Genomic DNA, 123,573 nt, shown 5'->3' on the forward strand with positions numbered 1-123,573 from the left:
TGTAGAGTATTCGTTTGTCTTCACACTTGGTGTCCGTGCTGATCCCCACACTCCATTCAGCATCTCCCTGGCCCCTCAAATCTCTTCTATTTCCAAGCTTACTACCCATGGAGCAACTGTGAATAATGTGCTCTCAGCCCAAATGCTTGCCAATTCCTTACCTCTCCTGATGAACAATTACCTACCCTTCCTCTCACAGCTCCATAATTCATATTTAGGAGAAGCATTGTCCATCTGCCTCCCTGTACCGAAGTGATCCTCAATGATATTTATTCTATAATTACTTGCATTCTTTATACATTAATAATGCTGACCATTTTCTATCATGGAACTTATAAACATTTCTTTTCATCTCAAATTTACCATTGATTTCTAAAGAATAGTTGATTTGTAGAGAGTTTGAATGATTTTAATTGTCGATCAACCACTTACATGCACTTAGCTATGTTGTGTTTCTTTTCTTCAAAATACAAAGTTTATTCTTAATTTTGGTGGTGGTAGGTGTTCATAAGAGTGAGATTGCCACCGAACAGCTGTTTTCCCATTTAAAGACATGTAAAATACATTCATGTGTCTATACGGCAGATGTGTATAAGGCCACCACTGTTTCTTTCTTAGCTAAACTCATGGTAGATTATTTCAGAGCATATTTTAGTTGCACGCTCTGAAGTGGCAGCTTGCTTCTGCTTTCTCTGTGGTTCCCCTCTGAAGGTCAGCTGATACATTTTAGCTAGAGTTTTTAAAAATTAATGTATCATTGATATACAGTCTTATGAAGGTTTCCCATGAGCAACATTGTGGTTTCAACATTCACCCATATCACCAAGTCTACCCGCCCCCCACCACACTGCAGTCACTGTCCATCAGCATAGTAAGATGCTGTAGAGTCCTTACTTGTCTCCATGCTGTACTGCCTTCCCCGTGACCGACCTATATTGTGTCTGCACATTATAATGTCCCTTAATCATCTTCTCCCTCCCTCCCCATCCACTCTTCCCAACCGTTTCCTTTGGTAACCACTAGTCCCTTCCTGGAGTCTGTGCATCTGCTGCTGTTTTGTTTTGTTGTTATACTCCACAAATGAGCAAAATCATTTGGTTATAGCCTTCCTCCACCTGGCTTATTTTACTGAGCATGATACCCTCGAGCTCCATCCATGTCACTGCAAATGGTAGGATTTGTTTCCTTTTCGTGGCTGAATAATATTCCATTGTGTATATGTACCACCTCTTCTTTATCCATTCATCTACTGGTGGACACTTAGGTTGCTTCCTTATATTGGCTATTGTAAATAGTGCTGTGATAAACATAGGGGTGGATATGTCTTTTTGAATCAGGAATCTCATTTTCTTTGGATAAATTCCTCGGAGTAGAATTACAGGTCAAAAGGTATTTTTATTTTTAGTTTTTTGAGAAGCCTCCATATTGGTTTCCACAATGGTTGAACTAATTTACATTCCCACCAATTGTGTAGGAGGGTTCCCCTTTCTCTGCATCCTCTCCAGCATTTATTGTTTCTTGTCTTCTGTATGTTGGCCATCCTAACTGGTGTGGGATGATACCTCACTGTGGTTTTAATTTTCATTTTCCTGATAAGTAGTGATGTGTAGCATGTTTTCATGTGCCTATTGACCATCTGCATTTCTTCTTTGGAAAAGTGTCTCTTCAGATCCTCTGCCCACTTTTTAATCATGTTATTTGTTTTTGGGTGTTGAGGCATGTGAGCTCTTTTATATTTTGGCTGTTAACCCCCAATAACATAAGTCATTTATGAATATATTCTCCCATACTGTAGGATTCCTTTTTGTTCTGCTGATAGTGTCCTTTGCTGTACAGAAGCTTTTTAGCTTGAAGTGGTCCCATTTGTTCATTTTTACTTTTGTTTCTCTTGCCTGAGGAGATGCATTCAGGAAAAAAGTTACCCATGTTTATATTCAGGAGATTTTTGCCTATGTTGTCATTTAAGAGTTTTATGGTTTCATGACTTACATTCAGGACTTTGATCCATTTTGAGTTTACTTTTGTGTATGGGGTTAGAAAATTATCCAGTTTCATTGTCTTGCATTTAGCTGTCCAGTTTTCCAACACCAGTTGTTGAAGAGGCTGTCATTTCCCTATTGTTATACTCATGGCTCCTTTATTGTATATTAACTGGCCATATATGTGTGAGTTTATACCTGGACCCTCTATTCTGTTCCATTGATCTATAGTTCTGTTCTTGTGCCAGTACCAAATTGTCTTGATTACTGTGGCTTTGTAGTAGAGATTAAAGTCAGGGTGTGTAATCCCCCCAGCTGTATTCTTCCTTCTCAGGATTGCTTTTGGGTATTCGGGGTCTTTTGTGGTTCCATGTGAATTTTAGAACTATTTGTTCTAGTTCGTTGAAGAATGCTGTTGTTATTTTGATAGGGATTGCATTGAATTTGTAGATTGCTTTAGGCAGGTTGACCACTTTGACAATATGAATTCTTCCTACCTATGAGCATGGGGTGTATTTCCATATATTGGTGGCTTCTTTACTTTCTCTCATGAGTGTCTTGTAGTTTTCAGAGTAGAGGTCTTTCAACTCCTTGGTTCGGTTTATTCTTAGGTATTTTATTCTTTTTGATGCAATTGTAAGTGGAGGTTTTCTTCCTTATTACTCTTTCTGCTAGTTGATCATTAGTATATAGGAATAAAACAGATTTCTGTGCAGTAATTTTGTATAGTGCAACTTTGCTGAATTCAGTTATTAGTTCTAGTAGTTTTGGAGTGGATTCTTTAGGGTTTCTTATGTACAGTATCATGTCATCTGCAAAGAGCAAAAGGTCAACTTCTTCCTTACCAATCTGGATGCATTTTTTTTCTTTCTGTTGTCTGAATGCTGGGGCCAGGACCTGCAGAACTATGTTGAATAAAAGTGGTCAGAGTGGGTATCCTTGTCTTGTTCCCAATCTTTGAGGTAAGCTTTCAGCTTTTTGCTCTTAAGTATGATGTTGGCTGTGGTTTGTCATATATGGCCCTTATTATGTTGAGGTACTTGCTCTCTATACCCATTTTGTTGAGAGTTTTTATAATGAGTGTATGCGTAATTTTGTCAAATGCTTTTTCAGCATCTATGGAGATGATCATGTGGTTTTTGGCCTTTTTTTTTCTGTGGTGTATGATGTTGATGGGTTTTCAAAAATTGTATCATCCTTGCATCGCTGGAATAAATGCCACTTGACCATGGTGGACAATCTTTTTGATGTGTTTTTCAATTTGGTTAGCTAATATTTCGTTGAGTATTTTTGCATCTATGTTCATCAGGGATAGTGGTCTGTAATTTTTTTGTGTTGTCTTTGCCTGTTTTTGGTATTAGAGTGATGCTGGCCTGATGGAATGAGTTTGGAAGTATTGCCCCTTTTCTACTTTTTGGAAAACTTTAAGGAGGATGGGTATAATATCTTCTCTATATGTCTGATAAAATTCAGTGGTAAATCCATCTGGCCCGGGGGTTTTATTCTTGGGTAGTTTTTTGATTACCGTTTCAATTTCGTTCCTGGTAATTTGTCTGTTTAGATTTTCTGTTTCTTCCTTGGTCAGTCTTGGAAGGTTGTATTTTTCTAGGAAGTTGGCCATTTCTTCTAAGTTTTCCAGTTTGTTAGCATAAATATTCTCATAGTATTCTCTAATAATTCTTTTTATTTCTGTGGGGTCCGTCATGATTTTTCCTTTCTCATTTCTGATTCTGTTGATGTGTGTAGATTCTCTTTTTCTTTAATACGTCTGGCTAGGGGTTTATCCATTTTGTTTGTTTTCTTGAAGAACTAGCTCCTGGTTTTATTGATTCTTTCTATTGCTTTGTTCTCAATTTTATTTATGTCTGCTCTGCTCTTTATTATGTCCCTCTTTCAACTGACTTTGGGTCTCATTTATTCTTCTTTTTCTAGTTTCTTTAATTGTGATTTAGACTGTTTATATGGTATTATTGTTCTTTCCTGAGATAGGCCTGTATTGGTATATACTTTCCTTGTAGAACTGTCTTTGCTGTGTCCCACAGGTCTTGGAGTGCTGAGTTTTTTTCATTTCTCTCCATATAATGCTGGATCTCTGTTTTTATTTGGTCATTGATCCATTGGCTATTTAGCAGCATGTTGTTAAGCCTCCAACTTTATCCTTTTGTATGAGGTCCTCTCTTTTCCCCACGTGTAGGCAGTCTGTTCTGCAGTCCTCAGGCCCTCTTTCAGGATTAGTTGTATTTGAGGTATTTTAGTGTTATATGTGTTTCTGGTAGGAGGTTTCTGCCTCACTTCTCATGCCACCATCTTTTCCTCCCCACAGCTGTGCTAGTTGTTAATACAACACATCTCCACCGAGGAGCATGTACACATGAGCACACACATCATTTATTATATATTAATGGTTGTGTGCCTTTGTTTATTGATCTTATCTGTGTAGTACATATGCTTTTCCCTCTTGGAAGAATCCACCTGGCAGGTGGTACAGAAGTAGGGAGCTGTAGGGACCTTCATTGACTAGGACTGCTGCGTGGTGTTCAGAAGGGTAGTGGACTTGTGTGCGTAACGGTCAGAATTCCATGTTTGATGGCTGCTCTAGTTTAAGGGGAATATCAATGAATAACAGGTATGCAAGACTGACTGATTGTGACTTTAATAACAGAAGCTCATATTTATGAAGTATGCACTGAATGTCACAGGAACAACACTGGAACAATGACATATGTCATCTCATGCAATTCACTCATTAGTCTTAGAATGTAGGGAATATTTTGTCTTCCCTCTGTAGAGGGGAGGTTTCTGAAGCTAAGACAGATGAAATAAGTTGGTCAAGGTCTCATGGAGAGTGACTTAGTGGAACAAAATTCTCTCCTGGATGTCTGACTCGAGATCCCATTTTGTAAATGACAGCTTGGTGCTGTATTTGGGGAGGGCCTTCTATAAAAAATAATTGTCATAACATGAATGCCTTAAAATCAATAATGGCTATCCTTTATTGAGTTAGTACTGTACAGAAAGGTATTTGAATCCTCACAGAAAGGTAAACTAGTAATCACACTTTTAAAGAGAAAAAAACTGAGGCTCTTGAGAGTTATTTGTCACACCGATAGGAAGCATCAGGTCTTAGAATCAAGATGGTTTGAGAATCCACATACACTAATTCATAGAGAACAACCTGAATGAAGTTAGGAGTATATAAAAGAAAGGATGTTAGGCATCTTAATGATTTTGGAAAGGTCATATCATAGAAGAAGTTTATTTATGTCCACAGATTCAAAGAGAATTAGGACCACTAAGTTCTAGATAAGAGACTTCTGCTAAATTATAAGTAAGCTAAGCATTTACTTATAAAATGAACCTACCATTTGCCTGAGTGAATCACTGGCACTTGGACCAATAGAGGGTGGAGGATGTCCATGTGCAGGTGGTGTCCGAGGCTGATGGCTGCCGAGGTGCCCACGGGCTGTTCACCGAATGTTGTCTTTGCCTCCTTTTCCAGCCGGCACCCCACCTCCATGGAAGCAGGAAACAGCACAGAAGTACCCCAGTTCCTCCTCATGAGGCCTCTCAGAGGATCTGGAACAGCAGCCTGTCCTCTTTGGCCTCTTCCTGTCCATATACCTGGTCACCGTCCTGGGGAACCTGCTCATCATCCTGGCCATCGGCTCCGACCCCCACCTTCACACCCCCATGTACTTCTTCCTGTCCCACCTGTCCTGTGTGGACATCTGCTTTACCTCCACCACCGTCCCCAAGACGCTGGTGAACATCCAGACACAGAGAAAAGACATCTCCTACGTAGGCTGCCTCACGCAGGTGTATTTCTTTGTGGTTTTTGCGGGGCTAGACGACTTCCTCCTGACCGTGATGGCCTATGACCGGTACGTGGCCGTGTGCCGCCCCCTGCACTACACGGCCGTCATGAACCCCCGGCTCTGTGGGCTCCTGGTTCTTGCGTGTTGGTTCACCGTTTCCTGGGTCTCCCTGCTTCATACTCTACTGATGGTGCGGCTGACCTTCTGTGTAGGCACTGAGATCCCGCACTTCTTCTGTGAGCTGGGGCAGGTTCTCAAGGCGGCCTGCTCTGACGCCCTCATCAATGACATCGTCTTGTATGTGGCCACGGCTCTGCTGGGTGTGTTTCCTCTCACCGGAGTCCTGTTCTCTTACTCTCAGATCATCTTCTCCATAGCGAGGATGGCCTCCACTGAGGGCAGGTGTAAAGCATTTTCCACCTGTGGGTCTCACCTGTCTGTGGTCTCCTTGTTCTATGGGACAGACCTGGGGGTGTACCTCAGCGTTGCTGTGACCCATTATCCCCAGTGGAGCTCGACTGCCTCAGTTATGTACACAGTGGTCACTCCCATGCTGAACCCCTTCTTCTACACCCTGCAGAACAGGGACGTGAAGGGGGCCCTGTGAAGGCTTCTCAACGGAGCAGCCTCTTGTCTGTAGTGGGTCATTGGCTTCAAAAGTGGACATTTTGAGCCCAAACACGAATGTCACAAATTTCAGTATCCTGGTTGTTTTCCTCTCCTGACAGACGTGCTCCATTTCTTCCATTCCCACTTCCCCTATGGCTTTGCCTTTATTTGTTTTTATATTAGTTATCCTCAGTCACTCCCTCTCGGATTGTTTCCTGTTCTTCCATGTTTGTTTACCGTTAACCTCTCTCCTTGGTCAGCTTACAGCCATTCGTCAGACTCCCCGCATTAGATGGGAAGCACTTCTATCAAGTGGTGACATGGTTTCCCCAAAAATTATCCCCCAAATATTCATGTTAGTTCCCTTAATTTGGTTGTGTATTTCCCTGGATGAAATGGAATGAAAAATAGTCATAACCAAAGAATTTATGGTATTGAGATGTTTCTTTTTGCCCAAATGTATAATTTTATGTCATCCTTACAACACTGTTTTCAGATATTCTTTGCTATTAGCCCCATTTTTCAGAGAAGAGATTGAGACTGGAATGGATTCTAATCTGGGAACCTGACACAATCCTTACTTTGCTGTCTACTATTCATAAAACTGTGATGTGGTTTTCAATTTCAAGTGTAGGAATATAGATTTGGAAGCCAGTTTGTTCAGGTGTATGTAAGTAACATATTGCATAGGATTACACATTTCCTCTGCTTTGCTTTCTCTTCTCTCTCTTCCCTCCAGTTTTCCTTCCTTCCTTTCCTCTCTATTGTTTTACTAGACTTCTTTTTCCCATTGTTGCAATTTGAATATGTGCTCCAAGATCCTAAAACATTTAATAATTAATATGATAAAATAAGATTTATTCTCTCTGTGTTTTATTTTGGGGGAAGGGTACTCTCAGGAGTTGTCGTCAGTACTGGCAGTTACACACTTGTGGAGTGTATTCAGAAGTTAGCTCACTTTTGGGGAAATTTATTGATAGTCCATAATGACAGATAGAGTATTTGAAGCTCAGCATTTCTGCCACATTCCATGGGGTCCTTTTTCTGTCTCCGTTACATACCAGCCTACCAATGGTCAGCACCAGCTGTCACTTACTTTTTCCAGTGCATGATTAGCAGGGATTTGGAAGGAGGAGAAATGGGGAATGAGTGTTTAGTGGGTAGAGTTTCAAAATGAGAAAATGAAACAGTTCTGGAGGTGGATGGTGGTGAAGTTTGGGCAACAATGTGAATGTGCTTAATGCTACATAAGTAGACCTGTTCACTTGAACATGGTTAAAATGGTAAATGTAGCATTATGTATACTTAGCAACAACAAAATGTGGCAGTAGCACTAAATAATGGAGAAAGATTGTGGGATTCCCTTCAGACAGTGTTTTCTATATCTTTATAAGATATTATACAACAATGATTTTTTTAGATAAAACCTTTATTCCTAGGCTGTCCTTACCAGGCTTTGTAAACTACGACAATATTGACATTCTGTCTATGTAATTCTATTTCATGAGGGACAGTCTTGTATAAATATATTTTGAATATAATGAATTTTGGGATATCTTTTAAACCTAGCTTGAAACTTAGAGCTTCAAATTTTCCACAAGTACCCATTCCCACGTATATAAACCGACATTGAGTTTTTGAACTAACTCCATGAAACTGCAGAAATGTTTTTTTTTGAGAGGGCATCTTTCATATTTATTGATCAAATGGTTGTTAACAACAATAAAATTCTGTATAGGGGACTCAATGCACAGTCATTAATCAACCCCAAGCCTAATTCTCAATAGTCTCCAATCTTCTGAAGCATAATGAACAAATTCTTACATGGTGAACAAGTTCTTACATAGTCAATAAGTTCTTACATGGTGAACAGTGCAAGGGCAGTCATATCACAGAAACTTTTGGTTTTGATCACGCATCATGAACTATAAACAATCAAGTCAGATATGATTATTCATTTGATTTTTATAGTTGATTTATATGTGAATCCCACATTTCTCCCTTATTATTATTATTATTTTAAATAAAATGCTGAAGTGGTAGGTAGATGCCAGATAAAGGTAGAAAACATAATTTAGTGCTGTAAGGGGGCAAATGTAAATGATCAAGTCTGTGCCTATAGACTAAGTATTAATCCAAGCTAGGCAAGGGCAACAAAATATCCACAGATACAGAGGATTTCTCTCAAAACGGGTGTGTGAGGTTCTAAGCCTCACCTCTGTTGATCCCCAATTTCTCACCTGATGGCCCCACTGCAACTGTGCCTGTCTTAGGTTGTTCCTCCCTTGAGGAATCTTCCCCTCTATGGCTAACCAGTCATCCTCTGGGGCCACACAGGGAAATGTAAAGTTGGTAAGTGAGAGAGAAGCAATTTTCTTTGAAAGGTTAGCTTTTTACTTCTTTGCAGATTTATGCCCTGTGGCTTCTATACCCAGCATTTGTCTTGAGGTATCTTTACCACTTGGAAGAATTATGATACTTGGTAATATTCAATATGAGGCACAAATTCTACTAAAGGGTTGCAATTAGGAAGGAAGAAGAAAAGCTATAGAAGTAGCAGACGGAAGAAAACATGAGAAGATTATTTCTTAGACATATCTTCTTGTAGAGTAACATAAGCATGTGTAGTTTTTAAACTACTAATTAAATTGTGTACACACATTAACATAATAGGAATACAGCTACATAACAAAAGCAGACCCAGAATTACCAGCCATATCCAGTGAAACCAAGAAAACCAGTTAGGTACCCTAGGCATTTGTGAAAACTTACTAATAATATGGTGGATATTGTCTAACTGAATTTGAATAGTTTGAGAAAAATTAGACAAATTAAAACAACACATTCCTGGGAACTGTTCACATCCAGTATGTTTTTTTTTAGCAGTTGATAGTCCATAGTTGCATGATTTTGGAGCACTGCAACTTGCACTTCTCCTAATTCTTGGTTGACTTCCGACAGTATAGATTCAGTCAAATTTGTTGTTTTACTGTATGCACAGGTCAGCTTAGATATCTCCTTCTTCATTCCAATGGCAAGTCCAGGAACCGGTGGGATGAATGCAGCTACAACTGCAACAGCGCCAGGATCTTTGTTGAAGATATTTGATGATCATCTTCTGGAATGACTCTTCCAGAGGATGTTGATGTTGGAAGTTCTTCCTCATATCATATCTTAATTTGCTTTCTGGGTAGCCAAATTAGGTTTTGATCCTCTGTATAAAGATAAACAAACCCTTTGCCCACACTTTGATATGACCTTTATACCATTGTGAAGAACCTATTGGAGATCACCACACAGGAACTGCTTTTTGTTTAAGAGAAAGGAATATCATCAGAAAAATTTACTTCCATAGCTTATCATCTGACACCCTTTAAAAGATCAAAATTAAGGATATGTAAAGCATGCATTAATCGTTGATTTGCAGTTGGTTTTTTCCCATCAGGGAGTAATCCCCTTGTCTTTCTCTTTTTTTTGTTATCATTAATCTACAATTACATGAAGAATACCATGTTTACTAGGCTCTCCCCTATACCAGGTCCCCCCCACAAACCCCTTTACAGTCACTGTCCATCAGCATAGCAAAATGTTGTAGAATCACTACTTGTCTTCTGTGTTGCACAGCCTTCCCCTTTCTCCCACCCCCACATTATGCATGCTAATTATAATACCCCCTTTTTTCTCCCCCCCTTATCCCTCCATACCCAACCATCCTCCCCAGGCCCTTTCTCTTTTGTACCTGTTAGTCTATACTTGGGTTCTGTGATTCTGGTGCTGTTTTGTTCCTTCAGTTTCTCCTTTGTTCTTATACTCCACAGATGAGTGAAATCATTTGGTATTTCTCTTTCTCCACTTGGCTTATTTCACTGAGCATAATACCCTGTAGCTCCATCCTTGTTGTTGCAAATGGTAGGATTTGTTTTCTTCTTATGGCTGAATAACATTAATTGTGTATATGTACCACATCTTCTTTATCCATTCATCTACTGATGAATACTTAGGTTGCTTCCAATTCTTGGCTATTGTAAATAGTGCCACGATAAACATATGGGTGCAGTCTTTTTCAAACTGGAGTGCTGCATTCTTAGGGTAAATTCCAAGGAGTGTAATTCCTGGGTCAAATGGTATGTCCATTTTGAGAATTTTGAGGAACCTCCATACTGTTTTCCACAATGGTTGAACTAATTTACAATCCCACCAGCAGTGTAGGAGGGTTCCCCTTTCTCCACAACCTCGCCAATATTTGTTGTTGTTTGTCTTTTGGATGGTAGCCATCCTTACTGGTGTGAGGTGATATCTCATTGTGGTTTTAATTTGCATTTCTCTGATAATTAGCAATGTGGAGCATCTTTTCATGTGTCTGTTGGCTATCTGAATTTCTTTTTAGGAGAACTGTCTGTTCAGTTCCTCTGCCCATTTTTTAATTGGATTATTTGTTTTTTGTTTTTTGAGGTGGGTGTGCTCTTTATATATTTTGGATGTCAAGCCTTTATCGGATCTGTCATTTACAAATATATTCTCCCATACTATAGGATGCCCTTTTGTTCTACTGATGGTGTCCTTTGCTGTAGAGAAGCTTTTCAGCTTAATACAGTCAAACTTGTTCATTTTGGTTTTGTTTTCCTTGCCCGGGGAGATATGTTCAAGAAGAGGTCACTCATGTTTATGTCTAAGAGATTTTTGCCTATGTTTTTTTCTAAGAGTTTTATGGTTTCATGACTTACATTCAGGACTTTGATCCATTTCGAATTTACTTCTGTGTATGGGGTTAGACAGTGATCCAGTTTCATTCTCTTACATGTAGCTGTCCAGTTTTGCCAGCACCGTCTGTTGAAGAGACTGTCATTTCCCCACTGTATGTCCATGACTCCTTTATCTAATATGAATTGACCATATATGTTTGGGTTAATGTCTGGAGTCTCTAATCTGTTTCACTGGTCTGTGGCTCTGTTCTTGTGCCAGTACCAAATTCTCTTGATTATTATGGCTTTGTAGTAGAGCTTGAAGTTGGGGAGTAGATCCCCCCCACTTTATTCTTCTTACTCAGGATTGCTTTGGCTATTCGGGGTCTTTGGTGTTTCCATATGAATTTTTGAACTTTTTGTTCCAGTTCATTGAAGAATGTTGCTGGTAATTTGATAGGGATTGCATCAAATCTGTATATTGCTTTGGGCAGGATGGCCATTTTGACGATATTAATTCTTCCTAGCCAAGAGCATGGTATTAGTTTTCATTTGTTAGTGTCCCCTTTAATTTCATTTAAGAGTGTCTTGTAGTTTTCAGGGTATAGGTCTTTCACTTCTTTGGTTAGGTTTATTCCTAGGTATTTTATTGTTTTTGATGCAATTGTGAATGGAGTTGTTTTCCTGATTTCTCTTTCTATTGGTTCATTGTTAGTGTACAGGAAAGCCACAGATTTCTGTGTATTAATTTTGTATCCTGTAACTTTGCTGTATTCCGATATCAGTTCTAGTAGTTTTGGAGTGGAGTCTTAAGGGTTTTTTAATGTACAATATCATGTCATCTGCAAATAGTGACAGTTTAACTTCTTCTTTACCAATCTGGATTCCTTGTATTTCTTTGTTTTGTCTGATTGCCGTGGCTAGGACCTCCAGTACTACGTTGAATAACAGTGGGGAGAGTGGGCATCCCTGTCTTGTTCCCGATCTCAGAGGAAAAGCTTTCAGCTTCTCGCTGTTAAGTATGATGTTGGCTGTGGGCTTGTCATATATGGCCTTTATTATGTTGAGGTACTTGCCCTCTATACCCATTTTGCTGAGAGTTTTTATCATGAATGGATGTTGAACTTTGTCAAATGCTTTTTCAGCATCTGTGGACGTGATCATGTGGTTTTTGTCCTCCTTTTTGTTCATGTGCTGGATGATGTTGATGGATTTTCAAATGTTGTACCATCCTTGCATCCCTGGGATGAATCCCACTTGGTCATGGTGTATGATCCTTTTGATATACTGTTGAAGTCGGTTTGCTAATATTTTGTTGTATATTTTTGCTTCTTCATTCATCAGGGATATTGGTCTGTAATTTTCATTTTTGGTGGGGTCTTTGCCTGGTTTTGGTATTAGGGTGATGTTGGCTTCATAGAATGAGTTTGGGAGTATTCCCTCCTCTTCTATTTTTTGGAAAACTTTAAGGAGAATGAGTATTATGTCTTCCCTGTACGTCTGATAAAATTCTGAGGTAAATCCATCTGGCCCGTGGTTTTTGTTCTTGGGTAGTTTTTTGATTACTGCTTCAATTTCTTTACTCGTAATTGGTTTGTTTAAGTTTTGTGTTTCTTCCTTGGTCAGTCTTGGAAGGTTGTATTTTTCTAGGAAGTTGTCCATTTCTTCTAGGTTTTCCAGCTTGTTGGTATATAGGTTTTCATAGTAGTCTTTAATAATTATTTGTATTTCTGTGGAGTCTGTCGTGATTTTTGCATTCTCATTTCTCTTTCTGTTGATGTGTGTTGATTCTCTTTTTCTCTTAATAAGTTTGTCTAGAGGCTTATATATTTTATTTACTCAAAGAACCAGCTCTTGGTTTCATTGATTTTTGCTATCGTTTTATTCTTCTCAATTTTTTAAATTTCTTCTCTGATCTTTATTATGTCCCTTCTTCTGCTGACCTTAGGCCTCATTTGTTCTTCTTTTTCCAGTTTCAATAATTGTGATCTTAGACTATTCATTTAGGGTTGTTCTTCCTTCTTGAAGTGTGCCTGGATCACTATGTACTTTCCTCTTAAGACTGCTTTTGCTGCATCCCACAGAAGTTGGGGCTTTGTGTTGTTGTTGTAATTTGTTTCCAGGTTTTCCTTGATCTCTATTTTGTTTTGTTCGTTGATCTTTTGATTATTTAGGAGTATGTTGTTAAGCCTCCATGTGTTTGTGAGCCTTTTTGTTTTCTTTGTAGAATTTATTTCTAGTTTTATACCTTTGTGGTCTGAAAAGTTGGTTGGTAGAATTTCATTCTTTTGGAATTTACTTAGGCTCTTTTTGTGACCTAGTATGCGGTCTATTCTGGAGAATGTTCCATGTGCACTTTGAGAAAAATGTATATCCTGTTGTTTTTGGATGTAGAGTTCTATAGATGTCTATTAGGTCCATCTTTTCTAGTGTGTTGTTCAGTGCCTCCGTGTCCTTATTTTCTGCCCAGTGGATTTATCGTTTGGGTTGAGTGGCGTGTTGAAGTCTCCTAAAATGAATGCATTGCATTCTATTTCCCCCTTTAGTTCTGGTAGTATTTGGTTCACATATGCTGGTGCTCCCGTGTTGGGTGCATATATATTTAGAATGGTTATATCCTCTTGTTGGACTGAGCCCTTTATCATTATGTAATGTCCTTCTTTATCGCTTGTTACTTTCTTTGTTTTGAAGTCTATTTTGTCTGATACGAGTACTGCAAACCCTGCTTTCTTCTCGCTGTTGTTTGCCTGAAATATGTTTTTCCATCCCTTCACTTGTAGTCTGTGCATGTCTTTGAGTTTGAGGTGAGTTTCTGGTAAGGAGCATATAGATGGGTCTTTCTTTTTTATCCATTCTATTACTCTGTGCCTTTTGATTGGTGCATTCAGTCCATTTACATTTAGGGCGACTATTGAAAGATATATACTTATTGCCATTGCAGGCTTTAGATTCGTGGTTACCAAAGGTTCAAGGTTAGCTTCTTTAGTATCTTACTGCCTAACTTAGCTCGCTTATTGAGCTGTTATATACACTGTCTGGAGATTCTTTTCTTCTCTCCCTTCTTATTCCTCCTCCTTCATTCTTTATATTTTGGTTGTTTTATTCTGTGCTCTTTCGTGTTTCCTTTAACTGCTTTTAGTGGGTAGTTGATTTTATTTTTTACCTTTAGTTAACATTTGTTTGGTTTGCTTTCTTTGCTGTGATTTTATTTTCTCTGGTGACATGTGTTTAGTATTAGGAGTTCTCCCTTCTGGAACAGTCCCTCTAAAATACCCTATAGAGGTGGTTTGTCGGAGGCAAATTCCCTCAACTTTTGCTATCTGGGAATTGTTAATCCATCCTTCATATTTAAATGATAATAGTGCTGGATACAGTATCCTGGGTTGAAGGCCCTTCTGTTTCAGTGCATTAAATATATCCTGCCATTCTCTTCTGGCCTGTAAGGTTTCTGTCGAGAAGTCTGATGATGGCCTGATGGTTTTTCCTTTATAGGTGACCTTTTTCTCTCTAGCTGCCTTTAAAACTCTTTCCTTGCCCTTGATCTTTGCCATCTTAATTATTATGTGTCTTGATGTTGTCCTCCTTGGGTCCTTTCTGTTGGGAGTTCTGTGTATTTCCCTAGTCTGTTCGATTATTTCCTCCCCCAGTTTCTGGAAGTTTTCAGCAATTATTTCTTCAAAGACACTTTGTATTCCTTTTTCTCTCTCTTCTTCTCCTGGTACCCCTATAATACAGATATTGTTCCTTGTTGATTGGTCACACAGTTCTCTTAATATTGTTTCATTCCTGGAGATCCTTTTATCTCTCTCTGCGTCAGCTTCTATGCATTCCTGTTCTCTGGTTTCTATTCCATCAATGGCCTCTTGCATCTTATCCATTCTGCTTATAAATCCTTCCAGAGTTTGTTTCACTTCTGTAATCTCCCTCCAGACGTCTGTAATCTCTCTCTGGAATTCATCCCATAGCTCTTGTATATTTCTCTGCATCTCCGTCAGCATGTTTATGATTTTTATTTTGAATTCTTTTTCAGGAAGACTGGTTAGGTCTGTCTCCTTCTCAGCTGTTGTCTCTGTTATCTTGGTCTCCCTGAAATTTTGCCTTTTCATGGTGATAGAGGTAGTTTGCAGAGCTTGCACGAGTGACGGCTGGAAGAACTTTCCTTCTTGTTGGTTTGTGGCCCTCCGCTCCTGGGAGAACAGTGACCTCTAGTGGCTTGTGCTGGGCAGCTGCACGCAGACGGGGCTTCTGATTCTTGCACAGCCGCTATGGAGTTTATCTTCGCTGTTGCTGTGGGCGTAGCCTGCCTTGGGCTGCTGCTCCGATATGGTGGAGCCGCTTTGGAGGGGGAATGGCTGGGAGGCTATTTATCTCCGTGAGTGGCCTCTGTGCTCCCTGCTGCCCATGGGGTTAGTGCCCAGAGTTCCCAGATTCCCTACTGCTGGCCTGAGTGACCCAGGACGCTTCTGTCCATCTGTGGGGGCCCTGTCCCTTTAAGACTTCCAAAAAGCACTTGGTTGTCTTTGTCCCCAGGGTGCTGGCTGTGGGGACCTGCTCACAGGTCTTACTGTCCTGTTTCTCTAGTATCCAGGACCGCACACATGCACTGTGTCCGTGCTCTGGTGCAGATGGCTGGGGCTGGCTATTTAGCAGTCCTGGGCTCACTCTCCCTCCCTGCTCCAGTTCCTGTCCTCCCACCTGGAGCTGGGGTGTGGGGTGCTTTGGTCCCACAGGGCTGGGGCTTGTACCTTACCCCCTTCACAAGGTGCTGGGTTCTTGCAGGTGTGGATGTGGTATGGTTGTTGTCCTGTGTCTTCTGGTCTCTCTTTTAGGAAGAGTTGTCTTTGTTGTATTTTCAAAAATATATGTGGTTTTGGGAGGAGATTTCCGCTGCTCTACTCACTCCACCATCTTCGCTCCCTGCAGAAATGTTTTTAAGATCACAGTACATAGCTTATCATTCTGGCCAAAGGATTCCATCGCTTAGCTTGAAAGAAAGCAACAGGGCAGGAAATGTATGAATGTAACAGAAATGGTAAAAATTATAATTATCATAATGATGTTTTTATTTTACAATGGGTCGGATCAATTCATGAGTTTGAGAAATTTGAATCATTCATCCATTCATCAACAGGCAAGAAGCCACAATGGATGGGAACTGTATGGCTATGAGCAATGCAATAAGGACTTCAGTGAACAGTCATGCCTTAATTCACCGAGGAGCACTCAAAATGGTGAGAACACTTATAAGAATAAGTGTGGAGAAAACTCCCTTTCTCTGAAGAAGAAAACCTCTATTGGAAAAAACCTTTCTGCTTTAAATCAGTAGGGAAAATTTATCAGCCTGACTCCAAATATTGTATGCTGGGAAACTAGCACTCAAGTGAAACACTTTGAAAGTACTGGTGGTAGGAATGCCTTTGATAATGAGTTTTAGTGTCAGAAGCAAATGAGAACTCACCCTGGAGAAGAACTCTGTGAACAAGAGGAATGTGGGAGAGCTTCTGTCCACTCCGCAAGTCTTGCTTTGCACGGACAAACTCACACTGCTAAGAAATGTAACAAATGTAAGTAATGCGGAAATATTTTATGATATTCTTCATACCTGAATGTTCACATGTGAATCCATACTGGAGAGAAACCCTATAAATGTAAGGAATGTGGAGAAACCTTCACTGTTTCCTCAAGCCTAATTAAACATGTAAGAATTCATATTGGAGAGAAACTGTCCTGAACTTCCTGAGGTACAATGTGTCTTTTCCCAGATAGCCAGGCCAGAGCAGTCTAGTGGCTACACTTTGCAGGTTACTACCTGGCCAAAAGTGGATCAACAGGACTCACACTTAATCCTCCTCTAACCGCCTGTGTTCTCTTGTTGGATTGATGTGGGCATACATTTTGAAGACATTGACCACTTCACTGTGTACAGCACTCACTGAGTGCGAAAAAGCCTTCAGTTTTTCTTCTCATCTTAGTACTCACATTATAAATCACACTGGAGAGAGGCCCTTTGGATGTAAGGAATTCGGAAAACCTTTAGATGTAAGAAGTGTGGAAAACGCTTTATGTATTCCTTCCCCCTTAACATTCACATGCAAAAGCACACTGAAGGAAAACCCTATAAATGCAATGAATGTGAGAAAGCCTTCAACTGGCCCTCAAACTTTACTAAACATAAACAATTTCACAGTGGAGAGAAACCGTATGAATGTACAGTATGTGAAAAATCTTTTACTGTTTCCTCAAGCATAACACAATATACAAGAATTCACACTGGAGAGAAGCCCTATAAATGTAAGCACTGTGGGAAAGCCTTCACTTTTCCTCAATACTAAGTAAGCATGTAGGAATTCATACTGGAGAGAAACCATATAAATGTGAGGAATGTGGGAAAGCCTTCACTCAGGGCTCAGACCTTTCAAGACATGTAAGAACTCACAGAGAGTAATCCAGATTATACACAGTGTGTGAAAGCCTTCAGTTATACCAATTCATTTTAGATACATGAAAATATGACCCCATAGGGAAAGTCTGTAAATGTTAAGAGTGTGGCAAAGCCTTCAATTCTCCAAGCTTCTTTCACAGTGATGAAAAAACACCCTGGAGAGAAGCCTTGGCAATGTAAGGAATGTGGCAAAAACCTAAGTAATACCTATTCACTTTGAAACCTGCAAGGGCTGCACTGGATAGATGGTCTATAAATGTAGGAAATGTGGGAAAACCATCAGTGTCACAGCCCAGAGTGTTAGGTCACAGGGAAGCCATAGTAGTCAGAAATATGGGAAGCCCTTTACTATTTCATTAGTGAAATAAATTCCATGAATGTGGAGATCTATAGTACAGAACTCCATTGATGTAATATGTGGCAAAACATTACTTGTAGTTACCTTTACTGTTTGCTTGTCATCTCACTGTGAAAGAAAACTTTATGAATATAAGAAGTTTGGCAGAGCCATCTTTATTTTCTATTTGATTGTTCTTCATCCTCAAACATGGGGTGATTCTTTGTTAAGAGAAACCGAATTTAGGATATATGGGCAATGATACCAAGTATAAATCCCAGGATTTTCTGAGACAGGCATAGCATTCTGGGTGGCCCTGTAGATACATTTTGAATATTTGTCATTCTGTCCTGAACTTCCTGAGGTATAATGTGTCTTTTCCCAGATAGCCAGGCCAGACCAGTCTAGTGGCTACACTTTGCAGGTTACTACCTGGCCAAAAGTGGATCAACAGGATTCACACTTAATCCTCCTCTAGCCACCTGTGTTCTCTTGTTGGATTGATGTGGGCATACATTTTGAAGACATTGACCACTTCACTGTGTACAGCAGTCACTGAATTCATTTACAGTGAGGTGTACCAAAATTTGGGATATACATCTCTACATTTTGTAAAATTACCTTGTACTTTTAACCACAAGGCATGCATGATGAGGGAGAGAATAATATGAATGTTTATTTCACCCATCTGCCCAACATCACAGCCTGGCAAAACAATTATATTTGTCTGGGTCAAGCAACATGTGTTGCTGGTTATATATGACTTGCTTCTCTATTTATCATTCCATCCATTGCTGTTAAAACAGACTTGTGTGAATACAGCTTTTCCTGATAATCTACTAGGCTTGATAATCTACTGGCAATTCCTGAGTGTGAACTCTAGATGCAGACACATCAGCACAACTTCATTTCATCTCCAGTCGTGCAAGTTCACAAAGTTCTGATGCTCAGGAAGCCTTGGATTATGTCAGGTATGGCCATCAGTCCTGAAGTTGCTTGATGATACTTTCTTGAGGCTTAATCAAACTAATGATAATCCAAATCAAATTCACAATAAATTGTATTCAGGAATTATCTGTGCACCTTTGTGTTACAGACTTGTATGTGTGGAGTATGTCATGTGGCTACCTTTGGGTATGTATATTTTAGCCCATTGGTTACCCTCTAATTATTGGCAATGATGCCAGGGATCAGATCAGTCTCAACTTTTGGTGTGTGTTGGGGGGGTCATAGATTGGCCTTAGGTGAGATCATAATTGTCTGAAATAAGACCTATGGTTCCTACCAGAATTAGTCCCCAGATGCCTGAGTCTGAGATGTGGTAGCATTTCAGGTCACTACTGTGGGATGGCCCCATTGTGCAGCTTGGATTCCTAGTGATATTGTCATCAATAAGTGCCGCACAAGATAAATTAACTTTTTTTGATCCCAGCTTTTGTTGTTCAGTGGCTGAAAAAGTGGTATGTTTATGTGAAAATTCTCCAAAGGACAAGATGATATGTGACATTCAACACAGAAATTGAGAACTTCTAAGTGGAAAGAATCCATTGATAAAAGAGTGTTGGATTTTGCTTATATGAAATGCCTAGAAAATGCAAATGTATAGAGACAGTAGATTTGTAGTTGCCTGGATATAAAAAGGAAATGGGTTTGAAAGCCACAGGCTGCATTTGAGGTAATGAACAGGTTATAAAATTGTGATGATTTATACAAGTCTATGAATATACTAATCCACATTGAATCGTATAGATTTAAATGGGCAAAGTTTATGGTATGCAGATTGAATGCAATAAAGCTGTTCCAAGAAACAGAGAAACTACTGATAGTGCTTACGTCAATTATGAGCATTAAGAATTTAATGTGTAGCATAAGTCTAGCATATTAAGATCCACAAAGATTAGCTATATTTTTACCACTAAATATTAAAAGAACATAAAAATAATCAAAGGGTGTGATGTGGGCATAAGCAAATATATTACCAGACAGAACTGATATTGAGAGAGGTTTGTGTAGGAATTTACTGTTTAATAAAGGTGGAATTTCAAATGAATAGACCAAGGACATTTATCAGTAGTACAAATGTTTGCCTTTTTTTGGAAGATAAAATATTGTATCCACTGTTCCACACCACATGCCATAATACATTCAGTGAAGCTTAAAGATTTAAGTGTCTTTAGAAGTGTTAAATTTAAGAATAGTATAATGAAATCTGTATGTAATCTAAGTTTCTAAGATTCCTTTTCAGGCAAAGCTAGAAACCCAGAGATGTTTTTAAAAAAACATTGTTTTGACTACATAAGAATCCAGTATTTTGTACAGCAATGTATGAAATATTGACATATCAAAAGTTATTTGAATAGATGCATAAAATACACTTGAAAATGCACAGGAATAATTTTTGATAAAAGTTGTAAGTAAGTGAGGATTGTAAAAGATCTTTATTGACTCCACTACAGCCACTCACTGAAATCCACAGTAAACAAGATAAACTGAGAAACTTTAAAACCATTCCTGAGTAAGTGAGCAATGCGTGCTATCAGTACTATTCCACAACAGTGTTGGAAGACCTGGACTGTATGGTGCTATCATAAAAATTAGAGCAAGTTCTGACTTGAAGAAGAAAAAATATATGCAGAAAATTTCATTACATTAAAAATGCAAGTCAGTAGAGTTTAGCAAGGTGTCCAATTTAAGTAAGGGAAGATAAAAGAGCTAAAGATGGGTTTGACTGAATGGAGGAAATAGCCTATTTTATGAATATGAGGTCTTATCAATATGGGATAATCACTGTAAAGTTTCTAGGAGAAGGAAGCAAGTAGAAAAGCTTTTGATGAGCATCCCACCTCCAACCTTGCCCCCTGAGCTGTGTTTATACCTCCTTTCTCCCCGTAGTCCTGCCCAAAGGACAAAGTTCTGAAGGAAATAACTCAATTTTATTGCATCATTTTCTGCTACTTCATCATTTTATTGTACTTATATATGCATAGTAAAATCTATGATGTTAAACACGTTTAGGTGTACAGTTCTATTCACTTGGCATTAAGTATATTCACATTATTGTGGAGCCATCACCACCACCATTTCTAAAACATTTCATTTTTCTCAATTGAAACTGAACCCTTTTAAACAGTCACTCACCATTCATCCCTTCTTCCTGCCCCTGCCAATCATGCATTTAGAAATGTAGGTCCCACATAAAAGAACACATTTCTGAAGTGTTGTGAGGAGGTGAAAAGGAAAATGCAACTTATCACAGAATTTATCAGATCAGGTAAGTGGAATGTTATATCACCAAATGTATATGAGGGAAGTAAAATAATTACCTAAAGCTTCCAGTTTGGGAAACTAGAAACTAGAAAAGAAGAGTGATATAAACTCAAATCAAGCAGAAGAAAAAACAGAAATAAAAATTAGAGCAGAAATCAATTAAATGAAAACAGAACAGAGAAAACCAACAAAACCAAAAACTGGTTCTTTGTAAAAATCAATAAAATGGATAAAACTCTAGCCAGCTCACCCAAGAAGAAATGAGGGAAGACACAGACCCTTAATATCTCTAATGAAATGGCGGCCATTGCTTCTGAGTCCCGACATTAAAAGGATAATAAGGGAATATTATAAGTAACACACTATGATACAAATTTCACAATTTAGATGAAATGGACAATTCTCTAAAATATCCGATCTGCCAAAACTCACACAAGAACAGACAGATAATCTGAGTAAGTCATTATTATTAAAGAAATTGAGTCGATGACATTACAAAAAGAAAGCACCAGGGCAGGACAGTTCCACTGGGAAATTCTACCAAACATGTAAGGATGAACCACCAATTCTCTGCAATCCGTGCCTGAGAACAGAAGCAGATCAAATGCTGCCTCACTCACATTATGACGCCAGCATTGCCCTAGTATCAAAACCAGACAAAAAGACAAAAACTACAGACCGATATCTCTCATGAAAGTAGATGTAAAAATCCTCAAGAAAAAGATTCACAAATCAAATCTATGTATAAAAAGAACCATATACCAGTGAAAATGGTGCACTCACTGTGTCACTGTGTGCCCTGCCCAGTCCAGCTCCTGACTGGACCAGTGAGACCAGAGGTGTCAGCACAGAATAAATAAGCTTAGCTGAAAAATAAGTATTTGTTTAATTTATTCACTCCAGACATGCAAGGCTGGTTCAACATTCAAAAATTAATTGACATAATCCATCAGACCAATAGGCTAAAGAAGAAAAATCTTATGATCATATCAACAGATGCAGAAAAAGAAAAAAATGTGTTGACAAAATCTTACATCCAAGGGTTACTAATAACTCAGAAAACGAACAATCCAATTTAAAAATGGGATAAATATGGATAGACACCCCACCAAAGATGATAGTCAGATGGTAAATAAGCATATGAAAACATGCTCACCGTTTCCATCCGGGAGATACAGATTAAAAAAAACAGAGAGATGTACTTCTATTAGAATGGCTAAAATGTAAAAATCTGACTATCAAATGCTGGTAAGGATGTGGAGCAACAGGAATCTCATTGCTGCTGGGAATGCAAAACGGCACAGACACTTCTATAAGGCTTTGGCATCTCACTATAAGGCCCAACATCGCCATACCATCTGGTCGTGCAGCAGTGATCCAAATGACTCAAAAACTATGTCCACAGAAAAACCTATACAGAAATATTTGTAGTAGATTTCTTTAAAGCTCTCAAAAACTAGAAGCAATCCAAATGTCCTTCAAAGTTGAACTGGCAAACAAACTGCTATGTCTGCAAACTGGTATATTATTCAGTAGTGAAAAGAAATCAAGCCACCAAATATATTGGGGGGAAAAAAAGTAGGTCCCATCTGGTGCTGACCACTGTCAATCAGGCTGGTATGCAGACAGAAAAAGGATCCCGTGGAATGTGGCAGAAATGCTGACATCTCCTTCTCCACCCTTCACTGCAGACTCAATCCTACCAAAAATCTTTTAAAAAATGAGCTAGATTCTGAATACATTCCATTAGTGTGTACCTACCATTCCTGGTGGCATCTCCAGAGAGCACCCTCCTCCAAACACAAACCGTGTGAGAGAACAAGTCTCACTCTATTGTGTTCATATATACATTTATAGGACTTAGGGGAACATGGTAAATCTTCAATGATGTGAAATAAATGTCCAAAAACCAGGAAAGGAGAGAGGGAAGGAAGGAAGGAGGACAGAAAGAAGGCAAAGAGGGAAGTGGTATCTTAGCATTATCCTCTGCAATATGTTCCTCTGACTCACCTGAACAAATGCTTTCAAATCTAGATCCGACCCTTCAAGTTGAAAATCAAATCACTGTTTTCATGAAAACTAGGACACCAAAGTTATGAGGATATCAGGTTTCAGGGTTAAAGTCCATCCCAATTCAATCTCTTTCTCTGAAAAATGAGGTAAATGAGAGAAAGCATCGCAAAAAATATGGTCAGGAATACATGAACTTAAACATTGTAAACATGAGCATCCTTGATATGCACCTTAGTTATGCTGATTGTGTGATTTTCATTCAATTTCTTCCAGGAAAAAAACCAACACACAACCAAACTAAGGTGAAGAATATGAACATGTGAGGATAACTTATGGGGAAACCGTGTCAGCACTTGAGAGAAGTGCTTCACCCCTAACGCTGGAAGTCTCAGGAATGGCTGTCAGAAAGCTGACCGGGGCTAGAGCTTTAGGGGCTGTAAGGAGGGTGAAGAGTAAACAATTATGGAGTTGTTAAGAAGAAGGTAATATAAGAAATGGAAGTAGTGAGGAGCATCATTTAGGAAGGTAAAGATTCAGGATATTGAAATTTGTGGTTGTGCCTCTGGGGCCCAAAGTGTCTGCTCAGTTCTGAGGCCAATGACCCATCTTGACAAGAGGCTGTTTAGCTGAGGAGCCTTCCCAGGGCCCCCTTCACGTCCCTGTTCCGCAGGCTGTAGATGAAGGGGTTCAGCATGGGGGTGACCACCGTGTACATCACTGAGGCAATCGAGCTACTCTGGGAAGAATGGGTCACAGCAGCGCTGAGGGAGACCCCCATGCCTGTCCCATAGAACAAGGAGACCACAGACAGGTGAGACCCACAGCTGGAAAATGCTTTATACCTGCCCTCAGTGGAGGCCATCCTCACTATGGTGGAGACGATCTGAGAGTAAGAGAACAGGACTCCGGTGAGAGGAAACACACCCAGCAGAGCCGTGGCCACATACAAGGCGATGTCATTGATGAGGGCGTCAGAGCAGGCCGCCGTGAGAACCTGCCCCAGCTCACAGAAGAAGTGCGGGATCTCAGTGCCTGCACAGAAGGTCAGCCGCAGCATCAGTAGAGTATGAAGCAGGGAGACCCAGGAAATGGTGAACCAACACGCAAGGACCAGGAGCCCACAGAGCCGGGGGTTCATGACGGCCGTGTAGTGCAGGGGGTGGCAGACGGCCACGTACCGGTCATAGGCCATCACGGTCAGGAGGAAGTTGTCCAGCCCGGCAAAAACCATAAAGAAATACACCTGCGTGAGGCAGCCTATGTAGGAGATGTCTTTGCTCTGTGTCTGGATGTTCACCAGCGTCTTGGGGACGGTGGTGGAGGTGAAGCAGATGTCCACACAGGACAGGTGGGACAGGAAGAAGTACATGGGGGTGTGAAGGTGGGGGTCGGAGCTGATGGCCAGGATGATGAGCAGGTTCCCCAGGATGGTGACCAGGTATATAGACAGGAAGAGGCCAAAGAGGACAGGCTGCAGTGCCGGATCCTCTGAGAGGCCCAGGAGGAGGAATTGGGGTACTTCTGTGCTGTTTCTGCTTCCATGCGGGTGGGGTGCCAGCTGGGAAAGGAGGGAAAGACAACGTGCGGTGAACAGCCCGTGGGCACCTCGGGAGCCTTCAGCCTAGGACACCACCTGCACATGGACATCCTCCACCCTCTATTGGTCCAAGTGCCAGTGATTCACTCAGTCAAATTGTAGCCTGGTTTCATTTTTAAGGTAATTATTTATATATATTTATCCTTTTCAAAACATAGCAAAGATTGCATTTTATCTCAGTGGTTGTAATTGTATTTGAAGGTATCGATGAAGCCAATTTTGTCTATGGCATTTCCATTCCAAAATAACTGGAGACATTTAATGTCTGTCCTTTGATAATCTCCATACTTCCTTCATTTAAACAGCTCTATTATGCTTCCTAAAAAGTGGATTCCCAAACAACCTTTATCCATGACTGGATGCTTCCTGCAGATGTGACATGACAGCTAGCTCTCAAGTGCCTTAATTTTTTATTCATAAACAGTGTCTGTTATCACCTACTTTGTGAGGACTCAAAAATAATAACAAATAACTATAGTTATGTTATTGTTACTTTATTCCATTTATGAAAATTGTTATTGATATACAGCTCTTCCAAAGTACAGTTCAGAGCTGTCATTTTCAAAATGGCATCTTGAGTCAGACTTCTTGGATAGAATTTTCAACCAGCAATGTACCTTCTGTGTGACATCGACCAAGTTATTTATTCCCACTTAGGTGAAGAAACGTCACCTCTACCACGGGAGGGGTAAGTATTCCCTACATTGTAAGACTGAATTGAATGAGGTGATGCATGAAATTTCTCTAGTGTGGTTCCTGTGACATTTAGTGTATATTTCATAAGTGTGAGCTATGTCACAATAAACCTGAATTACATGGCTACTATTTATCAATATTTCCTTGAAGCTGGGACAGCCATCAAAGGGGAGATTCTGATCATTACAAACACAGCAGGTGTGTTACCTCTTTTGACTACCATGCAGCACGATGAGTCAGTGAAGGTCCCTATAGCTCCCTGCCAGTACCACCTGCCAGGTGGGTTCTTCCAAGAAGATGGAAAGCGTATGGACTATGTAGATAAGAAGAGGAAATAAAAGCACACAACCATTAAAGTAAAATACAAAGCATGTGTGGGAGTGTGTTTATGCGTACCTAGTCTCATGTGGGGATGTTAGTATTACAATTCAGGGGAGTTAATTATTTTTAAAAATGACTGATCAATTTGATTAAAATATTCAAAGCTTCTGCTGAATCAAACCGTCCTTAAAAAATTAAAAGGCAAGTTTAAGAAGAAAACATCTACACTGTCCATTATGGGAAAAGGCCAGTGTTAACTAATGTCCACAGAATGCAATGAATTAAAGAGGACAATATCACTGAGGACTAATTCAGTCTGAAGAGGTGGGTAGAAAAGAAGTATTTAGACTTCTTCAGTAAAAGAGGAATACCTGTGCTGTGAGGGGCAGGATAGGAAATTGTTCGTCAGGGGAAATAAAGGGCAAGCATTCGTGGCCCAGAACTTGCAGCTGCCCTGTGGGTCGGTGAGCTCGGTGACGGAAGGGACCCGAGGGGCTGGCGCGATGTGAGCAGAGTGTGGGGCCGGCAGGGACCCTGCGTGAGCCTCCCTGCTTGTGCCTCCCGGGCTGTCCCTTGATGTGCGTCTCCTGTGGGCGATTCAGTTCTTACTTGTGGGTCAGAGGTTGAGTCTGTTTTTGCTCACCATTCTTTTTCCAGGGACTTATGCGCTGCCTGGCATGTAGTGTGTGTTCAGAACGTGCACATTAGATGTACAATAAAGACTGACACCAAAAGCGTCAATGAACTTTAACACAGAAAAGCAATCTTCAAGCTCATCATCTGTCTCAATGTAGACACAAAGTAGAATATTCAAGTTAAATAAGATGCATCTATATCTATTTTAAAAGAATCATAATGAACAAAATGACCAGTATTATAGGCATGGGCAGCATGTTCACTTATCGAACGTTGGCTGACTTAATTCATTACAAAACAAGTCACTGAAAGAAATCATAACCTTAATTAAAATAGAAAATGCTTCTGAGAAAATGTAACATCTGTTACTTGCTTAGTGGCTAGGTCAGAGCCTCTCATTGAATGAGGAAATAAGGACAATCTCCAAACCTAGCAAAGAATGGTTGTCTTAAAACAGTAGACAACAGGATATTCTACGTTAACCCACTAAATATTTGTGTCAAGCTCATGAACAGCCCAAGGCTGTCCACCCAACTTTAATCCTGCCATATGCCCTTGAGTATTTAAAGACATTGGTAAAATGAGGAAAGAAAATTAGCTTGAGTAGCAAAAGTCAGACATACAGTATTTGTAGATAATATTGTGGACATTAATGTGAAACAGCAACTGTACAGAAGTATTAGGTGTCAATCAGTAATTCGAATCTGCAGCAAGAACAGCAAAAACAAAATAATTTAGTAGAAAAATCAAATCGCATTTGGAATAAAAGAGACAATACCTGGTGCATCGTAGATCTCCAGTGAGTAGTCAGTGAGTAAAATATTGGCCACAGGAAATCTAAGACCAGCCTAAAAATGTGGGAAAGAGTGGGAAGAGGTGGAGAGTCTCCAGAAAAATCGCTGTTGTAAAAGAGGATCTGGATTCCATAGGAGAAAGAAGGAAAAGAACAAGGGCTGGAGAAGAATTTTCTTTTAACAAAAGTACCTTCAGAGAAGAGGGACTTCACCTTTGTGGACTAAATGAACATGCGGCTGTCTCAGTGGCATTTTTCCAGAACGAAAGCCCCGAACCCACGTTCTCTCCCCTCTTCCTTCTCACTCCACCAGCCCTCACGGGGGCCCCCGCTGAAGGTCAGCCCCGGAGCTCTCTGCGCCTGCAGGCTGTCCTGGGGAAGCCCTTGTGCCTTGGCACCTCGGTTGGCATCAGAGAATTATATGTCAGGGACAGCGGGGACAAGTCATTAGGATCCCCGCGGTTGAATTCTCAGAGCCCCTCATTAAACAAATTGTCGCACTGCCTTTGCGCTCTGCAGACAATTCAGCTCCACTGAGGTTCAAGCTTGTTTGAATGGGGAAGTTTCAGCCAATGTAGTGTCTGTGTAGGCACACACACACACACACACACACACACACACACACACACACACACACACACAGTAAGGTGTTTTCCCTACTTTTCACAGTTTAGGGAGGGTTTCTCAGGAATGACTGGACGGGACTGGTAGTACAACCTCCTGGGGCCGGGGTGCCCCAGGTCTCACCTGCCTTTCATATTTTCCTCTCCCATTTCTCCCCATCTGCCATCCCTCGAATAATGACGTCAGGCATAGGAAGCGGGAGCGCCTTTTCACGGTCGCGGAATCTGGCCCGGAGGCCAGCGTGGGCTCCTCCTCTGCGGGAACAGACCCCGGGGGTTGCGTCCACAGCGCCCCCACCCGCGAGCTCAGGCTGGCTGGGGAACTCCTCCCTGCAGGCCTGCAGGCGCCCTCCTGCCTTGTGGGTCTGAGGCTCTGGCCTGGAGTTGGGGAGTGAAAGTAATTATCACCCCTGAATTTTAATACAAACATCCCGACATGAGAGTACCTACACAGAAGCACATTCCCACACATACTTTGTATTTTACTTAAATGGTTGTGTCTTTTTCCTTCCTATTGTCTATGTAGTCCCCCTGCTCTGCCCTCTTCTTAGAAGAATCCACCTGGCAAGTGGACCTGGGAGGAAGCTGTAGAAACCTTCACTGGCCAGGAATGCTGCATGGCAGCCAAAAGAGGTAACAGACTGCTGTGTTTATAATGATCAGAATCCCCCCATTGATGGCTGCCGAGCTTCAAGGAAATATTTATAAACAATAGCCATATAATTTAGGTTTATTGTGATGTTAAGAACCAAAGCTCATGTTTACCAGGTGTCCACTGTATGTCACAGGAGCTACACTAGAAAAATTACATGCGTCACCTCACTCAATGTAGTCTTCCAATGTGGGGAATATTTACTTTTCCCATTGTAGATGTGATGTTTCTGCAGCTAAGAGGGATTCAATAACTTGGTCAAGGTCACACAGAGAGTCAGTTGGCAGAACAGAATTCTACCCAGGAAGTTTGACTCAAGGTCCCATTTTCTAATTTCGGGACCTGTATATCAGGAACAGTCTTCACAAATGGAATAAATTAGCTATATTAAGCATAATAATAGCTATCATCTAGTGATATCCTAATGCCTACAAAGGCATTTGAATACTGATAACATAGTAGGTGAGAGCAGTCAACAGCTGTTCAGAAAAGAAAAGGGCATGTGACAGAAAGCTGTCATGTCACAACAGCGGCAAACATCAGGATTCAAGGTTGAGAATCCACTTCTTAATCACTATCATAGAGCTGTATAAATGAAGGAACCATGGAGATTATCAAAGAACAGACATTGGATGCCTTCAATTATTTTAGAAGCATCGTATCATAGAAGTCAAGTTATGTCCATAGCTTCAAACACAATTACAACCAGTGTGTAGAAGATAAAAATTTCTGCTAAATTTTGAAAAGGATAAATGCCTTTAAAGTGAAAACAGACTCCCTTTTGACTGAGTGACTGGCATTTGAAGGACAGAGGGTGAAGGATGTCCATGTACATACAGGTGGTATCCAGGTGCTGACTAGCTGAGGTGGGCTGTTCACTGAGGTCACTCCAGTGCTTAACCCCTTCATCTACAGTCTGAGTTACAAGGACGAGAAGGGGGCCCCGGGAGGGCTCCTCGGCCAGGCAGCCTCTTGTCAGTGCTGGGTCACTGGCCTCAGAACTCAGCAGACCCTTTGGGCCCCAAAGGCAAATGTACAGCTGTAGATATCCGGGTTCTTCTCCTCCCTAAGGGACATGTTACCTCTTCCTTTTCCAGGGAATCTATGCTTGCTTTCATGTGTTTTTGTATTATCGTCAGCAGCTCCCTCTGTGAATGGTCCTGTTCTTCCCTGTTTGTCACCTGTGAAGTTCTATCCATGCTCAGCTTTTTACAGACATTTTGGAGACCCGAACATAAAACGTGAGGCACCTGCTTCAAGTGTTGACATGGTTTTCCCCCAAATTACCCTCTCCAATGTTTATATTAGACACCTTAATTTCGTTGTTTTTCTATCGGAAAAAAATGATATAAAAATTACGCAATAGTCATCACCAAAGAGTTTGTCCTATCAAGGTGTTTCTTGTCCTGTATGTGCAATTTTATGTAATTTTGAAAACATGTCTGAGATACTTTGTTATTAACTCCATTCGTGAAAGCGATTGAGGCTGGAGAGGAGAAACGGGCCTCGCCCACGGGGTCTTCCCCCTCGCAAGCTGAGGCCCCACGGCTGTTCGGTGGCTCCGGTCCTGGAAGCACCCCCCACGGCTGGGAACGTCCGCGCATTCGCCCCCCCCCGCCCCTCCCGCCCCGCTCGGCGCTGGGTCCGCCGACCGGGGGCATCGCACGGCAGCGTCCGGCGTTCCTAAGGGGCCCCCAGTGGCCCCGGCCTACTCCGCTGTCCGCCGCCCTCCCTGCGGCCCAGGCCCTCCCCCCACGGATGTAAGACGCTTTCGCGGGCGCCGAGCCAGAGGAGGAAAAGACCGGCGCGCGCTACATACGCCACTTCCGCTTTTCGCAACGACCGCGAGGAGCGGGGCCGAGGCTTGGGGCGGGGCCATAGCCGGGCGCGTTAGGGGGCAGTAGCCGTTGCCTTCCGCGGATGCTTAGGGACCCCGGGGGCGCTCAGCGCGGGGGCCTGGGGAGATGGTCGGGCCTGGCGACTAGCCTGTGGCCAGCACCGGGCTCGAAGACGGGGCCTACAGCCGGGAACGTGGCTGCGGGTGGGACGGGCCACGCGCTGAGTGCAGCTGTCGGAAGGGCGGGTCTGGGGGCGGGGCCTCGCCTTGAGCACTCCTCACTTCTCCCCGCCCCGTACGTGCTTCTCCCCTCTTGGTAAATTTGCCAGTCCGGTCGCAGGTTTATCTCCTGCCTTCAGTCAATTCCGTAGTACCCTTTTTTTACTTTTTCTTTATGTTGGGCACCATGGTAAACTCAGTTAACCTTAAAACTTAGGTTACTTTACCAGCAAAAATGGGTTCATTGCAAGTAGTGTAGAATTAACAGTGAAGACGTGCAAGTTCTGGCAAAATACAGACTAAGTCCAAGGACAAAGAGGATCACTCTCTTATAAAGGAAAGGGGCACGTGGGAAGGGTTGTTATAAACAGTCCATTGGAGGAAACGGAGTTGTTACATTTATCTGATATTACCTACTTTAAAATTTTGACATTCCCTGCAGTCTTGTTGAATTTACTTAGCTGTGGTAGGTTGTTTTTGTTTGTGTGTGTGTGTGTGGATTAACCAGGCATCTTGGTTTTTACTGCTGCACAGCATTACATTGTACGAGTGTACCCCCATTTATGTAGATGACTGACAGGTATGTTGTTCCCTCTTTTCATTTTATATAACAAATAATGCCACAATGAATAACTTTGTACATAGAACTTTTAGCTTGAATATGTGTATGTACCTGACTGCTAAATCCTATCACTGGAATTAGTGAGTGAACACTACAAACAGAAATAGCCTATAGAAGGATATGAGGTATAAAACAACAAGGCATAGTAATATAACTGCAAGTAGTTTAGTATTATTTTATTAACATTAAAATTTTGATTATTATCTCATAAACCAAAGCATTATTTTACTGCTCTTCTTCCATCTTATGTATGTCCTTAAAAACAGGCCCTTATTGAGTAGAGGGTATTATGCTCAGTGAAATAAACCACGTGGAGAAAGACAAGTACCAAATGATTTCACTCATTTGTGCAGTATAATAACAAAGCAAAACTGAAGGAACAGAATAGCAGCGGTCTCACAAACTCCAAGAAGGGGCTGGCGGTTACCAAAGGGAAAGGGGTTTGGAGGATGAATGGGGAGGGAGGGAGAAGGGGATTAATGGGCATTGCGATGAGCACACAGTATGTAGGGGGCGCCACGGGGAAGGCAGCATAGCACAGAGAAGACAAGTAGTGACTCTATAGCATCTTACTACTCTGATGGACAGTGACTGCAGTGGGGGGTGTGGGGGATTCGATAATATGGGTGACTGTAGTAACCACAGTGTTGCTCATGTGAAACCTTCATAAGATTGTATGTCAATGATACCTTAATAAAAAAAAAACAGGACTTCATCACAAAGGCTTGTGTAGAGCAAACGGTTTTCTGGGGAGAATTTGACCCCCAGGAACAAGAGTAAAGAGCAATGGGAGTGAAACAGGGAAGGAAGGAAAGACAATGAAAGGGATCATTGTCACTTTGATCCCCCAATGGATGCCTGGTGCTCAGTTCCACCAAACCCTTCTGAGGGGCGTTATGATGTGTGCCCCAGAACTTTGCACTCGGTGGGTGCAGGACATCAACTTATGTCTTCCATTGCACACGGTGGTCCTCGAGGGGTTAACATCCACATGTTTATCAGTACAGAACAGATTCTCTCAGGCAGCCCTTGTGGTATGATTAGGGAAGCTTAAGAGTGGGAAACAGCAGGTATACGGCTTGGGCCTGTGGCAAGTGGCTGTCCAGCTGCAGCTGTGCAAAGCTGGTCACAGCTTCCACTGAAATAATTACAGCAGACATGGCTGGAGCATAAGATGGGCAAGAGGATTTTGGAAAGTAGGAAGGAAAGTAGAGAAGCAAGGGGAAAACACGGAGTTTGTTCTTGGAACGGTTCAGTGTGATGTACCTGTGAAATATTCCACTAATGATTTCAACTAGATAATGGCTTACGTTGCTCTGACATTCAGTCCTACTGGCAGGAGTGGGAGAGAGAATTGGGTTTACACAGAAGGAGGTCAGAAGGACAGACGGAGCCTGGCTGAGGCTTACTCTTAATCCTTGAGTAGTGGGTCTGGCACTCACTTCTCAAGAAAAGTCCATCCCACCTCCTTAAGCTCACGCATCATGGATGAACGATCATGGGACACTGCATGTGCTGTTACAGGTCCTGATCCAAATGGCTGCTGGGGTGGACTGTGGTGAGTCCCTTGAGGGGTTGTCCACTTCTCCCACCAGAATTAAGTGATTATTCTTCCAGGTGCAGGGAGTGCCACCAGGTGACAGCCCTCAGCCTTCATCCTCATAGAGAACTGCTCTCTGCTAAAGAAGCTGCCCCACCCAAGGACACACCAATCAGACTTCATGCTGTGGGAGCCTGAGTGACAGCACCCTGTATCCACCAGGGCACGGCCACTGCACGGTCACATGCTGACCATGGCCAATTACCCTGCCAGGCGGTGACTCCTCTTGTTGGGAGGAAGGACATGAGGTGGCAGGCAGCAGCATAGCCTGAAGGTCAGTGGGACTTTTTCCGTGTCTCTGGACATGTTAGCCTTTAACATCCAGGCTTCTAAATATGCAGAGGCTGGAATGCTGGACCCTGAAGCACAAACTTCCCAGTGGCTCACCGGGAGTGACATTAGAGGGCCACCTCTGTTTCCAACCCTGGATCTCAGGACCCATGGGCTCTATAAACGAGATACAACACCTTGTGATGGTCACTGATTTACAGCGTATACTGCATCCTGTGAATTATGTGGCTGGAATGAACTGTGGATTCAATGCCTACAGAAAATATGATCATCCTCTTTGGAATTAAACATGTTCCATATTTTCTATTAAAAGCATTTTTTAAAGTAACGATATACCACACTCCCTTTAGACTGTGTCTTATCTCTGCCCTCCCCTTCCATGACAAATTTCATTTGTTATTTATATTTGTCACTGACGCTTCCTCAACACTGTTCTGCTTACTCTCCCTGGCTTGTCCCGCCCCTGCCTGTCCATTTAGAGGTGATGCACGGAACCCTCCCCAACACAAACAATGCCTCCGTGTCACCAGCAGACGTGAAGGGCTATTTTTCAGTCTCATTTGATTAGTTATTTCAACAGAAGCAAGACGATTCACCACTTGAGAAAAGGATCCATGACACTGTGGACACCGACTGATCACTGAAATTCCCAAGAGATCCTTCAAGGGAAGAATATCACAGAAAGTTGTTCCCAGGTTTTGGTTCTTGCAGAAAGTAAAAAATCCTTAGGAGATGCCTTGTCATCTTAATTCAAACCACAGAAAGAACTTCTCCTTGGAGAAAACACCTTTTTCTCCATGTATGATTACTGATGCAGGCACAATATTGGCTGAAACTTTTCCATTATACATGTTGTACCCAAAGAAGCTGAATTTTTTGGAGAGAAAAGGCAATACAATTTATTTAATGAGGAGATCTGAGAATTCAACCCTTGCGACGATAACATGTCCCAGGTGCCTCTGTCCTATAATTCCCTGGTCCCAGCCAATGTGACACCCAAACGGTTCCCGTGGGACAGAGAGCAGAAAGCTGCAGTGATAACCTTTGGTGAGGGTCACTGTGTCCCAGTGAGCGCTGGTGGAGGAAGAAGGAAATGAGGAGAGAACGTGATTACTGGGCTTTGCCTCTAGAAGAAATGACACTGGGATCGTCCCATGTTCATTAGTCTGCAAAGGTGCAGTCCCTGTATTTGCAGATGCTTTGGTTTGTGTGTAAAGCTGTCGTCTCCAGCTCCTGCTCTGAATCCTACTCTGTCCTCTTGGAACCTTGTTCCGCTCTCCACTAAGACTTATTTTCCAAAGTGTCTCCACCCCTTCTCAACTGTTTTCCATGAATTATAGGTTTTTGTTTGATTTCCTGGGTCCAGTTGTTCATTCACTGACTACTCACTGGAGATTTATTATGCACGGGGTATTATCTATTTTATCTTTTATGTGATTGGATTTTCTTGCTATATCCATCGCTGTTTTTTGCATATTTGATTTACTGATAGCACTTAATAGTTCTGTGTTGATTGTTGTTTCATTTAGGCATCCACAATATCACCTACAAATAATATAATCATTTCTGATGCACAGTAATTGGGCTAATTTCCTTTTCTCATCTTCAGAATCTCTTTAAACTTCAAGAGAATATCAAATGATTGAAATTGATGTAGATGGCCTTGGCCTGTTCATGAATTTGATGTGAACATTTTAATGGTTAAATGTAGATTATTCTTTTGTCTTCACACATGGTGTCCGTGCTGATACCCACACTCCAACATCTCCCTGGCCCCTCAAATCCCTTCTATTTCCAAGCTTACTATACATGGAGCAACTGTGAATTCTGTGCTCTCAGCCCAAATGCTTGCCAATTCCTTACCTCTCCTGATGAACAATTACCTACCCTTCCTCTCACAGCTCCATAATTCATGTTTAGGAGAAGCATTTTCCATCTGCCTCCCTGTTCCGAAGTGATCCTCAATGATATTTATTCTATAATTACTTGCATTCTTTATACATTAATAATGCTGACCATATTCTATCATGGAACTTATAAACATTTCTTTTCATCTCAAATTTGCCATTGATTTCTAAAGAATATTTGATTTGTAGAGGCTTTGAATATTTTTAATTGTGGATCAATCACTTACATGCACTTAGCTATGCTGTGTTTCTTTTCTTCAAAATACTAAGTTTATTCTTAATTTTGGTGGTGGTAGGTGTTCATAAGAGTGAGACTGCAACCCAACAGCTGTTTTCCCTTTTAAAGACATGTAAAATATATTCATGTGTCTATACGGTAGATGTGTATAAGGCCTCCACTGTTTCTTTCTTAGAAATACTCACGGTAGAGTATTTTCAGGAGCAGATTTTAATTGCAGGCTCTGAAGTGGCAGCTTGCTTCTGCTTTCTCTGTGGTTCCCCTCTGAAGGTCAGCTGATACATTTTACCTTGAGTCTTAAAAAATTGATGTATCATTGATATACAAGCTTATGAAGGTTTCCCATGAGCAACATTGTGGTTTCAACATTCACCCATATCACCAAGTCTCCCCGCCCCCCACCACACTGCAGTCACTGTCCATCAGTGTAGGAAGATGCTGTAGAGTCCTTACTTGTCTTCATGCTGTACTGCCTTCCCGTGACCGACCTATATTGTGTCTGCACATTATAATGTCCTTAATCCTCTACTCCCTCCCTCCCCATCCACTCTTCCCAACCCTTTCCTTTGGTAACCACTAGTCCTTTCTTGTAGTCTGTGCATCTGCTGATGTTTTGTTTTGTTGTTATACTCCACAAATGAGCAAAATCATTTGGTAAAGCCTTCCTCCACCTGGCTTATTTCACTGAGCATGATACCCTCGAGCTCCATCTATGTCACTGCAAATGGTAGGATTTGTTTCCTTTTCATGGCTGAATAATATTCCATTGTGTATATGTACCACCTCTTCTTTATCCATTCATCTACTGGTGGACACTTAGGTTGCTTCCTTATTTTGGGTATTGTAAATAGTGCTGTGATAAACATAGGGGTGGATATGTCTTTTTTGAATCAGGAATCTCATTTTCTTTGGATAAATTCCTCGGAGTACAATTATAGGTTGAAAGGTATTTTTATTTTTAGTGTTTTGAGGAGCCTCCATATTGCTTTCCACAATGGTTGAACTAATTTACATTCTTACCAATTGTGTAAGATGGTTCCCCTTTTTCTGCATCCTCTCCAGCATTTATTGTTTCTTGTCTTCTGGATGTTGGCCATCCTAACTAGTGTGGGAGGATACCTCATTGTGGTTTTAATTTTCATTTTCCTGATAAGTAGTGATGTGGAGCATGTTTTCATGTGCCTGTTGACCATCTGCATTTCTTCTTTGCAAAAATATTTGTTCAGATCCTCTGCCCACTTTGTAATCGTGTTATTTGTTTTTTGGGTGTTAAGGCATGTGAGCTCTTTGTATTTTGGCTGTTAACCCCCAATAACATAAGTCATTTATGAATATATTCTCCCATACTGTAGGATTCCTTTTTGTTCTGCTGATAGTGTCCTTTGCTGTACAGAAGCTTTTTAGCTTGATGTGGTCCCATTTGTTCATTTTCACTTTTGTTTCTCTTGCCTAAGGAGATGCATTTAGGAAAAACTTACCCATGTTTATATTCAGGAGATTTTTGCCTATGTTGTCTTCTAAGTGTTCTATGGTTTTATGACTTACATTCAGGATTTTGATCCATTTTGAGTTTAGTTTTGTGTATGGGGTTAGAAAATAATCCAGTTTCATTGTCTTGCATTTAGCTGTCCAGTTTTCCAACACCAGTTGTTGAAGAGGCTGTCATTTCCCTATTGTTATACTCATGGCTCCTTTATTGTATATTAACTGGCCATATATGTGTGAGTTTATACCTGGACCCTCTATTCTGTTCCATTGATCTATAGTTCTGTTCTTGTGCCAGTACCAAATTGTCTTGATTACTGTGGCTTTGTAGTAGAGATTGAAGTTGGGGTGTGTAATTCCCCCAGCTTTATTCTTCCTTCTCAGGATTGCTTTTGGCTATTTGGGGTTCTTTTGTGGTTCCATGTGAATTTTAGAAGTATTTGCTCTAGTTCGTTGAAGAATGCTGTTGGTATTTTGATAGGGATTGCATTGAATTTGTAGATTGCTTTAGGCAGGTTGACCACTTTGACAATATGAGTTCTTCCTACCTATGAGCACGGGGTGTATATCCATATATTGGTGGCTTCTTTACTTTCTCTCATGAGTGTCTTGTAGTTTTCAGAGTAGAGGTCTTTCAACTCCTTGGTTCGGTTTATTCCTAGGTATTTTATTCTTTTTGATGCAATTGTAAGTGGAGGTTTTCTTCCTTATTACTATTTCTGCTAGTTGATCATTAGTGTATAGGAATGAAACAGATTTCTGTGCATTAATTTTGTATAGTGCAACTTTGCTGAATTCAGTTATTAGTTCTAGTAGTTTTGGAGTGGATTCTTTAGGGTTTCTTATGTACAGTATTATGTCATATGCAAAGAGCGACAGTTCCACTTCTTCCTTACCAATCTGGATGCATTTTATTTCTTTGTGTTGTCTGAATGCTGGGGCCAGGACCTCCAGAACTATGTTGAATAAAAGTGGTGAGAGTGGGCATCCTTGTCTTGTTCCCAATCTTAGAGGAAAAGCTTTCAGTGCTTAGAATGGGCATAAAAGTGGTGAGAGTGGGCATCCCTGTCTTGTTCCCAATTGTGGAGGAAAAGCGTTCAGCTTTTTGCTCCTAAATGTGATGTTGGCTGTGTTTTGTCATATATGTCCTTTATTATGTTGAGGTACTTGCTCTCTGTATCCAATTTGTTGAGAGATTTTATCATGAGCGAATGCGTAATTTTGTCAAATTCTTTTCTATCATCTGTGGAGATGATCACGTGGTTTTTGCCCTTTTTTTTTTTCTGTGGTCTATGATGTTGATGGGTTTTCAAAAATTGTACCATCCTTACATACCTGGAATAAGTTTCACTTGATCATGATGGACGATCTTTTTGATGTGTATTTGAATTTGGTTTGCTAATATTTTGTTGAGTATTTTTGCATCTATGTTCATCAGGGATATTGGTCTATAATTTTTTTGTGTGGTGTCTTTGCCTGTTTTTGGTATTAGAGTGATGCTGGCCTGATGGAATGAGTTTTGAAGTATTGCCCCCTTTTCTACTTTTTGGAAAACTTTAAGGAGGATGGGTTTAACGTCTTCTCTATATGTCTGATAAAATTCAATGGTAAATCCATCTTTCCTGGGGGTTCTGTTCTTGGGTAGTTTTTTTTATTTCTGTTTCAATTTCATTGCTGGTAATTGGTCTGTTTAGATTTTTCTGTTTCTTCCTTGGTCAGTCTTGGAAGGTTGTATTTTTCTAGGAAGTTGGCCATTTCTTCTAAGTTTTCCAGTTTGTTAGCATGTAGATTCTCAGAGTATTCTCTAATAATTCTTTTTATTTCTGTGGCATCCGTCGTGATTTTTCCTTTCTCATTTCTGATTCTGTTGACGTGTGTAGATTCTCCTTTTCTCTTAATATGTCTGGCTAGGGGTTTATCTATTTTGTTTATCTTGAAGAACTAGCTCCTGGTTTTATTGATTATTTCTGTTGCTTTGTTCTCAATTTTGTTTTTTCTGCTCTGATCTTTATTATGTCCCTCCTTCAACTGACTTTGGGCCTTATTTATTCTTCTTTTTCTAGTTTCATTAATTGTGATTTAGACAGTTTATATGGGATTGTTCTTCTTTCCTGAACTAGGCCTGTATTGCTATATACTCTCCTTGTAGAACTGCCTTTGCTCCATCCCACAGGTCTTGGGGTGCTGAGTTGTTTTCATTTCTCTCCATATAATGCTTGATCTCTGTTTTTATTTGGTCATTGTTCCATTGGCTATTTAGCAGCATGTTGTTAAGCCTCCTACTTTACCCTTTTGTATGAGGTCTTCTCTTTTCCCCAGATGTAGGCAGTCTGTTCTGCAGTCCTCAGGCCCTCTTTCAGGATTAGTTGTATTTTATTTATTTTCATGTTATATGTGTTTTTGGGAGGAGGTTTCTGCTTCACTTCTCAAGCCACCATCTTTTCCCCCCTACAGCTGTGCTGGTTTTTAATACAACATATCTCCACCAAAGAGCATGTACACATGAGCACATACACCTTTTATTATATTTTAATGGTTGTGTGCCTTTGTTTATTGCTCTTATCTGTGTAGTACACATGCTTTTCCCTCTTGGAAGAATCCACCTGGCAGGTCGTAGTGCAGTAGGGGGCTGTAGGGACCTTCACTGCCTAGGACTGCTGCGTGGTGTTCAGAAGGGGTAGTGGACTTGTGTGCATAATGGTCAGAATTCCATGTTTGATGGCTGCCCTAGTATATCAATGAATAACAGGTATGCAAGACTGACTATTCATGACTTTAATAACAGAGGCTCACATTTATGAAGTATGCACTGAACGTCACAGGAACAACACTAGAACAATGACATACGTCATCTCATTCAATTCACTCATCAGTCTTATTTTGTCCTCCCTCTGTAGAGGGGAGGTTTCTGCAGCTAAGAGAGATGAAATAACTTGGTCAAGTGACTTGGTGGAACAAAATTGTCCCCAGGATGTCTGACTCTATATCCCATTTTCTAAATGACAGCTCTGTACTGTATTTTGGGAGGGCCTTCTGTCAAAAATAATTGTCATAAATGAATGCCTTTAAATCAATAATGGCTGTCTTTTATTGTGATAGTACTGTACAGAAAGGTATTTGAGTCCACACAAAAAAGTAAAGTAGTAATCACAGTTTTAAGAGAAAAAAACCTAGGCTCTTGAGAGTTATTTGTCACATCAATAGGAAGCATTAGGTCATAGAATCAAGATGGCTTGTGAATCCACATGTACTAATGCTTAGAGAACAGCCTGAATGAAGTTAGGAGTATATAAAAGAAAGGATGTTAGGCATCTTAATTATTTTGGAATGGTCATATCATAGAAGTTTATTTATGTCCATAGCTTCAAAGAGAATTAGGACCACTGAGTTCTAGATAAGAGACTTTTGCTAAATTTTAAGTAAGCAAAGTATTTACCTTTAAAATAGAAATGACCTACCATTTGACTGAGTGAATCAGTGGCTCTTGGACCTATAGGGGGTGGAGGATGTCCATGTGCAGGGGGTGTCCTAGGCTGATGGCTGCCGAGGTGCCCACGGGCTGTTCACGGAACGTTGTCTTTGCCTCCTTTCCCAGCCAACACCCCACCTCATGGAAGCAGGAAACAGCACAGAAGTACCCCAGTTCCTCCTCCTGGGCCTCTCAGAGGATCCGGAACTGCAGCCTGTCCTCTTTGGCCTCTTCCTGTCTATGTACCTTGTCACCGTCCTGGGGAACCTGCTCATCATCCTGGCCGTCGGCTCCGACCCCCACCTACACTCCCCCATGTACTTCTTCCTGTCCCACCTGTCCTTTGTGGACATCTGCTTCACCTCCACTACTGTCCCCAAGACGCTGGTGAACATCCAGACACAGAGCAAAGACATCTCCTACGTAGGCTGCCTCACTCAGGTGTATTTCTTTGTGGTTTTTGCCGGGCTGGACAACTTCCTCCTGACCGTGATGGCCTATGACCGGTACATGGCCGTGTGCCAACCCCTGCACTACTCGGCCATCATGAACCCCCGGCTCTGTAGGCTCCTGGTCCTTGCGTGTTGGTTCACCGTTTCCTGGGTCTCCCTGCTTCATATTCTACTGATGGTGCGGCTGACCTTCTGTGCAGGCACTGAGATCCCGCACTTCTTCTGTGAGCTGGGGCAGGTTCTCACGGCGGCCTGCTCTGACGCCCTCATCAATGACATCGTCTTGTATGTGGCCACGGCTCTGCTGGGTGTGTTTCCTCTCACCGGAGTCCTGTTCTCTTACTATCAGATCGTCTCCTCCATAGCGAGGATGGCCTCCACTGAGGGCAGGTGTAAAGCATTTTCCACCTGTGGGTCTCACCTGTCTGTGGTCTCCTTGTTCTATGGCACAAGCCTGGGGGTCTACCTCAGCGCTGCTGTGACACATTCTCCTCAGAGGAGCTCGACTGCCTCAGTGATGTACACCGTGGTCACCCCCATGCTGAACCCCTTCATCTACAGCCTGCGGAACAGGGACGTGAAAGGGGCCCTGGGAAGGCTTCTCAGCTGAACAGCCTCTTGTCTGTAGTGGGTCATTGGCTTCAAAAGTGGACATTTTTGGCTGAAAGGCAAATGTCATGAACTTCAGTATCCTGGTTATTTTCCTCTCCTGACAGACGTGCTCCATTTCTTCCATTACCACTGCACCTATGGCTTTGCCTTTATTGTTTTTATATTAGTTATCCTCAGTCACTCCCTCTGGGATATTTCTCTGTTCTTCCATGTTTGTTTACCATAAACCTCTCTCCTTGGTCAGCTTACACGCATTCCTCAGACTCCCTGCATTAGATGGGAAGCCCTTCTGTGAAGTGCTGACATGGTTTCCCCCAAAATTATTCCCCAAATATTCATGTTAGTTCCCTTAATTTGGTTGTGTATTTCCCTGGAAGAAATGGAATGAAAAATAGTCATAACAAAAGAATTTGTAGTATTAAGATATTTCTTGTTGCCCTAACGTATAATGTTATATCATCCTGACAAAATTGCTTTGAGATAGTTTTTGTTATTAGCCCCATTTTTCAGACAAGAGATTGTGATTGGAATTGATTCTTACCTGCGAACCTGACACAATCCTTACTTTGCTATGTACTATTCATAAAAACTGTGATGTGGTTTTCAAGTGTAGGAATATAGATTTGGAAGCCAGTTTGTTCAGGTGTGTGTAAGTAACATATTGCATAGGATTACACATTTCCTCTGTTTTGCTTTCTGTTCGCCGTCTTACCTCCAGTTTTCCTTCCTTACTTTCCTCTCTATTGTTTTATTAGACTTCTTTTCCCATCATTGCAATTTTAGTATGTGCTCCAAGATCCTAAAACATTTAATAATGAATACAATAAAATAAGGTTTATTCTCTCTGTGGTTTATTTTGGGAGAAGGGTACTCTCAGGAGGTGCCACCATGAATGGTAGTTACACACTTGTGGAGTGTATTCAGAAGTTAGCTCGCTTTTGGGGAAATATATTGGTAGTCCATAATGACAGATAGAGTATTAGAAGCTCAACATTCTGCCACATTCCATGGGGTCCTTTCGCTGTCTCCATTACATACCAGCCTACCAATTGTCAGCATCAGCTGTCACTTACTTTTTCCAGTGCATGATTGGCAGGGATTTGGAAGGAGAAGAAATGGGGAGTGAGTATTTAATGGGTAGAGTTTCAAAATGAGAAAATGAAACAGTGCTACAGGTGGATGGTGGGGAAGTTTGGGCCACAATGTGAATGTGCTTAATGCTACATAAGTAGACCTGTTCACCTGAACATGGTTAAAATGTTAAATGTATACTTAGCCACAACAAAAGTGTAGAAGAGAGGGGCAGAAGATGGCGGCGTGAGTAGAGCAGCGGAAATCTCCACCCAAAACAACATATATCTATGAAAATATAACAAAGACAACCCTTCCCAGAATAAAGACCAGAGGACACAGGACAATATCCAGACCACATCCGCACCTGAGAGAACCCAGCGCCTCGCGAAGGGGGTAAGATACAAGCCCTGGCCCCGCGGGAGCCGAGCGCCCCTCCCCCCAGCTCCCGGCGGGAGAAGAGCAGGCAGAGCGGGAGGGAGACGGAGCACAGGGCTGCCGAGCACCCAGCCCAGCCATCCAGGCCAGAGTACACGGCGCTCGATACTAGGAAAACAGGGCAGCAAGAACAGTGAGCAGGCACTGGAGGCTGGGCGACAGAGGGCATAAGAAAAGCACGCGACCATTTTTTTTTTTTTGCTTTTTTTCTGTTTTGTTCTGGCGAGCGCTTTTTGGGAGTTTTAAAGGGATAGGGACCCCAATACTAGGGAAACAGGGCAGAAAGACCGGTGAGCAGAGGCCTGAGGCTGGCACCGGAGAATAAAGAAAAACGAACGACAACCTTTTTTTTTTTTAATTAAAAACTTTTTTTTTTTTTTAATTAAAAAAATTTTTTTTTCTTTTTTTTTGATGGGCGTTGTTTTGTTTTGGCGGGTGCTTTTTGGAAGTCTTAAAGGGGCAGGGCGGGTCACTTAATCCAGAGGTAGGGAATCCGGGATCTCTGGGCACCCTAACCCCTGGGCTGCAGGGAGCAGGGAGGCCCCTTACGGAGATAAATAGACTCCCAGCAGCTCCTGCTCCAACGCGACTCCACCATTTTGGAGTAGCTGCCCGAGCCAGGCCACGCCCACAGCAACAGCGGAGATTAACTCCATAGCAGCCGGGCAGGAAGCAGGAACCCTGTCTGCGTGCAGCTGCGCAGCACAAGCCACTAGAGGCCGCTGTTCTCCCAGGAGAGGAGGGCCACAAACCAACAAGAAAGGAAGTCCTTCCAGCCGTCACTCGTCACAGTTCTGCAGACTATTCCTATCACCATGAAAAGGCAAACCTACAGGCTGACAAAGATCACAGAGACAACACCAGAGAAGGACACAGACCTAACCAGTCTCCCTGAAAAAGAATTCAAAATAAGAATCATAAACATGCTGACAGAGATGCAGAGAAATACGCAAGAGAAATGGGATGAAGTCCGGAAGGAGATCACAGATGCCAGAAAGGAGATTGCAGAAATGAAACAAACTCTGGAAGGGTTTATAAGCAGAATGGATAGAATGCAAGAGGCCATTGATGGAATTGAAATCAGAGAACAGGAACGCATAGAAGCTGACAGAGAGAGAGACAAAAGGATCTCCAGGAATGAAACAATATTAAGAGAACTGTGTGACCAATCCAAAAGGAACAATATCCGTATTATAGGGGTGCCAGAAGAAGAAGAGAGAGGAAAAGAGATGGAAAGTATCTTAGAAGAAATAATTGCTGAAAACTTCCCCACACTGGGGGAGGAAGTAATCGAACAGACCACGGAAATACATAGAACCCCCAACAGAAAGGATCCAAGAAGGGCAACACCAAGACACATAATAATTAAAATGGCAAAGATCAAGGACAAGGAAAGAGTGTTAAAGGCAGCTAGAGAGAAAAAGGTCACCTATAAAGGGAAACCCATCAGGCTAACGTCAGATTTCTCAACAGAAACCCTACAGGCCAGAAGAGAATGGCATGATATATTTAATACAATGAACCAGAAGGGCCTTGAACCAAGGATACTGTATCCAGCACGACTATCATTCAAATATGACGGTGGGATTAAACAATTCCCACACAAACAAAAGCTGAGGGAATTTGCTTTCCACAAACCACCTCTACAGTACATCTTACAGGGACTGCTCTAGATGGGAGCACTCCTAGAAAGAGCACAGCACAAAACACCCAACATATGAAGAATCGAGGAGGAGGAACAAGAAGGGAGAGAAGAAAAGAATCTCCAGATAGTGTATATAACAGCTCAATAAGCGAGCTAAGTTAGGCAGTAAGATACTAAAGAGGGTAACCTTGAACCTTTGGTAACCACGAATTTAAAGCCTGCAATGGCAATAAGTACATATCTTTCAATAGTCACCCTAAATGTTAATGGGTTGAATGCACCAATCAAAAGACACAGAGTAACAGAATGGATAAAAAAGCAAGACCCATCTATATGCTGCTTACAAGAAACTCACCTCAAACCCAAAGACATGTACAGACTAAAACTCAAGGGATGGAAAAACATATTTCAAGCAAACAACAGTGAGAAGAAAGCAGGGGTTGCAGTACTAATATCAGACAAAATAGACTTCAAAACAAAGAAAGTAACAAGAGATAAAGAAGGACACTACATAATGATAAAGGGCTCAGTCAAACAAGAGGATATAACCATTCTAAATATATATGCACCCAACACAGGAGCACCAGCATATGTGAAACAAATACTAACAGAACTAAAGGGGGATATAGACTGCAATGCATTCATTCTAGGAGACTTCAACACACCACTCACCCCAAAGGATAGATCCACTGGGCAGAAAATAAGTAAGGACACGGAAGCACTGAACAACACAGTAGAGCAGATGGACCTAATAGACACTTATAGAACGCTACATCCAAAAGCAGCGGGATATACATTCTTCTCAAGTGCACATGGAACATTCTCCAGAATAGACCACATACTAGGCCACAAAAAGAGCCTCAGAAAATCCCAAAAGATTGAAATCCTACCAACCAACTTTTCAGACCACAAAGGCATAAAACTAGAAATAAACTGTACAAAGAAAGCAAAGAGGCTCACAAACACATGGAGGCTTAACAACACGCTCCTAAATAATCAATGGATCAATGACCAAATCAAAATGGAGATCCAGCAATATATGGAAACAAATGACAACAACAACACTAAGCCCCAACTTCTGTGGGACACAGCAAAAGCAGTCTTAAGAGGAAAGTATATAGCAATCCAAGCATATTTAAAAAAGGAAGAGCAATCCCAAATGAATGGTCTAATGTCACAATTATCGAAATTGGAAAAAGAAGAACAGATGAGGCCTAAGGTCAGCAGAAGGAGGGACATAATAAAGATCAGAGAAGAAATAAATATAATTGAGAAGAATAAAACAATAGCAAAAATCAATGAAACCAAGAGCTGGTTCTTCGAGAAAATAAACAAAATAGATAAGCCTCTAGCCAGACTTATTAAGAAGAAAAGAGAGTCAACACAAATCAACAGTATCAGAAACGAGAAAGGACAAATCACGACGGACCCCACGGAAATGCAAAGAATTATTGGAGAATACTATGAAAACCTATATGCTAACAAGCTGGGAAACCTAGGAGAAATGGACAACTTCCTAGAAAAATACAACCTTCCAAGATTGACCCAGAAAGAAACAGAAAATCTAAACACACCAATTACCAGCAACGAAATTGAAGCGGTAATCAAAAAACTACCAAAGAACAAAACCCCCGGGCCAGATGGATTTACCTCGGAATTTTATCAGACATACAGGGAAGACATAATATCCATTCTCCTTAAAGTTTTCCAAAAAATAGAGGAGGAGGGGATTCTCCCAAACTCATTCTATGAACCTAACATCACCCTAACACCAAAACCAGGCAAAGACCCCACCAAAAAAGAAAACTACAGACCAATAGCCCTGATGAACGTAGATGCAAAAATACTCAACAAAATATTAGCAAACCGAATTCAAAAATACATCAAAAGGATCGTACACCATGACCAAGTGGGATTCATCCCAGGGATGCAAGGATGGTACAACATTCGAAAGTCCATCAACATCATCCCCACATCAACAAAAAGAAAGACAAAAACCACATGATCATCTCCATAGATGCTGAAAAAGCATTTGACAAAGTTCAACATCCATTCATGTTAAAAACTCTCAGCAAAATGGGAATAGAGGGCAAGTACCTAAACAGAATAAAGGCCATCTATGATAAACCCACAGCCAACATTATATTGAACAGTGAGAAGCTGAAAGCATTTCCTCTGAGATCGGGAACTAGACAGGGATGCCCACTCTCTCCACTGTTATTTAACATAGTACTGGAGGTCCTAGCCACGGCAATCAGACAAAATAAAGAAATACAAGGAATCCAGATTGGCAAAGAAGAAGTTAAACGTCACTATTTGCAGATGACATGATACTGTACATAAAAAACCCTAAAGACTCCACCCCAAAACTACTAGAACTGATATCGGAATACAGCAAAGTTGCAGGAAAGAAAATCAACACACAGAAATCTGTGGCTTTCCTATATACTAACAACGAACCAACAGAAAGAGAAATCAGGAAAACAACTCCATTCACAATTGCATCAAAAAAAATAAAATACCTAGGAATAACCCTAACCAAAGAAGTGAAAGACTTATACTCTGAAAACTACAAGTCACTCTTAAGAGAAATTAAAGGGGACACTAACAGATGGAAACTCATCCCATGCTCGTGGCTAGGAAGAATTAATATCGTTAAAATGGCCATCCTGCCCAAAGCAATATACAGATTTGATGCAATCCCTATGAAACTACCAGCAACATTCTTCAATGAACTGGAACAAATAATTCAAAAATTCATATGGAAACACCAAAGACCCCGAATAGCCAAAGCAATCCTGAGAAAGAAGAATAAAGTAGGGGGGATCTCACTCCCCAACTTCAAGCTCTACTATAAAGTCATAGAAATCAAGACAATTTGGTACTGGCACAAGAGCAGAGCCACAGACCAATGGAACAGACTAGAGAATCCAGACATTAACCCAGACATATATGGTCAATTAATATTTGATAAAGGAGCCATGGACATACAATGGCGAAATGACAGTCTCTTCAACAGATGGTGCTGGCAAAACTGGACAGCTACATGTAGGAGAATGAAACTGGACCATTGTCTAACCCCATATACAAAAGTAAACTCAAAATGGATCAAAGACCTGAATGTAAGCCATGAAACCATTAAACTCTTGGAAGAAAACATAGGCGAAAACCTCTTAGACATAAACATGAGTGACCTCTTCTTGAACATATCTCCCCGGGCAAGGAAAACAACAGCAAAAATGAGTAAGTGGGACTATATTAAGCTGAAAAGCTTCTGTACAGCAAAAGACACCATCAATAGAACAAGAAGGATCCCTACAGTATGGGAGAATATATTTGAAAATGACACATCCGATAAAGGCTTGACGTCCAGAATATATAAGGAGCTCACATGCCTCAACAAACAAAAAACAAATAACCCAATTAAAAAATGGGCAGAGGAACTGAACAGACAGTTCTCCAAAAAAGAAATACAGATGGCCAACAGACACATGAAAAGATGCTCCACATCGCTAATTATCAGAGAGATGCAAATTAAAACTACAATGAGGTATCACCTCACACCAGTAAGGATGGCTGCCATCCAAAAGACAAACAACAACAAATGTTGGCGAGGCTGTGGAGTAAGGGGAACCCTCCTACACTGCTGGTGGGAATGTAAGTTAGTTCAACCATTGTGGAAAGCAGTATGGAGGTATATCAAAATGCTCAAAAAGACTTACCATTTGACCCAGGAATTGCACTCCTAGGAATTTACCCTAAGAACGCAGCAATCAAGTTTGAGAAAGACAGATGCACCCCTATGTTTATTGCAGCACTATTTACAATAGCCAAGAATTGGAAGCAACCTATATGTCCATTAGACAGATGAATGGATAAAGAAGATGTGGTACATATACACAATGGAATACTACTCAGCCATAAGAAAAGGGCAAATCCAATCATTTGCAGCAACATGGATGGAGCTGGAGGGTATTATGCTCAGTGAAACAAGCCAAGCGGAGGAAGAGAAATACCAAATGATTTCACTTATCTGTGGAATATAAGAACAAAGGAAAAACTGAAGGAACAAAACAGCAGCAGAATCACAGAACTCAAGAATGGACTAACAGGTACCAAAGGGAAAGGGACTGGGGAGGATGGGTGGGTAGGGAGGGATAAGGGGGGGAGAAGTAGGGGGGTATTAAGATTAACATGCATGGGGGGGTAGGAGAAAAGGGAGGGCTGTACAACACAGAGAAGGCAAGTAGTGATTCTACAACATTTTGCTATGCTGATGGACAGTGACTGTAAAGGGGTTTATAGGTGAGACCTGGTATAGGGGAGAGCCTAGTAAACATAATATTCGTCATGTAAGTGTAGATTAGTGATACCAAAAACAAAGCAAAAAAAAAAAAAGGCAGTTTCTGTGTGGTAACCTCCAACGAGTTCTACACAAGGGTATAAAGGGCATATAAAAGTGTAGGCAAAGGGTCTGTTTGTGTTTATACAGAGGATCAAAGCCTAATTGGGCTACCCCGAAAATGAACTAAGATACGATATGAAAAAGAACTTCCAACATCTGCACTCTCTGGAAGACTCATGCCAGAAGATGATCATCAAAAAACCCCAACAAAGATCCACGCACTGCTACAGCAGTAGATGCACTCATCCCACCAGTTCCTGGACTTGCCATGGGAATGAGGAAGGAGATATCTAAGCTGGCCTGTGCATACAGTAAAACAACAAATTTTACTGAATCTATACTGTTGGAACTCAACCAAGAATTTGGAGAAGTGCAAATTGTAGCGCTCCAAACTCTTACAACTACAGACTATTTACTGTTAAAAGAACATATGGCATGTGAACAGTCCCCAGGAATGGGTTGTTTTAATTTGTTTGATTTCTCTCAGGCTGTTCAAGTTCAGTTGGACAATATCCACCATATCAGAGATAAGTTTTCACAAATGCCTAAGGTGCCTTAATGGTTTTCTTGGTTTCACTGGAGATGGCTGGTAATTACAGATATGCTTTGGTTATGTAACTATACTCCTATTATGTTAATTTGTGTGCGCAATTTAAGTAGTAGCTTAAAACCTATATATGCTGAAGTTACTCTACAAGAAGATATGTCAAAGAAATAATCAATCTTCCCATGTTTTCTTCCGCCTGCTACTTCTATAGCTTTTCTTCTTCCTTCCTAATTACAACCCTTAAATAGAATTCGTGCCTCATATCAAATTTACCGAGTATCATAACTCCTCCAGGTGGTAAAGATACCTCAAGACAAATGCTGGGCATAGAAGCCACAGGGCATAAATATGCAAAGAAGTAAAAAGCTAACCTTTTCAAACAATAAGGCTTCTCTCTCACTTACCAACTCTACATTTCCCTGTATGGCCCCGGAAGATGACTGGTTAGCCAGAGACGGGTAAGATTCCTCAAGGGAGGAACAACCTAAGACAGGCACAGTCGCAGGGGGGCCATCAGGTGAGAAATTGGGGATCAACAGAGGTGAGGCTTAGAAACTCACCCCCCCTGTTCTGAGAGAAATCTTCTGCATACGTGGATGTTTTATTGCCCTGGTCTAGCTTGGATTAACACATAGTCTACAGGCACACACCTGATCATCTACATTTGCTCTCTTACAACACTAAACTATGTTTTCTACCTTTATCTTGTATCTACCTCCCACTTCAGCATTTTATTAAAAATAATAATAATAAAGTTAGAAATGTGGTATCCACATATAAATCAAGTATAAAAACCAAATGAGTATTCATATTTGAACTGACTGTTTAGAGTTCATAATGCATGAGCAAAACCAAAAGTTTCTTTGATGACTGCCCTTGTACTGTTCACCATGTAAGTTATTCACTATGTAAGAATTTGTTCTCCATGTAAGAACTTGTTTATTATGCCTCAGAAGATTGGAGACTGACGAAAATTAGGCTTGGGGTGGATTAATGATTGTACATTGAGCATTGACTCCCCTATACAGAATTTTATTGTCGTTAACAACCATTTGATCAATAAATATGAGAGATGCCCTCACAAAAAAAAAAAGTGTAGAAGAAGCACTAAATAATGGAGAAAGATAGAGATTTACTTCAGACAGTTTTTTCTGTATCTTTTTTTTTGACAGATAATTATTTTTTATTGAAGGGTAGTTGACACACAGTATTACATTACATTAGTTTCAGGTGTACAACATAGTGATTAAACACTTATATACATGATAATTATAGGTTCCAGCTATCACCATACCAAGTTGTTACAATATTTTGACTATATTCATTATGCTATACATTACATCCCAGTTACTTATTTATTTTACAATTGGAAGTGTGTACCTTTTTTTGTTTGTATGTTTGTGAGGGCATCTCTCATATTTATTGATCAAATGGTTGTTAACGACAATAAAATTCTGTATAGGGGAGTCAATGCTCAATGTACAATCATTAATCCACCCCAAGCCTAATTTTCGTCAGTCTCCAATCTTCTGAGGCATAACAAACAAGTTCTTACACGGAGAACAAATTCTTACATAGTGAATAAGTTACATGGTGAACAGAACAAGGGCAGTCATCACAGAAACTTTCGGTTTTGCTCATGCATTATGAACTATAAACAGTTCAAATATGAATACTCATTTGATTTTTATACTTGATTTATATGTGAATACCACATTTCTCTCTTTATTATTATTATTTTTAATAAAACGCTGAAGTGGTAGGTAGATACAAGATAAAGGTAGAAAACATACTTTAGTGTTGTAAGAGCAAATGGAGATGATCAGGTGTGTGCCTGTAGACTATGTGTTAATCCAAGCTAGACTACCGCGTTCGCCCCTTGTGGCGGTGACGACAGCGATACGTACACAGACCTGGTTCACTTCAGTTCTTTATTGTCGCTCGGAAGGCCGGGAGAAGGTGAGTGAGAAGAAGCAACAGCCGGGGGGAGCGAATGAGAAGAAGAATGAGGGGAGAGAGGGAGACAGAGATTGAGAGAGTGGGAGAGTGAGTGAGTGCTTCTCTTTCCTGCTTATGCCTTATATAAAGGAAGCTGGCCTATGGTGATCAAGATCATGCAAGCCTATAGGAGCAAGTTCCTTATGCTAATGCCACCAAACTAGGCAGGGTGGCGCCCAGGAAGCGTGCGCCATCTTAGGGCATTGGTCAACTAGAGTGGAAGGGCGGTGTTCAGCCATAGTGGGACTCAGCCTTGGCCGTAGGCCGGCCCCTACACTAGACAAGGGCAATAAAACATCCACGTATGGAGAAGATATCTCTCAGAACGGGGGGTGAGGTTTTAAGACTCACCTCTGTTGATCCCCAATTTCTCACCTGATGACCCCCCTGCGACTGTGCCTGTCTTAGGTTGTTCCTCCCTTGAGGAATCTTACCCGTCTCTGGCTAACCAGTCATCTTCCAGGGCCATACAGGGAAATGTAAAGTTGGTAAGTGAGAGAGAAGCCTTATTGTTTGAAATGGTTAGCTTTTTATTTCTTTGCATATTTCTGCCCTGTAGCTTCTATGCCCAGCATTTGTCTTGAGGTATCTTTACCACTTGTAAGAATTATGACACTCGGTAAATTTGATATGAGGCACGAATTCTATTTAAGGGTTGTAATTAGGAAGGAAGAAGAAAAGCTATGGAAGTCGCAGGCGGAAGAAAACATGGGAAGATTGGTTATTTCTTTGACATATCTTCTTGTAGAGTAACTTCAGCATATATAGGTTTTAAGCTACTACTTAAATTGCGCACACACATTAACATAATAGGAGTATAGTTACATAACCAAAGCATATCTGTAATTACCAGCCAACTCCAGCGAAACCAAGAAAACCAGTTAGGCACCTTCGGCACTTGTGAAAACTTATCTATGATATGGTGGATATTGTCCAACTGAACTTGAACAGTCTGAGAGAAATCAGACAAATTAAAACAACCCATTCCTGGGGAATGTTCACATCCCTTATGTTCTATTAACAGTAAATAGTCTGTAGTTGTAAGATTTTGGAGTGCTACAATGTGCACTTCTCCTAATTATTGATTGAGTTCCAACAGTATAGATCCAGTCAAATTTGTTGTTTTACTGTATGCACAGGCCAGCTTAGATATCTCCTTCCTCATTCCCATGGCAAGCCCAGGAGCTGGTGGGATGAGTGCATCTACAGCTGTAGCAGTGCGTGGATCTTTGTTGGGGTTTTTTGATGATCATCTTCTGGCATGAGTCTTCCAGAGAGTGCTGATGTTGGAAGTTCTCTTTCATATCGTATCTTAGTTCATTTTCGGGGTAGCCCAATTAGGCTTTGATCCTCTGTATAAACACAAACAGACCCTTTGCCTACACTTTTATATGACCTTTATACCCTTGTGTAGAACTCATTGGAGGTTACCACACAGGAACTGCCCTTTTTTTTTTGGTATAACTAATCTACACTTACATGATGAATATTATGTTTACTAGGCTCTCCTCCATTCAAGGTCCCCCTTATAAACCCCTTTACATTCACTGTCCATCAGCACAGCAAAATGTTGTAGAATCGTTACTTGCCTTCTCTGTGTTGTACAGCCCTCCCTTTTCTCCTACCCCCCCATGCATGCTAATCTTAATACCCCCCTACTTCTCATCCGCCCTTATCCCTCCCTACCCACCCATCCTCCCCAGTCCCTTTCCCTTTGGTACCTGTTAGTCCATTCTTGAGTTCTGTGATTCTGCTGCTGTTTTGTTCCTTCAGTTTTTCCTTTGTTCTTATATTCCACAGATAAGTGAAAACATTTGGTATTTCTCTTCCTCCGCTTGGCTTGTTTCACTGAGCATAATACCCTCCAGCTCCATCCATGTTGCTGCAAATGGTTGGATTTGCCCTTTTCTTATGGCTGAGTAGTATTCCATTGTGTATATGTACCACATCTTCTTTATCCATTCATCTGTCTAATGGACATATAGGTTGCTTCCAATTCTTGGCTATTGTAAATAGTGCTGCGATAAACATAGGGGTGCACTGATCTTTCTCATACTTGATTGCTGCATTCTTAGGGTAAATTCCTAGGAGTGCAATTCTTGGGTCAAATGGTAGGTCTGTTTTGAGCATTTTGATGTACCTCCATACTGCTTTCCACAATGGTTGAACTAACTTACATTCCCACCAGCAGTGTAGGAGGGTTCCCCTTACTCCACAGCCTCGCCAACATTTGTTGTTGTTTGTCTTTTGGATGGCAGCCATCCTTACTGGTGTGAGGTGATACCTCATTGTAGTTTTAATTTGCATTTCTCTGATAATTAGTGATGTGGAGCATCTTTTTATGTGTCTGTTGGCCATCTGTATTTCTTTTTTGGAGAACTGTTCAGTCCCTCTGCCCATTTTTTAATTGGGTTATTTGTTTTTTGTTTGTTGAGGCATGTGAGCTCTTTATATATTCTGGACGTCAAGCCTTTATCAGATGTGTCATTTTCAAATATATTCTCCCATACTGTAGGGATCCTTTTTGTTCTATTGATGGTGTCTTTTGCTATACAGAAGCTTTTCAGCTTAATATAGTCCCACTTACTCATTTTTGCTGTTCTTTTCCTTGCCCGGGGAGATATGTTGAAGAAGAGGTCACTCATGTTTATGTCTAAGACCTTTTTGCATATGTTTTCTTCCAAGAGTTTAATGGTTTCATGACTTACATTCAGGTCTTTGATCCATTTTGAGTTTACTTTTGTATATGGGGTTAGACAATGGTCCAGTTTCATTCTCCTACATGTAGCTGTCCAGTTTTGCCAGCATCATCTGTTGAAGAGACTGTCATTTCCCCATTGTATGTCCATGGTTCCTTTATCAAATATTAATTGACCATATATGTCTGGGTTAATGTCTGGATTCTCTAGTCTGTTCCATCGGTCTGTGGCTCTGCTCTTGTGGTAGTACCAAATTGTCTTGATTACTATGGCTTTATAGTAGAGCTTGAAGTTGGGGAGTGAGATCCCCCCTACTTTATTCTTCTTTCTCAGGATTGCTTTGGGTATTCGGGGTCTTTGGTGTTTCCATATGAATTTTTGAATTATTTGTTCCAGTTCATTGAAGAATGTTGCTGGTAGTTTCATAGGGATTGCATCAAATCTGTATATTGCTTTGGGCAGGATGGCCATTTTGACGATATTAATTCTTCCTAGCCACGAGCATGGGATGAGTTTCCATCTGTTAGTGTCCCCTTTAATTTCTCTTAAGAGTGACTTGTAGTTTTCAGAGTATAAGTCTTTCACTTCTTTGGTTAGGTTTATTCCTAGGTATTTTATTTTTTTTTGATGCAATTGTGAATGGAGTTGTTTTCCTGATTTCTCTTTCTGTTGGTTCATTGTTAGTGTATAGGAAAGCCACAGACTTCTGTGTGTTGATTTTGTATCCTGCAACTTTGCTGTATTCCGATATCAGTTCTAGTAGTTTTGGGGTATAGTCTTTAGGGTTTTTTATGTACAGTATCATGTCATCTGCAAATAGTGACAGTTTAACTTCTTCTTTACCTATCTGGATTCCTTGTATTTCTTTGTTTTGTCTGATTGCCATGGGTAGGACCTCCAGTACTATGTTAAGTAATAGTGGAGAGCGTTGGCATCCCTATCTATTTCCAGATCTCAGAGGAAATGCTTTCAGCTTCTCGCTGTTCAGTATGATGTTGGCTGTGGGTTTATTATAGATGGCCTTTATTATGTTGAGGTACTTGCCCTCTATTCCCATTTTGCTGAGAGTTTTTATCATGAATGGATGTTGAACTTTGTCAAATGCTTTTTCAGCATCTATGGAGATGATCATGTGGTTTTTGTCTTTCTTTTTGTTGATGTGGTGGATGAATTTGATGTACTTTCGAATGTTGTACCATCCTTGCATCCCTGGGATGAATCCCACTTGGTCATGGTGTATGATCCTTTTGATGTATTTTTGAATTTGGTTTGCTAATATTTTGTTGAGTATTTTTGCATCTTCGTTCATGAGGGATATTGGGCTGTAGTTTTCTTTTTTGGTGGGATCTTCGCCTGGTTTTGGTATTAGGGTGATGTTAGCTTCATAGAATGTGTTTGGGAGTAGCCCCTCCTCCTCTATTTTCTGGAAAACTTTAAGGAGAATGGGTATTATGTCTTCCCTGTATGTCTGATAAAATTCCAAGGTAAATCCATCTGGCCCGGGGGTTTTGTTCTTTGGTAGTTTTTTGATTACCGCTTCAATTTCGTTGCTGGTAATTGGTGTGTTTAGATTTTCTGTTTCTTTCTGGGCCAATCTTGGAAGGTTGTATTTTTCTAGGAAGTTGTCCATTTCTCCTAGGTTTCCCGGCTTGTTATCATATAGGTTTTCATAGTATTCTCTAATAATTCTTTGTATTTCTGTGGGGTCCGTCGTGATTTTTCCTTTCTCGTTTCTGATACTGTTGATTTGTGTTGACTCTCTTTTCTTCTTAATAAGTCTGGCTAGAGGCTTATCTATTTTGTTTATTTTCTCGAAGAACCAGCTCTTGGTTTCATTGATTTTTGCTATTGTTTTATTCTTCTCAATTTTATTTATTTCTTCTCTGATCTTTATTATGTCCCTCCTTCTGCTGACCTTAGGCCTCATCTGTTCTTCTTTTTCCAATTTCGATAATTGTGACATTAGACCATTCATTTGGGATTGCTCTTCCTTTTTTAAATATGCTTGGATTGCTATATACCTTCCTCTTAAGACTGCTTTTGCTGTGTCCCACAGAATTTGGGGCTTAGTGTTGTTGTTGTCATTTGTTTCCATATATTGCTGGATCTCCATTTTGATTTGGTCATTGATCCATTGATTATTTAGGAGCGTGTTGTTAAGCCTCCATGTGTTTGTGAGCCTCTTTGCTTTCTTTGTACAGTTTATTTCTAGTTTTATGCCTTTGTGGTCTGAAAAGTTGGTTGGTAGGATTTCAATCTTTTGGAATTTTCTGAGGCTCTTTTTGTGGCCTAGTATGTGGTCTATTCTGGAGAATGTTCCATGTGCAGTTGAGAAGAATGTATATCCTGTTGCTTTTGGATGTAGAGTTCTATAGATGTCTATTAGGTCCATCTGCTCTACTGTGTTGTTCAGTGCTTCCGTGTCCTTACTTATTTTCTGCCCGGTGGATCTATCCTTTGGGGTGAGTGGTGTGTTGAAGTCTCCTAGAATGAATGCATTGCAGTCTATTTCCCTCTTTAGTTCTGTTAGTATTTGTTTCACATATGCTGGTGCTCCTTTGTTGGGTGCATATATATTTAGAATGGTTATATCCTCTTTTTGGACTGAGCCCTTTATCATTATGTAGTGTCCTTCTCTATCTCTTGTTACTTTATTTGTTTTTGAAGTCTATTTTGTCTGATATTAGTACTGCAACCCCTGCTTTCTTCTCACTGTTGTTTGCTTGAAATATGTTTTTCCATCCCTTGAGTTTTAGTCTGTACATGTCTTTGGGTTTGAGGTGAGTTTCTTGTAAGCAGCATATAGATGGGTCTTGCTTTTTTATCCATTCTGTTACTCTGTGTCTTTTGATTGGTGCATTCAACCCATTAACATTTAGGGTGACTATTGAAAGATATGTACTTATTGCCATTGCAGGCTTTAAATTCGTGGTTACCAAAGGTTCAAGGTTAGCCTCTTTAGTATCTTACTGCCTAACTTAGCTCGCTTATTGAGCTGTTATATACACTGTCTGGAGATTCTTTTCTTCTCTCCCTTCTTGTTCCTCCTCCTCGATTCTTCATATGTTGGGTGTTCTGTGCTGTGCTCTTTCTAGGAGTGCTCCCATCTAGAGCAGTCCCCGTAAGATGTTCTGTAGAGGTGGTTTGTGGAAAGCAAATTCCCTCAGCTTTTGTTTGTGTGGGAATTGTTTAATCCCACCGTCATATTTGAATGATAGTCGTGCTGGATACAGTATCCTTGGTTCAAGGCCCTTCTGGTTCATTGTATTAAATATATCATGCCATTCTCTTCTGGCCTGTAGGGTTTCTGTTGAGAAATCTGATGTTAGCCTGATGGGTTTCCCTTTATAGGTGACCTTTTTCTCTCTAGCTGTCTTTAACACTCTTTCCTTGTCCTTGATCTTTGCCATTTTAATTATTATGTGTCTTGGTGTTGTCCTTCTTGGATCCTTTCTGTTGGGGGTTCTGTGTATTTCCGTGGTCTGTTCGATTATTTCCTCCCCCAGTTTGGGGAAGTTTTCAGCAATTATTTCTTCTAAGATACTTTCCATCTCTTTTCCTCTCTCTTCTTCTTCTGGCACCCCTATAATACGGATATTGTTCCTTTTGGATTGGTCACACAGTTCTCTTAATATTGTTTCATTCCTGGAGATCCTTTTGTCTCTCTCTATGTCAGATTCTATGCATTCCTGTTCTCTGGTTTCAATTCCATCAATGGCCTCTTGCATTCTATCCATTCTGCTTATGAACCCTTGCAGAGTTTGTTTCATTTCTGTGATCTCCTTTGTGGCATCTGTCATCTCTCTCCGGAATTCATCCCGTTTCTCTTGCGTATTTCTCTGCATCTCTGTCAGCATGTTTGTGATTCTTATTTTGAATTCTTTGTCAGGAAGACTGGTTAGGTCTGTCTGTTTCTCTGGTGTTGTCTCTGTGATCTTTGTCTGCCTGTAGCTTTGCCTTTTCATGGTGATAGGAATAGTTTGCAGAGCTGGGATGAATGACGGCTGGAAGAACTTCCCTTCTTGTTGGTTTGTGGCCCTCCTCTCCTGGGAGAACAGCGACCTCTAGTGGCTTGTGCTGGGCAGCTGTGCGCAGACAGGGTTTCTGCTTCCTGCCCGGCTGCTATGGAGTTTATCTCCGCTGTTGCTGTGGGTGTGGCCTGGTTCGGGCCTCTGCTCCAAAGTGGTGGAGTCGCGTTGGAGGGGGAGTGGCCTGGAGGCTATTTATCTCCGTAAGGGGGGCCTCCCTGCTCCCTGCAGCCCATGGGTTAGGGTGCCCAGAGATCCCCGGATTCCCTACCTCTGGATTAAGTGTCCCACCCTGCCCCTTTAGGACTTCCAAAAAGCACCTGCCAAAACAAAACAACCATACAAACAAAAAAAATTTAAATTAAAAAAAAAAAAGAGTGTCCACTCGTTTTTCTTTATTCTCCGGCGTCAGCCTCAGGCATCTGCTCACCGGTCTTGCTGCCCTGTTTCCCTAGTATTGGGGGCCCTATCCCTTTAAGACTTCCAAAAAGTGCTCGCCAGAACAAAACTGCAAAAAAAAAAAAAAAAATGGTCTCGCGTTTTTCTGGTTTCCTCCGGTGCCAGCCCTCAGGTTCCCGGTCACTGTTCTTGCTGCCCTGTTTCCCTAGTATTGGGGGCCCTATCCCTTTAAGACTTCCAAAAAGCGCTCGCCAAAAGAAAACAGCAAAAAAAAAAAAAATTGTCGCGCGCTTTTCTTATGTCCTCCGGCACCCGGCCTCCGGTGCCCGCTCACTATTCTTGCTGCCCTGTTTCCCTAGCATCCAGGGCCCCCTGGGCACGCACTGTGTCTGCACTCTGGCCCGGATCGGTGGGGCTGGGTGTTCGGCAGCCCTGTGCTCCGTCTCCCTCCCGCTCTGCCTATTCTTCTCCCACCGGGAGCTGGGGGGATGGGCGCTCGGCTCCCACCGGGCCGGGGCTTGTATCTTACCCCCTTCGCGAGGCGCTGGGTTCTCTCAGGTGCGGATGTGGTCTGGATATTTTCCTGTGTCCTCTGGTCTTTATTCTAGGAAGGGTTGTCTTTGTTATATTTTCATAGATATATGTGGTTTTGGGAGGAGATTTCCGCTGCTCTACTCACGCCGCCATCTTCCGCCCCTCCCGAATTTGTTTTAATACAGCTGGAATGACCACTTGGTGGCAATTGATCTCCTCATGCTTGAGGATTATTATAATTTTTGTTACCTGTATTATAGTTTCTGTTTTTATCTTCTGTTGCTGTTGTGGAATCTGGTTACAGTGCTCCAACTTTCTTACACAGGGACCATTGCAGAAGATTGACGACATGTAGATTGTGAAGTGGGAATCCTGGAGGGTTGGAGTGTGGGGAAACCAAAGTTCCTATGGCCGGGATCCTCACCTGACCCTAAACTACTTGATGATGCAATTGGCCTGCTGCTAATTGGCTAATGCTTCCACACCTGTTATCAATGAGCATTTACTGAGTTACTATATAAAGAGCTCCACCCAGTGATCTGTGTAAAGGCAGGGGCAGAGGTGAATTATGCTTCTATAGACTTCTGGATGCAGATGTGATTCTAGTGCTCAATCTACCTCCATGAGAATAAAGCCAGGTATAAACCCTATGACCCCAAGAGTGTTCCATTGTCATTTCTCCATCTCACTGAATCCACAGCAAACTTTAGGCAAGTTGTGGATTCTGGATAATGGAAGAAAAGGTGTTTCCTTGAATTACCTCCTGCACACACTGTGGATGCAACTTCAGTTTTGTCTGTTGCTGCCCCTCACACATTATCACTTCCATTCTCCTATCCTAAAGTCCACTAATTCTTTCTTCTGCCTGTTCAAATCTGCCTTTGAATCCCTGTATTGCATTGTTCATTTCAGTTCTTGTGCTTTTCAGCTCCAAAATTTCTTCTTGGTTTCTTTTAGGTTTTATATGTCTTTATTGATATTTACATTCTGTTCATATATTGTTTTCTTGACTTTTTCTCTACATCTTCCTGTAGGTTTTGGAGCATCTTTAAGACAGTTGTTTTAACGTATTTTTCTAGTTGATCTTCCATGAAGTCTTTTTCAGGGACAGTTTCTGTGATTTTTCTCTGTCCTTTTGATTGGGCCATACTTTTCTACCCAGAATGGCCTGGGATTTCTTTTGTTGGACATCATTTAACATAATACTGTGGAAAGCGGATTCTCTCCCTTCCCCAGTTTTGGTGGGTTTTTGTTCTTGTTAAAGTATGTAATTTTGGTTGTTGTAGACTACCTCTGTGCCAAGAATCAGCCTGAGGGGTAAATTTAAGTCCTTCCCAGCTCCTTATGCTCACACATCATGGATGAGTGCTCATGGGACACTGCACGTGCTGTTACAGGTCCTGATCCAAATGGCTGGTGGGGTGGACTGTGGTGAGTCCCTTGAAGGGTTGCCCACTTCTCCCACCAGAATTAAGGGATTATTTCTCCTGGTGCAGGGAGTGCCCCAGGTGACAGCCCTCAACCTTCATCCTCCTAGAGAACTGCTCTCTGCTAAAGGAAGCTGCCCCACCCAAGGACACACCACTCAGATTTCATGCTGTGGGAACCTAACTGAGTGACAGACCCCTGTATCCACCAGGGTGTTGTCCCTGAGGTCCCTCCCCGGCTGCTCCCAGCCACAGGCTGGGCACAGCACGATACCAGGGCACGGCTACTGCATGGTCACACAATGACACTGATGGCCGGGGCCAATTACCCTACCAGGATGGTGACTCCTCTTCTTGGCAGGAGGGACCTGAAGTGGCAGGCAGCAGCATAGCCTGAAGGTCAATGGTACTTTTGCCGTGTCTCTGGACGTGTTACCCTTTAAAATCCAGACCTCTAAACATGCAGAGGCTGGAATGGTGGATCCTGAGGCACAAACTCCCCAGTGGCTCACTGGGGGTGACATTAGAGGGCCACTTCTGCTTCCAACACTGGTTTTCAGGACCCATGGGCTCTATACACTGGAGATAGAACACATTATGACTCATTTATTTAGAGTGAATACCGTATTGCATGAATTATGTGGCCAGAATGTACTGTGTACTCAAATGCCTACACTAAATATGATCATTCTCTTTGAAGTTAAATCTGTTCCCATATTTTCCATAAAAAATTTTAAACTGACCATATAATATACCCCCTTTACACTGTTTGGCGTCTGTCTTCCCCTTCCTCAATAAACTTTATAGTGGACTTGTATTTGCCATTGATTTTCTTCAATACTCCTCAACCTACTGTGCCTGGGTCAGCTTGCCCCTGACTCTTCATTTACATGCAATACAAGGAACCCTCCATGGTGACAAAATCTCCATGCCACCAGATGATGTCATGGGATATTTTTTTAAGTCTAATTTGGTTAGTCTTTCAACACAAGCAAAACTACTAACCACCCTTCTTTTCTTAAGAAAGGACATCTTTGTTTCCATGTTACTGTGGACACCAAATGATCCCTGAATCTCCAAAAATTCTTCAAGGGAAGAGCTTCACTTGAATGTAGGTCCCTGAGTTTGGGTCTTGTAAAAAGCAAACAATACTTAGGAGATATCTTGTCATTTTAATTCAAACCAAAGAATTTCTCCTTGGAGAAAATGATTGTTCTTTCCATATGGCCATTGACCATAAACACAGCCTGCACAGACAGAACACTGGCTAAAAGCTTTCCATTTTTTATCCTTTTATTCCAAGGGAGTTGAACTGTTTGGAGAGAGGAAAGTCAATGCAGCAATTTATTTAATGAGGAGCTCTGAGAATTCAACCGTGTGATGATAATAACATGTCCTGGTTGTCTCTGTCCTGTAATTCTCTGGTCCCAGCCGATGTGAAACCCAGGAGGGATCCACTGGGACAGAGAGCAGAAAGCTGCAGTGATGACCTTCAGCAAGAGTCACTAGGTCCTGGTGAGCGCTGGTGGAGTAAGAAGGAAAAGAGGAGAGAATGTGAGTACTGGGCTTTGCCTCTAGAAAAATGAGACTGGGACCATTCCACATTCATTTAATCTACGGAGGTGAAGTCCCTGGGGTTTGCAGGTGCTTACTTGCTGTTTAAACCAGTCTTTTCCAGCTCTTGCTGTTTCCTTTCCTGTCTTTTTGGAATCGGTGCCTCTCTCCGTTAAGGCTTATTTTCCATAGAGTTCTCCACCTCTTCACTCGTTCTCATGAACTGTAGGTTCTTGTTTGATTTCCTGGGTCCAGTCATTACTCACTGGTGATATTATGCACAAGGTATTATCTATTCTATTCTTCATGTGATTGGACTTTTTCATTATATTCCCCTTTTTGCTGATTTGACTTACTGATAGCACTTAATAGTTCTCTATTGATTGTTGTTTCATTTACGTGCCCACAGTAACACCTACAAATAGTATAGTTACTTCTGACACTTGGCAATCAGGCTAATTTCCTTTTCTCTTCTTCAGAATCCCTTTAAGGTTCAGGAGAATATCAAGTGATTGAACTTGGAGTAGACCACCTATCCCTGTTCATGAATTTGACATGAACATTTTAGTGTTTTAGTGTAGAATATTCTGTTGTCTTGTTTTAAAACCACTCTTTGTTGTGTTAAGAAATTGTTCTTAGTTTCTTCACATCTTAGAACGAGTGAGTAGGAGATAAAAAGAGATTTCTATCAGTATTTAAAATGGCTAAATAATTACTTTTATAACAAAAATGAACTACCATTTGACTGAGTGAACCACTGGCACTTGGACGAATAGAGGGTGAAGGACGTCCATGTGCAGGTGGTGTCTGAAGTTGATGACTAGCCGAGGTGCCCACGGGCTGTTTGCTGAATGTTGTTTTTCCCTCCTTTCCCAGCAGACACACCACCTGCATATGGAAGCAGGAAACAGCACAGACGTATCACAATTTCTCCTCTCGGGCCTCTCAGAGGATCCAGAACTGCAGCCCCTCCTCTTTGGATTGCTACTGCCCATGTACCTGGTCACCGTCCTGGGGAACCTGCTCATCATCCTGGCCGTTGGCTCCGACCCCCACCTCCACACCCCCATGTACTTCTTCCTGTCCCACCTGTCCTGTGTGGACATCTGCTTCACCTCCACCACCGTCCCCAAGATGCTGGTGAACATCCAGACACAGAGCAAAGACATCTCCTACGTAGGCTGCCTCACGCAGGTGTATTTCTTTACGGTTTTTGCCGGGCTGGACAACTTCCTCCTGACCGTGATGGCCTATGACCGGTAGGTAGCCGTGTGCCGCCCCCTGCACTACACGGCTGTTATGAACCCCCGGCTCCGTGGGCTCCTGGTCCTTGCGTGTTGGTTCACCGTTTCCTGGGTCTCCCTGCTTCATATTCTACTGATGGTGCGGCTGGCCTTCTGTGCAGGCACTGAGATCCCGCACTTCTTCTGTGAGCTGGGGCAGGTTCTCAAGGCGGCCTGCTCTGACGCCCTCATCAATGACATCGCCTTGTATGTGGCCACGGCTCTGCTGGGTGTGTTTCCTCTCACCGGAGTCCTGTTCTCTTACTCTCAGATCGTCTCCTCCATAGCGAGGATGGCCTCCACTGAGGGCAGGTGTAAAGCATTTTCCACCTGTGGGTCTCAACTGTCTGTGGTCTCCTTGTTCTACGGGACAGGCCTGGGCATCTACCTCAGTGCTGCTGTGACCCATTCTCCCCAGAGGAGCTTGATTGCCTCGGTGATGTACACGGTGGTCACCACCATGCTGAACCCCTTCATCTACAGTCTGCGGAACAAGGATGTGAAGGGGGCCCTGGGAAGGCTCCTCAGGAACCCCTTGTCTGTGATGGGCCACTGGCCTCAGAATTAAATTGACATTGTGGGCACCAAAGGCAAATGTGAATTTAAGTCTCCTGGTCTTTTCTCCCTTAAAAGACATGCTTCACTACTTCCATTCCCCAAATACCTAGAATTTGATTTTATTTGTTTTTGTATTAATTTCCCCTCAGAAACCTCCTCAGCTATCTTCCTTATTTATAATGCATAAAGCTCAATCCCTGGTCAGCTTCCTTACAGCTCTTTCTGGGTCTTCCAATGTTAGATGTGAAGCGTTTACGTCAAGTGCTGTCTTGGTTCCCCCTTGACACTCTTCCTTGTAATCTGGTTGTGTTTGTTTTTCCCTGAAAGAAATGGAATGAAATAGCTATAACCAAAATGCTTGCCACATCAGGACTAATCTTGTTGCTTTATATGTGTACCTTTACATAGACCTGACATTTCTTTAATACATTTTCTCTCCTTTTTCAAAGGGATTGAGATTGGGATGGATTCTAAACCTGGAAACCTAACACTAAGCCCACCCTCCTGACTTTGCTCACGCCTTTCTCCTGACAGCAGTGATGTGATTTCCAACTTCAAGAATAGGAATCTAGATTTGAAGGCTAGTTTTGATTCACAGTAATATATTGAATAGCATAGAACTCTGGGACATCGCTCCTTTTTCTGCTTGCTTGCTTTCCTTCCTTCCTTTACTTTTTGTTAGACTGTTGTTTCCCAGCATTCTAGTTTTAAGATACCAGGATCCTAAAACAATGTAATAATAAGCATGATAGAATAAGACTTGTTCTCTCACATGGTTTATGTTTGTGTTTTCTGGGGGTACCATCCGGAATGGTAGTTACACACTTGTGAAATGTACTCAGGACTTAGTTCACTTTCTGAGAAGAACACCGACAGCGCTGAGTGTGCAGTGAGGGGCAGAGAAGCCGAAGCTGTCTTCTGTCTCCTTCCCACGGATCCTATCACTGTCTCCACTGCATGCCAGCCTGCCTGCCAATGGTCAGCAGCAGAGGGGATGTGCTTTTCCCAGAGTGTGGTGACAGAAGTGATGGGGAATCATGTCCCACCAGGGACAGCCCTTGATGGAGACGTGTAGGGTGTACCTTCTTCTTCATCCCTTCACTGGGATAATTCTGATGTTTGGGTTTTGTGCCATTTTCCAGAATTTCCCTACAGGATGAAACTGCTCACTCACTGTGGGAGCTGAATTAAGTTAAGGTTTATTGGGTGTGTTTTTATGTTCCTCTCTAACCCATGTTCCGCGTTCCTTATTCCTTCCAATAAGTGTTCCTTGCACATGAATCCTTGGCTTAGCATGTGCTTCTGGGAAACAAATGTAAGATAGGTGATAAAGACTGTGAAGGGTGTCCAAACAATATCATCAATGGAACTGCGGACATTGGGAGCAAAACCAAAAACAAACAAAAAAGACAAATATTAGGTATAGAGTAAGATGTTTAGGTGGATGCAAAGTCACAGGTTTTTACTGAGGATAAATGTATTTGGCGTGTCTCCAATTCACTTCGATTTCATTAAGTTTAAACCAATATGTATTTATTATTTGCTGTATACAAATTGTAGAGGAGACCAAAGAGATGGACATGATCACAATAGAGTGGGGGGTATAATAATATTGGTATGTAACAGAGCCTATGGAAAACAAAAGGTGAATGTTTTCAAGTCAGTTTGAGTAAATCCAGAGAAAACTAAAAAAAATATTTAACAGATTTTTGAGGTATACTTTAACATACCATGAAATTCACCCAGTGAAAGCATAAATTCCATAATTTTAGTAAATTTATAGAGCTATGCAACCACCATCGCGATCCAGTTTCAGAACATTTCTATCACCCCGAAAGGTTTCTTTGGGCCCATTTGCAGTTAATACCCACGTCTACCTCAGTCCTAGGCAACAACTTATCTGCTTTCTGGCTCTATGAACTGGCCTTTTCTAGATTTTTATATAAATGGAATCATACAGTATATATCTTTTGTATCTGGCTTTCTCTTAGCATGATTTCTGAGGGTTATTCATGTGGATGACGTGTATCAGCCTCTTGTTCCTTATAATTGCAGAATAGTATTCAAATGTTTGGATATGCCATGTTCTGTTGATCCATTTACCAGTAGGTAGATATTTGGATATTTCCAGTTTGGCGTTATCATGAATAGTGCTATTACAATCATTTGCATATATGTCTCTGTGTTTTAATTTCTTTTGTATAGATAACCCAGAGGACAATTACTGGGTTATATGGTAAATTTTATGTTTAACTCTTAAGAAGCTGCCAAACTCTTTGTCAATGTGGCTGCACCGTTTTTACATTTCCACCAGCAATGAATGATGGTTCCAGTTTTTCCACATCTTTGCCAACCCTGGAGGTTCAGGACAGACTTCTAATGGGAGAATTTCCTTGAGCACAGAGGAACAAATAACCAGTAGAAACTTAACTGGAGAATATGGGTTTGGGAAGGATGCAGAGAGGACCGGTGAGTGGGCACAAGAGGGAGAAGGAAGGAAGCCCAGGCACACAAGCATGGAGAGATTCCAGAGCGAGGCATTTCAGGAGGATGCATGCAAGTGAGGACTGAGTTACAGATACACAGATGGAGGATATCTGATACACAATTGAGTGTCTAATTTGATGTACTAAGGATTTTAAAAGCAATGGAGCATCAGGGCCAGGCTGCACTCATAGGCATAATATGAAGCATTTAGGCTTCTTAGGAGTAGGAGAAACTGGAGGCAGAGGCAACAGGTAGGGAACTGTGGAAGCAGCCCCGGGGAGCGACGCTGGAGACCTGACATGGCCAGGGGTGACCAGACAGGAAGAGTTTGGAAGAGAGGTCTATTTGTTTCTTATCGCTGCTCTAACAAATGGCCGTGAGTCTAGTGGCTTAACATGACACCAAGAAGTCAAAAACTCTAGAGAGCATGAAATCTCTGAAATTAATTGAGCCTTTACCGATGTAGCCAGAATAAGGACTGAGTCCTGTGACAGCAAGTTTCTCCTTCACCAGCAGCAAGGCCAGTTAACAACTTGTCCACCAGACTCAAGAAACAGGGCACATTTATGACGGGGTCTCAAGGAAAGAAAGTCCATTAAATTCACCTTGGCTGCAGGGAAGGAAGTTGGGCTACGGTGAAGTGGGGGAAGTCCTGGGATCCATGGTCACCCCATGGAAAAAGCTTATAGATTGGTTGTTGATGATGGTCAGACACTGGTCACATGTAAGGGGGATGTGGTGGTCCTGGAGACCTTCTAGATTCTTGTTAAAACGATTTCATCCAGGAGTGTGAAGTTTCTGGTCAGCCAAGGCCTGTGTCTATTGACTGAGTACGTTCTCTTGTCTCTATCATTCTCCTGTCCTTATGTCACTTAATGTAGGACATATCAGAATTTTTTCACTTGTCGACACAAATTTATGATCTTATAGTTCTGGGGTCCAAAGTCTAAAATGTGTCAGGGGGACTGCTTTCCTTCTGGAGGCTGTGCAGGAGAATGGGTTTCCCTGCCATTCCCACATTCCAGAGGCCACCCACATCCTTGGCTCATGATCCCTTCCTACATCTTCAAAGTCAGCAGTACAGCATCTTCAAATCTCTCTCTAGCTCTCTTGCCTTCCTCTTGTAAGGAGCCTTGTGGTTAATGATTTCCCTCATTTGTGGATTATAATGATGAAGCAAAACGGAAGGAACAGAACAGCAGCAGACTCACAGCCCCCAAGAAGGGACTAGCGGTTACCAAAGGGGAGGGGTGGGAGAGGGTGGGTGGGGAGGGAAGGAGAAGGGGATTGTGGGGTATCATGATTGGTGCACATAGTGTGCGTGGGGTCATGGGGAAGACAGTGTAGCACAGAGAACACAAGTCATGACTCTGTGGCATCTTACTACACTGATGGGCAGTGACTTCAGTGGGGTAGCGGGGGGACTTGATAGTATGGGTGAATGTAGTAACCACATTGTTTTTCATGTGAAACCTTCATAAGAGTGTATCTCAATGATACCTTAATAAAAAAAAGAAATAATGGTCAAAGACCTCTCGAACCATTCATTTTATACTAAAAATATTTATTGAGAACCTACAATGTCTTAGGTGCCAGGAATGAGATTGTGAAGTAGTCTATGTCATTGTATAGCTTACATTACAGTGGGGTAGAAAGAAAACAAAGAGGTAAATGAATAAAAACAGTTCAATTGTGGAAGGTGCTATGAAAAAAAATGAAGTCTTATAAAGCAGGGACTCAAATAGATATTTCTGTGAACACCCATGTTCACAGCAACAATATTCACAACAAATAAAAGGTGGAAGCAACCCAAGTGTCCATCAGTGGATAAATGACTAAACAAAATGTGGTCTATCCCTACAATAGAATATTACTTAGTATTAAAAAGGAAGGAAATTTTGACTCATGATACATGGATGAAACTTGAAGATATCATGCTAAGTGAAATAGGACAGTCCCTAAAGGACAAATGTTGTAAAATTTTACTCATATGAGGCACCAACTATGAATAGTCAAATCACAGAGATGGGGAAAAAGAATGGTGAATGGCAGGGGCTGGAAGAAGGGAGGAATGGTGTGTGAATGTTTAATGGCCACAGTTTCAATTTGGAAAGATAAAACCGTTTCAGAGATAGTGGTGGTGATGGTTGCACAACAATGCAAATGTGCTTCACGTCAAATGAGTACACTTAACCTGGGTTAAAATGGTAAATTTTATGTTATGTATACTTGGCCAAACTAAGAAAGAGGAAGTAGCACAAAATAATGGAGAAAGATTGTATGATTTCTTTCAGATAATATTTTCAATATCATTATAAAATAATACACAATGGCTGGGATTTTTTAGGTACAATTTTTAACATTAGTCCTCAACACTTTAGACAAAGATTTCTAAACCATGACAGTACTGACATTTTGGTCTATGTAACTGCTTGTAAGGAGCAGTCCTGTCTGTGAAGACCTTTAACAGATGCCTGCCATCTACCCACTAGAGGCCAACACTGAGTTGTGACAACCAGAAATGTCTTCAGACACTGTCACTTGTCCTGTAGGGGGCAAGATCAGCCTGACTGAGAATCACTGGAGTTGAACAACTCCATAGGTGCCAGAGTTGGTGGTGTTAACTTTCAATGGGATGGAAATAACAGCAAGAGCATTATTTAGGGGAATCAAACATCAGTTTAATTTTGGAAAGGTTGAGTTGAGGGATCTACAGAACCTCACTGGTGATATGCTCTCAGTGGTTAGATAGGCTGGAGTTCATTGGTCTGCGCTGGTGGCAATGTAAATCGAGAACTGTACAAAATGAGGAAGCAGTTCCTTTTCAGAGAGTGGGGAGTTAGGCTAGATGATGCTGGGCTGAATCCCACCCATGATCCTTCACTTCTGTGATGGGGCCTGCACTGGACACTCTACCATCCATCACAACATTAGCTACCGTTGTAATTCAATGATTACCTGTGTAATTATTTTATTAATAACTGCCTCTTAAAAACCTCCACCTGAATTCTGAATCCCATCTCTTTTGAACTCTTTAGGGGATTTACACTATCACTTGCCCCTCCCTTATCCTATATCTTCCGATGTCTGCAGGGCATGTATCATTTCCAGTGTCAGGTTTGTTTGACATTCCCATATCATTCAATGGAAGTGAAACTCATTTATAGACCTGAACTCTCTGAGTCTTTGCTCCTAATTTTTGGATATTTGGTTTGTACTTGCCACTTCCATTCCCACACTGCTCACTCTCTCTTCAACCAACTCAACTGGAATCTTTCTACCTCCATCACAATTACTTTCCTTGAGGTCTACAGGGGCTTCAGGTACCCAATTAATTCTAAGGAATATTTCCATTTTTCAAAATCCTTGATTTGAGAGGAGCCGTGTCACTAATTACATTGTCACCTAAATGTCAGGGGCTTTTTTAACATTAACACGTTCCTCAAGAGAAACTCCTTGCTTTGAAATTAAACGCTGTGAAGAGGAGGCAAGAATTTGAGTAGTAATCTTAATAAGCCCCAAGAGACTTTGAAGGAGCTTAAAACAACTTTTCATCTCCAGGAGAATGATCTGAACTGTAAATGATGAAACATACCATTTAAAGAAGGAATAATTGGAGGAAAAATTAGTCTCTCTCCACACCTCCCTTCAGGGAGACTGAAGTACCAGGAAGTTTCATTTGTATTATTTTCTTTCTACCACAAGAGAGCTTAATTGCTTAAAGAACAGAATAATAATGGGATGACAGACTTAATGAGATGCTCTGAGAATTCAGCCCCCAAGGTTCTGGAAACTTTAAATTGCCCGTGTCCCCAGGGCAAGCCCTCTTGGGCTGTGAATTACCTGCCTGGAGCATCTCCCTGTACTTTCTGGGGAAAAAAAGTCACTCTAGGAGAAAGAGTCAGGGAAACCAGGGGCTTAAACACAGACTTTTTTGGTTGCATGAAAATTAAATGTACAGTAAAAGATGAAACATTAACATAACAAAAGATATCGATTCAATAGGTGCATAAGCACTTTTGATGATACACACGAATATGAAGTGTGAAAATGAGTAAAGGAAACCTTATTTAAAGGAGTCAGAAAGCCTCAAAGGGGCAGTTGTCCCCCACCATGAACTATTCATTGCAGCTGTTGAGAACCAGCAGGAAGAAGGAAGATACTCCTTATCTTAACAAAGAATGACACTTGTTACACAGGAATTTTATTTTTGCTTTTAAAAAGGAAGATCTCTCCCTGCCCCAGCAACAATGCACTAAACCGCTCTCCACAACCCCAAGCCCTTCCTCTTTTCCAGTGAACTTTTATTCAAAACAACCCTCTTCAATTTCCTCCTAAAGCCTAATAAACGAAGCTGACCTTCCCTTTGTCTCTTTGGATCTGCCTATGATTTGCCATAGTTTACTTATCCTGAATGGAAATTCCTCTGCTATTTCCAAGTAAAGTCATTTTGTTACTAAAATAACTGGTTCTTTTATTTTGAAAGCCGACAAAGTCTTCATTTTCCCCCTTTGCTGTTGAAGAATAATTGACATAAAATATTGCATTAGTTTCAAGTGTACAACACAGGGGTTTGGTATTGATATAATCTACGAAATGGTCACCACAACATATTAGTTACCGTCTGCCACCAAAGTTATCAGAATATTTTTTACTATATTCTCTATCCTGTATACTACATCCCCCTGTCTTATTTTATAACTGGAAGATTGTACCTGTTAATCCTCTTCATTTATCTCATCCATCCCCCATCCCCCCTCCCCTAAGTCTTGATAAACTGTTTTACCCAGTGTTTAAAAAGACCTTCATTAACTCCAAAGGCCATCCACTGAAACCACAGCAACCATGATTATTACCAGAGTAACTTTAGAATCACTATGATCAGTGAAGGGGGTCAGTGCTATTTCGCAAAAACAAAAACAGAAACACATATTCGAAATAGAAAAAAGTAAAATACGTACAGAAAAATGTCATTACATTGAAAACAAAGCAATCAGTGATTAGTATTTTGCATCGTGTCCAACCGAAATAAAGAGATAAAAGGAAATAAACGCCTAAAGACGGGGTTGGTTGAATGAAGAATACTGTTGCACGGGTTTGACCGTTTACCAACACGCCCCCACCAGGTAAGGGCCCTAGGCCCGTGGAGCTGGGGGTCGGAAACCTCAGAGACAAGCAGTCGGGGGACTTCGCTCCTCGCCTCCGCACACCCTCCCCACTCCCCACAGCAGCGCCCTTCCGCCGCCCCAACGGGAGCTGGGCCTCGCCCCACCCGCGGCCCCGCCCTCGTGCCAGCCCCGCCCCACCCGCGGCCCCGCCCACCCGCCTCCGGCCGCGCTCCTGCAGCCTGCGCCCCAGGCGGCCCCCGTCCCTTCCCGGCCCGGGCCGTTCCGCACCCACCCGAGTGGTCAGACGCGGGGAACCGCTCGCGCGCCAGAGCGCCCCGACTCCCGGCGGCACCGCGCGCGTGCGGGGCTCATCGCGGCCGCTGGCCCCGCGCAGCTCCGAGCGCGCCAGGTGGGTCGCGGTCCCGGGGAGGACGTCCCTGGTGAGGCTGGAGGGAAGGGAGGCAACGGGGGCCTGTCTTAGTCCCCGACGCCGACGGGCCTGCTTGGGACGGCCGGGCCCGCGCGGTTGGCCTTCGCCTACCCCGCCGGGCAGGCCGCCGCTCGTGCCGTGGGTTCCCTTGAGGAGCCGGCTCAGAAAATGCTGTATCAGGGCGCATGCACGGGGGCTTTTCATCCACCGTGCGCCCTGGTTCGGAATCCTCCACAACACCCTTGTAACTTTGTTTCCTTAAGAAGGAGAAGAATTTCTGCTGTTGGAGTGGCCTTGTCTGGGTGCCCCACGGTGTCCCCAGGGATCTGATAGTTCCGGCTTATTCTGGTGAGTACTGGGGGAAAAAGATGGGGCAAACGGGCCTGTTTCTTTTCGTATGCAAAAGAACCCTTCTACTGAGAATTTGGGTTTGTCTTTGCGCCAGTCTGTATTTTTGACACATTACAATCGAGTAGAAAGAGAATGTACTTTCTTAGATGTCTGTGCTGTGCATATTTCGGTATCTGATTATATAAACATGTAGACTAAAATCTATTAAAGAGAAACAAGAATACTTCTCTCTAGGAGAAGTTCAGATGGAGCCTGTGCATTCCCCAGAGCTTCAAACAAGGGGGAAAAAAATGGAGGTTTTATGACACTACTGCTAGAGTAACTGAATTTCACATTAACGAGATGTTTGTATTTTTTGTGACCTTTTTCTTTGGCAATATCTTAAACCTAAAGGAAATATAAACAACTAGTGAAATGAATGTGCATGGAAGTAGATTAACCAGTTATAGCATTTTGCGTGTTTTCCCTCTAGATAAGGAAATACGTTTTTCTGGTGAGCTGTTTGAGAGTACGTTAGAAAATAAATTACAGACATACTTAACGCTTACTTATTAATGCATCTCCTTAAGTAAGGGCGTGGTGCTACTAAAACCATAATAGTGTTATTTCACCAAGAAAATTTAAAGTAATGTCATCTAATATTTACTCCCATCTAAAAATAACTTTCTCCACATTGTTCCAAAATATATTTTCAGTTTTTTGATCTAGGACTCAATCAGGGTTTATCTGTGGCAATTGTTTATGTCTTTTAGTCTTTTTAAACCTTTTAAAATCAGTCACTATTGTTATATTGACTTAAAAGAGTCATAGGCCTTCTCTCTAAAAGAAAGCTAACATTAAAAAAAATTATTGTTGATATAGAAACTTATGAAGGTTTCACACGAGCAACATTGTGGTTACTAGATTCTCCCCCCATTATCAAGTCCCCACCACATACCCCATTACAGTCACAGTCCATCAGCATAGTAAGATGCTGTAGAGTCACTACTTCTCTTCTCTGTGCTATATACTTCCTTCCCCGTGCACCCCATATATTATGTGTGCAAATCATAATACCCCTTAATCCCCTTCACCCTCCCCAACCCCTTTCCCTTTGCTGTTAGTCCATTCTTCTGTTCTGTGACTGTTGCTGTTCTGTTCCTTCAGTTTTTGCTTTGTTGTTATACTGCACAAATAAGTGAAATCATTTGGTACTTGTCTTTCTCCACCTGGCTTATTGTACTGAGCATAAAACCCTCTAGCTCCATCCATGTTGTTGCAAATGGTAGGGTTTGTTTTCTTCTTATGGCTGAATAATATTCCATCGTGTATATGTACCACGTCTTCTTTCTCCATTCATCTACTGTTGGACATTTAGGTTGCTTCCATGTCTTGGCTATTGTAAACAGTGCTGCGATAAACATAGGGGTGCATCTGTCTTCTTGAATCTGAGAAATTATATTCTTTGGGTAAATTCCTAGGAGTGGAATTCCTGGGTCAAATGGTATTTCTATTTTTAGTTTTTTGAGGAACCTCCATATTGCTTTCCACAATGGTTGAATTAGCTTACATTCCCACCAGCAGTGTAGGAGGGTTCCCCTTTCTCCGCATCCTCACCAGAATTTACTGTTCTTAGTCTTTTTGATGCTGGCCATCCTAACTGGTGTGAGCTGATATCTCATTGTGGTTTTTATTTGCATTTCCCTAATAATTAGTGATGTGGAGCATGTTTTCCTGTGCCCGTTGACTATCTGCATTTCTTCTTTGGAGAATTGTCTGTTCATATCCCTCACCCATTTTTTAATTGGGTTATTTGCTTTTTGGATGTTGAGGAGTGAGTTCTTTATATATTTTGGATGTTATACCCTTGTTGGATATGTTTACAAATGTATTCTCCCATACTGTAGGATGCCTTTTTGTTCTGCTGATGGTGTCCTTTGCTGCACAGAAGCTTTTAAGTTTAATGTAGTCCCATGTGTTCATTTTTGCTTTTGTTTCCCTTGCTCAAGGAGATGCATTCAGAAAAAAGTTGCTCATGTTGTATTCAGGAGATTTTTGCCTATGCTATCTTCTAAGAGTTTTATGGTTTCATGACTTACATTCAGGACTTTGATCCATTTTGAGTTTTACTTTTGTGTATGGGGGTAGACGATAATCCAGTTTCATTCTCTTACATGTAGCTGTCCAGTTTTGCCAACACCAGCTGTCATTTCCCCATTGTATGTCCATGGCTCCTTTATTGTATATTAATTGACCATATATGCTTGGGTTTATATCAGGGCTCTCTAGTCTGTTCCATTGGACTATGGGTCTGTTCTTGTGCCAGTACTAAATTGTCTTGATTACTGTGGCTTTGCAGTAGAGCTTGAAGTTGGGGAGCATAATTCCCCCTGCTTTATTCTTCCTTCTAAGGATTGTTTGGCTATTTGGGGTCTTTTGTGGTTCCATGTGAATTTTAGAATTGCTCTAGTTCGTTGAAGAATGTTGTTGGTATTTTGATAGGGATTGCATTGAATCTGTAGATTGCTTTATCCAGGATGGCCATTTTGACAATATTAATTCTTCCTACCAATGAGCAAGGGATGTATTTCCATTTATTGGTGTCTTCTTTAATTTCTCTCATGAGTGTCCTGTAGTTTCCAGGATATAGATGTTTCACTTACTTGATTAGGTTTATTCCTAGATATTTTATTCTTTTTGATGCAGTTGTGAGTGGAATTGTTTTCCTGATTTCTCTTTCTACTAGTTCATTGTTAGTATATAGGAATAAAACATTTCTTTGTATTAATTTTGTACTGCAACTTTGCTGAATTCAGATACTAGTTCTAGTAGTTTTGGAGTGGATTCCTTAGGGTTTTTTATGTACAATATCATGTCATCTGCAAACAGGCAGTTTGACTTTTTTCTTGCTGATCTGGATGCCTTTTATTTCTTTGTGTTGCCTGATTGCTGTGGCTAGGACCTCCTGTACCATGTTGCATAAAAGTGGGGAGAGTGAGCATCTCTGTCTTGTTCCCAATCTTAGAGGAAAAGCTTTCAGCTTTTCAGTGTTAAGTATGATGTTGGCTGTGGGTTTGTCAATATGGCCTTTATTATGTTGAGGTACTTGGCCTCTATACCCATTTTGTTGAGAGTATTTATCATGAATGGATGTTGAATTTTATCGAGTGCTTTTTGGTATCTATGCAGATGATCGTGTGGTTTTTGTCCTTTTTGTTGGTGTAGTGGGTGATGTTGATGAATTTTTGAATATTGTACCATTCGTGCATCCCTGGAATAACTCCCACTTGATCATGATGATCTTCTTGATGTATTTTTGAATTTGGTTTGCTAATATTTTGTTGAGTATTTTTGCATCTGGGGTCATCACGCATATTGGTCTGTAATTTTCTTTTTTTGTGGTGTCTTTGCCTGGTTTTGATATAAAGGTGATGCTGGCTTCATAGAATGAGGTTGGAAGTATTCCCTCTTCTACTTGTTGGAAACTTTGAGGAGGATGGGTATTAGGTCTTCTCTAAATGTTGATAAAATTCAGTGGTGAAGCCATCTGGTCCAAATAAGGCTTTGGGCCTTATTTGTTCTTTTTTCCAGTTTCATTAATTGTGAATTTAGACTGTTGATTTGGGATTGTTCTTCCTTCTTTAGATAGGCCTGAATCACTATATACTCTCCTATTATAACTGCCTTTACTGTGTCCCACAGAAGTTGGGGTGTTGAGCTGTTGTTTTCATTTGTCTCCATATATTGCTTGATCTCTGTTTTAATTCAGTCATTGATCCATTGATTATTTAGGAGCATGTTGTTCAGCCTCCATGTGTTTGTGAGCCTTTTTGTTTTCTTTGCACAATTCATTCCTACTTTCATACCTTTGTGATCTGAGAAGTTGCTTGGTACAATTTCAATTTTTTGAATTTACTGAGGCTCTTTTTGTTTCCTAGTATGTGATCTATTCTGGAAAATGTTCCATGTGCATTTGAGAAGAATGTGTATCCTGTTGCTTTTGGATGGAGTGTTCTGTAATGTCTGTTAAGTCCATCTGTTCTGATGTGTTGTTCAGTGCCTCTGTCTCCTTACTTACTTTCTGTCTGGTTGATCTGTCCTTTGCAGTGAGTGGTGTGTTGAAGTCTCCTAGAATGACTGCATTGCATTCTATTTCCCCCTTTAATTCTGTTAGTATTTGTTGCACATACTTGGGTGCTCCTATGTTGGATGCAGAGATATTTATAATGGTTATATTCTCTTGTTGGAATGACTGCTTTATCATTATATAATGTTCTTCTTTGTCTCTTGTTACTTTTGTTTTGAAGTCTATTTTGTCTTATACAAGTATTGCAACTCCTGCTTTTTACTCCATATAGTTTGCATGAAATGTATTTTGCATCCCTTCATTTTTAGTCTTGTGTATGTCTGGGTATGAAGTGAGTCTCTTGTAGGCAGCATATAGATGGGTCTTGTTTTTTATCCATTCTGTAACTCTGTCTTTTAATTGGTGTATTCAGTTCATTTACATTTAGGGTGATTATTGATAGATGTGTACTTATTGTCATTGCACGCTTTGGATTCGTAGTTACCAAAGGGCAGGTTTTTACTATCTAACAGTCTAACTTAACTCGCTTATTCCGCTATTATAAACACAATCTGAAGATTCTTTTTTTCTTCTCCTTTTTCTTCCTCCTCCGTTCTTTATATGTTAGGTGTCATATTCTGTACTCTTTGTGTATCCCTTGACTGACTTTATGGGTAGCTGATTTAATTTTGCATTTGGTTAGTAATTAATTGGCCTTCTTTTATTGTGGTTTTATTTTCTCTGATGACAGCTATTTAGCCTTAGGAGCACTTCCATCTAGAGCAGTCCCTTTAAAATACACCGTACAGATGGTTTGTCAGAGGTAAATTCCCTCAACTTTTATCTGGAAATTGTTTAATACCTCCAAATTTAAATGATAATCTTGCTGGATAGAGTATTGGTTCGAGGCCCTTCTGTTTCATTGCATTGAATATATCATGCCACTCCTTTCTGGCTTGTAAGCTTTCTGTTGGGAAGTCTGATGATAGCCTGATGGGTTTTCCTTTGTAGGTGATCTTTTTCCTCTCTCTGGCTGCTTTTAATATTCTGTCATTGTCCTTGGTATTTGCCATTTTTAAAAAATTTGATATTATTAATCTACAATTATATGAGGAACATTATGTTTACTTGACTCCCATCACCAAGTCCCCCCCACAAACCCCATTACAGTCACTGTCCATCAGCGTAGTAAGATGATACAGAATCACTACATGTCTTCTCTGTGTTGTGCAGCCCTCCCTATGCACCCCCCACATTATACATGCTAATTGTAAGGCCCCCTTTCTTTTTTCCTGCCCTTATCCCTCCCTTTCCACCCCCCAACCCCCAATCCCTGCCCCAGGCCCTTTCCCTTTGGCAACTGTTAGTCCATTCTTGGGTTCTGTGATTCTGCTGCCGTTTTGTTCCTTCAGTTTTTCTTTATTCTTATACTCCACATATGAGTGAAATCATTTGGTACTTGTCTTTGTCCGCCTGGCTTATTTCACTGAGCATAATACCCTCTAGCTCCATCCATGTAGTTGGAAATGGTAGGATTTGTTTTCCTATGGCTGAATAATAATCCATTGTGTATATATTACCACTTCTTTATCCATTCATCTACTGATGGACACTTAGGTTGCCTCCATTTCTTGGCTATTGTAAATAGTGCTGCGATAAACATATGGGTGCATATGTGTTTTTCAAACGGGGCTGCTGCATTCTTAGGGTAAATTCCTAGAAGTGGAATTCCTGGGTCAAATGGTATTTCTATTTTGAGCTTTCAGAGGAATCTCCATACTGCTTTCAAGAATGGTTGAACTAATTTACATTCCCACCAGCAGTGTAGGATGGTTCTCCTTTCTCCACAACCTCGCCAACAATTGTTTTTGTTTGTCTTTTGGATGGTGGTGATCCTTACTGGTATGAGGTGATATCTCATTGTGGTTTTTTTTTCTTTTTTTGAGAGGGCATCTCTCATATTTATTGATCAAATGGTTGTTAACAACAATAAAATTCTGTATAGGGGACTCAATGCACAATCATTAATCAACCCCAAGCCTAATTCTCAACAGTCTCCAATCTTCTGAAGCATAACGAACAAGTGCTTACATGGTGAACATGTTCTTACATAGTGAATAAGTTCTTACATGGTGAACAGTGCAAGGGCAGTCATATAACAGAAAATTTTGGTTTTGATCACGCATCATGAACTATAAACAATCAAGTCAGATATGATTATCCCTTTGATTTTTATACTTGATTTATATGTGAATCCCACATTTCTCCCTTATTATTATTATTATTATTATTATTTTAAATAAAATGCTGAAGTGGTAGGTAGATGCAAGATAAAGGTAGAAAACACAATTTAGTGCTGTAAGAGGGCAAATGTAGATGATCAGGTGTGTGCCTATAGACTAAGTATTAATCCAAGCTAGACAAGGGCAACAAAACATCCACGGATGCAGAAGATGTCTCTCAAAACAGGGGGAGTGAGGTTCTAAGCCTCACCTCTGTTGATCCCCAATTTCTCACCTGATGGCCCCCCTGCGACTGTGCCTGTCTTAGGTTGTTCCTCCCTTGAGGAATCTTACCCGTCTCTGGCTAATCAGCCATCTTCTGGGGCCATACAGGGAAATGTAAAGTTGGTAAGTGAGAGAGAAGCAATACTCTTTGAAAAGGTTAGCTTTTTACTTCTTTGCAGATTTATGCCCTGTGGGTTCTATGCCCAGCATTTGTCTTGAGGTATCTTTACCACTTGGAAGAATTATGATACTCAGTAATTTTTGATATGAGGCATGAATTCTACTAAAGGGTTGTGATTAGGAAGGAAGAAGAAAAGCTACAGAAGTAGCAGACGGAAGAAAACATGGGAAGATTGATTATTTCTTTGACAGAACTTCTTGTAGAGTAACATAAGCATGTATAGGTTTTAACAAACTACTGATTAAATTGCGTACACACATTAACAGAATAGGAATACAGATACATAACAAAAGCAGACCTATAATTACTAGCCATATCCAGTGAAACCAAGAAAACCAGTTAGGCATTTGTGAAACCCTAGGCATTTGTGAAAACTTATCAATAATATGATGGATATTGTATAACTGAATTTGAGTAGTTTGAGAAAAATCAGACAAATTAAAAAAACCCATTCCTGGGAACTGTTCACATCCCATATGTTCTTTTAACAGTAGATAGTCTGTAGTTGCACGATTTTGGAGCACTGCAACTTGCACTTCTCCTAATTCTTGGTTGAGTTCTGAAAATATAGATCCAGGCAAATTTGTTGTTTAACTGTATGCACAGGCCAGCTTAGATATCTCCTTCATTCCAATGGCAAGTCCAGGAACTGGTGGGATGAATGCAGCTACAATTGCAACAGCGCCAGGATCTTTGTTGAAGTTTTTCGATGATCATCTTCTGGAATGACTCTTCCAGGGGATGTTGATGTTGGAAGTTCTTCTTCATATCGTATCTTAATTCATTTTCTGGGTAGCCAAATTAGGCTTTGATCCTCTGTATAAAGGGAAACAAACCCTTTGCCCACACTTTGATATGCCCTTTATACCACTGTGAAGAACCTATTGGAGACCACCACACAAGAACTGCTTTTTTTTTTGAGAAAGGAATATTTTCAGAAAAAGGTACTTCCATAGCTGATCATCCGATACCCTTTCAAAGTTCAAAATTAAGGATATGTAAAGCATGCATTAATCGTTGATTTGCAGTTAATTTTATCCTATCAGGGAGTAATCCCCCCTTTTTTTTGTTATCATTAATCTACAATTACATGAAGAATATTATATTTACTAGGCTCTCCCCTGCACCAAGTCCCCCCCACAAACCCCATTACAGTCACTGTCCCTCAGCATAACAAAATGTTGTAGAATCACTACTTGTCTTCTCTGTGTTGCACAGCCCTCCCCTTTCCCCCATCCCCCACATTATACATGCTAATCATAATACCCCCTTTCTTCTTCCCTGCCCTTATCCCTCCCTACCTTCCCATTCTCCCCAGTCTCTTTCCCTTGTAACTGTTAGTCCCTTGGGTTCTGTGATTCTGCTGCTGTTCTTTTCCTTCAGTTTTTCCTTTGTTCTTATACTCCACAGATGAGTGAAATCATTTGGTATTTGTCTTCTCTGCTTGGCTTATTTCACTGAGCATAATACCCTCTAGCTCCATCCATGTTGTTGCAAATGGTAGGATTTGTTTTCTTCTTATGGCTTAATAATATTCCATTGTGTATATGTACCACATCTTTATCCATTCATCTACTGATGGATACTTAGATTGCTTCCATATCTTGGCTATTGTAAATAGTGCAGCGATAAACATAGGGGTGCATCTGTCTTTTTCAAACTGGAGTGCTGCATTCTTGGGTTAATTCCTAGAAGTGGAATTCCTGGGTCAAATGGTATTTCTATTTTGAGCATTTTGAGGAACCTCCATACTGCTTTCCACAATGGTTGAACTAATTTACATTCCCACCAGCAGTGTAGGAGGGTTCCCCTTTCTCCACAACCTCGCCAACATTTGTTGTTGTTTGTCTTTTGGATGGTAGTATTCCTTACTGGTGTGAGGTGATATCTCATTGTGGTTTTAATTTGCATTTCTCTGATAACTAGCGATGTGGAGCATCTTTTCATGTGTCTGTTGGCCATCTGAATTTCTTTGTTGGAGAACTGTCCGTTAGTTCCTTTGCCCATATTTTAATTGGATTGTTTGCTTTTTGTTTGTTGAGGTGCGTGAGCTCTTTATGTATTTTGGATGTGAAGCCTTTATCGGATCTGTCATTTACAAATATATTCTCCTATACCATATGGTACCTTTTTGTTCTATTGATGGTGTGTCTTTTGCCGTAGAGAAGCTTTTCAGCTTGATATAGTCCCACTTGTTCATTTTTGCTTTTGTTTCCCTTGCCCGGGTAGATATGTTCATGAAGAAGTCACTCATGTTTATGTCCAAGAGTTTTTTGCCAACGTTTTTTTCTAAGCGTTTTATGGTTTCATGACTAACATTCAGGTCTTTGATCCATTTCAAATTTACTTTTTTGTATGGGGTTAGACAGTAATTCAGTTTCATTCTCTTACATTTAGCTGTCCAGTTTTGCCAGCACCATCTGTTGAAGAGACTGTCATTTCCCCATTGTATGTCCATGGCTCCTTTATCGAATATTAATTGACTATATGATTGGGTTAATGTCTGGAGTCTCTAATCTGTTCCACTGGTCTGTGGCTCTGTTCTTGTGCCAGTACCAAATCGTCTTGATTATTATGGCTTTGTAGTAGAGCCTGAAGTTGGGGAGTGAGAACCCCCCCGCTTTATTCTTCCTTCTCAGGATTGCTTTGGCTATTCGGGGTCTTTGGTGTTTCCATATGAATTTTTGAATTATTTGTTCCAGTTTGTTGAAGAATGTTGCTGGTAATTTGATAGGGATTGCATCAAATCTGTATATTGCTTTGGGCAGGATGGCCTTTTTGACTATATTAATTTTTACTATCCAAGAGCATGGGATGAGTTTCCATTTGTTAGTGTACTCTTTAATTTCTCTTAAAGAGTTTCTTGTAGTTTTCAGGGTAAAGGTCTTTCACTTCTTTGATTAGGTTTATTCCTAGGCATTTTATTCTTTTTGATGCAATTGTGAATGGAATTGTTTTCCTGATTTCTCTTTTTATTGGTTCATTGTTATTGTATAGGAAAGCCGCAGATTTCTGTGTGTTAATTTTGTATCCTGCAACTTTGCTGTATGCCGATATCATTTCTAGTAGTTTTGGAGTGGAGTCTTTAGGGTTTTTTACGTACAATATCATGTCATCTGCAAGTAGTAACAGTTTAACTTCTTCTTTACCAGTCTGGATTCCTTATATTTCTTTGTTTTGTCTAATTGCCATGGCTAGGACCTCCAGTACAGTGGGGAGAGTGGGCATCCCTGTCTTGTTCCCGATCTCAGAGGAAAGCTTTCAGCTTCTCGCTGTTCAGTATGATGTTAGCTGTGGGTTTATCGTATATGGCCTTTATTATGTTGACGTACTTGCCCTCTATACCCATTTTGCTGAGAGTTTTTATCATGAATGGATGTTGAATTTTGTCAAATGCTTTTTCAGCATCTATGGAGATGATCATGTGGTTTTTGTCCTTTTTGTTTATGTAGTGGATGATGTTGATGGATTTTCGAATATTGTACACCATTCTTGCATCCCTGGGATGAATCCCACTTAGTCATGGTGTATGGTCCTTTTGATATATTTTTGAATTCGGTTTGCTAATATTTTATTGAGTATTTTTGCATCTACATTCATCAGGGATATTGGTCTGTAATTTCTTTTTTGGTGGGGTCTTTGCCTGGTTTTGGTATTAGGGTGATGTTGGCTTCATAGAATGAGTTTGGGAGTATTCCCTCCTCTTCTAGTTTTTGGAAAACTTTAAGGAGAATGGGTATTATGTCTTCCCTGTATGTCTGATAAAATTCCGAGGTAAATCCGTCTGGCCCAGGGGCTTTGTTCTTGGGTAGTTTTTTGATTACTGCTTCAATTTCTTTGCTCGTAATTGGTTTGGTTTAACTTTTGTGTTTCTTCCTTGGTCAGTCTTGGAAGATTGTATTTTTCTAGGAACTTGTCCATTTCTTCTAGGTTTTCTAGCTTGTTGGCATGTAGATTTTCATAGTAGTCTTTAATAATTCTTTGTATTTCTGTGGAGTCTGTTGTGATTTTTCCATTCTTGTTTCTAATTCTGTTGATGTTTGTTGATTCTTTTTTTCTCTTAATAAGTTTGTCTAGAGGCTTATATATTTTATTTATTTTCTCAAAGAACCAGTGCTTGGTTTCATTGATTTTTTTTCTATTGTTTTATTCTTCTCAATTTGGTTATTTTTTTCTCTGATCTTAATTATGTTCCTCCTTCTGCTGACTTTAGGCCTCATTTGTTCTTCTTTTTCCAATTTCGATAGTTGTAAGATTAGACTATTCATTTTGGGTTGTTTTTCGTTCTTTAAGTGTGCCTGGATCGCTATATACTTTCCTCTTAAGACTGCTGTCGCTGCGTCCTACAGAAGTTCGGGCTTTGTGTTGTTGTCATTTGTTTCTGTATATTGCTGGATCTCCATTTTGATTTGGTCACTGATCCATTGATTATTTAGGAGCATGTTGTTAAGCCTCCATGTGTTTGTGAGCCTTTTGTTTTCTTTGTCGAATTTATTTCTAGTTTTATACCTTTGTGGTCTGAAAAGGTGGTTGGTAGAATTTCAGTCTTTTGGAATTTACTGAGGCTCTTTTTGTGACCTAGTATGTGGTCTATTCTGGAGAATGTTCCATATGTGCTTGAGAAGAATGTGTATCCTGTTGCTTTTGGATGTAGAGTTCTGTAGATGTCCATTAGGTCCATCTGTTCTAGTGTGTTGTTCAGTGCCTCCATGTCCTTACTTATTTTCTGTCCAGTGGGTCTGTTCTTTGGGGTGAGTTGCATGTTGAAGTCTCCTAGAATGATTGCATTCTATTTCCCCCTTTAGTTCTGTTAGTATTTGTTTCACATATGCTGGTGCTCCTGTGTTGGGTGTATATATATTTAGAATGGTTATATCCTCTTGTTGGACTGAGCCGTTTATCATTATGTAATGTCCTTTATCTCTTGTTACTTTCTTTGTTTTGAAGTCTATTTTGTCTGATACTAGTACTGCAACCCCTGCTTTCTTCTCTCTGTTTGCCTGAAATATGTTTTTCCATCCCTTGACTTTTAGTCTGTGCATGATTTTGGGTTTGAGGTGAGTTTCTTGTAAGCAGCATATAGATGGGTCTTGCTTTTTTATCCATTCTATTACTCTGTGTCTTTTGATTGGTGCATTCAGTCCATTTACATTTAGGGTGACTATTGAAAATATGTACTTATTGCCATCGCAGGCTTTATATCCATGGTTACCAAAAGTTCAAGGTTAGCTTCTTTAGTATCTTACTACCTAACTTCGCTCGCTTATTGAGCTGTTATATACACTGTCTGGAGATTCTTTTCTTCTCTCCCTTCTTATTCCTCCTCCTCCATTCTTTATATGTTGGTTGTTTTATTCTGTGCCCTTTCGTGTTTCCTTTAACTGCTTTTAGTGGGTAGTTGATTTTATTTTTTGCCTTTAGTTAGTATTTGGTTGGTCTGCTTTCTTTGCTGTGATTTTATTTTCTCTGGTTACGTCTGTTTAGTCTTAGGAGTGCTCCCGTGTTGAATAGTCCCTCTAGAATACCCTGTAGAGGTGGTTTGTGGGAGGCAAATTCCCTCAACTTTTGCTTGTCTGGGTATTGTTTAATCCCTCCTTCATATTTAAATGATATTCGTGCAGGATACAGTATCCTTGGTTCAAGGCCCTTCTGTTTCATTGCATTAAATACATCATGCCATTGTCTTCTGGCCTGTAAGGTTTCTGTTGAGAAGTCTGATGATAGCCTGATGGGTTTTCCTTTGTAGGTGACCTTTTTCCTCTCTCTAGCTGTCTTTAAAACTCTGTCCTTGTCCTTGATCTTTGCCATTTTAATTATTATGTGTCTTGGTGTTGTCCTCCTTGGGTCCTTTCTGTTGGGAGTTCTGTATATTTCCATGGTCTGATCGATTATTTCCTCCCCCAGTTTGGGGAAGTTTTCAGGAATTATTTCTTCAAAGACACTTTCTATCCCTTTTTCTCTCTTCTTCTTCTGGTACCCGTATAATACGGATAGTGTTCCTTGTTGATTGGTCACACAGTTCTCTTAATATTGTTTCATTCCTGGATATCCTTTTATCTCTCTCTGTGTCAGCTTCTATGCGTTCCTGTTGTCTGTTTTCTATTCCATCAATGGCCTCTTGCATCTTTTCTATTCTGCTCATAAATCCTTCCAGAGTTTGTTTCACTTCTGTAATCTCCTTCCGGACGTCTGTCGTCTCCTTCCAGACGTCTGTAATCTCCCTCTGGACTTCATCCCTTAGCTCTTGTATATTTCTCTGCATCTCCGTCAGCATGTTTATTATTTTTATTTTGAATTCTTTTTCAGGAAGACTGGTTATATCTATCTCCTTCTCAGGTGTTGTCTCTGTGATCTTTGGGTCATATCTTGCCTTTTCATGGCGATAGAGACAGTTTGTGGAGCTGACATGAGTGATGGCTGGAAGAACTTCCCTTCTTTTTGGCTTGTGGTCTTCCTCTCCTGTGAGAACAGTGACCTCTAGTGGCTTGTGCTGGGCAGCTGCGTGCAGTTGGGGTTCTGATTCTTGCCCGGCCACTATGGAGTTTATCTCTGCTGTTGCTGTGGGCGTGGCCTACCTCGGGCTGTAGCTCCAATATGGCAGAGCCGCATCGGAGGTTAAACGGCCGGGAGGCTGTTTATCTCTGTGAGGGGCCTCTGAGCTGCCCTGCTATCCAGGGGTTTAGTGTGCCCGGAGTTTCCTGCTGCCGGACTAAGTGTCCCAGTACGCTTCCGTCCAGCTGTGGTGTCCCTGTCTGTTTAAGACTTCCAAAAAGCTGTTGCTTTTCTTTGTCCCTGGTGCACCGGCTGTGGGGACCCGCTCACAGGTCTTACTGTGCTGTTTCCATAGTTTTCAGCACCCCACATGTGCACTGTGTCTGCGGTCTGGTGCGGATGGCTAGGGCTGGGAGTTCAGCAGTCCTGGGCTCCCTCTCCCTCCGCACTCCGACTCCTGTCCTCCCACTGGGCCTGGGGAGTGGGGCACTTGGGTCCCACTGGGCCGCAGCTTGTATCTTACCCCCTTGGCGAGGCGCTGGGTTCTCGCAGGTGTGGATGTGGTCTGGCTGTTGTCCTGTGTCTTCTGGTCTCTCTTTTAGGGGGAGTTGTATTTGTTGTATTTTCAAAAATATAAGTGGTTTTGGGAGGAGATTTCCGCTGTTCTACTCTCACCACCATCTTGGCTCTGCCCTTTCATTGTGGTTTTAATTTGCATTTCTGTGATAACTAGCGATATGGAGCATCTTTTCATGTGTCTGTTGGCCATCTGAGTTTCTTTGGAAAACTGTTCAGCTCCTCTGCCCATTTTTTAATTGGAGTATTTGCTTTTTGTTTGTTGAGGTGCGTGAGCTGTTTATATATTTTAGATGTCAAGCCTTTATTGGATCTGTCATTTTCTCCCATACTGTGGGGTACCTTTTTGTTCTGTTGATGGTGTCCTTTGCTGTACAGAAGCTTTTCAGCTTGATATAGTCACACTTGTTTATTTTTGCTTTTGTTTCCCTTGCCCAGGGAGATATGTTCATGAAGAAGTTGCTCATGTTTATGTCTAAGAGATTTTTGCCTATGTTTTTTTCTAAGAGTTTTATAGTTTCATGACTTACATTCAGGTCTTTGATCCATTTTCAATTTACTTTTGTGTATGGGGTTAGACAATGATCCAGTTTCATTCTCTTACATGTAGCTGTCCAGGTTTGCCAACACCACCTTTTGAAGAGGCTGTCATTTCCCACTGTATGTCCATGGCACCTTTATTATATATTAATTTAATGTATATGTTTGGGTTAATATCTGGACACTGTATTCTGTTTCACTGGTCTGTCGCTCTGTTCTTGTGCCAGCACCAAATTGTCTTGATTACTGTGTCTTTGTAGTAGAGCGTGAAGTTGGGAAGCGAGATGTCCCCTGCTTTATTCTTCCTTCTCAGGATTGCTTTCGTTATTCGGGGTCTTTGGTGGTTCCATGTGAATTTTAAAACTATTTGTTTCAGTTCGTTGAAGAATGTTGTTGGTATTTTGATAGGGATTGCATTGAATCTGTAGATTGCTTTATGTAGGATGGCCATTTTGACATTAATTCTTCCTAGTCAAGAGCATGGATTGAGTTTCCATTTGTTAGTGTCCTCTTTAATTTCTCTTAAGAGTGTCTTGTAGTTTTCAGGGTATAAGTCTTTCACTTCCTTGGTTAGGTTTATTCCTAGGTATTTTATTCTTTTTGATGTGGTATTTGCTATTTTAATTATTGTATGTCTTGGTGTTGACCTCCTTGGTTCCCTTGTGTTGGGAGATCATGTGTACTTCCATGGCCTGAGAGACTATTTCCTTCCCCAGATTGGGAAATTTCCCACCAATTATTTACTGAGAGACACTTTATATCCCTGTAGTGTGAGACTTTTTACTCCTATAGTTTGAATATTGTTCCATTTGGATTGTTCACACAGTTCTCTTAATAGTCTTTCATTTCTACTTATCCTTTTTTCTCTCTCTGCCTCAGCTTCTTTGCATTCCTGTTCTCTAATTTCTAGTCCATTCACTGTCTCCTCTATCTCATCTAATCTGCATTTAAATTCGTCCATTGTCTGTTTCATTTCAGCTAGTGTATTTTAGAAGGTGTCTGTCTCTCTCTGTTGAATTCTTCCCTTAGATTTTGAGTATTTTCTGTAGCTCTCTTAGCATTCTCATATGACTTTTATTTTGAAATCTTTTTCAGGAAGATTGGTGATTTCATTTTCACTGAGTCCTCTCTCTAGTGTTTGAGGGATTTTGGATTGAAAAAGGTTCTGCCTTTTCATAAACCTGGAGCAATGGAAGGGGTCACCGGCGAGCATCGCCGGTGCCTAACTGAAGGAGCGAGATCTTTCCTTCTTCCTGGCCGCAGTGCCTGCCACTGCTGTCAGGGCCAGTGCGCGTGTAGGGAGTGTCCTCTACATTAAGCCCCTATGGCTGCTCTAGGTGGGAATGCCCTCAGGTTGGCCTGGTGCAATGGCAGGGATCACACGTGAGTGGTACTGGTACCTACCTGAAGGAGAGGGCTCTTTCCTTCTTCCCGGCCGCAGTGCCTGCCTCTGCTGTCACGTCCAGTTAGCTGCATGCGCAGGGAGCTGCTTCTGCATTAATTCCCTATAGTTGCCATAGGCAGGGCTGCCCTCTGTTGGCCTGGAGCAATGGGGGGAGGGCAGCAGGTTTACGTGCAGGTGCCAGCCGGGAAGAAGGAGCAGCAGGTTGCTTATCATGGTGGGGTTCTTGGGGCTGTGTTGCCTGCTAGGGGGATGGAGCTCCTGAAGCTCCTGAAACCCAACCTGCTGTGCTGAGTGTGATGGGATGATTTTGTCCACTTGTTCCTTCTTCTGTGCAGCAAGCTCTGTGTAATCCTTGCCCCTTTAGCAGCGCTTTCACTGTTGGGAAGTCTTTCAAAGTACCCTCTTTCATTTGTCCCAGAGCACCAGTTGTGGGAACCTGTTCTCCAAAGTGGCTGGAATCAGTCTGCGGCTTTGCTTTTCAACCCCTCTAATCTCCAGAGCACCATGCAATGTGGGTTTGTGCTCCTGGAGTAGATCTCCAGGGCTGGATACTTAGCAGTCCTGGGCTTCTACTTCCTCCCTGCTGTTTCTCTCTCTCATGGGTGAGCTGGGGTGGGGGAGGGCTCGGGTCCCACTGGGTGGTGGCTTTGCTTTACACTTTTCTATGAGGTGTGCTCTTTTCCCAGATGTAGGCTTGCTGATGCAATCTTATTTCTGGTCACTCTTTGAGGATTAGTTGTATTTTCTGTACTTTTGTGTTATATGTGGTTTTGGGAGGAGATTTCTACCTCACTTCTCATGCCACCGTCTCCCCCACCGCCACAAAGAAAACTGATCTTAAATGTCAGTCAACATGGTCATAAACCATTACTAGAGGTAGAATTCTTTCTGATAAGAGATTCAATTTCTCCAAAGTTAGACAATCAAAATTTGTATCCATCTAACAATATTGTTGCATAAAATATAAAACCAGAACTTGACAGAAATACAAGAAGAAATGGACAAGCCCACAATTCCAGGGAGAGATTTGAGAATGTTTCTCCTATATAGCTTCTCTATAAACAATGGCAAAAGGAAGGATATGGATTTGGACGTAATGAGCAAACTGCTTAGTGTATCTAGTAACTGATAAAAATTAGAATGTGCTTGTCTGGCAGTTGGGGTAAAGGAATGGACTGTAAGGTTGAGAGGGTTTTCTCCAGAAATGATTATGTTCTATATCTTATTTGGACTGGTAATTAAAACGTGCAATTGTCAAAACTCATCCACAGGGTGGATCTTTGCTCTATTGTATATTCATTAGGTCTAATTAAAAGTAAATCCCCAAAGGCAAGTGTTTATGCAGATGCAGCCACACAAAATAACGTTTGCGGGCCTGTTCAGCCAAAGACCCCCAGTTTGTCTTCTGGGAGTAAGTGCATTTTATTACTAGGGTTTGAGACTCGGTTTTGCTGAATGAATGTTCTTTCAGGGTTTGTCTGTTCATTTGTAGTATAAGGATCTTGGATAGTGAGGGTGAATTTGGCTCATAGATAATGAACTGTGGAACTTCCACTGCTGATTGCCATTTGAAAATCTGCCATTCTGCAGATTACCCTTTGGGTTACTGCTCTGTGTCTGTTTTATTAAAGATAGTCATTAATTTTTAACATAGGAGTTAACCTTTAAACTATGAAGGTTAAAAGATAAACATGAGGGAAGTATGGTTAAGAAGAGAATAAAAATAAAAACGGGGAAAAAATGGAATTGGTAAATAATATGAAGAGGAAGTTTCCCTAGAACATCCATAAAATAGTCCTGTGTTGGTTTGGAATCACTTCTCTGACAAGGTGAGAGGCAGTGGTCAGACCTGTTTGACGTGAGCCTCAGTCAGGACCCTAATGAGGTTGCTTGAATACCTGAAATGTCTTCTGAGTTTTTCCTTCCTGCATTATTTTTCTTCTCTTGGGTCAGATTCAGAATAGCCAGTAATTATTTAACTTTTCTGTCATTACCTTGCCCAAGAAGAATCAGAGTATTTGTGTATGTGTTTGTGTGTGTATGTGTGTGTGTGTGGGGGCAGCTATCATCATTTTCTCACCTATTTTTTTCCCCAAAAGCACTTACAGACAGGTGTATTAATTATTTATTGCTTATCTTGTTCCTAAGCAACGTTTGATCATTAAGGCCTGGCACATTTCCTGTATAGTTCATTGCTCTCTGCTTACTGCCTACCACAGGGACAAAACTTGTTAATTATTTGCTGAAAAAATGAAGGAATAAGCCAGATATGAAAACTTAAAAGGAGGAATGAGGCTCGAAGCTACTCTGGGCTCCATTAAGGAAGGCTCAAGGGTGTCAAACAAATAAGACATTTCATTTTTTCACTCTTCATAATATCCAGCAGCATTCTAGACCAGTGCTGTCCAATGGAAATATAATGTGTAGGCAATATATATAAAAAGTTTTTCAGTACTCACAACAAAGAAGTGAGATAATATCTAATAATATGCCTTATTTAATCCCACATACACAAAATATTTCAGCATGTAATCACTATAAAAATTGAAGTATTTTACATTCTTTTCTTCATACTAAGTATTCAAAACTCACTGGGCACAAATTTTCATCAGAAGTATTTGATTTGTGTTTGAGGCATGTAGTAATTATAATTGAGAAAGTAGATGCAAGTTTCAAGTTTTCTGAAACATTTAAGTTTTCCAATAACTGAACCTAGTAACAATTTTTAAACTTACAATGTATTTAATGAAAAGTATATAAAAAACTAAAGTTCTCTTTATAGTTGCATATCAAGTGCTCAGTAGCATATGTAGCTATGAGATGCTCTAATGGATACAGCTGGTCTAGAATAGCTTCTGGTTGTATTTCAGAATAACTTCAGGAGATCAAGCTTTTGAGCAAACTTACCTACATTCAACTGCTGGGTTTATATCCTAAGTAAGAGGATGATGTTGGACCAGTTATTATTAGTGTCACGTGAATTTGGCTGTTTTCTAATACTCAGTGGGCATAATGGTGTCTGTTGCAAAGGGTTGTTGATAATTAAGGGAATTTAACATATGTAAAGGTCCTAGTGAGACTTCATCCCATACTGGTCTTCAGTAAATGGTAACTGATGTTACTTTCAGGCTATAGAGTATAGTGTTTTTTAATGACTTTCACATGTATCATCTGTGGAGAAATAGCTAATGTGTGATATTGGTAAGGAATGCTTGCTGATTAATGACTGATGTGAAACAGGACTCTAGATAACCTTGTATCTGGAGTGATAAGGACTGCCATATGCACTTAGATTCATAAGCTGCACTAAAGTGATCCCTTGGTATCAAATTTCCCATCAGGCACATTTCTCCATCACCCTTCCAGGATGGCAGCCATCAATTTGACTCATGGTAAGTCCTCATTAAATCTCATTTTTGGAGTATGCTAAAGGTCACTTTTGCATGATATAGAGTCCAGTGGTTTGGGCCTGAGCAGTCATGCTGCTGGATCATTTAGAAAGAGCTGAAGCATGTCAGAGAATGCCATCATCTAAGTCAGCTTCCTGGTATGTGTGCTTTGGGATTCAGTGCTGCATAACCTCATTCATGAGTTTGTCATCTTAGGAAATAATCACATTTCTCAGGACTTCAGTTTCTGAAACTGTGAAATAAGATTATTATTCCTTTCCTCATGGCCAGCATAGCTAGCAATCCTCTTTTCTAGCTCCAGGTGACGGAACTACTCTGGCATTTTGTGACAGTAGTGTGTATTTATGTGAGATCTCCTGAATGTGCAGAGATACGTAGAAATCTCAAACTAGAATGGAGTAAATTTCAGGTACGTAAATCTGGGAAATATGGTCATTCTGTGTTCAGAGATAGTCTTTCTTTTCCTTGAGATCTTCTGTCAACGGATCCAGTCTCCCTTCATGAGGAAAACACAGAGGCAGAAAGGATGGCTCTCTGGCTGAAAAAACCTCATCAGGTAAGAAAAAAGCATATCCTGCAGAATGATGTATGTACACCCACCAGGTGGATACATTCCTTGTGGGCACGTCTGTGTCCAGAGCTTCCTAAAGTAAATAAGGCCCTGTGTGAGGACTGAATCCTCAGTGGGATTTCCTCAGGAAGTGGAACCTCTCATAATGAAGAGGGATTACTCTGGAAGTGATCTCAATATTTCAGTAATCAGTCTTGAACTTTATGGATGCTGACCCCATATTTCTTCTTATTTGCTGCAGACTCTGACATGGTAAAGAAAATGTAATTGTCCTTTACTCAGAGAATTCAGTCATTCTGCATTGTTTATCATGTATCTGTAATGAGCTCAGGATTATGCTAAAATGCAGGGAAATAAGATGAGAAGAGCTCCTGTTCTGGTTATGGTGAGATAAGGTCATGTTTAAGAGATCCCATCAAAACTGTAAGAGTAGAGATCTGCGGTGAGTCTAGATAGTAGCCTAGGAAGCCTAGGAAGGTAATGAGACCTCCTAATCCTGCATAAGTATTGGGTCTCCCATCCTCATTGTCCAGTGAACATTGGTGGATATTTTGTGGCTCAAGCCAGCATGTGTGTGTGGTGATTTAGGATCCAGTGACCTTTGATGATGTGGCTGTGGACTTCACCCAGGAGGAGTGGATGTTATTGGACCTTACTCAGAGAAAGCTATACAGAAGTGTGATGCTGAATAACTATTGGAACCTGGTTAAAGTAGGTAAGGCTGGCATCATCGCTTGTTAACATCTTAGGGAGCAGTTACATGTTTTGTACTTACTGTGTTCCAGCATTGGTGGTGCCAAATCTGAATATAATGTGATATAACAGACACACAGACCCTGCATTAACAGGTTTTAATCCGCTGTGGTGGTTCTACATATGGACCCATAACCAACAGCAGCATCAGCACTGTTAGAAATTTACATTCTCAGACTCCACTTTTGACAAATAAAGCTGGGGTGTTCAGTAGGTCCTCCACCTTCTGTGGTTAAGTAAGTCTTCCAGATGATTGCAATGCACACCAAAGTTAGAGAACCACTGCTCTAGTGGTTTCCCCCATCATAACGAAGATCTCTGTCGTTTTCTTTATTTCCTGTTTAAATAATCCTCTTGTGTTTTGTAAATGTGTATGTATGTCTAAATCTGGCTTTCGGGGGTCAGAGATAACCAGTTGTCTTTTGGCACAGAAAGAGGGCATGTTTGGCTTTTTAGTCCTTTTGAAATTATTTCTGCTTTCATTAGAAATCCAATTCCGGATTCATGAAACAGTTTGTCACCTTTTGCAAGAGCTTCTCCCATTGATGCACTTTTTCCCCATGGCAGGATATCAACTGTCCAAACCCAGTCTGATAGCTTGGCTGGAACAAGAAGAGTTGAGGATAGTGGAGAAAGAAGTTTTACAAGGTGAGTGTTTGTGGAGAAATTATTGGCCAAATAGAAATATACTATCTTTGGAACTTAAGTGTGTAAAATTTTTAAGATTTTGCTCAAAAGGCTGAAGCCACTGATCTTTGATGCTTTGTGGGTATCTTTAACTTCCGTAGGTCTTTTACTTTCCATCTACTCAAACTTCCTGTTTTCTCACAAAATGACTATTGTTTCTTCTATTACTTCATATATCCTCCTCCTCCTCCTCCTCCAGATATTTCCCACTTGTATACCCTGATAATAATCTGTTAGTGTTCACCATCGTGTTTAATTTTCATAGAATTGTTTTTCAATAAACTAAATTTTTACTCCACACACTTACTGCCAAATTTTCCTAGACTACTGAAATCTGTTTTATCTATATTTACTAAATTTTTACTCCACACACTTGCTGCCAAATTTTCCTAGACTACTGAAATCTATTTTATTTATATTTTAAATATGAAAATAGAGACCAGTGAGCCTTACCATCTTTAACTTCCTTAATCTACCATTTCTGTAAATCATTATTTTGTTTTCTTTAGAATGGAAAGTGAGACTTAAAACCAAAGGGTCCACAGTTCACCAGAATATTGTCGGAGGAAAAATATCCAGTGAGGTACAAACTGTAAGATTGAGTTGTGATATTTATTTTCCACCTTCAAAAAAGATTGGTAATTCCATTATAGAAAATCAGTAGATTAAAAAAAAAATCACTGAATCTGCCATCTGACAAGTAGCATTCATCCAAGAGAAAGCAATTCAATTCTGAGATACTCTGAATCTGATGATTTGGGTGATATCTGAACCCTACCTTGGAACTTGTTCAGATACCACAGCACCCACTCCCACATAGATAACTAGGCATTGAATTTTTAAACATTTTCATGAAATTTAAAGGAATTCTTTTAAGATTAGAGTAGATGGCACTGCATTTTGGCAGAAGAGTTCCATCATTTAACTCAAAAGACATCAACAAAAACTGTTCATGTGAAGAAATGGTGAGAATCATGGTCATAATGATGTCTTTAGCTTTATAAGGGTAAAACCTATAATCAGTTTTTTTGAAGCCTCATTTTGGCTTTATTTAAAACACTGATTTGCAGTAGAGTTGATATATAATACTACATTGGCTTCAAGTATACAACATATTGATTCCACAATTAGACACATTATTAAATCCTCACCCCAACTAGGACAGTTACTGTCAATAAAGATGTTACAGAACTATTGGCTATGATTTATATGATAAATCTTTAAATCCTGTAATCTTTCATGCCTTCATCAACAGGAAAGGACCCACAGGGGGGCAGAACTTTATGAGCAATGCGGAAGAGTCCTCAGTCAACATGTATTACTTAAGACACACGTAAAGACTCAAAATAGAGGAAATAATTCTGAGCGTAGTCAGTATGGAAAATGCTTTTATACTGCGAGCAAGAAAAACTCTACTGAAGAGAAAGTTTCTGAGTTTAATCAGCTTGGCAGCAGCCTGACAGAGAAACCCTTTGAACACCATGACTGTGGGACAACGTTTGTGACTCACCCACAGTTTCAGTCACATGTGAGAACTCACAACGGAGAAAAACTTGATGAAGGGAACCAATATAAAGGAGTTTTAATTCAGTCAACAGGCTTTCCTGTGCATGTTGAAATGCAAGTTGATAAAAAACCCTATAAATGTAAGGAATGTGGGAGGTTGTATACAGATTCCAAATGCCTTAATGATCACATGGCTCGAATTCACACTAGGGCAAGACCCTTTAAGTGTAAGGAATGTGGGAAAGCCTTTGTTCATCCCTCAGCCCTTAAAAGACATCTAATAAGTCACACTGGAGAGAGGCCCTTTGAATGTCGTGAATGTGGGAAAACCTTTGCCATACCGTCATATCTAACTGCACACTTGAAAATTCACACTGGAGATAAGCCATTTGAGTGTAATTTATGTGGAAAAGCATACTTATATCCCTCGGTGCTTAAGACTCACATGCGAACTCACACTGGAGAGAAGCCCTATGAATGTAAGCACTGTGGAAAAGCCTTCGCTGTGAATGCAGCCCTGACTCAACATGTGAGACTTCACACTGGAGAGAAGCCCTATCAGTGTGAGAAATGTGGGAAGGCCTTCATTGGGCCTTCAAACCTTAGCAAACATGTACGAACTCACAGATAAGCCCTATGAATGTAAGCAGTGCAGGAAAGCCTTTGCTGTTTGCTCAGGCCTAACTCTGCATGTAAGAATTCATACTGGAAAGAAACCCTATCAATGTAAGGAATGTGAGAAAGTCTTTATATCATGGTCAGACTAATAATGCAAATTCACAGTGGATAGAAAGCCTCTTTTATGTACGGAATGTGGGAAAGCCCTGTTACTCCAGTTCATTTCAAAAACATGAAAAAACTGTAGAGAAACTAAGTGTGATGAGTATGTCCCCAGTTACTTTGAATATATGAAAGAACTTAAACCAGTTAGATGCTCCATGAATGTAAGCAAGCAATCTACAGCTCAGCATATAAGCAACACTTATTAAGCTTACAGGATAGTTCTCTGCATCTATTTTGAACGTGCCATTCTGCCCTGACCATTCTTGGGAACAGTAGGGCTTTTTCTTCCTGATAACCATTGCTAGGCCAGTCTAGGTTCTACATTTAGTTTGCAGCCTTGCCAAAGTGGGGCTATTGAGCATAGAATTAATCCTACTTAAGCCATCTGGATTCTTTTTGTATTGATCTGGTTAATGATTGTGAAGATGGTGACCACTTGAACCAGTTCACTACTCATGGAGTCCATCTGTATTACCTCGTGCAGGCCAAGCTGGAAGATACAGTGCCCCTGTAGATTATCTAAATGATGCTCTTGTCCTCAGCAGATCTGATTCTTTTGTATTAAGGAAGTACAAAAGGTGAGATTATACCTACTACTGTGAGGTACCTCAATTTCAGGGCCCAGGAAGGATGACCCCAGAACTAGGGAAGGAATATTTTTAACTTCGGGCACTGTGCACTGAGAGGCTAGAAACTGGGAATGTTCTCAAATGACTCCTAGGTGTAGTACCATGGCTTGGAAGAAAATGTTTGTTCAGCATGAGTTGGCATGTGGACTTTCAGGTAGGTTTTTCATCCCTTCATGTGCTATGGAATAGAAACCTGTGAACCTGGCACATTCTGTTGCTCTGAAATATTTTATGCTGTCATTTGTAGTTCTTCAAAGTGGGCACTGGATAGAGAGAACACAAATCCAAAGCCTCTTCAGTATTCTGATAAAGTCATATCCTGACAGTTGAGCAGCCTTTGGTTAGGTCACATATGGCCATGGAGGCCACAGCTGCTTAATATTAATCACTTCCCATGGGGCTCCACTCAGTGTAAAGCGTGTATTAAACTAATGGTAAATTCTGATTGGAAGGATCCTGGGTATGCTTGTGTCAATTGCAGTTGAGGGACAGTGTATTATGAAGTGAATCTCTTTGGTATGGAGATACCTTGACTCCTTGTGTGGGTTGCAGTGTATAATAGACTGGCCTCAGTGGACATTATTTGAAATACCTACAACTTCTACCAGAACTTGTTCACAGTTCCCTGAGTCCAAGTCCTTGGGGGTCATGGGTGAGAGGTCAGTGCTGCAGGTTGGCCTCATCCGGCTGCTTGAACTCTTAGTAATAGCGTTATTAATGCTGTATGAGGTAAACTGAACAGATTTACTCCCAACTTCTGTTAGTGGAAGACAGCGTGGTATGTTCATGTGAATAATTGCTGGAGGTCAAGGTGATGTCCTTTTGTCAAGGTGTAATTAAAGGGAATTTTAAATTTTGTTAGAGCCAGATTTACCCAATTTTATTGATGTATTCAGGAATTTTCTCCCATTGTGGTTTGTATGTTTTGCTAACCCCCCTTTTATTTTTATGTTTATGTGCTTTAATTGATCTGGAATAGACTTTTTATAGTGTCATATTCTAGATACTACTCTAGCATGGATGTAAAAATTTCCAGGCTATTTTTTAAAAGACTTTTTCTTTTACTGTGCCATTTCTGTCATTGATCCGATTTGCATATACATGTCTTTAATTATGGTGCATTAGTTTTCTAATGGTAAATCAACCTTGTGATTCTAGAAAAACCTTAATTTGGATATAATGCATTCTTTTAAAAAAATTGCCTGAGTTGTCTTTAGTCATTACTATTTTTTGGTAGTAATTTTTGGATCCTATTTGTAACATTCTTACTCTGTTGCCTGAATTTTTAAATGAAAACAGGCCATTTCTAGGGGGAATAGAATAATTTATGCATTGGACTTTAAATTAAGGTCTATTGTATTTGTACTCAAAGACACAAAACATACTCTTAATTTTCAAAAAATATTTTAAGTAATTTGTAATCATCTTGCTGTTGTAATCATTTGTAATCTTACAACTCCTGATTGTTGTTGATAAATAAAATGCTGTTGAATTTGTAACTAGCAGTCTTTGCAAATATTTTCACTAATTCTAGTAATTGTTTTGTTTCTTCACCCTAGGAAATCATGTCTGTAAAAAATTAGTTTTATTTTTCCTCTTCATTTCGTAAGTCATACATGTTTTCTGGCTTTGGACTAAATGCAACCTGTAATTCCATGCTGACTACAAGTAGTGAAAGCCACAGTGCTGTATTATTCCCAGTTCTAATTGGGTATTGCAATATGTCATAATAAACACATATTTGGTAATTCATATGGCCAAATACATATTTCCCAGGTATATTTGGTCTTCACAGTTCAAGATATTGCAGTCTTAAAGGTGAAATGGTTTTTTTGTTATGTTAATGAGACCCCCAAGGGTGGGGGCTAGAGGTTGAGTCAGCCAAGGGTCAATGGTTTAGTCAATCGTGACTATGCAATTAGCCTTCACAGAAACCCCCGTGGAGCTTACTGCTCTTTGCTCTTGGATCCTGCTTCTCAGAGAGCTGCTGTGCTTAGGGAACCAGAATGCCTCCATTTCCAAGCCAGGCCCCAAGCTCCACGAGGATAGAAGCTCATTTACTTGGGACCTTGCCCTATGTATCCATCTGGATGTTAACTTGTATCCTTTTTTTACACTGGTAAATGTGTTCTCCTGAGCCCTCTGAGCAGCTCTAAAAAATTTATTGAACGTAAGGGGGAGGTTGTGGGAACTTCCAAGGTCAGCACAGATAAATGGGCTTTAGACCAGTGTCTGGAGTGGGGCGGGTGGGGGTGGAAGGCTTAACCTGGGAATATGGTGCTGTCTCTGGGAAGACAGCATCAGAATTGAGTTCAACGCCCTGCCGGTGGTGTTTGAAGATTCCTTGGTGTTAACATGGGAAGACCCCTGCCCACACACAGACACATTGGAATTGGGTCTGGGAACCCGAGTGGAGTTACACTATTACTGCTGTGTGTAAAATGCTTGTTATATATAAATGGAGAAAAAGACACATTCAGTGTCAGAGGAGTAGGATTTGCTAGTCCGGCCCAGGCTCATGGAAGTGGTTTTTGAAAGAATGGAAGGACAGTATGAGGAACCTTTTGATACCTGGATGGCTACCCAGTCACCCATGGTATGAAAGCAGCTGTACTGCAATGATTTAAAGGTAAAAGTTACCAGTGGAATTTAGAAAGGGCAGTGGACTCAACTCTTGCCCACTTTACAGCCCATAGTGTCCAACAGGGGCCAAGAGACATATCAGGAGTACCATGTTGCACATCCTCGCAGCAATGGCTTAACGGGATACTGGAGGGAGCAGCTGGAACATCTGCTGCATAAAATGGGGCGATAAAGGCATGAGGAGCTGGCTCACACACCTTCAGGAGTGTGTGCTCACACAACATGAAGGGCTAAGGGAGGGTCCCCTCTGCATGGATTACTCTGCTTTTCAGTGGGATCTGGGGTGGGGGAAGATGCTAGTGCAACTATACAGTTCTACCTCATAACTGCAACTTTTCTCTTACTGGTTGCAGTGGTCCCAGGACCAGGGCTGCAACTGCAGGTGCCAGCAGCAGGTAAGATTACTAAGAAACTGTAACCAGACCTTTAAATCTTTGTCACAAGTCATAAGGGCCTGATGGGGTGGATTGTGCCTTCACCCCATCCGTCCAAGTGGGGGCTGACAGAACAGCTGTTGCCTAGTGGCCGGGACAGCCCACTAGCTCTGCAGTAACCATCTACCTTATGTGAGTGGGAGTGGGCTGAAGGGAGGCACTTGCTAGACCAGTATTGCTGTGTGCAATCTGGACGAGCACAGGAGCCAAAACTGACGTCCTTTCCACAGGGCAAAAGTCTGGATAAAGATAAATGACAGAAGAGAAGAAGTTATAGCTGACGGATGAATGAATGAGTGGGTCATGAAACAAGGGAAACCAAACATTTTATTAATGCCTCTGTTGGGGGTTTAGTTTGTCCTCAGTTCTTGTTCCCACTGCAACAAAGAATTGAAGGGCAGAGCCACAGTAGTGAAGCAGAGCCAGTTTTATTAGAATCCACTCCAAGGGAGGAGCAGGTCAGTCAAGGGAGACAAAAGCAGGTCTACTTGAATAAAGCAGAGGACGGGGAAGCTCCCTGATGGGAACCTGGGAACCTGCAAGCTCTAATCAGGGCTCTCAGCAGCCCCTCCCTACTTATCTGAAGTAGGACTGAGAGCGAAGACTAGTGCTTAAAGTCTGGAAAATGGAATGAAACAGCAAAGTGATAAAGGCACCAGTGGAAGCACACAGACAAAACATAGTAAGGTGAGCAGTAAGAAGTCTTAAAAATACACCAAGAAAGGGGAGTGAGGGGCAACCTCTGAGAGGTGCACTTAAAAGCTGAGATTTTGTCTTTAAGGATTTTCAAGAATGGGACAAAGGTAAAGGGTTGGGGGGTGTAGACTTTTCATGCCATCTCATGATGTCTATCTCCAGTGAGCAGTATGTCATTATCCATACAGTCTTCTAGATAATTTTGTAGAATAAACTTCTTGCTCCTCTACAAGACAGTGGCTACCCTCAAGCACTGGGAACATAGTTAAGAGTGCTTGTCTTGCTTTAAGATGGGTTGCTAGCTGATTACCAAAGAATATGCAGGAATCCAACTTCCCAGTTCTCTTTTAAAATGGAATCTTAGCCTTAAGATAGCATAACAAGAACAGGAGTGACTCTATATCTTGGCATTTTTAAGGAAAATTAATCATATGGTTGTTCCTTGACTCTGCTCCTGCTCCCTCACCTGAATTAGCTAGATCAAGTCTCAAGGAGAGCCCGGATTCAGAGCATATGGAACAAACTCACATTGCAAAGGGTGTTACTTCTGAGAGTCCTTTCTGGCTTCCTGATTAACTTCCTGAGTTCTTGATGCACCCCATTCCTTTCATCCCACTCATATTTCTTTCTGCCTAACACCTCCAGAGAGGCTCAGAGTAATTAATCTCTCTCAGCAAAAGCATACCAGAAGGGTGAAGCTGTATGTTCGCCATGACCACCTCTGCTTCTGGGAACCTGACAAGGTTGGTGCTGCTGGCCCGCACGTGGAGTTCCATCACTTTGGGAGAAAACTTGGTCAAGACTTCATAGGACAAATGAGTTGTCACTTTAAATCTGTCCCCACCCCACACACAGTTCTCCAAATGTCAGGCCTATTTGCATGAGTATCTTTGTTGTGTAAATGCCATACTAGATGTTAAGTGCTGTAACAGGTAGGACTGTTTAGCTGTAAGGAATCTGTGAAGTCCATGGGTGGACTGCAATATAATGAGTCATAAGAAAATACATATTTGGTCTTCATCCACAGTTCCTAAATACACTGCAATCTTAAAGGCGAAACAAGTGTTAACATGCTAATGAGACTTTTGGACCCCACCCCCCCACCCCAAGAGTGGGGGCTGGACATTGAATCAGCCAATGGCCAATACTTTAGTCAATCATGACTATGCCATAAAGCCCTCCCTCACAAAAACCCCAGAAAAGAGGTGTATGCTTTCTGGCTTATTTAAGATTGTGTCCAACAGTATTAAATTATAATCATCAAATGTGCTGAGACTAGACTTAATCCAAATATTAAAGAGAAAGACTAATTAAGTGAAAGTGCTAATTGGTAATAACAATACATAAATGTGTTTAGCGTGCTGTATACCTTAAATTCACTTTATATCTAGTATGTTTTTAAAGTTCTTAAGAAAGATGTTTTCCAGTTTTTAATAGCCACTCTACATATTGCTGTAGGATTTTCTTGTATTCTATAATTTGGAGACTGAATGCCTATGAATTCATTCAATACTTTCTGTGCAGTATGTGAGATGATGTTTGTTCACTGACAAAAGTCAAGCACCTGGAACTGTACCTGGCCCGTGAGAAGTACCTGATAAATATTTGAATGAGTAAAAAGGACTATTTTTTAAAAAGTCATTATAATTACTGGTTTTCTATTGTTAAATCAACTTTGCATTCCTTAATAAACTCAACTTGGACATAAAGAACCACACACAATTAATTGGATTGTTATACAAGCTTTGTAATGACAGGGTTGAGTAACAATGATGTTTTCTACTATTCTGTCCAAGAATCGTATTCTGGATCTATATTACAAAAGCCTTGCATATAGTAACTACAGTGTAGTCTTGCTTTTTCCAATTCTTGAAATGTTTCTGTAAGAACTACCTACTTCTTTCATACAGTGTGCTGTTATTATAGCTTTTTACTTTTCCACCCCAATGATACTAAAGTACTGATTGGATTTCATGTATGATTATGACAGCTAATTCTTGCCAATTTCATCTCCAGCAGGTTGTGTTTCTATGCATTTTTATACACTTTTAAACACATAGCATTGTATGTGTTTTGTTATACTGTGTTTACTCCTTATATTACATGTTGTTTGGGACCTTTTCCAAATGTAATTTCCTTGTCCATTCTAGTTTTTTTCTAGCATTCATTTTTTTAATTAAAGTATACAATCTTATATTGGTTTCAAATACAGTGGTTCAACATTAACTCACATTATCAAGTCCTCACCCCCTCCAGCAGTCACTATCACAAAGAAGTTAATAGCCATTAATTATATTCTCCATGTTATATATTCTCCATGTTGAACTACCATTCCCAGTACCTACCTATATTGTGATAGCAAATTATTGTGCCCCTTAGTCCCCTTGTCCCTCCCTCCCACACCCCCTCCCCTTTGGTAACCCCCTAGTCCCTTCTTCGTGTCTTGAGTCTACTATTTTATTCCTTCCATTTTGTTTTTATACTCCACAAATGAGTGAAATCATTTGCTGTTTGTCTTTCTCCACCTGGCTTATCTCACTGAGCATAATACCCTCTAGATCCATCATGTTATTGCAAATGTCAGGAGTTCTTTTCTTCTTATGGCTGCTCCATTGTATTTATATACCGCATCTTCTTTCTCCATGGACACTTAGGACACTTAGGTTGCTTCTCTATCTTGACTATTGTAAATAGTGCAGTGATAAACATAGGGTTTCCTATATCTTTTCAAATCAGAGATCTTGTTTTCTTCAGGTAAATTCCTAGGAGAGGAGTTACTGGGTCAAATGGTATTTCTATCTTTAGCTTTTTGGGGAACCTCCATATTGCATTCCATAATGGTTGCAAAGCATTCATCTTACAAGAAACTGTTTCAAACTGTTCAGAATAATCTGTATTCTGTTGTTTGCTATCTCTTTAAATTCTTGTATTTATACACTTAAATCATCTTATTTTGCTTTCTTAGTCCTTCTGTACCGTTTTTTGTAGTAAAATATTAAAAATTGATCATCCTAGTCATTTCAGTGTCATTAAATACTTGCATGCTGTTGTGCAACCACATTTGTAACTTTTCATCTTGTTAAACTGAAACACTGTGCCTCTTAAAGTCCACATCATCTTCTCCAATAGCCCCTGGCAGCCACCATCCTCCCTCTGGTTTTGACTACTTTATAAAAGTGCAATCTACAATATTTGTCTGTGACTTATTTCACTTAGCATAATGTCAAGGTTAATCCATGTAGCATTTTGCTCTTTTTAAAGCCTGAATAATAATCCCTATTGTGTATATACCACATTTTTCTTAACCCTTGTCCATCAATGGGCACTTGGTTTCTGTTTTAACTGTTTTGAGTAACATTGCTTATAAAGGTGTCCAAATAACTCAAGATCCAGCTTTCAATTTTTTTGGACATGTACCCAGAAGTTGAATGTTGTCTATTAGGGCCTACTTTCTTTATTTTGAGTTTTTGCATGTCACAGGAAGAACTGTGTTTGGAGACCAGTGTTCCCCTAGTACCTGGCATAGAGCATTGCTCACTTGAAGCAGTGAATTATGGCTAAGACAATGGAGATCCTTCTTAAGATTGTTAAGGTATACCTACGTGAAGCAAAATAACTGGATCTTAGGTTGCTTGACTCCTCGGCATCAAGTCCCTGGGTTGGAGGGCCATGTGACCCCTCCCTAGGCTGCCAGATTGGAGATGAAATGTTTACAAGGGCAGCTTCTGGGCCTACCGGGCTCCCTGAGACTGGGTTGACAGCACTATAACCTCCAGGGGGTATAGTTAAATATCTACCTAGACACACAAAGTTTTTTTCAAATGCCCTGGTGGTATATTTGTCATTACCATATCCTGATACTCAAACCTGGGTGTTTCTATAATATCTGCATTTTGTGCATTTTCCTAAATGCCCTATGAATAACACACCTGCCTTGACAGGATTTAAAAGTGAATGAAAAAAACCCAAAAAACACCAGACCATAATATTCAGCCATTCCTTCTGAGAATTCCAGAGAACATAACTGAATGCAGAAACTTGAAAAGATATGTACACACCTATATTCGTAACTTCATTATTCACAATAGCAAAAGGGTATAAATCAAGTGCCCGCTGTAGACAAAAGGATAAACAGAAAGTGGTATATACTGTAGTAGAGTATTACTCGGCCTTTGAAAGGAGTAAACTTCAGTCATATGCTAAAACACGGATATAACCTGTACTCTGTGTAATGAGTCTCAAAAAACCAAATGTACAATTCCATAACTTGAGGTAACTAGAGAAGTCTACAGAGACAGAAAATAGAGTGACTACTGTCAGGGACTGGGGAAGGAGCTATGGAGAATTAGTGTTTAATAAATACCAAAACCACCTGGGGACGATGGATGGTGTGGTTCTGGATGGATGGTAGTGAAAGACGCACAGCCACAGAACTTAAAAAGATTAAACAAGCAAAACTTGTGTGATCTCTATTTTATCACAATTAAGAAACTGCAAGGAAAACTAGTATTAATAAGTATTAAATGGAGTCTCCTAATATCACAGATGTGGGGAAAAGGATATTCAAAACTGGGTTGGCTGGCAGTACCTCATAGATCAATGAAACACCTACCCAAACCTAGAATAATCTTAATGTGCTTGAGGTTTGATTAGTATTACACAACTGAGCCAATTATTTAAAGCATTTTAAAGCTTGAAAATGATAGAACTTGAAAATGATAGAACAGAAAATAGAACAGCAGGAAACAAATAGATTTTCAAAGGGCTAAATTTTAAAGTTACCACTGAACTTGGAACTTGAACTGAGAAATGCAGTGTTACCAAGTGAAAATAAACTGCACAGCCAGTATCCATAGGATAAAACACCTAACACAAAACAGTATTTGAAAAAGCCACGTGCTATGTCACTCCTGTAGGTTCCCTGCACAGGGAAGTTGGCAGCCTCCTGAGTACAGCTGCCATGGCCAAACACATGAATTTCCTGTTACTAGTCAGGCACGGAAGGGTGGGTCATGGAGGGAAAGCTTATGACAGATGTCCCGCAATCCAATGGATGCTGAAGTAAAGTGGGCTTTGACGTCAGCCAGTGACAGTGCTTCCAGGAGGAAGTCCACACAATGCTGTCAGCCCAGTTAGGCCAGCAGGCCTGAAAGCTGCTCTTGTAGACGTCTCACCTCCAATCTTGTCTAGGGAGGGGTCACATGGTCCTCCAGAGCAGCCTGTGGATGAATGCATCTCATCACTGATTAAGGGGATGGGTGTAAACAAGTTTTGACAAACCACAGCTTTGCTCTAGTACTAAGATATATGCCGAGGCACAAGTAAAACCTCTACCAGTTCCTCTGAAAAACTTCCAATTACCTTGAGGTAAGAATTACTAGTCATTCCATTTTCCATTTGGTGGTAATGGTGAAGGGAGGCAGGTTCCAATGGGTCAGAAGTTAACTGGTTCAGAAGCTCAAGGGTGATCTACCTCCTAACCTCCCTTGATGGAATGCAAACGCAAGCTGACCCTGCTCTACTCACTCCTAATGAACACTTGGCCCCACCTCAAGGTTCAAGGAAGTGATCCCTTTCTGGTGCTACGTCTAGACAACAATCAGGACAAATAATCTTTGTAACGTTGCCCTCTCTGCAAGCCACCCCTTATGTGAGAAGTGGCAAGACTCAAGGAGACACAAAGGTGGGATAAAGGCAGGTCTTTGGCTGAGTGTACAAAGGGCCACATCCACACTAATTGCAGTGGTTCCAAAAAGGCTAACAACAGGACTCTAACAGGCTAACAATAATCTAATGCAACAGGAAACCCAGTGGTTGTCACCAGAGGGAGATAGCGAGGAACAAAGTCATCTGGGAAAGAAGAGGCAAATATGAAGTCTGTATGCCCCAAGCAAAGCTGGAGATCAGTCATACCTGTCCCTATCATTACTAAGTTTTGTCCCCAACAGGGAAACCATACAGTCCCCACTACTGTGTAAACTTTAGGAGGTGGCCAATGTTGCTTTCAAGTCCACTGTTTTTGAAGATACCAGTACTTCCCCACAGGATTACATACTCCTGCCAGATACAGCCTCTCTCAAGAGGGGAAGCTGTCCCATTTCTCAGGGGGACCTGTTTTCCTATGACTAGAGACTTAGTTCTGGGTCTCTGCTATAATGCTGCTCAGGAACTGGATAATGGCATTACTATGTGCCTAAGTTCCAGTACACTTTGTAGGAGAGGTAAAGTATTCCCTAAGTCTTAAGTGATAATGCCAATTTAAAAGGCCTTACAACAGTGACTAGAATAACGGTTTATATAAATTTGACTAACAGTAAAAATCATAAAAATACTATCTGAAATGGAAGCAAAATGCATTAATAAAAAAACAGATGCTAGACATAAACCTAAATTTATATTAGTAATTTACATTATGGACTAAATGTTCCAAGTCCAAGGATTTTAAGGTTGGGTTTCAAATATTTAGATACTTTAAAACTACATATAGCATATATATAAAAAAAGAGGCATTTTAAAAGCATAAAGACTAAGCAATTAAAGAAAATCAAGCTGATGTAATTATTGATATAGCTACTGATATGCCTATTAAGACACAGTACAATAGGGAGCCTATTCCCCTCTGTTTCCATGTTGTGTGGAAACCTGTTGGGGAAGAGACCTTGTCACTGAATTCCAGATACTGTGTCTTCACACTTCACCTGGTGGCCATTGTCCTCCTTCTTCCAGAAAGCCACGTGTCTATTAACCTGTGTCGGTCACCAAAACTGTTGGACTTATGACTTGATTACTCTCTTCTTGCAAGGTATTAATTTAATTTAGCTTGTAGTGGTCCACAGATGTTGGCAGAGGAGCTGAGACACTTTAGTCAGAGAGAGGATGTAGCTTCCTCGCAGTAGTCAGCAGCATAAGCATCAGCATGTTTGTCTTGGTTTCTTTTGTGTCCAAGTCTCAGGTTACACAAAGGACCCGTATGGCTATCTGCATATATGCTGGGTTGTGGTACAAGCAAAGAATGCTGAGGTGGCAGAACCGGGTTTCTGAAGTAGGAAGCAGGTCTGCTCTGTGTCAACAGGAGAGTTAATTTCCTATACTTGTCACATTTTCTCTTCATTGTGAATCACCACCCTGTGTTCATTAAGGATGAGGAACAATCTAATGGAAAATAGTGACTCTACAACGTATCTTACATTCATAAGTTTGTATAGGGAGATCACAAGTGAGCATTATTTAGTTTTCCCACATACCCTGTATTAAGAGCTCCTCTGCAGTGCAGGTATCTTCTCCATATTTAAAGAACGTATTTCACATAAGCACTAATTAAAGGGTTTTCCACATTTCCTTACACTATGGCTTCACTTGAGACTTAAAATGTTGAGTTGTGAGACTGATGAATTTCCCACATTCCTCACATCTGTAGACCACCATCTCTCTGGTGAGGTCCTGTCAGGTCATCAAACTGAACTGGGATCATTGAGGCCTTTACCATGTTCTTAAACTTGAAAGGTTTCTCTTCACTATGAGTTTCCATATGTTCTTTTATTACTCTGAAATGAACTGGGAGAACTAAAGCTTTCCCATACCTTTAACATTCACATGTATTCTCTACAGAATAAGTTTTTCATTTACCTAAAATAATTGGAATAACTAAGGACTTTCACATTGTTTACATTCTGGGTTTCTCTCTGTGAATTTGTACATGCTGCGAAAGGCCCGAGGCCTGAAGGAGGGCTTTCCCACATTCCTGACATTCACAGGGTTTTTTTCTAGCGTGAAGCCTTGCATGTCTACTGAAGCTTGAGGAAAAAGTGAAAACTTTCCCACATTCTTTACATTCATAGGGTTTCTCTCCAGTGTGAGTACGCATGTGAACGACGCGGTATGAAGAGGTGGCAAACGCTTTCCCACAGATGTTACACTCAAAAGCTTTCTTTCCAGTGTGAGTTCTAAAATGACTGACAAGAAATGAATGAGTAGTAAAGGATTTCCAACATTTGTTACATTTGAAAGGTTTCTCCTCACTATGAGTTTCCATATGTTCAGTAAGTCCTGAGGATGCAGTGAAGGCTATCCCACACTCCTCACATTTGTAGGGTTTTAGTCCCTCCTGAATTTTTTTGTGTGTTTCTAAATATGAGTACTGGATGAAGGGTCTGTCACATTCCTTACACCTGTAGGGTTTTCTTCCAGTGTGAATCTGTACGTGAATATTAAGACATGAAGAACTTCTAAAGGATTTTCCACATTCCTTACATTTATAGGGTTTCTCTCCAATGTGTTTGCGCATGTGAATATTAAAGTAGAAAGGATATACAAAGCCTTTCCCACATTCCTCACAATTGTAGGGTTTTATTTTAGCATGTATTCCAATGTGATTTTTAAAAGATGAGTAAGTTCTAAAGGACCTTCCACATTCTTTACATTCAAAGGGCCTCTCTGTACTGTGACTTTTTTCATGTTTCCAAAGAGAAGCAGCACTAGTGTAGGCTTTCCCACATTCCTTACATCCATGCAGTGTCTTGTCATGAGTTCCTACATGTTTAGTTAGGTTACAGGAAACAGCAAAGGCTCTTCTGCACTGCTTACATTTGCAGGGTTTCTCTTCAGCGTGAGTTCGCATATGAATGACACGTTGTGAAGAACTTTGAAAGGTTTTCCCACATATGCTACACTCAAAATGCTTCTCTCCAATGTGAGTCCTACAATGACTAATAAGATGTGATGAAGCAGCAAAGGAATTGCCACATTTGTCACATTTGAAAAGCTTCCCTCCACTGTGGGTTTTCATGTGTGCAGAGAAGCCTGAGGATGCAGTGGAGGAGGTTCTCCCACATTCTTTACATTCATAACTCTGGTTAGCAGTGTGAGTTTGTACTTGTACACCAAAGCTTGTAGAGTTAACACCTTTCTCACATTCCTTGCTTCTGTAGATTTTTCTACTGTGAGTTCTCATTTGTGCCTGAAAGCAAGACTGATTAACAAAGGCTTTCCTATTGTCATTGCATGCAAAGGCTTTTTCTTGTCTGCTAACTTTCCAGCATACAGTATTTCGAGTTAGGCTGATGTTTTTTCTGCACTGATTAAACCAAGAACGTTTCTCTCTAGCTGAAGTTTTCTTCTGCAGAGTAAGGATGCTTTCTCCACACTGACCAGCCTCACAACTGTTCCTTCCACTTTGAGTTCTCCTGTGTGTCTTAAGGCATGAGCGTTCACCGAGGTCTTTACCACACTGATCATTGTCGAGCTTCCATCCATGGTGGCTTCTCGCCTATTGATGAATGGAATGATTCAAAGGTTTCGATTCATAAATTGATCCTCCTCACCTCAAAAATCTTAGCCATTTCTATTACACATATACACCTTCTGACCTGTTAACATCTTTCCAGTTTAATGATGGTTCCTTCTGCCAGAATGATGTGACGTCTACTCTAACCTTAAAATATTCCTGTAAAGTTTCATGGAATTATTTAAAAAACTCAGTGTTGAACTGTGTGTGTGGAAATGAGTATCTCTGAATTCTAGGCAACAAATTTTAAGCTTGATTTCTGAAATCCCCAAATTCATACATTTAGTACACCTCATCAGAGGTACCACTTTCTCTTGAGTTAATGACACTTATTTCAAGTATTTATCACTTGTGATCTTCTAATGAAAATTCTATTCTTTTCTAAATTTGGAAAGCAGTATTTCCTAGATACATAGTGATCTTACCTGTTCTATGCCACTGGATGGTTTTTCTCCTGAAATACCCTGAATTTCTGAATCTTTGGTATTAAGTTGCAATTCCCATTCTAAATGAAAAGAAAAAAAACATAAGAGTTGTAGAAAGGGTAGGATAAAATAGTTAAAAACAATAAGGCTTATTTGTTGTTTTTTCCCCCAAGATAAACATGTTTTAAGTTTGTGTAGCTATTATTAACAATTTAGCAATGGTAAGGACATATATGGGAGTCAAAACTGAGTAGCTGACAAAAAATGATTCTATGAAAAACATGATGTGGAAAAGAGAACACAATCGGGGAAGTAAAGAAAATCCTGGACAAAGACACATAAAAATGAAAAACTGGTATTAGTAGTAACAGGTTATTGTGTGAGATCACAGGAAATTTTGAGTAAATGAAGTACAAGTACATATGAGAAGTTTAAGAAAGTGCCACACATCAATGACATGAGCTTTCTGAGAAAGCACATCTTTACATTTCCTTATTGTAAGTTCAAAACTACTGAAATCATGATTGACCAGAGTAGTTCTTCATAATCACTCACCTTGGAGGCCACCTGTCTCCATTGTCTTCAACTCTTCTTGTTCCAACCAAGATATCAGATTGGGTTTAAACTGAAACCCTGCTCATAAGGAAAGACATATATAAATGAAAAGACATCCTGTAAAAGATGGCAAACTTTCCTGTTTCAAATGAATGCAGTAAACCTGTTTTAAATGAGATTAAAGGGCGAGTATCTTTTCTTTCTGTGCCCCAGTGTTCACCTTAGGTCCTCAAACCCACGTTCAGATTTATGTATATTATACACACACACACAGTTACAAAGCTCTATGACTTCTTGCAGGAGGAAATACAGTGCCAAAAGGTTTTACTTTGCGGAAGAACCACTATGCCAGTGGCTGCCAAATTTTGGTGTTCACCAGAATCAGGTATAGCATTTCTTAAAACACAGATGACTGGACTCCAGTGCCAGTTTCTGTCAGTATGTCAAAGGTGAATTTTGAGAATGCACCTTTCTAAGACCACGATGGTGATGCTTAGAATCACATTTCCACAAAAACTACCTTGGATTAAAACTCATTAGCATAGAGATTAGGGCCTGTTACTTTGCACTCTATTCAGACTTAAATTCAGCCATCCTGGAACAAAGCAAATACATAACATTCATCTGTGCAATAAGACTACAGGAATGATACACCCTCACCTGCCACAGTCAGGTTCTTGTAGTTCTCCAGCATCACCTCTCTGTATAGGTTTCTCTGTGTGAGGTCCAGTAAAGTCCACTCCTCCTGGGTGAAGTCCACAGCCACATCATCAAAGGTCACTGGATCCTAAACCATCACACACATGCTGGCTTGAGTACAGGAACATCTCATCTCATCACCGTCTAATGGGGATGAAGATGGCAGACCAAGAACAATAGAGGGTTTCAAAGTCTCTCTTATCTCCCCCAGATAGCATGGGGGTGAGGTACTCTTCTATCTATACTCATTTATGGTTTGTATGTTCAGTTATGGCTGTAATGGACCCTCTAACACAGGAACTTATCTTTCAAGATAAGGAGCCTAAAAGCTCTTCCCATTTCATTTCCCTTTTAGCAAACTCCTAAGAAAATTACACTTGTAAATGCTGATGAATACATCTTTCAGAAATGCACCTCCATCTTCTTTACCATTGTCAGAATACCCAGCATAATAAAAAATTATGCAGTCACCATGAGACAACATTATGTATGTGGTGAATGCACATGTCATTCTATTGAAGCATACTTACCTGAGAAAAATTTGTTGAATACTCAGTCACCATAATTTCTTTCTCTATCTTTCCTTCAAGAGGTCAAAGAGATTCTGGTCCTGAGAAAGAGGACCTAGGAGAATGAAAGAAGGCATGAGATCCCTGAGATGGCTATCACTGCCACATTCACCACATTCCCCCAAACCAAGGCATACTCAAGAAAATCCATACAAACACACACTACTGCCATAAAGAAGCTGGAGTAGCCCCATCTCACCTGGAGTCTGAAAAGGGGACCGTGACCCATGTTCCCATCAGGAAAAGAATGGTTCCCTCTTCTGGGTAAGGAAATGGAAGCCCAGAGTAGTGTCTCTTCATTTGTCAAAAGCAACAAACCTGATAAATGTGCTTATGCAGCAAATGGCATTCTGTGGCCCACCTCAGCTCCTCCTAGATGAGCCAGCATGGCCGCTCAGGAACCAACCAAAGGACTACATAACGTGGGCATAACCAAAAAACGGCATTTAGGAGTACTTATGGGACATATTATAGACACCATGCTGCAAAGCTGACGGTGAATTTGCCTTAACATTCCTTTCCTGAACCAAGATTATTTTGGGGCAGCTTAGGATTATAAGTGGATAGGGCCATCTCCACCCCTCTGGATTGTCAGGTTATCTGGAGTCTCCATATCAATTAACAAATACTAATCTGGTCAGTCACCCCATGTTAACTTTTTCTGTGCAGATGACATATGAAACCTACTAAAACAGTAAGCCATACAGCAGAGTACCAATAACATCAACTGCCATTAATTAAAGACTAATATGTACCGGATGTGACACTAGAAGCTTACAGCTCACATATATTTGTAATTTACTTTCATCACATGTAGTGTCTATACATTATATATGTATTGGGAAGCCATAGTCCAGATTGCTGCTGGGCATATGAAGGTAAAAATAAAGTCAATACACTTCAATCTCCCTGGATGGATGCGGAAGTTCAAAGCTCTTGGGTCTTTTAAGTTCTTATCTCTGGCTTATTCTTTTACTTTTTCAGTAAGTAATTAAGAAGTTTTATCTTTATGCTAGGCACTCGGTTGAGAGCAGTAACATACACAGAACATGTCCTAGGCATCAAGATCCAACATTCCTATCAGAAAGGATAAGAATGAAAATTTTGATATGCCAGTTCATAAGTGGTATATATGGAAACAGTCAAGCAGGTGAGGGTGTCCTACACACACTGCACATACACTGCTGGTTCCTGGAAGAAGAGGGAATAATCATTAACTCTTCCACATGACTCAAAAAGATCAGAGAATGTTGAAGTTTTTACAAAAGAACCAAGAATATTATATTAGAAGTCCTGGGACACTCACACAGGTCTTGCTTGGAAACACTCATTGAGGTTTGTGCTCTACCCTGCCTTGGGAAAGAGGAAATGTTATCACTGTTTGCCCATTTTCTGTATTGTGAGTTTTTCAATCAACTCCTATTTCACACTATGGTCACAAAAACTATGTCCAGACTTTCAGTATAACTCTACTTCCAGGAATCTCAAACTGGGATCCTTCATTGAATAGGCCCCTAGATTGTTTATAGTGAGGTGGGCCAGACTAGAATGTTGTACTTTCATGTTCATTTTGTAACTGAAATATAAATGTACGATCAAATACATAGCAGTTCTTAAGCATTTCAATTTTTATTTTTGGAGAAACATAATCTTATAATATCCTCTATTTCCACAGTTAATACCTTTTGACAATATTGTCTGACATTAGGATCCACTTTCTTTTGGAGGGTTTTCTTTTTTTGGCACATCATAGGTAGCACTGTCTGTTTTGGATGCCAGTTTGCCAGTACAATGAGTGGCACAAAACTCAGTTCAATGTGGACACCCAATGGCTGGGGATTGATAGACAATTGAGGTCTTCAACTATTCTTCACATATACCTAGATTATATGCAGCTGAATAACTTAGAATATACATTTGTTTTCAGAAACCCATTTAACTGCTCTAGGAACCTAAGGGTGGTAGGAACAGTACCTTCTTCTCAGTACTCACTTACCAACCTGGGCTCATCTGCAGTCAACTGTTTCCCATGGCCTTTATATGAACACCTACTGCTCCAGCTCTCTCCACATCTACCTATCAGTCATGGCTTGTCTACATTCCAGAGTTCTTCCTGCTTGCCCAGTGACTGTTGACTAGCTGTGGACCTGGAAACCTAGTGAACCTCACCACATAATAGGCTGCCATGACATGTTCCCGAACAAAGTCTTAAGTCAAGTCTGGCCTCACTGTGTACTATCAACTCAGGTGTTAGAATTCTCTTTATGTCTTTACATTACACTTTTCCTGTTTAAGTCAAAGTATGGTTTCTATTTCCTGATTTCAATGAAGAGTCTTACAGAATTGAAAAGGAGTGATCCCTAAAGACAAAGTTGTAAAGATGAGATTTGGAGATAGGTTTGGTCAAATCTCAGCAGAGCTGAGGTTCTTGCCGATGAGAATAGAGAATCATAACAAGATACTGTGGGTTTAGTTCCAGACCACTGCAATGAAGGAAGTAACATATTAAAGAGAGTCATTTATTTTTTGGTTTTCCAGTGCATATAAAAGTTGTTTAGGTTATACCATAGTCTATTAAGTGCAGCATTATGTCTAATAAAACAATGTACATCCTTAATTTAAAAATACATTACTACTTAAAAATGCTAACCATTATCTGAGCTTCCATTAAGTTTTGATCACTGATCATAACAAATAATGAAAACACCCAAAGTATTTAGAGAATCACATTTTTGAATATGCAAGTTATATTTTGAAAACATGAGACATGAAGTGAGTAAACACATGGAAAAACGGTGATGACAGACTTGCTCAACACAATGTTGCCACAAACTTTTAATTTGTAATATGTAATATATGTAAAGTACAATAAAGCAAAGCACAATAATACAAAGAATGCCTATTGTTGAGCTGTTACCTGTGGTTGATTGTCATATGGTGCAAGTCATACATTTGTATGGGGGACCAAGTGAATCCTACACTTGCTGGTTACAGCAATAATGATGGTTATTAAGTGTTAATGGTGTGGGGTAGACTGAGTGTTGTTGCCCAGAAAATGACAAGCTCGGATCTGCTATTTTGCATCTCAAGCCAAAGTCTGAGACCAGAGAGAAGATAAATATATATATTTTCATACCATACTTAAACACAACCCTGGGGTGTTATCATAGACTTAAACATGAGTGGTAAAACAATAAAGCTTCTAGAATAAGATAAAGAGGAATATTTTACAACCTTGGGGGAGCTAACCCTAAAGCTTTTTAAATGTTTTTTTAAATTAAGGTTATCATTGATACACACTTATGAAGGTTTCATATGAAAAACAATGTGGTTACTACATTCACCCATATTATCGAGTCACCTCCCATACCCCATTGCAATCACTTTCCATCAGTGCAGCAAGACGCCAGAGTCACTTTGTCTTCTCTGTGCTACAGTCTTCCCTATGATCCCCCCACACCACGTGTACTAATCATAATAGCCCCCAATCTCCTTCTCCCTCCCCCCTCCCCTTTGGTAACAGCTAGTCCCTTCTTGGAGCCTGAGTCTGCTGCTGCTGTTCCTTCAGTTTTTGCTTCAGTTACACTCCATGAATGGGGGAAATCATTTGGTATTTGTCTTTCTGCCTCGCTTATTTCCTGAGCATAATACCCTCTAGCTCTATCCATGTTGTTGCAAATGGTAGGATTTTTTTCTCTTACAGCTGAATAGTATTCGTGTTTATGTTCCACATGTTCTTTATCCATTCGTCTACTGATGGACATTTAGGTTGCTTCCATATCTTGACTATTTGTAAATGGTGTTGTAATAAACATAGGGGTGCTTATACCTTTTTGAATCTGAGAACTTGTATTCTTTGGGTAAATTCCTAGGAGTGGAATTCCTGGATCAAATATTTCTATTTTTAGTTTTTTTGAGGAACCTGCATATTGCTTTACACAGTAGTAGGTAGGTTCACAGGGAGAAGATATTGCTGATAATCAAATGTGACATTTAACAGCTTCTCACACAGCTATTTTTGTGATACTGAGGGTGACTCCCCAGCCAAGGAGAGAGGAAATTGGGAATGGGGACACCTAGTTGAACCCAGATGAAATTCACAATGCTGAACTCCCAGACAACTGAGGTTCTTTTACCAGGGAGAGTAAGCAGCTTGCCCTTTGGTTTTGAGACTAGTCTTCCTCTAGTTCTACAATGTACTTGGAGATGTCTTGGAAGATGCTCGTTCTCAAGACCCACCACAATTACCAGCTGTTGTCTCTAGATTTAACTACTAGTACAAAACCTAAGGGAAAGGTTAAGGTAGGAGAAAGATGCTTACATACAAAACAAATCCAATGCTTCAAAATAATGATCAATAGAAGCCAGAGATCATGTATGCTCTTAAAGAGCTCCTAAGAGACTGAGCTTAGGCAACTCCAGGGAGTCCAAGTAAACTGCGTTAAGTTGCAAAGGCTCTTTCAATACTAACTGTAGGTGTACTACTTTCATTTTTTCCTTTTCTGTAATAATAATCCAATCCTAAGTTACTGGCACCAACTTCTAAAAATTATTCATCCTCATATTCCAAGTTGACTCCATGGCTTCACTTTCACATTTCCTGAAGACCATTTCAAACTAGGAGTTGTAAGTAGATTCAAATTACTTTCTTAAAATATTTCATAAACTTCCCATGGCCTCAGGAATACAGTTCTAGTACACAGTTCAAATTTACTTTGAATACATAATTCCCCTGGTACTGCTCGCCACCCCCCTTCAATTTCCTCCCACCATGCTCGCTGTGCCCTGCTTCAGCCAATCTCCCTTTCCTCAGACCAGGAAATACACCAAGCTCTCAACTTCCCTGGTATTTTCCTTATGAAGTTCCCTCCATCTGGAATGTTCTCACTCACCACCATCCTAACTACATGACCCGATTAGCTAAATCATACCCACCCTTTCATCTTCATCACCCCCAGTACATCTCCCCTCATATTAAGCCATTATTATGTCCAAATAACAAACTAGCCAGTATTCACTTAAAATATCTTCCTAAGTAGACTGAGATCCGTAGCAGCAGTACTATCTGTTTTGATGGTCAGTTTCCCTGTCCTGGGGCACAGAGCGTGGCTCATTAAACTTATTTAATGATCTGTGGAGTGTCAGAAAATGTTAAGAAGATGTTACAGTATAGATACTGTGATATTCATGAGTTACAAGAAATATGTATTTGGTCATTCATTATGACCAAATATATATTTGCCAGGTATATTGGTCTTCATCCAGTTCCTGAAAACACTGCAATGTCTTAAAAGCGAAAAGGTTGTTTTGTCATGTTAATGAGATTTGTTGGCCACTACTTAAGGGGGATGGAGCCAATGACTAAAAATTTAGTCAATTATGACTATGCAATGAAGCCCTAACAAAAACCCTGGACAAGAACTTCTATCTTTCTCTCTGCTCTTCCTGCTCTGCTTAGTTGATCCTACTTCTTGGTTGGAGGGAGCTTCTATGCTTGGCAGCCAGAACACCTCCTTGTGCCACCAAGACAAGCCCCAAGCTTCATGAGGATAGAAGCTCCTTTATTTGGGAACTTGCCCTATGTCTTTCTTCATCTGGCTGTTACCTTGTATCCTTTATTAAACTGGTAAACATGCTTTCCTGAGTTTTGTGAGCCACTCTAGCAAATTAATCGAAACTAAGGGGGAGGTTGTGGCAACACCCAATCTGTAGCTGGTAGGTCAGAAGCACAGGTAATTGCCTGGGGCTTGTGATGGGCAGATGGAGCGGGGTGGGGGGAGGCTTGTAGGAAGGAGCCCTTAACTTGGGAATCTGGTGCTGTCTCTGACAGCATCAGAACTGAGTTCTCCAACACCCTGCTTGTGTTGGAGAATTGGTTGGTGTATGTGTGGGAAGACCACTTCCCATATATTTACACATACTGGAATTGGGTCCGGGTACCCGAAGAAAGTTATACTACTATTACTCCTGTGCTTAACACTGTGATTGTTATAGACGTAGGGAAAAAACACACCACTGCTTTTGGTGTTGGTCAAGTGGGAATTGCAGATATGCATAAAATGAAGTCACAAAAAAATACAATTAGAACCCCAAAATTAAATAGCAATCATATAATGTCTGTGCACAATGAAATATATGCCCCAACACTGTACTTCTGAAAATTTGAGTACTCCTTATTCATGAAGGTGGACAAGATATTCACTTTGAAAACAAGTACCTTGTAGTGAAAACTAAAATTTAGGCCATTGTCTGAAGTTTCAAGTATGTTTTGAAGTTGAATGAAAAACTACCAAATGGCACAAAATCTATAGAAAGGATTTATATATCCAGAAAAATAAAATGTTATTTGCCCTCTAACCTAGAAATCTGCCATAAAAGCTTGCCCTGAAAATGAACCTCTATAAATGTGAGACAACATACATAGAAGACCATTGCTGGCTACTCAGCGATGCTACAACAGGTTGTTGTGTAACAAGATATTCTAAATGTCAAAATACTGCCTATTACAGGTGTACCTCATTTTACTGCTTTCCTTTATTGTGCTTCCCAGATATTGTTTTTTACACATTGTTTGTGGCAACCCTGCATCAAGCAGTCTATCTGCACCATTTTTCCAACTGCATTTGCTTACTTTTTGTCTGTGTAACATCTTGGCAATTCTCACAGTATCTCAAGACTTTTCATTATTTTGTTATGGTGATCTCAGTGACTTCAGCTCACTGAAAGTTCAGATGATGGCTAGTATTTTTTAGCAATAAAATATTTTAAATTAAGGTATGTTCATTTTTTTAAAAGACATGATACTGTACCCCTAATATACCACAAACTAAATTTCTATATGCACTGGGAAACAAAAAAATTCAACTCACTTTATTGTAATATTTGCTTTTATCATAGTGGTTTTGGAAGAGAAGCCACAAAATCTATGAGGTATGTTTGTACTTTCTTATTCAAAAGGAAAAAAATCTACCTATAAAGTAGAGGGCTCTGATAATCACTATTATATCAAATACAGCATCAAATATAGCATCACTAATAAAAGGATGATATAAACCTATGTCTTCCTGATGAAATGCAACTTGAGGCACACACATCACCTACAATATATTTTGTAAATTATCTTTTGAATCCTCTAGACCAGGAGTTGACAAACCATGAGTAACAGGCCTGTTTTTGTTAAGCAGTGTTATGAGAAAACAGCCATACCCATTTGCTTATTAAGATCTATGACTACTTCCTTACTACAAAGGTAAAATTGAACAATTCAAGATCTATTGGTTTACAAAACATTAAGTACTTCCTATTTGGCCCTTTTCAGACAGAGTTCCCCAATCGCTACTCTGGACCCTGTTACCAGTTGACAGGAAATCCAAGAAATGGAGCAAACATTTAAACACATGAAAATAAAATCAGAAACTTCAAAATGGTCCAACAACTTTACAGCCCCAAGAAACTAGAAAAGAACATGTATCTGACGTGGGGTTAAAGTTCAAAATATATAAAGAACTCAATCCAACTTAACAGCAGAATAATAATCTGATTAAAAAATGGGTAGAGGATCTGAGTAGACATTTTTCCAAGAAAGACATACAGATGGGTAACAGTATGTGAAAAGGTGTTCAACATTACTAATCATTACTAACTATACTAATAATTACTAATAAAGGAAATGTAAATAAAAACCACAAGATTATCACCTCATACCTGTTAGAATGGCTATTATCAAAAAGACAAGAGATAACAAGTATTGGGCTGATGTTTTGGAAAGGAACCCTTGTGCACTACTGGTAAGAATGAACTGATGCAGACACTATGGAAGAGCATGGAGGAGCCTCAAAAAAAAATTATATGATCCATCAATTTCACACCTGGGCATTTATCTGAGGAAAAACAAAAATTAACACAAGAAGATATTGCACCCCTATTTCACCAGCAACATTTACAACAGTAAAGATATGGAAGCAACCTAAGTGTGCACTGATGGATGAGTGAGAAAAAGGTGGTGTATACATATACAGTGGTGTATTACTATGGAAGAGCATGGAGGAGCCTCAAAAAAAAATTATATGATCCATCAATTTCACACCTGGGCATTTATCTGAGGAAAAACAAAAATTAACACAAGAAGATATTGCACCCCTATTTCACCAGCAACATTTACAACAGTCAAGATATGGAAGCAACCTAAGTGTGCACTGATGGATGAGTGAGAAAAAGGTGGTGTATACATATACAGTGGTGTATTACTCAGCCAAAGAAGAAAATCTTGCCATTTGCAGCAACATGTGTGAACCCAGAAGGCATTATGCTAAGTGAAATAAACCTCAAAAAGACAAATAGCCTATGATCTCATCTATGTGTAGAACAAACATCAAAAAACAAAAAACAAACAACCCAAACCTCCCACAAAAAACTAAAATGGAACTCAGGGACATAGCGAACACATGGTGGTTCTCACAGGAAAGGGGGGAGGTATGGTGTGAATGGTGGGGGATGGGGGATGGTTATCAAAAGGCACAATCTTCCAGTCATAAAATAAGTTCTGAGTATAAACTCTGAGCACATGTAATATATACAACATGGTGACTATCGGTAATAATACTTTATGTTCAAAAGTTGCTGAGACCTTAAAAATTATCACAAGAAGAAAAAATTGTAAATGGCCATGGATGTTATTAACTATTAACTAGGCTTATTGTGGTAATGGTCTTGGAATATATACAAATATTGAACCGTATGTTGTACACCTGAGACTCATGTTACATGTCAATTGTATCTCAATTTAAAAAAAGCTATCAAAATGTGTGACTTTCTAAAAAAGAACCTGTGACTTTTCAGAAAATCAATGTAACAGAGAAACAATAGCCAGTGCTCTAGGTTAAGACTTTAAAGATGGTAACTACATATAAACTGTAATTGCATCCCACATCCAAAAACAGTCCAAGGCATTAGTTTGGAATATGGAGGATTTTCGTTTTTCCAGGGTAGATAACAGACATGTTCACCATAAGTGTATTTATTTATCTACAATTTATTTAGATGACAGACTTCTCGAAGAAAAATAGGGGAAAATATACTTAGTACAAAGAGCCTGTTAACAGAAAGTTCCAACTATTCCAGAACCAGGACAAAAAAAGCCACCATCCTTTTTTTTCTTCGAGGCCCCGTTTTTAACTATTGTGGGGATGTACAGGCTTAGAAGTACAAAGAAATAAGTGAGCATTCCTGTTTCTCTTCAGTGGAAAAACTTGTCTATTACATAGACTTGTATTTCTATACAGAAATATGCCTTCAGACATCCAAGAAAAGTATTGTTTTTCTACTTGAATGCAGTACCACCAAAAATAAAAAACTTGCCAAGACAAAGACAAATGATCGGATGAGACCTTCTTTTGCATACTAAAGGAAGCAGGCCCCTCTGAACTAACTCAGCGCTCACCGGGAATAGGCCAGAATCGCCAGGCGGTGAAGACACGAGGCCACGGGGCCGGAGTCAACAGACTGGAACTGCGTAAATAATTTTCCTCCTGGAGAAAAATCACAAAGGGAGTACAGTGGATAAACGACCCCGCGGGGGTGCCCTTGGACGCCTCCCGTTCAACGCCCAAGCGGTGTCCAGAACATGGCCGTTCCAGGGAAACACGAGGCCCCGGCAGAATCGGGCGGCGCGCGCCAAGCCTCTCTACGCAGGCCCCTGAGCGGCCCAGGCCAAAGCCGTCCTCTAACTCGCACCTTCCACCAGACACCCTCTCCTTCGTCCCGGGCTCACGGAAGTCGGCCGGTGCTGGACCAGGACCAACACAAAGCACTCCTGACACGCTCGAGGTCAGCAGCAAACAGCGAACCCCATCACGAGTGACGCCACTTCCGCTTTTCAGCCAGGGCAGGAAGGGGCGGGGCCCCGGAGCTCGAGCAGTTCAGCCAGTTTGGCTGCTTCAGGCAGCGGAAGTTTGATCTTGTGTGGGTGCGGATGGGCCAGGTGAGCCTCGACCAAGCCCGCGGGGGGGCGGGGCCCGCGGGGGCGGGGCTGGCCCGGGGCTTCCCAGAGCTGCGCCTGCTGCATAGTCAAGGATGAAGACACCCCCAGAGCCCCCGGAAGCTATTTGTTACCTGCCTCTACACTCAGCCCTGGAGCGCTTACAGTGATTTTTCCCGTATTGATATTCCTGCCAATCTATAAAGTGGGCCCGTCTCCTCCAATACAGTTCCTGCAAATCTTATTTTTTTCTTCTAACATCTATTTTTCTATTTTATGTGTGCTCAGCATTCTTCACTTCTGAGGGCGTAGGCCTAGTTGCTTAATGTGTCCTGTGGTTGCTACGGTTTTCAGCGGATGGAACTTTGTGGAGTTAATAGTGATGTTTAAGCCCTCATTTCGTAACACGTTTTTATCACGAGTTGTTCATGTGAATTATCAACTGTGTTTTATGCATCTATTATATAACTATTTTGCCAGGTTAATGTTTCATCTGTACAAAACATTAAATTTGTATAGCCAAAGAATGTTTTTAAAAATGTTTCCTGCCCTGCCTTAAACTGTCTTATCAAACTCAATGTACAGATTTTGTAATTTTCTTCTTACATTTAGTACTTTTAAAGACATTTAAATCTCTATTGCTCATCAAATTTGTTTTGGCATGTGGTGTGGGGTAGTGGATCCATTTCATTTATTCCAGAAAAGGTGGCCAATTGGTGGAATGCCACTTAAGACTAACAAACTATTCTTGACCTACTGATTTGCAATTGCACTTTTATTAAACATTAAATTCCCATAAATGACAGTATCACTTTCTAGACTCTTCTGTGCCAGTAGAATATTTATGCCTATCATACTTTGATTATAATAGTTTCATATTAAGTTCTAATATTTAGTGGTAAACATTATTGTAGCTAAAATATGCTGCATCTTAGTGCTCTAGGTTCTTCACTTATTAAACTTAAGTTCCTAATAATGTAGCTATTATTTTTTTTTGCAACTGCTATATTGAGATATAATACAAATGTGATGCAATTTACCCACTTAAAACTATGCCATTTGATTTTTTAAATTGTTTACAGAGTGGTGTAATCATTTTAGAACCTTTGCATCACTGCAGAAGTTCCCGTTGACATCCCTTCTTCCCTTAATATCTAGGCCACCATAGACTTGCCTTTTCTGGACATTTCTTATAAATGAAATCATAACATCTTTTGTCAAGAGCTTCTTTCAATTTAGCATGTTTTCAAGGTTTATATGTTTTGTAGCATATCATTCCTTTTTATTGCTGAATGATATTCCATTGTATGGATATACTACATGTTATTTATTCATCTATTGATAGACATTTGGATTAACTTTATGGGTATTATGAGTAAGGATGCTCTGAGCGTTCACCTGTCTTTTAGAGTAGACATTTTAACATCTCCTGGGTATTATATTAGTCAGGATTCTACAGGAAAATAGAACATACAGCCCTGAACCTTAAAGTGTGATCAGAAAGATATTATATATATATATATATACACATACATACATACGTACATACACACAACCATGACATTCACCATAAGGAACTACTCACATGACTGTGGAGGTTGGTAAATACCAAAACCTGCCACCCCAATTGAAAGACCTAGGAAAGCAGGTGGTGTAGTTCAAACACCTGAAAGCCAAACTGCCATGGTGTAGACTCCAGTCCATTTCTCAAAGCCTGAGAACCAGGAGCACCAAACAGAAGTACCAGTAGAAGATCATTACCTCAGGTCAACAGGCAGAAAAAGAATTCAATCTTCCTCTGCTTTCTGTTTTATTCAGGCCCTGAATCAGATTGGATGATGCCCACCTGCACTGGGGAGGGCACTATGCTATACTGAGTCCTTTTACTCATGTTAATCTCTTCCTGAAACACCCTCACACACAAAACGACAGATGACATTTAATCAGTTATCTTGGCATTCCATGACACAGTCTAGTTGATACATAAAATAAATTCTCATAGGTATCTTGCCTAGGAGTGGAATTGCTGGGTCATGTAGTAATTATATGTTT

The 123,573-nt window shown here is 40.7% G+C and overlaps 4 protein-coding genes and 3 pseudogenes across 5 annotated transcripts; 5 read left to right on the plus strand and 2 right to left on the minus strand.

Moving 5' to 3' along the window:
• The first annotated feature begins 5,383 nt into the window (after positions 1-5,383).
• Positions 5,384-6,434, plus strand: LOC118920759 (olfactory receptor 7D4-like; annotated as a pseudogene).
• A 10,020-nt stretch (positions 6,435-16,454) lies between these two features.
• Positions 16,455-17,747, plus strand: LOC130679733 (zinc finger protein 121-like; annotated as a pseudogene).
• A 5,738-nt stretch (positions 17,748-23,485) lies between these two features.
• Positions 23,486-30,123, minus strand: LOC118920929 (olfactory receptor 7D4-like). The gene is made up of 4 exons (XM_057489172.1): positions 29,914-30,123; positions 29,300-29,474; positions 27,935-28,188; positions 23,486-24,702 (listed from the first exon to the last, which is right to left on the minus strand). Exons 1-4 carry the CDS (start codon positions 30,121-30,123, stop codon positions 23,767-23,769), a joined length of 1,575 nt encoding a protein of 524 aa, XP_057345155.1. The 3' UTR covers positions 23,486-23,766.
• A 10,148-nt stretch (positions 30,124-40,271) lies between these two features.
• LOC118920767 (olfactory receptor 7D4-like) lies at positions 40,272-41,244 on the plus strand. Its single transcript, XM_036902147.2, has one exon. The coding sequence runs from the start codon at positions 40,272-40,274 to the stop codon at positions 41,190-41,192; it is 921 nt and encodes a 306-aa protein (XP_036758042.2). The 3' UTR covers positions 41,193-41,244.
• Positions 41,245-62,462: 21,218 nt separating this feature from the next.
• Positions 62,463-64,022, plus strand: LOC118921790 (olfactory receptor 7D4-like; annotated as a pseudogene).
• A 2,274-nt stretch (positions 64,023-66,296) lies between these two features.
• Positions 66,297-98,492, plus strand: LOC118920938 (zinc finger protein 426-like). The gene is made up of 9 exons (XM_036902531.2): positions 66,297-66,340; positions 71,496-71,784; positions 72,069-72,153; positions 91,244-91,294; positions 91,783-91,868; positions 92,472-92,598; positions 93,204-93,284; positions 93,833-93,906; positions 94,579-98,492. The coding sequence occupies exons 1-9, from the start codon at positions 66,297-66,299 to the stop codon at positions 95,458-95,460; spliced, it is 1,719 nt and encodes a 572-aa protein (XP_036758426.2). The 3' UTR covers positions 95,461-98,492.
• An 8,056-nt stretch (positions 98,493-106,548) lies between these two features.
• Positions 106,549-121,416, minus strand: LOC118920948 (zinc finger protein 266-like). 2 transcript variants are annotated; one of them, XM_036902543.2, is made up of 7 exons: positions 121,315-121,416; positions 120,985-121,072; positions 111,507-111,600; positions 110,938-111,064; positions 110,278-110,355; positions 109,723-109,802; positions 106,549-109,279 (listed from the first exon to the last, which is right to left on the minus strand). In XM_036902543.2, the coding sequence occupies exons 3-7, from the start codon at positions 111,537-111,539 to the stop codon at positions 107,678-107,680; spliced, it is 1,920 nt and encodes a 639-aa protein (XP_036758438.2). In that variant the 5' UTR covers positions 111,540-111,600; positions 120,985-121,072; positions 121,315-121,416; the 3' UTR covers positions 106,549-107,677. The 2 variants fall into 2 exon arrangements, with proteins under 2 accessions (XP_036758438.2, XP_057346076.1); XM_057490093.1 differs by having other exon boundaries at positions 120,978-121,072.
• Positions 121,417-123,573: the final 2,157 nt, after the last annotated feature.

This window comes from Manis pentadactyla, chromosome 12 (assembly GCF_030020395.1).
Source record: "Manis pentadactyla isolate mManPen7 chromosome 12, mManPen7.hap1, whole genome shotgun sequence".
Classification (NCBI taxonomy): Eukaryota; Metazoa; Chordata; class Mammalia; order Pholidota; family Manidae; genus Manis; species Manis pentadactyla.

Coding starts and splice junctions, on each gene's coding strand:
- LOC118920929 (XM_057489172.1), bottom strand. CDS start 30,123: ATGCCCCCGGTCGGCGGACCCAGCGCCGAGCGGGGCGGGAGGGGCGGG. Junction 29,475..29,913: donor CGAATGGAGTTAATAACAAA/GTATCTCAGACA, acceptor TGGGGCCCAAAG/GGTCTGCTGAGTTCTGAGGC. Junction 24,703..27,934: donor GAGGAAAATATGAAAGGCAG/GTGAGACCTGGG, acceptor CTCCTTTCCCAG/CTGGCACCCCACCCGCATGG.
- LOC118920767 (XM_036902147.2), top strand. CDS start 40,272: ATGGAAGCAGGAAACAGCACAGAAGTACCCCAGTTCCTCCTCCTGGGC.
- LOC118920938 (XM_036902531.2), top strand. CDS start 66,297: ATGGAGAGATTCCAGAGCGAGGCATTTCAGGAGGATGCATGCAA. Junction 66,341..71,495: donor TTTCAGGAGGATGCATGCAA/GTGAGGACTGAG, acceptor CACTCCCCACAG/CAGCGCCCTTCCGCCGCCCC. Junction 91,869..92,471: donor GGCTGAAAAAACCTCATCAG/GTAAGAAAAAAG, acceptor GTGGTGATTTAG/GATCCAGTGACCTTTGATGA.
- LOC118920948 (XM_036902543.2), bottom strand. CDS start 111,539: ATGGTGACTGAGTATTCAACAAATTTTTCTCAG. Junction 111,065..111,506: donor ATTCAACAAATTTTTCTCAG/GTAAGTATGCTT, acceptor GTGATGGTTTAG/GATCCAGTGACCTTTGATGA. Junction 109,803..110,277: donor GGAGACAGGTGGCCTCCAAG/GTGAGTGATTAT, acceptor CTTTTCATTTAG/AATGGGAATTGCAACTTAAT.